This window comes from Castanea sativa, chromosome 6, assembly GCF_040712315.1.
Source record: "Castanea sativa cultivar Marrone di Chiusa Pesio chromosome 6, ASM4071231v1".
Classification (NCBI taxonomy): Eukaryota; Viridiplantae; Streptophyta; class Magnoliopsida; order Fagales; family Fagaceae; genus Castanea; species Castanea sativa.
The window spans coordinates 47,011,172-47,126,196 of record NC_134018.1 but is presented as its reverse complement, the minus strand read 5'-3'; the positions used below and the strand labels follow the sequence as shown (position 1 = coordinate 47,126,196).

Sequence of the window (115,025 nt, the reverse complement as noted above, 5' to 3'; positions counted from 1 at the left end):
ATGAGTTGACACGACACGAATCTGACACGCGAACACGAATTGCCACCCCTACATATATGTTTTGTAAGATATGGTGTTTGTAGGATATATTAGAAATATATGTGATAAGTATGTATGTTTAGTTTGTGAGAAAAATGTTTGTAAAATATATAGAATTATGAGATAGATAATGTGAAGATTAAATATAGTAAATATATGAGCTTATAGTTGCAGCTGGAGTGGCTTCTTGTGTTATGCCATGGGTTATGTTACTTTCTAAGAAGAGAGGTATTGTATGAGAAATAGAGAAATACATGGAGATGTGTTTATGAGCAGTAAAATGATGATATTTTAGAATAATAGAGTGTGGAAGAGATAGGTAGTAGTGTTGTAATATGTGTGTTGTGTTGTTATTTAAGAAGAGAGGTTTTGTAAGAGAGATAAAGAAAGATATGGAGATGTTTAGAGATGTGACAGCAAAATGAATGAAGTTTCAAAATATTGAGGATGAGAGAGGGATGGATGGTGTGTGTGTTTGTGTGTGGCTTAGTCCTCTTTACATAGAGCAAAGTATGTAACTAGATTAGAATTAGTTGAAGAAGAATTTAGCAAATAGGAAAAATTCTTTGACAAAGTAAGTGGTCTCATTAGTAGGTTTTTGGTTTTTAGCCAAAAGAAGAAAATTTGAGACTTTAAGGCTAATGTTGTAGCAGTACAGCAGTAGCTGCTACAACTGTTAGGTCTAAAACAGTTGCTGTTCTAACACAGCTGGAGGATGTCAGCTGTGCGAGGTTTTTTGCTGGATAAAATATTTTGCATTAAATTCATGGGTTTGGCTAAAAATGGTAAGATAACTTTTATGAGATCTTTCTATTTCTGGTATTGCAGCTAAAGGCTAAGGATTTTAGCTTAAAATGATATAATTTCTTTTATAAGACCCTTACTTCTTTGGGTATGGCAACAAGTTGCTGGGATTGGGCATTAATGGGTTGATGATGTTACTTTTGGACATGTGTCAGCTGCCTAAGCTGCTGTTGGAACTACTGCAGTTGCTACTAGAGCTACTGCAGCTTTTGCTGGAGCCATTGTTGCTTCTGCTGGAGCTGTTGCAGCTTCTGCTGGAACTATTGTTGGTATTTTTGACTAAGTTTCATTTTTTGAAAAATTATATATTTAGTCCATATATAATTTTGATAAGTAATAGACTAGTTGGTTGATATTTGATGAAGTTTTAGAGGTGTAATTATGGTCTTTTTGTGTTTTGACCAAATCTTGGAGAGCAAGGAGAGCATTTAATGCTAGATATGAGATATTAATATAGATTTAGTCATGTACTTGGGATTGATTTAAATGAAAATAATAATATAATTTATATGATATAATATGATTGCATTTTTAAATTTATATTATATGATGAACATTAATTTTTTATGTAAATAGTATGAAGAGTTTTATCATTTTAAGGGTTATGTGATATGAGAGACTTACCAGATACTACCTATTGCACATTGACTCGTCAGAGTTCAGGGAATTGGAGAAGACATGCCAAGTAACATGTTTTTCTTTATCAACTTTGAACCCCTGGAGCTTAACTAAACATACTTCTTGACCCTTCAAACCACGGCTCCTAAAATTCCTCCGATGAGACTCATGAGCTTGGATCATAAGCCAAAAATGAGATGTTGTGCCATGAGTTTGAACTATGGCATTTGATGAGATAATATCACCATGGGTTTTAGACCATGGACTTCGATGTAATGTTGTTAATATGTCTCTTTTGGGCTTTAAAAAAGGTTTTTCCAAAATCCATAATTTGTTGATATGGTGTGAGTTGCCTTGTGAAAAATTTGTCCTCAACAAATTGTATTTTATTTATTTATTTATAGAAATAACAAATTGTATGTTAAATATACATAATTGTGTACATGATTTGAAAATTATGTTCATTTTTTTTTATAAAAAAATTGAACATAATTTTCAAGATAATGTTCATATTTTTTATACAAGGTAGAATTTCTACTCTAACCTAATCTAAGTGTATATGTGTGTGAAGCTCCCTCTTGAAGACTTGAACCCCGGCCCTTACCCCTCACACTCCACAAACACTTCTACTTGTGGAGTGACCACCGTGCCAAGGGTGTATGATGGTCATTGAATATATAAATTGAGTACAATTTTCTTTAAAAATGCGACATTTAATGTACGCAATTATGTACATTGTTTAGATAATGTGTACATTGAATGTACATAATTTTTAACATAGTGTTTGACATAATTAAATATGAACAAAGTGTTGAGGTCTAAAAAAAAAAAACCATGACACAAGGCCCAAAAAATAGCACATTGAGGCAACCTATGGAAAGTAAAATTGACAAAAAAGGGGTTGGGCTCACGAAAAAGATAAGGATGGTAGGCCCAATAGATTTGAGGCCCAAGATCCATGAAGGGGTAGGTCTTAGAATCCATGGAATAATGGGAAGAAAGAAGAGGGCTCAGCCTGCCAAGATTAGAGGACCAAGGAGAGTCTAGTAGAAAGAGTTGAGCTGGGATCTCGAAGACTACCAGGGGCCTGGGATCCCTAGGGCGTGCAACACATCCAAAAAAGGATTAAGACAGCTCAAAATGGGAACCAAAAGGCACAAAGAATGAAGGGCAGATATGTCATTCTCAAGCACTTAGTGATGCAGCATAGAACCAGAGGGATTAGAGAGCAACAACTCATGAGCAAAGGGGTCGGTACCTCGGGGAACCCAGAAAGAAGAACCATAAAGGGAAGTAGTTGAAAAAATCTTCGACTTGGCATAGAAGAACTTGTCTCTTTGGGAAAAAAATGACAAAAAATGAGGGGCGGCCAAAATGCTAAGTCTGGAAAAAGGAAGATAGAGAAAACTTGGAGGAAGCTAAGTTGCAGGTTAGCTCCTTGAAGACACCTTAGAATGGAAGGTCAGCAAGGGGCTTTTGGAGAAAAAGCACCAAAAGAAGAAACTATGAGAAATAAGGAATGAGTCAGCCACCAAAGCTGCTGGCATGCTACAGACCTTGTTATCAAAGCAAAGAGAGGGAACCAGTGGTACCCTGGAGCCCTGAGGTGACGCTATAAAAGGAGGAAGCAGCAACAGTGAAGGGCATGATTTGGCAATAGTAAAATCAGAATAGAATCATAAAATTCTGTCAAAACTCTAAGAAAATAAGAATATATCTCTCGGTATCCCAAAAACAGCCACTATAGTACAATACTTGGATTCAAATGGATTCAAATTTTGCAAGTCTTAGAAGTTTTAGACAGCTATCTAAGTCTGTAATTTTTGAGTTTGTTTGGATCTTGTAACACAATTTAGTGAGCACATTGTAATCCATAATTAAGGAAATTAATGGAGTATTTCTTATTGATGTGAGGATCCCAAACAATTATTTTTGTGTTTCTTTGTTACATTTTGTCTTCCTTTGTTGTTTTCTTATTGTTCAATACATACATTCTCGCTTGCTAGTGTATGCGTATTGCAGGAGTCTTGCCCTGTGCAACACTTGGTTTGTAAACAACCCATTTAGCTGTGGTGACCAAGCCTAATCCCTTCAAACTACAACAAGAGGGCTTAGGGGTCCTTGCTTAAGCTTGGGCCTGGACATTGTCCAAAAAGTGACCCTCACACAAAATTTAGTTACAAAATTAGTTGTAATTTAAGATTATAATTTTACTCAATATCTTTTCATTGGAGGTGAATTTTGACAAATCCACTATTGGATTACATCTTTTTCTTATATCCTCCATTCTTGTGAAATTTATAGAAAATTAAAGATTAATAACTATGTCATTAATAAATTGTTTAAATTGCAAGTTTTAGTAGTTTAAAATTATATAAAATATAAGCTCATATATCATATAGTAAATAATATCTTATTGACATAAAGTTTACCATATATATTAAAAGCATAAAAAACATTTAATTTAATGATTAGATTTTTAAAATATATAATGATGTTTATTTTATTGAATAATGTTATAGCTTTTAAACTTTGTACATTAAATATTTGTTATATATTAATTTGTGTATTTTTTTTTCCATAGAAAATTTGTGTAGTTATACTTCATACTCGTTGACAACATCCATAAAATAAATTAAAGAAAAATAAAATAAAAAGTTCAAGTGTGCAACCCTAGGCATGAGTGGCCCCACACAGGAGGGCATGATGAGGAGGCACGGTTCAGGCCGGGCCTTTCACCTAATCCGATAATCACCACTCACCACCCACTTGTTCTGTGACGCTAAAACCCGTGGGCCATAACCACTCCGTGAGCTCTAACACTCAAAAGCAGTCACAGAATTCAAAGACCAATAAAACTGAAAAAGGAAAAAAAAAACCTTTATTTTATTCACATTGACCAAACTACCCACCTGTCTGATCTCAAATAGCCAATAGAGGCCTGATGCTTGGAGCATATTCCAAGACTTGAGGGCTTATCGGTAATTTCACTCCTTCACAGAGATCCACAAATATTCTTGTTCCCAGTAATAACCATAGAAAAACCACATAAATATCTCAAAACCTCACCAAAACCAGAAGTCCAAAACTCCAAAACCCACTCTCTCTGCGACTTTTGTGAAATTTTCTATTAACGCGAGAAAAAATGGCCAGGAAGTTCTTCGTCGGTGGAAACTGGAAATGCGTGAGTCTCCGATCCAAAATCTTTTGTTTTCATGTTTTTATTTAGTCGCTTACTATTCGATTCTTGCTCTGTTTGGTTGCCGAGAAAATTTAAGACAGTAAGGGAAGTTAAAAGTTTGTTTTTATCTTTAGTTAATTAGAGAAAAAAAATTGCGATTGTCTTGTCTCAGAAACTAAATGAATATTTTGGATCTGTTATTCATGGTCGATCGTTTTTCTTATTCGCCATTAGCGAATCAGTTTTTATTTTATTTTAAGTAAAACATTTAAATTGGACGGAGAGAGTGTTATTTTGTTTATTAATCTTTGATTCTTTGTAATAAATTCATACACATAGAGTTTTGGATTGTATGAATGAATAGATTGATTTGTATAAATTGAATGTGATTATGTGAATGTGAATGCAGAATGGAACCACTGAAGAGGTGAAGAAGATAGTGTCTACACTTAATGAAGGCCAAGTGCCTCCCCCAGATGTTGTGGGTAAGTGAATTGCTTGGTAACTGTTATGTTGTATTGCCGTTAAGTGCTTATATTCCTGATATTACTGTGCGTCTTTTCATGCAGTTTTAATTTTAGGAAGAGCCAAACTTACATTTGTAAAAGTAATAAAAAAAAAAGAGTAATAGAGAATATGACTTTAGATAGAATAAAATGAAGGAAAAGAATACATGCGTCCGACCTGAACTAAATTAATGGTCCGTTTGGATTGAGGGGAGGGAGGAGGGGAGGGAGGGAGACTAGAGTAGATTTAACACAAAATTAGTTTATTTTTAGCTAACTCTACTCTACTCCCCTCCTTTCCCCCTCCATCCAAATAGGCCATAAGGCTTGTTGTTATTGTTTTAGAGTTTGTCGGATGCTTGAGAACATTAGGTGAAATGAAATTTGGAAATGAGTAATGCTATGGATACTAAAAATGTTAGTATATAAGCCTTACAATTTGATGCGTCATTAATCACAAAAAAAGTTTTTTGGACATTTATACATTATGTTGTTGAAGCGGCACCAATCATGTTCAATTTGTAAGCCTTTTGTAGTAATATTGGTTTTAGTTTTAGCATTTTCCTTTGAGTATTGTTAGGCCCCTCAACCCCACTTGGTATTTAATAGAGAAACAGGTTGTAATACAAGTTTCCGTTTCCCCATAATTGTTTTTGGTAATATGTGACCATTTCTCAAGGTTTTATAGGCTATATGCAGGATTTAAAATAATTTTTGCACACTTTGGCTTAGTATTATCATGGGTTATTTGCACTTTCTCCCTAACTATGGTGCAATTGCAGTGTCCCCCTAAAGTTCAAAACTGAGCAATGTCCCCCCCCCCCCCCCCCCCAAAAAAAAAACTATGGTTAAATCCCATAGCGTGCATGAGTCACTTTACCATCCAAAAATAAAGAAAGAAAAAGAAACAGCTAATGGGGTGAGATTTCAAAATTATGTTAGTTTAAAACAAACAGCCACCTTTTGATTTTAGAAATCAATCCAGTTATTGTGCTTCAGATTTTCAAATAATATTAATATTTTGATGGGAGAAATAATTTCTACATTCTTACTTTATTATGGAAAGTAACTACATTTGGTCCATTGATTTGTTAATGCATTGAAAACCTGATCTTGCAGAGGTTGTGGTAAGCCCTCCATTCGTGTTTCTTCCGTTGGTAAAAAATTTGTTGAGGCCTGATTTCCATGTTGCGGCACAAAATTGTTGGGTCAAGAAAGGAGGTGCTTTTACAGGGGAGGTTAGGTATGTTGTGATCTAGTCCCATCTCATTGCAGTCCTTGAATTGTATTTTGAAATGTTTCAACCTTGTTATGCAATTTGTGGTGTTGCATTCTTTAATTTAATATATTTCTCTTCTATTTTGATAAGCATTCAATAATTATGTAACTACTTAGGGGAAGAATTCCTATGTAAATTAATATAAGTAATTTACGTTTTGTGTAATTTATTTAATGGTATTGAGTATTTCATTGTTGGTAAATATGTAAAGATTTATTATCTCAATGCAGTGCAGAGATGCTTGTCAATTTGGACATTCCTTGGGTTATTCTTGGTCATTCTGAGAGGAGACTAATCTTAAACGAGACTAATGAGGTAAGCTGTTTTTTAATGACCCATAACTTCTTAAGTTCTAGTCATTGCATTTGATTTATCATTGACTATTGCTTCATGAGTGCTTTGTTTTCTTTTTATTTATTAAGGTTCCTATTAAGTTATAATTCCCGTTCTCCATGCTTTCTATTTCAGTTTGTTGGAGAGAAGGTTGCATATGCTCTTTCAAAAGGTTTGAAGGTGATAGCTTGTGTTGGAGAGACTCTTGAGCAGCGAGAATCTGGAACTACTGTGGAAGTTGTTGCTGCACAAACCAAAGCAATTGCAGGCACATAGTTCACTATTCCCTATGTTTTTCTATTTATGACATTTTGTTGGGTTCAAAGTTTTCTTTATTACTCTATGAGTCAGGAATTTATTTATTTACTCTGAGTCGGGAATTTATTTATTTTATTGGGTTCAAAGTTTTCTTGATTAATGCCGACTTATTTTCATTTTTAAACATCGGGCTGCAGAAGTGATAAATACAATAATTGAAAAACGGTATTTTCTTTTGGCAACTATAAGGGAATCTGCTTTTTCATGGGAGATTATAAGAGAAGGAAAAAAACGTTTTTCACAACGATAACCAATGTTTTTTTCTCCCTTATCCTGGTTCCATGTTTTCCTTGCATGGGCTTTTTTGTTAAATGCTTGTGATGAATAATGTGCAAAGTGTTAACCATATTTAGTATGCTTAGATATTCACATTGATTTTTATTTTTAAATGATGGTCTCTGGTGTGATTTCTCTTGCAGAACGAGTTTCAAATTGGGCTGATGTTGTTCTGGCCTATGAGCCTGTGTGGGCTATTGGTACTGGAAAGGTGGCAAGTCCAGCCCAGGCTCAGGAAGTAAGGCTTCATCTCTTGTTTTAAGGCATTCATCTCTTGTTTTCATTAAATTAAATCTTTTGTCACTTATCTTCACATTTAGCTTTGAGGTGTTCCTTTGGTATTGTAATAGTGAAGTTGGCGTTTTTTGCTAGAAGAATGTTTAGGTGCCTGATCTACATTTGAAAAAAATACAATTTTTTTTTCTTAAGTGAAATATCCAGCTATATCCCGTTTTTTCAACTCTTCCTTTCAAGCCTTGTAGGCAGAGTTGTTTATATATCCTGGAGAAGTTTTTGCACATGCATAGGAAGCAATAGGATTGAACCTTGAAGATACCAATGTCAATGGATATTCTTTGGTTTGGGTTAGAATTAATTGGATTTATGAGAGAGGGGGGCCAATGAGCTCTAGCTCTAATGGTACCTCCTCCCTCAAAACACTGCTGGGTGTGTGTGTACACTTACCAATCAAAGAAAGAGATTTATGTTTGTTTGTGTGTTATGTGTGCGTGAGAGAGAGAGATTGCATCTGAAACATGCATGTGTGGAGGTCGCATTCATAAACTTTGACAATCCAATGAAATGTTGATCCAGAATACTGTAATTATTAGCCAGTTGCATGGTTATATAATGCCCCCAGATGCTTAATGATTAATCCTTTATAACTGTCAAATGTAAACAACTCCTATGGTGTCTCCCATGTATATATTACACTTTTTTGTCATATGACAATTTTATTCTTTAGTAGTACTGTAGGACAGATCTTGTTGCATTAAGTTGCCTTGATTTCTTAACATTTAGTTTTCTGACACAAGGATTCTGAATATGTGCAGGTACATTTTGAATTAAGGAAATGGTTTCATGCGAACATCAGTCCTGAAGTTGCTGCTACAATCCGAATTATCTATGGAGGTCTCTTCATTTGTTCTGTCCCTCATCCTACTGTTGTCTTTGTCCTTATATCATTCAGTTCTTATATCAATTTTGAAGATAAGTCAATCGTATTGGCTTATGAATTGTGTGACTAGTCAATAAGCTCTAACTCGACTGGTACCTCCTCTCCTTATAAGTTCTAGGGGGAGGATGAGGTTGTGGGTTCAAGACCCATTGTGTGCATGTCTAACCACCAATAAAAAAAAAAGAGAAAAAAAAAGGGCTTGAGTTTAGCTTTTACCAAGACAGGCTCATCTTGCTCAAATTTTGAGCCTTGGTAGGACTGGTTTTTGCTGCATTTTCCAATCTATCAACTTTGATCAACACCTGAAGGAGCACCCTCCACTTCCTTTTTCTTTTTGGTTTCCCATTGATAAAGGGAAAAAGATTTATTTTCTGTTGACACTTTGGCTTTGTTAAAATTCTGATCTGTGTGTTGTATTGAAGTATCAATCTTTATTGTTTTCCTCTTGACCATATAAAACAGATGAGAATTCTATATTCCATTGATATGATATATTAGAAACCATAGATGCCTTTAATCCTTTGGTATCTTCATAGACCAATTGCCACCAATTTAGTCTGACAATATTGTTAAGGAGAGGTCTTATCATTTTTTAATAATGGGGTGGCAATGAGTAGTGGATTACATGGTTGTGTTAACAAGTCATTCTTGATTCTCGTGGCAATAATTTTAGTTGTGACTGAGGCCAAGATTGAAATGGCTCATGAATCTGCACCTTTACCAACACTGCTATAGAGTTCAGATTTTATTATTATTTTTTTATTATTATTTTTATTTTTTTATAGTTTCTGGTTTTGTCAATGTTCTTGTTGGCTTGAACATGGGAGTTTTTACTTAGTTGGATTCCTGTTTTGTTGAAGGATTAGTGATTGCAAGTATAAATGGAATAGTATATTTAAAGGTGTTTTAACATATATTCTTTCCAGTTTTTGCTTTGTTGTTTCATTACCTTAATTGCATATACCTGTTTCAGGTTCTGTGAATGGTGCAAACTCCAAGGAATTGGCAGCTCAGCCTGATGTTGATGGCTTTTTGGTTGGGGGAGCTTCTTTAAAGGTAATGACTTTGTTGCTTGCTTGATATATATAATCTTTCAAAAGTCTCTTCTTTCTCATGCCCTAATTTTTTATTTCCCACTGTGCCATCTTCAGCCGGAGTTCATTGACATTATCAAGTCCGCTGAGGTTAAGAAAAGTGCCTAAGCTATTTACCGGGTGTGAGTAGGTGTGACCTTCCAGCTTTCATATGGGGATCTATAGAATACATGGGATACAATTTTACTTCTTGAGATAATAAGTTTCGTTTTGCTTTCAGATCAGCATCCCGGACTGGAACTGGGTTTTATGTATTAATAAGTACTACTGAGTATTACCTCTTTTTGCCTTTAAAATCCTGTTTATTATATTTAGTAGCTTCATTCCCAACATGCATTTGTGTTTTAATTGCATGCTTCTATTTGAATCTTTGCGGAAGGTCAAGAATTAAAATGTTATAAAGTTTTCACTTTGGGTGGGCTAGCTCTTTCAACTTTTTACTGGGCTCAAATGTTGCGCTTAAAGAGTATACTCTGCATTTTATATTCCAATAAAAATAGTGATTCAAAAATTTCTATAAATTTTTTAAAAACTTCTATTAAGGTGGTTATGACTTATGATTAGTGTACCATAAAAGTTGTCTCACCTTGGGAAAAAAATAAATAATAAAAAATATTCAATAAGAAGTTGTGAAAAAATGTTTTATAGGTAACATTGTTTTTATATTCTCCCTCCTTTAACTAAGCGGGTGCACAAGAATGACTTTCTTTGGAAATATCGTATGCGTTTTTAAGTATATTAAGATGAAGGGTGTGTTTGGCATTGGTTTAAAAAACTAACTTTTTATACTGTTTAGTTTATTTTTGTTACTATTCATGAGTTGCACTTTTTGTACTAACGGTATTATTTCAGCTATTTTTTAGCTTTACCTACAATATTTTTAATAAAAAAAATCAGTTTCAGCTGAATCAAACTAAATCTTCTAAATAGACACGAAGAGGTAAGAAAGGCCCTCAACAATGTTTCTGACCCAATAAATTTCACAATTCACTATTTGTTAAGGTGGATTGTGAATCTGTGATTTGTGAAATGGCTTAGTAAGTTAGCATATTATATGACCTTTACCAAAAAGAGAAGGGGTAGTTACGTATAGCGATTTCCTTTATAGCTATAGGTTTTGTAAAGTCGTTTTCAGCTGTTTATACTTTTAAAAGAGTTGTCCAATTCTGTAAAATCTGGTCGTTAATTGCGACGCCACCTATACGGACTTTGAGAGCTAACTACTACATGTGCGATGTGCCTGTCGACTTCAGCGTGGCCTTAAGGCCCTTAACTATAAAACCAGGTTCCTGGTCGTTGCTAACAGTGTACGGTTGGTAACATTGCATGAATGGAACTTCTGTGAATTATTCTAGTTGTCCCCTACCAAACTGAAAATTAGTCCTTGACTTGGCTTTTCTCGTGTTGGACTTGTCGCGGTAACATTCTCTACAAGTTTTACACGTTACTGTGCAGCCTGTTGGTTGGAGACTTGGGATGAACTCTAGACATAGACATCCTTGATTCAATCTCTACTAATTCTCTTGGATTACCTAATACACAATTTTGAAAGAACATACCTGCTGAAGTTTCGCGTCATAAATAAAAAATAAAAACATGATATGCGAGTTATAGTTTGCGAAATAAAACCTATTTTTGTCTAGGGTTACAAAACAGGCTGAGATGAGCTGAGTATTAAAAATACAAGTTTGTTCATTTAAATTTTTTTTTTTAAAATACAAGCCAAGCCGAGCTCGAGCTCATTACCAAATAATATTTTATTTTCAAGTTTGACTCATTTTCTTATCACTTCGAGCTTGTTCACAAACTAATTGATTAACTTATTATTTTATTATATATTTTGAATTAAACCATTACTAAAATGTTTTACCTTTGTACAATTTTATTACAAATAAATTGGTTATATTACCAATAAGTTACAAAATAATAAATTAATATCATATGAATTTATTGACAAACTTATACCATTCAGTTTCAAGTTTAAATAAATATATTTTTAGACAAATGTAGATATGAAAATATAAATATAAATCTATACCATTCGGTCTCAAGTCTAAATAAATATGAATCTATTGACTTGTTTTTTAAACAAATGAGTATAAATAAATTTTGTCTAAAGTTGAACTCAACCCGTTCATAATAAGCTTGGTACATTTATAGTTCTATTTTTGCCTATGCAAGGAAAGATTGTGACTTGTTACAGTCGGGTCATGATTGGATTTCAGGGTTAGAAAAATTGTGAATTTGACGTAAATGATTATTTTACCTTAAAGTTGTTCAACAAATTAAAATAATTTGGAATTGCTTTCGTCATGCCTGGCGCAATTGTTAACCTTTGAAGCTTATATAGGACAGCTTGCAGCACATGCTAGTCGAGTAGTTGTCAATGTTGGTAAAATAGGTTGTGTAATGAAAATTACAATTATCTAAAATATTTGGGAGTGAGATGGGACTATGTTGCGGGCTTACCTGATTGACAGTCTCCGTTGGTAGAGTTACGTGTCTGTGATTCAATGTGTGGAGATAAGAAGATTCAATGTGTGAAGGTAAGAAGGGGGACCAATATTATAATTATAGGGGTCTTGGGATATAGTGAATGTGAGATAGACCTCATTGGATACCAAACCGGCAGGCTTGCATGTATTCTATAGTCACAGTTAAAGACTATTTTCTTTGACTTGTTAAAGAGGTTTCGAGAGAGAATATATTTGTGGAAAATCAAAATATTGTTTGTTCTTGTTTTTGTTTGTTAGGTTTCCAATTAACTCAAGTTAGTCGATTGATAAATTTCCTTATTATCAAATATAAGATCTACTTTTGAAGTTGGAATCTCATTTATGTTAAAAAGTAACTATTATTTTGAAATGAGCAATGTAAGAACCACAAATAATTATATAATTTTTGTCACAACTTTGTTATGTGGTGAGTTGAAATGAGCAATGCAAAGACCACAAACAATCATACAACTTTTACCACAACTTGTTTTGTGGTAAGTTGTGAATGGTGAAAAAAAAATTGTAAATTCATATGGGTTCTCATACTTCTACCACTCACCACAACACAACTTACCACATGACAAATTATGACAAAAGTTGTGTAGTTGTTTATGGTCCTAAACATTTTCTTATTGAAAGTTGTGTGTTTGTTTCTCAAAAAAAGAATGGGAAATTATCTCACATTACTTAAGAGAGTGTGTTGTGTGTAATATAACTTATCTTACTCTCCTTTAAAAGTTACCATGTCTTTGGAGTGGAGTTGTGATATACCTTTGTATTAAAACCCCTTTCCTTCTCCCTTGTATGCATGTTTGTTTCTTAAAAAAATTTGCTACTTGTTTTTTTTTTAGAAAATAATTCTAGTACCATATAGAAAGTAATAATTTTTGCTATAAGTATCATATTTAGCATGTTTTAACTCATTATTTGTCATTATAGACTCACAAATTTTTTTTCCACCACCCACAATTTGCTACATTAACATAAAAAGTAGTGATTTTTTAAATTTTTTTTTTTTTTATGGCCGTCCTATAATTTTTGCCAAGATAAATTATTGATTGACATGTGGGGGTTATTTATAATGAATTAATTATAGGCTGATTTGTTCTAGATCATCAGAATAGTTGTAAGACACGGATGCCATTGATGCAAAAGAGTCAAGAGAGTACCGAACAAAATGATGATGGTACGCGTGAATGAATCTTATAATCACAAGTATAGGAAAACATACTTCAGTGCTCCTTAAAAGTCCACCGTCTGGATAAATTAGGTGGCACTGTGCGACGATGATTTCCCTTTATGATTTCGACACATAATTCGATCCTTCCCACCTATAAACTACAATCATAAATTTATACTTGAATGCATAATAAAAAATAAAAAAAATTCATTGATTTGACTGAATCCAATAGGGTCCGATTTGATGACATTTACCGATATATTATTTTGTTCTTCAAAAATTTCTTGTTAATTATGCTCTTTTCCCGCCGGTTATTCTACATTTTTTTAAAGGAAAAATGACTAGCGGAAATTCTGAAGAGTTGTTTTTGTTTTTTTAGTTTTTAAGCTAAATGGAAATTCTGAAGATGATAGACTGCAATTTGGATGGCATGATTTATTTATTTATTTATTTTTTTTTTTTAATATGCAAGCCTTTTACACCTTTATTAGAGAGACATCTAAATAAAGCCATTTTGACTAAAATAAAATCATCGCCCATCTAAGCCAGTGTGCGTTTGTAGTAGTGTTTTTGTTTTCTTTTTCTTGATTCAAGCTTATTTGCTGAATGTTGACTATAGCACAATTGTACTTATATAAACGTGGCTTTACATGGACAAATAAGTTGTTTGAGTTAAATATATTACACGTAAACTATTTTATGCTGTTTTACACTTTAAAATGTAATTTATATGATAATTTGTGTTTAGGGTTAGTTTGTTTTGCGTGTCTCACGTCCGCATTTTGCGTTTCAGTTTTTTTTTTTCCTTGGCTCAACGCCTCTTGCACTATTGATAAGACATGAACACAATTAAGTATATGAACAGTAATTTTAAAAGTGAACAGTAATTAAAAAATAATTTTTTATTATTTTTAATTTTCAGTAAAATAAACGATATTCAAAGGCACATTTAATAAACATTATTTTATCAAAAAAAAAAAAAAAAAAGTTAACCTTAAGCCTAATCTTATTTATATATATGATCAAAATGGGCTTTGACTGGTAATCAAACAGCCGAAGACCAACAAGGGTCATGAATTATAGTTGCCATTTGCATGGAAGATCATATCAAAGCCAACAAGAAAATGGATAAAGCTGCGATCATCATTACTATTTTCCCAACCTCTTCCTTCCCCCCTGGCCTTCTCTCTCTCTCTCTCTCTTCTCACTTGCATGTTAAAGTCACCTAACAGCTGATAAGTCAGACTCTTCACGTTAGTCCATCTCGATGTTCTAAAAATAAGAACTTTCCAAGAAAACACACACAAAGATAAGTCCAAGGTTTTCACTGCTTTTCCAATACGCTGCTCTGCAATATATCTCTAGAATCTTGGGCTTTTTCTTTTCTTTTCAATTTTCTATACAACTTGGCGGTCATGCATGTAAGTGACAGCTACACCTCACGCAAAAAAATAGAAAAAGAAAAAAAAGAAGCCTTTGCTTTCACACTTGGGAGTACCTGTTTTTTTTTTTTGGTTTTTTGTTTAACTCTCACGGGGCTTGGTTAGTTTGACTTTTATAGCAGTTGCATGCATGTTGTTCACATTTATTTTTCTATTAACATTTCAATTCTGAAGCAGGTGGTGATGTGTCTAATGGAGACGGCAGAGAAGCTTTCAATTTCTTGGCTCGTGCTATATAAATCCTTTTCAACTTTTACCTTTCACCCTTTTCACCTTTTCAATTATAAAAAACTAAAATAAGGGATTATAGCACGTTTCAATAGCCACCACCCATATGGGATTCAAATCCTTTACTTGAAAGGGCCGTTTAGTTTAATTTAATGTAAACTCTTTGGCTATACATTAATTATCAGTTTTAGAAAAAAAAAATGTAAAAATTTGAAAATATTGTCAAATAGTTTTCTCAAAATAGTTTATTATTATATATCTTAAAAGTATAAGTTAGTAAAACCTTACTAAAAATACTTGTCTTGAAATAAGGGAACAATCATTTTTATAATATTTTTTCTCAGTTATATTTTGAGTAATTTTACAATGAATTTTATTAATGCATGCTCTCAAGCATTCTTCAATAAACCATTTTAGAAAATTTTTTAATTAAAAAATGAAAAAGTGACTGAACTTTATGATAGTTTTTAAATTTTTTATAAAAAAGTTTCTTAAAATAAAAAGTTAATAGATGTCTTAAAAGAATACATTACCTGAGCTTTTTTAAGATTGATTTTAGTATGTAATAAAAATAAACTTGAGTAATGAATTTATAAGAACACAATATTATTTTAGTAGTTATGAAAAAGATTTTGAAAATAATTATGTCTCAAGTACTTTATATTTTGGAAAAGGACAAAGGATTATAAAGTGAAATGACAATAAAAATGATTAGTGTAACTTTTAATTTACCATGCTTTATAAAGCAAATTTTGTTGTATAATTCTTCTCTGCCCATTTTATTTGTTTTGAGTTTGAAAGGCTTATCAGTTGGTTTGACTTTTCCTGCTGCAAGTTGTTCACACTTCACACTCATATTTTTCTATTTCCCACCACCAAAGCTGTTGCTATGTCTGTGTAAACTACTCAAAACAAAGCTGCACTGTGTCCTTTGGAGAGGATATACCGATTCTGAGAGACAGTGAAGCTTTTTTCAAATTTTAATTCATGGGTTCGTGCTTTAGTGTTAAAATCAAAGCTGAAAGTCCTCTTCACAATGGTATGCTGGCTTGCTGCTTCAGTACGTACCTCACTCATCTAATTCTTTCACCTGTTCTCTGCTAAGAAGTTGCGGCTTTTGATTGTTGAAACATGCAATACAGCATCTCTACCCTGCTTTCTTTTTTGAATAGTTTCTGATAAGTTTCATTGGGATGGATCTTTGTTTTGTTTTCTCTGTGGCTGAACATTGATGCTTTGTTGGGTTCTCCATCTGGGTCTATATGAAAATTTTTGTTCTTTTTGACTGGTTTATGAATCTAAATCTAAATCTTTATGTGATTGTTGATTGAAAAAAAAAAAGAACTTATGAAATCGTTTGCTGTCCAAGCTACACATAGTTGGCTTGATTCAGGTGAGGCTGCAATTGTTTTGTCCATATTGATGACAACAAAAACCTTAAATTCAAAAGCTGGATTTCATTTCTGGGTATATACTTTCTTGGAAAACCAAATAAATGGTTAGAAGGTGTTTGCTTGAGAGTTTTCTCTGTCTCTCTCTCACACACACGAACACCCCACACTTGTTTTGCAGTTTGTTCCTTTGGGTTGGTAAAGTTGTTTAGGATAACAAAAGTTTTTATTTATTTATCATTATTATTATTATTATTATTATTTTGAATCAATAGATTTTGGCTGCATTGGAGCTTGAGAAAACTAAATCAGCTAAAGTTTCTACCTTATAACATTGTCAGTTTGTCATATAGATTTATTGATATGGGCTTTATTTGCTCTTTTCTGTGGTTATATTTGGCAACCAATAGAAGCTTACTGTTTCTGTACTGAATGAATTTGAAGAGAAAAAATGGGGTTTTCCCCTACTTCTTTTAGTTTTACCATGTACAAATTGATGATAAGTTTGCAAGAAGATCTCTCAATTCTATGCCGGAATTCTAGATTAATTTACTTGTCACATGATATTGATGTTTGCAGGGGTGAGTTCAACATGTGGTCAAAAAATTGGGAATGATTTGAGCTGTTCAAACAGCAAAATCTCATCTGTTTCAGTGCCTTCAACTCCTCGGACAGAGGGCGAGATCTTGCAGTCCTCCAATTTGAAAAGTTTCACCTTTAACAATCTCAAAACAGCCACCAGGAATTTCCGTCCTGACAGTGTATTAGGTGAAGGTGGTTTTGGTTGTGTCTTCAAGGGATGGATTGATGAGCATTCATTTACAGCTGCCAAGCCTGGGACTGGCATAGTTATTGCCGCGAAGAGGCTTAACCAAGAAGGTCTCCAGGGTCACAAGGAATGGTTGGTGAGTGTTACTTCTACTTTTCTTTGGCTTGTTTGCATTTTCTTGATACCTATCTAAGCCTTTTTTTTTTTTTTTTTTTGAGAATCATCTAAACCTTTTTGTGTTGAATCTTAGCTGTATTTCATATGAGTCGGGTAGTAGGGTAGAGACAAGTGTTTTAGAAATTTATTAGTATTGGAATGTTATGGTTTAAAAATTTGTAAGGGATTCGATGAGCTTCTTTTCAACAATGCAATAAATTCATAGGAAGTCTTCAACCATTCTTGCTTTAGGTAGGTTTTTTTATTTATTTAAATTTTATATAGATGGTGTTGCACATTATATCTTCAGGAGTTACAATTGATTAATTTTGTGGATCCTCTTCAACTGTAGGCAGAAATCAACTACCTGGGGCAGCTTTATCATCCTAATCTGGTGAAATTGATCGGTTACTGCTTAGAGGATGACCAACGGCTTTTGGTGTATGAATTCATGCCTCGGGGCAGCTTGGAGAATCATCTGTTTAGGAGTGAGTTATTAATATCCTTCTCCTTTATTTACTTTCACTATTTTAATGTACTCATTGTTTATCTATTGTTAAGACCTTGAACTTTTCTGTTAAAATCATAATCTAGAATTTTAAAGATCTTGGAACAGGGGCTTCTTACATTCAACCACTTTCTTGGAACTACCGTATGAAGATTGCACTTGGTGCTGCAAAGGGTCTAGCATTCCTTCACAGTGATGAAGCAAAAGTCATTTATCGTGACTTCAAAACTTCTAATATCCTGTTGGATTCCGTATGTTAAAAAATTTTCAATTCTTCTAATTTTAAGGCATCTAGAGAATTCAGTTGGACATGCTCTAACCCACTTTTCATTGTAAATGGCAGAAATTTAATGCAAAACTCTCAGACTTTGGGTTGGCCAAGGATGGTCCAACAGGTGAAAAAAGCCATGTCTCTACAAGAGTCATGGGAACCTATGGGTATGCAGCTCCCGAGTATATGGCCACAGGTACCTTAAACTTTACAGATTTTTGTTCATGTTCACATATTGTTTAACTTTATAAGCTTGAAGTATTGCCATAAGGTTTATCTATTGTCCTCACATAGCTGTGCCAGACACTAATTACTTCATCACTTATTTCTTGTTTTATTCACTGATCCAGGTCTCTTTTTTACAAATAGGATTGCTAATGGCATATTAATTAACAGTGACATATTTTTAAATTATAAAGCACCAATAGGTGTTTACCTCTCACTTCTTTTCACACTTAACAAAGACTCTTAGTTTGGATTTTCTGTTTATTGTGCTGGGTAATTTTCTACCTGTAGTCCTTAAATTAGACAGACCACCTTTCAACATAATTTTGAGATTCATTCCCTCTCCTTCCATATATTTTCAAGAGATGGTACCTTCGAATTTTTGGGAAAATAAAAACATTATATCCACAACCTGTCTGCATTAAGCACACCCTTTCTCGAGCTTTCTGCAATCAATTTTAAGTCCCAACTCCAACTATCTGCAAAATTTTCTAAATTGTTATTTGACCTGTAATTGTATTTGTGATTTTTTATACATGCTTGATGCTTCTAATGAAAATACATGAAACATGGGAAGTTAATATTATTTTCCATCAAACTTCTGGCTTCCCAAAAAACTTGACCAGACTTGGTTAATATACCTGTGGCTTTTGAGGAAGTTGTAGTGAAACTAGTCTTCTCATGTTATTCTGTTTGTGACTTCAAGTCCAATTTGGGTACTATAAAGTCCCAAGTTACTCACTCTTTAACTCTATTTGAAGCTTTGTAACTCAATTTCTCCATTCCAACTTCACAGATCTCTATTTTTCACTTTCATGCACATGTTTGTAATGCTTCAAACTTAGCCTTGTTTCTTGTACCCACTGTATGGACTATAGAGCTCTTGGTGAATGCTTCAGTTTACTCTGTAACCTTCTATATTGGGTTTTGACACACAGTTCATTCTATTCTCATGAAGGTCATTTAACTACCAAAAGTGACGTTTACAGTTTTGGGGTTGTGCTCCTAGAAATGATATCTGGTAAACGAGTAATGGACAACAACAGGCCACCTGGGGAACAAAATTTAGTTGAGTGGGCCAAGCGTTACCTTACCAGCAAACGAAAAGTTCTCCATGTTTTTGATGCTCGTATTGAAGGCCAGTATTCATTTGGTATAGCACTGAAAGTAGCGAACCTGGCAATTCAATGTTTATCAGTAGAACCCAGGTTCAGGCCAAACATGGATAAGGTTGTAAGAATATTGGAGCAACTTCAGGACTCCAATGACATTGGTGGCTCTCAAAATGAAATTAGCCCCAGTTCTACTAGCAATTCAAGCAATCGTCCGAAGCATCACAGCCAACCTTGCAATTCAAGTGTAAATGAAGCTTCCAATGAGAAAGCTGCTTCTTCTCCTGGGCCATCTGCTCCTCACCTTCAAACATAAAAGAAGAAAAAACATTCCACACATATACATAATGATATAGCCTTAGCCTATACTACATTTATTCATTCAAAGGAAAGAAAAGGAGGGGGAGGGGGGTGGTTATTTGGATGAATACCATATCTTGTGCGCAGAGTATGTATGCCACTGTTGATTATTGTACAGTTTTTGTTTAGTTAACGATATTAGAACAACATTTCTTTGACTCATTTTCTTGTTGTGCCTGAAACATGGTAAACATGAGGAAAGCCTTGGGGTCATTTACATGATTTTGCACCTTTTTTCTAACTGCATATGCAACATAGAAATTTGTAAGCAAGAAAATTGCTGGATTGCATAATTGATAGTACCTTTTGGGTATGGTGTTATGCAGTAACATGTCCTAAAGTTATATAGGAGTATTAATTATGATGTGGCATTTATTTAATAAGTCATATAATTATAGCAACTAGCCAGAAAGGATGGATGGAAATATCATTCCATATGAGGAAACTTAAGATTAAGCTTTTCATAAACAATCAAAACTTAGATTAAGCTTTTACACACACACACACACACAAATAATTAAATTTAATAAATAAATTTAAATTATATAATTATAATATTGTTTTATATAAATGGAAAGGTGTTATTCAAAAGACTTAAATATATATATATATATATATATATATATACACACACACACACAGTAATCAATTGACTAATTTGAACATATCCAATAATATTAATAAAAAAATTCGCACCCGTAATCCATAGAACACTTTTAACATGTGTTAAAAAAAAAAGAGTTTAAATTATTATCTAAGATTATAATTGTAACACTGTTTTTTCTTTCCAAATATAAGTATAATGCCTATATTATTGAAACTCGAATTTTAAGGTATTATTGTGAATATTTATCAATTTTATTACTTTTTAAGGTCCAATTAGTCTGAAATTGACCAAAGTGGACCAAATGAAATGAAATGGACTGAGTTTAAAAAAAGTGTACTGAAATGGACCGAATTAGACTTAAGTAGACTGCAATGGACCGAATAGACTGAAGTTGATGGAAGTGGACTAAAATAGACCAAAGTGGACTGAACTGGACCGAAGTTGACCAAAATGGACCAAATTAAACCGAAGTAAACCTAACGCACTGAAGTTGACGGAAGTGGACTGAAATGGACCGAAGTGAACTAAATTGGACTGAAATTGACCAAAGTAGACTGAAATTGACCAAAATACAACGTTGATATGAGGAGCTTAGCAACAATAAATTTTACGTTTTAAGTTTTATATATTATACACAATATAGTTGAGATGAGTGAATGGTGAATTAACATAGTTGAGTTCAAACTAATAGACAAACTTTTGGGTTAAATAGTGTTTGTATGTGTTATATCATATAGATTATAAAAAAAAAAAGAAGTTATATCACATATGCATCCAAGTTTAGGTATTTTGTTTATCTATAATAATATTTAAGGAGTTTTTCCTGTTTGGATTGAACATTTTTTTTGGTTCCAAAATATCTCTACAGCCTAATTTTAAGTAGAGATAAAGCTTGACGATAATATATTAAAAATACATTTTTAACTCTCACGTGTAACCTTGCTTACAAAATAGGCAATGTTTAACTCCCATATTTAACTCCAATTGATTTTCAAACTAAGCATTACTCCATGTTTTCACTTTTTTTTTTTTTTTTTTCCCTTTAAAATACCGGTTTCCCTTGCTCCTTAAACTTATCTCATGTTTGGGTTTTTTTTTTTTATATAAAAAAAAATACTAAAAAGCAAAGATAAAACTTAAGGATAACATGCTAAAAATAATCTTTAACTCCTATGTAAAACATTGCTTACAAAACAGGACAACTGTCACATTAGTTTTTATTATTATTTTTTGTTTATATATAGAAACAACTATCACGTTAGTTACTCAACTTATTCAATATATTTCTGCCTCAATTCCTCTCAGTTCCATGTTCTTTTTCTCTACACTATTATCACCATCTTTTCTAAATTAAAAATCCAAAAAAGATAAAATTTTACTTATAAAAGTGCAGTTCAAATTGTTTCAGTTCAATAAGTATGTCAATATACATTACTCTTTTCTACTTTGTTTTTATAAAGAAATCAACAACCTTCTATCTATTTGGACTTTGGGTCTTCTTCATTTCTTTATTTTCTGATGATTATCCATTTTTTTTAATATACGTTTGTGGGTTAAACCTTACTCATTGCATTTCTTTGATTACAATTGCACAGTGCTTATCTTTGATTACTATTACAGTAGAACACAGATTGAATTTAGAACATAAACTGTGCAGTTTGGATAAATATCAAATATTGTTAAAGAAACACAAAAAAAAAAAAAAAACCTTTGACAAAAATGTAGTAATTACAAATTATAATTGTTGAAAATTATTAAACCTTTTTTGCTATGATGATCATCATCCAAGTACTTGATAATGGGCCGGAAATTTTTCGAACTTAAAAAATCTCAATATCGAGGCCCGGTCCAAATATAATAAAAGGTACTCAAGCCCAATACCTATGAAATTCTAAATATTATATATATACAGCTGGAAAGGCGGTTTCAACTCTCAAGTTCCAACTCCAACCTCCAAGGCGCTTCACAATTTCACATCACAATTCCATCATTCAAAGAAATCGCTCTCTATAACCCTAGGTATCAACATCTCTTTTTTCTTCATTTCTAATGGGTTTGAATTTGATTTGCAAACACCATACCGTTATACACGTTACGTGTTTGATAAAATGCCGTATATAATTTGTGCCTATTAAGCTTATACATTCTCAAATGGACTAGAGCTTTAATAATACAGCCTCAATTTGCTGGGTTCAGTACATGAATTTTATCATAGAATGAAGCCTTTAAATACTAACAAATTCCAAATCCAAAACCCAACTCAATGCTGCCAAAATGTAACTCTGTTGGGAAAATGTATGTTGGGTTGGTTATAGTTTGTGTTTTGCATGTTTGTTATAGCAATATAGCCTTTAATACAATCATTTTGGTTCAATTATATATGCATAGAGTTGGATTCTAATTAATTGGCTGTTGAATGTATAGACAATTGGGGTTTGCTAGATTTTGTATTTTATATGTTTGTTGAAATTCTTGAATGAGATTAGGGAAGAGGGTATTCTTGTTAATTGTTTGCATTGTTATTAGGCTATTTAGTTTGTAATGTTCGTGTTTTGGAATGTAGATCTTGTTATGATCATTGACTGATGAGGTTATTATAGTTGGAAAAGGAGACAATGGAACCAAGGCAATCTGTGGACCCGTTTGAGGTGGCATTTAAGGATGTAGAAGAATTGCCACCTGATTCCCCTACTGCTGATTCTATGGACATTGAAGGTCAAATCCAGACTCCCGCTAATGTGTTAACATCGCCGGTCGTGATAGCGCCCGCTGGGACTAATGCATCCACTGGCAACAATGAAGATGAGGATGAGGATGAAGAGGATGATAATGTGGACATCAACATCAGAAATATTTCATATAAGAGAGACCCTGACAAAGCCGCCAGGACACAGTATGTAGAAGATTATTTGAGTTCTTTCTGCTATGTCTTGCGGACATATATGGGAATGTTATCTTTTACTATGGTAAAAGAAACCAAATAAGCTTGTCCTAATTGCAAGTTATATAATTTTAAGAAATGGGATGTACTGGATGGAGGATCACCCTCCTGGCCTTTCTGATATACTTGCATCTGATGTCCTAACTGCATAGTTACTCATTATCTAATAAAATTTACACTATCATTTTCTTTTAAGAAAGAAGGGATTTTTTGCCTTTCAATTTTCAGAAGTTATAGTTGATGTAAAACCAATTTAATCCAAATAAAAATGTAATAGGTGGTTTAACTTTACGGAGAACTGATAGACATCTTGCTTTTTTGTGCTTATTATGGAGAACTACTACTACATCTTGCTCTATACTTTTCAGGGCTATCCTCTCACGATTCACAGAGGAACAGATGGAGAGGTATGAGTTCTTTCGGAGATCTCGATTTAAAAAATCCGACATGAGAAAGGTATGCTTGTTGCCTTGTTCTATATATTTGCTGTGAATTTTCCTTCTCTTTTCCCTTGATTTCTGTCCCTTGTAGTTGGGTCTTTGTAAGGCTTTGTCAAGTTGAGTTATTGACCACCCAAAATACCTTTTTACTTTTGCCTAAAAATTTATTGGTTCCTCCACTTATGTGATCTGAGTTTTGGTATGTTGAGAAGCCAGCCACCTATAATGAAACACTTTTATTGGACTGAGTGTTGCCAATGAACATGTACCATGAATGTGTGAGGGAAAAAAGAAAATGTAGGACAACATAGTCTGGAGAGAATAATTTGGTGAAAGACCATTTAGGCTTGTTGACCTCTTACTAGGCATTTTTATGCATCTTTCTTGAAGTGCAGCAATAGAACTGGTAGGTGATTAATTAGTGCAATTAAAGTTTTCCCTAATTTTTTGTTTGCTTCTCTCATATGGTGAAAGTGTAGTTGTTACTGAGCATCACTGGAATGCGGGCAGTTTCCGAGCCAATGATAGTTGCAGTGTCAGCGACAGCAAAAATGTTTGTTGGTGATATTGTTGAGACTGGTATGCATATATTATTCAAATTTCAAAACTTAAGTTGACATGTATTTTCCAAAATACAAGTGATCCCCTTTGGCAGTGGTGGACCTAGCAACAGCCTTTGGGGGCTATTGATGCTTTCTCTATCACATTCCCCCAGACTCACATTTAAATCTAGTGCACATCTTAGTCTTATATAACCATATTTTCAGATATTAAAATTCGTTCAGTCTTCAATGTATTCTCTGTTGATGCATTTCTGTTTACAGCTAGAGTGGTTATGACTGACTGGAAGGATTCTGGGCCTATTCGGCCTTGTCACATTAGAGAAGCATATAGAAGACTAAAGCTTGAAGGCAAAGTACCAAGGAGATCAGTGCCAAGGCTCTTCTAGTGAATGGGGTGAGATACACAGCTTTTGCGCCTGATTGCTCAGTTTTTTAAATTAAGGATAATTATCTTTCATTTTCTAGTATAATTCTCCCTCATCCTCTGTATGTTAGGTAGTAATTTTTTCTTTTTAGAACCCTAGCCAATAGAGTGGTCTTTTACCTTGCTTTTAAATATTTGTAAAGGGGGACTTGAGGGCTCAATCTCTTAATTTTTCCCAATTGAGGGGCAGCTGAATATTTCTAAGCCACGTTGCTAGTTTTAGTTGGATTGCTAGGCCAAATGGCCACTGGTGGATGGATAGATTTTTGTGAAGGCATATTAGCTTGAAGTTTTGGTAAAATTCATTTATTTTTTCATATCAAGACGTAGATGACAGCTGAGGTTGGACTGTGATGGATATTGGAGGTGGAAATTGCAGTTTAGGTTTTGACATTGTGCTGGTTATGACAAAAGACAGAAAGCAAATGCATAACTGTTCAATGAGAAAAGCAAAACTACAACTGATGCTAGTATATGAATAAAGGTGGTAAAGAATGAACAAATGCACTGAGAACTGCTAAAGTTTCTATTCCTGATAAAAATTATAGATTAATCCACCTAAAAAGAAACCTTATATAAGCATATTTTGGGTGATTTTGAGTCTGTCATCCTCATCTGCGTACTTGTTGATTCATTTCACTGTTTTCAATTACACCATGTGTATTAATTCATGTACTTGTTGGTAAAAAGCTTCTTTTTTTGTTGTTGATAATTTGATATTTTAATCCTCTATTCTTTTCTCTATTCATTTTCCCCTTTATTTGGGTCTTTTTCAAAATTTTCTTATTTATGCTTTCTTTTGCCTTATTTTCAGATCAGCTGCGGTCTCTTGGTTGGATACACATCAATATATAAAGCAAAGGCCAGGATTTTTTGTTTTTGTTTTTTGATAAGTACAAAGGCCAGGATTTTTAGCCTTTGTTCTTGGGAACACCTCCTTTTCCAGTACATACTACATACCAGTGTAGAAAGTTGAAAATACAGCTGAAGTCTAATATAGTGTGATGAGCAGTGACTGACAATAAAGATTACTGTCACTAGACTCACTACTCACTATTAAACAAAAAATTGCAAGTCTCAGACTCTCTCAAATGTTGCCCTTTTATTGTCAGTTTGTCACAAATATATCCAGGCTCATCTTGAACAGTTTTGTACACTTCACTTTCATACATTGAAAGCAGTTGGTGTGATTATGTCATACAAGCTGGACTCCATGATGCATTCCTCTATTGGCCTTGGGTTTACAAGAATTGATTTATGTTACTATTATTATTAATGCTGATTAAGGAGGAGATCATAAAGTTTGCAAATGTAATCCCAAGCCATCCTTAAAAATGATCTGATTGACGAATGCTTAGGTTGCTTGTCTATGAATCCGGACCAGAAACTGCAATTGGCTCATGTGTAATGCTTTTCAATAGGCAAGAATGTTAACTTTAACTTATTTTAAGAACTATTTTCACAATTTTGCCACAACTTATTCACATGGCAACTTGTAAGTAGTGGAATTGTGAACTCATATGAATTAACAATTTTTTTCCATCACTCACAACTCGCAATGAAAGCGAGTTGTGACCAAAGTTGTGAAAATTGTTGTGGTAGTAGACTTATTCTTAAGAACCACTTGGCTACTCATCCAAAAAAAAAGAAAAAAGAGGTGTCTTTTTCATTGAAATGTTTTAATAAAATAATTTCAGTATGTCATACATCGAATATATGTGTGAGATCCATACTTTTCTCCACTCCAAAGTGATGACGGGCACCCCTAACCCGATTTTCAACCCCGTTCCGTTGCTATCCCTCCGTAAGATTATTATTTTTTCACAAGAAGAGGATAGTTTTCCCATTTTCTACCCACGGTCGTTTACTACATTACATACCAGTAGTGAAAGTCGTTTACTTGCCATCTTAGATAAAAAACGCAAGTCGTCCAAAACAGATAGAGGGTTATTATCGTATTTTGCAACCGAAGGCTGAGGTTTAAGCGATTGCCTTTGCTTGCTTGCTTGCCTGGGGCTCTGCTCTGCTCTGCTTCACACTTCAGCGTTTGCCCAAACGGAGCACTGAGCAGAGAGAGAGAGAGAGAGAGAGAGAGAGAGAGAGAGTGATGATTGCCACTTCAATGGCGCTAATTCAGCACGTGTGCTCCGCCCCTCTCGCACGTGCGGCTCGACCTCGCTTCCTTGCTGCTGTTATATCCTCCCGCAACCTCTCTATAACTATAAGGTCGTCGTCTTCTTCTTCTTCTTCTTCTTCTTCTTCCTCCGCACGTGCCTCCCAAGCGGACTCGCACGTGCTCCTCGGCATGTCCGAGCAGGAGCTCCAACAGGTCGCCCTCGACTTCGGTCAGGTAATCAATAAAAAGCAAAACACTTATCCTCTCCTACGTTTGGTTCTCGAGAAAATTAAAATCAAAACTGAATAACATTTTGAATAGCTGGGCATTAATAGTTGAGGAATCAGGCTTATTATTTCTTAGTTCTTTTGTGATTATTATGATTGTTATTTTTAAAATATTTTTGGAATTATGTTTTAGCAAAGCTTTAGAGGGAAGCAACTCCATCATCTAATTTACAAGAGAAAGGTCAAAGAAATTCAAGATTTCAGTCAATGTGAGAAAAAATTCTCTATTTCCTTTTCATGTAATCTAGCCTCTTTGTTAATTGTGTGACTTGTACTGTACTGGACTTTTTTTTTTTTTTTTGGTGCGGTTTATAGTGCCTCAAGCATTCAGGAATGATCTTGAAGAAGCTGGATGGAAAGTCGGGCGGTCGCCCATTCATAATACTGTAACTGCAGTTGATGGCACTATTAAGGTAAGAAGAATATGATTTGATTATTTTACTAATTGTAATTTGTCAAACGGCACTTTCAGATTTTCCAAGCAGTTCATAAGACAATGCAAATGCACGTGTACTTTTAGTCACATTATCTATTTAATTGTAATGTGACTTGTTTAAATTTAAATAACTCATGTGATTTAAGACACGTAGATGGTGTTATGAACCGCCGTGTAATCAGTTGGAGGAGATTCCTCCAGCTTGGTTTGGTGGAAAACTTTTTTCCTTTGGATATTATCATAAACTTTTGGTGGTCTAGTGAATATATGGTTGCTAATGTCTTTGCCTCACACATTTTGATTTGGAAGTTACCTCTGTTCTCTTATTTAATTCTACTTGCCACTGATCATGCAGTTATTGATTAAGTTGGAGGACAACAGGTTGATTGAAACTGTGGGCATACCAGTTGAAGATGCCAAAGGTTCAGTGAGACTTACTGCGTGCGTATCATCGCAGGTGATTTTCTGACCTGTGAATCAACCAGTGCCAACTTTTTTTTTTACCCTTTCATAGGGGTATTCTTTTTGTTGATTCAAGGAACTGTTTTCATGCTTCAGTAATGAAAATATATATTGCAGTGTACTTCGTTTATTGACTTGTTTTTTTATGTGCCTTTATTTTGGATATTCAGGTTGGCTGCCCACTGCGTTGCTCATTTTGTGCCACTGGAAAAGGTGGATTTTCAAGGAACCTTAAGAAGCATGAAATCGTTGAGCAGGTAACTCTAATGTCTTTTCCATTGAAGTCCACTGTGTGGTGGGGTGGTGGGGTCTTTGAATGTTTTATTGTTTACGCAATTCTGAAAAATGAAGTGGCCAACGTAGAATAGAGGCATTTCATTCCGAAGAATGAAAAAAAAAAAGGGAAATTAAAAGCCTAAAATTTTCATAATATGCTGAAAAAATTAATTTACTCAAAGCAAGCTTGGCTTTGTATACAATGAACAAGTAAATACATTTGTGTACACAGGTTTTAGCTATTGAGGAGCTCTTCAAGCACAGGGTGACAAATGTGGTGTTCATGGGAATGGGTGAGCCAATGTTGAACCTGAAGTCGGTACTTGAAGCACACCAGTGCTTGAATAAGGTGAATTTACAACTGTTTCATGCATATTATCCAATTGCTTCATTACCAATGTTTGTTTTGTGTGATAGCCTTTAATAACTTGTTTATTTTAGTTTTTTACTTACATAATTGCAAGGGGTTTTTCCACTAACATATTATTCATTCTTTGTGATTTACTCACTCCGTCCTTTATTGTTGGTTTTTTTGGGATTATTGCAAAATATGGTCCTTCTTGAAAAGTCAATAAACACAATATTAATAACTATCCTAATTTACTCTTTAATTTATTGAAAAGTCAATACCCCTTTTTTCACTATTTTTATACTTCACTGAGTTTAAATTATGAAGGGCAATTTGAAAAATTCTACCTGTTCTTAGAAAGATGATGTTCCTTAGAAAATTGAATTTTCTAAATGGGACTAGCAATATGGGACAAAGAGAGTATTAGAATTCCATTTTCCTGTAAGTTTTGAGTATCATATCAATTTTGGTGGGTCTTTCTTGTTTGTAAGGATGTGCAAATTGGGCAAAGAATGATCACAATATCCACTGTGGGGGTTCCAAACACAATAAGAAAGCTGGCTTCTCACAAACTTCAGTCAACATTGGCCGTCAGGTATGTCATCTATAGTAGGAAGTCAAGAATTTTTGTGTCTTAATACTATGTACCATTTACTGATGTTGTTTGTTTGTGAGTAATTGGCCATTTTTGTTGAAGTGCATATGTTTAATTGATAGAATTGGCTTGATATTCAGAATCTTGTTGCTGCAATTTGCTGTTTCTGGCCCAAATGTACAGTTTGAGAGGGTATCTGTTCCATGCTGCAATTCACATATTTTGTTCAAGGGGTTTCAGATCATTGGTTAGGCTAATGTAGAGTGGGAGAAACATGGCGGACTGCCTTTTGTTCCATAACAGAAAATATTTGACCCTTAATCTTTTGTAGTAGGCTAATAGCAAATCTACCTGCAAAGTTTACTAAAATCCAGAATTTGAGCAGCACATATCATTCAAAATTTCATAAACACATTATCAAAATTGTGACTTACTACATTTTAAGCCTTTTGTCCTTCAACCAGAAATATCCACCCTTGAAATTTTGACTGTAGAATAAATTGACCCCTGTAAAAGCTGATGGGAGGTGATGAATTCTGCCTGCCATTAAGCCTTATGATTTAATGTCCATAATCCAAACTTCTGAATTAGCTCATATCTTTTCTTTTCTTCTTGTTCTTCTTCCTTTTTAACCCCAATAAAATAATGTCTTTTGAGTATTGATTGTAAATCAAATGTTGCACGATTGTAAATCAAACGTTGCACTGCTTCCCCAATTTCTGCAATCTCTAGGGTCTATCTTTGGTCTATCCTACAATTAATTGGAAAAGTGCGTGGAGGTCAAAAGTCCCAACTAAGGTTGCTTTTTTCGTTTGGACAGCAGCTATGGGGAAAATTCTGACCATTGATAATTTACAGAAACGGAGGATCCTAATTATTGATAGGTGTTGCATGTGCAAATCAGTGGGAGAAACTGTAAATCATTTGCTTCTTCACTGCCGTACTGCTTATGAGTTATGGATCATGATTTTCTCATTATTTTGGGTCAAGTGGGTTGTGCCTGAGGGTGTTGAAGATCACCTCTGTGGGAGGGGGGGATTCAAACAAAAAATAAAGCCCATAGGTCCAGTCCGAGGAAAGGCAAAAGCCCATTCAAGCGCCAATCAAAGCCTGACATGTAGACGGAGTCCGAGGAAGTCAAAACATGAAGACGACGCTAGTTCAGGCTAAATATGTGAGCAAAGGTCCGAGGATGGGATACGGGCGGACCCATTGTTCGAGGAGCCTAAGGAACGGTAGCACCTCGGGATGCCCCAGCTATCCACCTGCACCCAAAAGAAGGACACCATGAAAGACATCAGAGACGCGCAAATAGAGAAAATAGAAAATATCTGTAGAAGGTAACCATCACCTCCACATTCAATGCTCTGCACCAACTGAGCTGACCGCATTTATGAGGAAAAGACACCTAAATAGTGATTTCACAGCTCACAACACTCTCTACCACCTCCAAGAGGGTCTTGATGGGACAAGCATCCAAGTTATTCCCCTGAGACGTATAGGTGGAGGGTTGAGATGCAATAGAAAAGACTATATAAGGAAAGGAACCCCTCTAGAAAATGGGATTGGCAAGGAGAAACTTGAGAAGTGAGAATTAAGTATCAAATTGTAGAGAGATTGGCATTGACTTTTTATGAACAATCTATCCTCGGACGAGCCCGAGGAAGTGTTTGTACTGAATTTGTGCTTCATCTATTCATATTAAAAGCCTTATACTTTTAATTTCAAGCTTGGATCTTACTTAGCATTGCAATTGACTCAGAAAGCCCACTCTCTTACAAATTAATTGTGTTGGGCTTAAAATATTGGGTACCACTATTCTAGGTGGGCTTGGGCCATCTTTTGAGTCCCTACAACCTCAATAGCTGGAACCGAAGGTTGGGTGGACACAAAAGTCACATGATTGGGAGTGTGATCCCATTTACTGATAATGTTTTATTACTTATCAAATTTATTTATTTATTATTATTATTTTTTAAAAAACTTATGAAGAAGACCTTTATATCTAACACGTCTGATGCCAATATGTTATTTTCATTATTTTATGCAAATTCAACTTTATTTTCTTGTTAATTTTCTTGTCTTCTTTTGCATCAGCCTACATGCTCCTAACCAAAAACTTAGGGAAGCAATTGTGCCAAGTGCTAAATCCTACCCTCTGGATGCTATCATGAAAGATTGCAAGGACTACTTCCTTGAGACCAGTCGACGGGTTTCCTTTGAGTATGCACTGTTAGGTACCAATGTTTCACTTAAGAACTACTAATTTTGCTCTTTTTATTTTATAAGTACCATTCACTTTAGAACTTTTGTATCCTCGTCCCTCCACCTTCACCCATGCTTGAATAACATGAATATTGATGTAAATGACATTTTTCTCAGTATTAGTGTTACTTTTGGCCAGCTGGAGTCAATGACAAAACAGAGCATGCAGTAGAACTTGCAGAGCTTCTCCACCAGTGGGGGCGTAGTTATCATGTGAACTTGATACCTTTCAATCCAATAGAAGGCTCTGATTATCAGCGGCCACACAAGAAAGCTGTAATGTTGACCCTATGTTATTATGCCCTCATTTTCAACAAGAATATGCCTCATCACTTGATTTTATTTGTTCTTTAGTAATAGATGTATGGATTTTATTTCATTTGGCAGGTGATGGCATTTGCAGCTGCTTTAGAATCACGTAAAATAACTGTTAGCACACGGCAAACAAGGGGCCTGGATGCTAGTGCTGCTTGTGGTCAGCTCAGAAACAAATTCCAAAAGAGTCCTTTGCTCTTGGACTCCGAAGACCTGCAATCTCAACCAGATATTGCAGTTGCATGTTGATCCCACATTGTTTCTTTGCTGTTTGTTCCTCCCCTTATTTTGCTGTATACTGTACACTTTCATGTTCTCTTCCTTCAATCCATATGAAGCTTGATAAAAGTGGTGCTTCATGTGGCGAGAAGGCTAGTTGGGATCTTTCCCTCTCCTATTTGCGGGAAAAATGTATGATGTTTCGCACAACGATGAGTCAGCTGCAGAATTCAAAATCTTCCATACGTAACAATGAGATGTTGGGGGAGAACTGTATGTGGATGGCTGCAAAGTCACAAGGAGACTAATGGCCCCTCTTCTCATAGAATCACTGTCATGTGTTGCCTGTTAGGCTAGTTTCTTTCCTATGTAACTTGCATTTATAGTTTTGAGTGATGCTCCACTTTATTCCGCACTGGAGGCAGGGCCATAGAATTCAAAAATTACTTTAAATGGGCATAGTGAGATAGGCATTTTACCTTGTAGATGTAAATTTTATTGATGTGGCAACTAGCAAATTTTCTATCATACTTTACTCTCTTGGTTCAAAGTACTTCCTTACTAAGTAATGTGAAAATTTTGTTTTGATCCACAACTGTAGTGTAAATTATGTTTTTATATAAATTTAACGATACAAAATAAATTGAGTTTTGAGGATTTTGTTCTACCATAAGCACTAGTGTGATGTTGCGAATTTGAATAATATTTTACATCTAATTAATTTAAACCCATATATTTAGAACCCCCTCGAATGAGTAAAATTATTCAGAAATTTAATCAATGAAAAAAGAAAGAAAGATTTTCTCATAGTTTAATTAAGTCATTTAAACTAAAAACTAAAATCTAAACTCTCATTTTAAATACTTCTACCCAAAATGAATCATGGGAAAGATTCTTCTCATCTAGTGTGTTTGGGCAATAGATAGGGGTGTGCAAAATATCCGCTTAACCTGCCAACCCGCCCAACCCGCACCCGACCCACCTGACCCATGCATGTTATTAAGTTAGGTGGTTTGGGTTGGGCGGGTTAGACCTCCAAAATTGCGGATTGAATTGGGTTATGGATTGAAAAATTGCCAACCCGCTACAACCTGACCCACCTGTTTAATTATACATACATAAAAAAAAATATTAGTTCAAATTGTTAAGTATTTAAAGTTAATTAATTCACCTAATAAATTTTTACAGCTAATCAATAATCAATTCCCTAAACAGAACTAGCCTTAAAAAAAATCATTAAATAAAGTCTAAAAAGTCAACATTGAAACCCTAAATACCCTTACCTACCACCCATCCCATTTACTTCAGCCGTATATACAGTATACACTTTGTGGCTTTAGGTCTCACTTTTTTTTCTCACCTTTCACTTTTGGCTTTCACTTTCTTTCCCTTCCTCTTTCTTCTTCAACCTTTTTGTAACCTATTTCTTATCATTTCAATTCTTCACGGACAATCACAAAGGTATGTAATTGCGTTATTGTCTTCTATTATTTAAATATTTTTTGTCTTTTTATTTTAGTTTATGTCATTTGATCTGTTTATATATTATAAAATGTGTTATAATATTACAAGTAAAGCCATTTTGGCAAACAAGTTCATTGTATATTCAAGTAGTTTGTTGTATATCCAAGTTAAATATGTTATATATATTACATAAGAATACAGTTCATTTAATTCTTTGTCTTTGTCTAATTTTTTTTAATCCTTGATGTGACTGTGGAAATGTTAAAACTTTGAGTTTGTTGATTTAATTTTCCTAAGTTGTAAGGCAGAGCCTACTTTTGCTAAAGATGATATATCTATTTTTCATTGACACTGTGTTTATGTTAGAATTGAGATTATTCAATGAAATCTACATTTAGTTCTTTTTGTGCATTAGTTATGTTTTGAGATTATTCAATAAAAAATTGTAGTTTGTGATAATTTTTTTTTTTTTTAAATTGTTAATGCCAACCCGCCGAGTTAAAACCACCAAAATTTGTAACCAATCTGCCGGATTTAAACTTTGGTGGGTTAGTAGTGGATTGGAATTTTCCCAACCCACTAGTGGTGGATTGGATAGAAATATTGGTGTTTACCCGCCCAATCCGACCCCGGACACCCCTAGCAATAGATATTGCATGAAATTAGGCCAAAATGGCACAATAACATTGTTTATCGAAATGTATATCAATTTACAACTGTTTTGGAAATATGAATGGATCTATCACTTTTAAGTACTTGAGTTCCAAAAAAAATTTCCGGCAAATTTGAAGGCTATTTTTTGAAAGAACTCGAGTACCTAAAAAGTGGTAAATTCTTACTTATTTTCAAAATAATAGTAGATTGATATATGTTTAAGTAAACAGTGATATCTAGCTATTTTGGCCCATGAAATTAATCTCTAAACCTTATTGTTATTGTTTAGGAGGTGTAATAAAAATAAAAATAAAATTCTATGTTATATAAGAAGGAAGGGGAGTAAAAAAGAAAGAAAGGGAACTTAAGGCCAGCCCACTACGCTTGTCACCCAAAATAGGGCCTCACTTTTGTACTAATAAAAAGCGGGGCAACCCGGCCCACGAATCATTCTCACTCCTAGTGCTAGGGCTTAAAATCTAAACACACGGTTTCGTGGAAAATTCGGAAACCTGGCTCTACAAAAGTAATAGAATAGAATCTTGACGAGACTAGCTGCGACACGGTTTCACTTTCATTCTTCAGATTTGATTTCAGAACCTGAGATCTCACTTCAAGCTCAGCTTCTCTTTCTTCTTCAAAGCTCTTCTTTAACAGGTAATTAATCAATCTATCTACTTTTTCCCTTTTGATTTTATCAATAAGCCCTCCGTTTGGTTGCCGAGAAAATCATAAAAAAAAAGGAAAAAAAACTAGGGATTTTAATCGACAAGGAGTTTTCTTTCGGCCCAGAAATTTTAGGGAAAGAAAACTAAAGTTTCGATCTTTGGTTCTGTTTTTTAGGTTTTGATTTTCAAAGTATGATTGCCAATTTTGTAAATTAGGCTCTTGGTTGATTAAAGGTTTTATTTTTCTTAGCAACCAAGCAAGGAATCTAGTTTTCTTTCTTGGGTAAAAGCACGTGACTTGAAATTTACGTTCTAGGGTTTGAAGAATTCTGATTGACCGTATGTACATTATAGCTTAAATGTCATCATGTTAATTGGTTAATGTTATTTTTATTATCTTACATGTAATGGGTTTAGGAAATAGTACACTTTTTTTGTTTTTGTTTAGTAGGTTCACATAGATTATGATTGTGTGTTGTTAGGAAGCATAATGAGGAGGTACAGTCCATCATACTATAGTCCTCCAAGGAGAGCATATGGCGGTCGAGGGAGAAGCCCTCCTAGAAGGGGATACGGTGGTGGTGGTGGTGGTGGTGGTGGTGGCGGCGGCGGTGGCGGTGGCGGTGGCGGTTATGGTAGACGCAAGGAACAGAATGGAAGCCTCTTGGTCCGCAATATTCCACTGGATTGCCGGTAATTTTTTGTGGGTAGTTGTTTATTGTTGTTTTGGAGGTGAAAGATCCCTCCCTTGGTGTGTCAAAACAAGTTAGTTATTTTATTGTTTGCTTCTTTTTGCAGGCCAGAAGAACTTCGAGTTCCATTTGAGAGATTTGGAGCTGTCAGGGACGTGTATATTCCCAAGGACTATTACACAGGGTGAGTTTTTTACCAGTAGATTATATTCCCTTTTTTTTTTTGGTTCAATACGACAGTGGTGTGTGACGATGGAAATAAGTTGAGCAAGTTTTGGGAATTGAGCTCTGAACGCTTGCACTTGAATCAAGGTTGAGCTTCAGTAGAGCTGAATTTGTGATTTCCAAGCATAGTTCACCTGTATTCAGTCATGTTTGCTACCTTGGTTGAGCTTGTTGGTTTTAAACTAGTATAATGTTAGATTTTGCATGACAATCTAACATCCCTAACTTTACAATGCAAGTAAGTAATGATCATAACATACTTCTGAAGCTCTTCTTTCCTTCTTTGTCCGCCCCTAGCTTCATATTACTGATCAACTTAGTATATGAATTTTTAAATGCTTAAGAGGTTATTAAACTGCTGAGGTTTATTTGCCTAATTGAGCCAAGCCAAAGCATGTGCCTTAAGGTTGGCAAGCTGAATAGTCTGCTTGAATAGAAGCATGAATTTGGTGAACGAGTTCTTGTGATGTTGATGGAAATTAGGTGTCTTTGCAAGCAAACTTATTAGGATTGATAAATATAGATATAAATTGCTAATATTTGAGACTCCATTTCATTATTATCTTTTTGGCACCTTTGGTCAAAGTATACAAGTAGGGGGTGCAAAAGCTGTCTATTGAGTTACATTCTACACTATTTATGAAAATTTCTATTTTTCCTTTTCATAGTGAATTAAAAATTTGAACTGGCTTGTCAGGGGGTATGTTGGTTTGAACTTTGAAGTTAAAACAAAGCCCAAGCCCCACTTTTGATGAAGACCTGTTTATCATTGCCTAACTTGTTGGTCCCCCAAGAGTTTTAAGAGTAATCTTCAATTGAAGAATGTTGCTTTATGAAGAGAAATTATTTAATTACACAATCAATAGTGGTTTGATGAGGAAGAAGATTGATTCTTGACCAATTGAAGACAACATGAGATGATTTTTAAGTTTGTGGGAACGTTGATTTCAAGTGCATCCTATAATTACAAGAATGTGAAGAATTTTCAAGTCACATGCCTCTTTTGAAGTTGGCTTTCATACTTGACTGTAAAGAAAAGTGCAGCCATTAAGCTTGGATTTAGCTGCTTTAAGTAAATTCAGCATGCACTTATCTGGAAGTGCTTGGAGCTGATAATTTAGATGTGTAAAGAAGGTATACTAAATAGACATTGTCGTGCTACTTACTATACTAAGTGTCAGGTCTGTGACCTCGTACAATCAGTGCTTTTGGTGAAATTTAATTGTTCATCAACTGAAGCTTTGCTGTGACTTCTTTCTAGGGAACCTCGAGGATTTGCATTTGTGCAGTTTATGGATGCATATGAGGCCTCAGAGGCTCAATATCATATGAATGGAAAAATTTTTGCTGGGAGAGAGATATCTGTGGTTGTTGCTGCAGAGACAAGGAAAAGGCCAGAAGAGATGCGTCAAAGGACTAGAGTGAGGTAGTTTCTCTCTCTCTCTCTCTCTCTCTCTCTCTCTCTCTCTACCCCCTTGCCTCTTGGAGTTATATTTCACATTTTATATATTTTGAGATTCCTATGGTTTGTTGTACTTTATACAGAGGACCTTCGGGCTATGGGGGACAACGGTCATCTTATTATGGTATGTAGTTTTTGACAATTTAAATATTTATTTTTTAGTAATCCTGTAACCTGTATAATTCCTATTGCTATATTAGTGTTGTTAAAGCAACACTTAGGTATGCTTAAAGCTCAAACCTCGAAGACCTAAGGTCTAAGTGCTCTTAAATGTTGTATCATACAAACACTATTCCGAAGGCGTTATATTACACAAACAAGGTTTTTTTATTTACATGTCAAAAGATGAATAAGGTTAATTATCTATTCTTGTTTATTATTGTCTTTGCCTTTTAGATATATGTTGATTGAACTATATACTTCGTTTGATCAAATTATCATAGGGCTGTTGACAGCTAAATGAATTGTTTGGTGAAATTTAATTGAGATTAGATTGAAGTTAGGAAGCTGGAAGTTATATAATTTATTTGATTTGGAGTCATTTTTTGGTTTCTATTAATTAGCATGGCTTTGCATTTTTTGTTTTCATGTCCGTTATTTTAACTACTCCTGTTTAAAGTAATCAGTACTCTCCTTTTGACTCTGACATCCTTAGGACGTTCTCGGTCTCGTTCATTATCCCGTTCACGCTCTCCCCCCCGCTATCCTTCTGGTTCTAGAGGCCGATACCGCTCTAGGTAAACTTGCAAGTTTACAAATGCCATATTTATTTATTTTTGAATGTCCACTTGATTGGTTAACACGTTTGCAAACTAAAATTATAATTGTCAGGTCCTACTCTCCTGCTCCTAGACGGAGGGGTGACTACTCAGTTTCCCCAAGTAGAAGGCATGCAGACCATCCACGGTCACCAAGAGGTCCTCCAAGAGAGCGAGATGCCGATCATCGCAGGTCTTATTCTCCAGGGTATGCCAATGCTGCTGATCAAAATGAAAATGGATATCGCGAGTAAGTTTTAGTGTCTTCAAGTGTTTCATCTTTTTAGCTATGCCATGTTGGTCTAATACAGGAGTTTTGATTTGTTTATTTTTTTCATTTTTGTTTATTATATTGCTTTGTAATGATGAAGTATCACCAGTAACTTTTGGAGTCTTGTACCAAAGACTTTTTTTTGTCTTTGCTACTTGCATGGTGCTTATATCAAATATTTCTTTTTAGGAAACCAACCTATGATGCTGAGGAACCAAGAGGTCATTGGAGGTCATCGCCTGTTAGAGCTTCAAGATCACCCTCTGGTTCTAGGTCTAGGTCTGCCGATGCATCACCCAGGCGCAGCAGCAGATAATGGAAAGGCAGTATGCATATTGCAAATGGTTGATGCTACATTTGGTGGCTTGTGTACTACAATAGGAAATAAGCTCTAGAATGTGTTACATGCCTTAGGAACCATAAAACTTGTGTGTTTGATGTACTCTGTATGATGATTCAACTTTGATAATTCTGTGGTTTAGAGATTTTGTTTTTGTTTTTGTTTTTTTAATTTCAACGTTACTGTTATGAGGTGAGTTATTATGACGTGTTATTCGCTGGGTCAAGACCTTATATAAGTTAAACTGATATTTTTGGCTCGAGGCCTGCCAAACAATCACTGTTTTGTCATTTGTGGCTTCACCTCCAAAGCTAGTACTAGTGGTGGTGTAAATCGAAATAAATTGACATTGGAATTACAAAATGCTATCTTATTAGAGCTAAGTTGATTTTCAGGGATGCTGGTATATAATGCAATTGCCGTGACATGTACTCTCCGGTTCATCCGGATATGTAACTGAAAAAACAATTTCAAATGAAACCATTATGGTGTGAAGCGGATTAATTGGGTTAGTGTCAACATTCGGTCACATCTAACAAATGATTTACACTACCAAATGTTAGTCGTGTATGGATGTGAAGAAAATGTTGGTAATAGATTAGTCTACGTCATAAAATTCAAAGTCGATCAAAGTTTCAAACTCAAATGATTTACGCTACCGAATGTTAGTCGTGTATGGATGTGGAGAAAATGTTTGCAACTGATTAGTCTACGTCATAATTCAATTAGGGTCATGAACAAATTCAAAGTCGATCAAAGTATCAAACACGAGGAATTCAACGAAGTTGAGGTCATGACGACTCAAATTTTCATGTTGGTCCAGCTAACAAAATTATTTCGAGCTACTTATCAATATTATCTCTTCTCAACTGATATTGGTTGGAAGTTTTTGGTGTCCATTTTATGGTTTTGAGAATTGGAATGATAGTCACTAACTTACTTGGCATCAAGGATATAGAAGTTTGTTTTGGATAAATTAAACATGAGCTCTGATGACTCTCCACCAGCTTCCTCACCAACTCACTCGGCGGAGGAAGCTGACCATCTCGTTCGAAGCACCAAGAAACATAAATCTTCCGATACCAACTTCTGCCCCCACTGCCCAATCAAGTCCTATAGAGACTCTCTCACTCACCTCTCCCTAGACTGGGAGAACCACCTGCTTCAAAACCTGCATCTGCAAGACAACTACGCGGGCTCCGACATTGATGAAGATCCCGACAACACTTTTCCAGTCATTCTTCTTTCTAGTGAAGAGAAACAAAGAACTTGTGCCCCCTGGAGATCAGCCTTAATTATTAAACTATTTGGTCGATCCCTCGGTTTCAAATACCTTGACCTCAAGATTAGAGCTATATGGAAACCGTAAGGAGACATACAGTGTATTGATCTTGGTCTGGATTATTTCCTCATCAAATTCAAACTCCAAGAGGACTACTAGAAAGTCTTTAACGAGGGCCCTTGGTTCACTGGACAGCAATTTTTCCTCTCCGTTCGACAATGGACCCTGGGCTTTCGACCTTCAGAAGCTCGACTCACCAACACTGTGGTATGGGCCAGACTTCCTGAACTACCCATCGAGCTCTACGACACTGCCATCCTCCACAGGATAGGAAATCAACTCGACACTCTTTTGAAAATAGATACACGCACCATAGATAACGTCCGAGGACATTACGCCCGTTTTTGTATCCAGATTAACTTGGACTCCCCGCACATTTCCAAGATTCGTATCGGATCCTTGCTCCAACCCGTCCAATATGAGGGTGTCTCGGCCATCTGTTTCGAATGCGGCTGAGTGGGTCATAAAAACTCCAGCTGCCCTTCGGTCATACGCCTCCCTCCACCTCCTAATCCTCAACCTTCCCTTTCTCATCCCTATCCTAACCCTGACCCCACCCATGTTCAATCTGACAAAACCAACCCTTTCAGAGATTGGATGATTGTCAACAGCCGCAAGCCTCGCAAGCCCAGGCCACCCCCCGCTCCGATCATCAACCCTTCTAACCTCATCGAGCCTAAACGTCCTCTCATGCCCCACGCACCCCCCCCCCCCCCGAGTCAACATGCCTACATGTGAACAGGATCCGAGTTTTCATGCAACCACGTCCCCCACTCTTGACTTTCATGTCCACGCTGATAACAACCCATCTGGGCCCTCTCACCAAACGTCCCAATCCGTTCCCACTGCAGCCCATCCTGTCGTTGTTGATAAGACAACACGCCCTTTGTCTACCACCCCTACCAGTTCAAATTTTGAAATAACTTCCCTTAAACACCTCCAACCTCACCCCGACCTTGCCCGCCCTTTCTCCAAGGAACCCACTCCTTTCCCTCATCTCGTTCCTCGCTCTGCGCTCTTAAGCGCCAACGACTCCACGAATACCTTTGTCAGTTCATCAGACTACCCTGAGCCCCACTCCTTCACCAAAATGGAAAGATCTCCTCCCTTGGAAGAAAGTATGCCAACCTCATACCACTTTCTCCATGATAACCCCTCCCAACACCACTCCCCTCCCATTTCTACCCCTGTCCCTCTTGCTTATACTGCCTTCCCTAATGGATCCATTTCCCAATTCTTTGAACCTCTTCAACACAAGCACCCAAAACTACTGGGCTCTGCTTTCCCATGGTCGTTTGAGGCCGATAGGGAACCATCTTCTAAGATGGATCCAAAACTGTCCAAATCAGTTCTAGACCCACATCGAAGAGGAACTAGAATGAACCTTGAGAACTCAGATAGCAACCTTACCTCCGAAGACCTCGGTTGGAAGGGTGACAATTCCACTCTCCCAGGACCTTGCCCTTGTCTCTCCAATAATCTCTTTTCTCCACCAAACCCCGACCCATGAGCCCTCTCCTCATCTCCCTCCCTTCACTCCTCCGACTCACCTGAACCAACCTTCCGCAAGGAATGATGCCGGAGTTCGCGATCCTTTGACCGCCACTCTTTCCTTAGAGAGCGCGCCCATTCTCCTCCCCTTCATGGAGAATCAAGAGACAGCTGCGGTGATTACCGTTAGCCACCAAGTCTTGTGCTTCAAACTTTCAATCAACACACACATGACATTCCTTGTCGCGACTTGATTCATTGCTCGCTTCTCAACCTGCAGCTTCAGAGCTTTCTGATGCCAGCGTCGCTGGAATTGAGATCCGGTCATGACCACATGACCAACCACTTTAACAACCCTCCAATGAAGATATTTTTCTGGAACTGCAGAGGAGTGAAGAGCCAAAAATTTCAAACGAACTTCACTGACTTCTGTTGTACTCACAGACCAGACATGACAATGGTTATGGAGACTCGTATTTCTGGCCACCGTGCTGAGGAGGTTAGCTCCTCTTTAGTCTTTGACAATGTGTGCGGCTCAGACGCCTCCGGCTTCCGAGGTGGCATCTGAATACTCTGGAACGAGGACAATGTCACGCTTGATATCCTTTCGGTGACTGAGCAGTCCATTAACGTATTCGTCCAGGTTTGTCCTGCTAATCCTTTATCTTCTTGGATCTTTTCTACCATTTACGCAAACCCAGATTTAGATAAACGTCTTATTCTTTGGAATGAACTCTCTTCCATCACCCCCAACCCCCCATCACCGTGGCTTCTCGCCGGTGATTTTAACGGGATTCTTGCTCAATATGAAAGCCTTAGCTACTCCCCTCCCAATCGCAGATGAATATCCATTTTTAATGATTTCGTCAATTCTTGCAACCTTCTCGACCTCGGATACAATAGTCTTCGCTTTACCTGGACTAATAAAAGAAATTCTGGTCTGGTCATGAAACGCCTTGACTGTGTGCTATCCAATCCCCAATGGAAACTTCTCTATGATGAAACCACCATCCTCTACCTCCCCCGAACATCCTCTGACCATCACCTTATTCTCATTGACACTCACCCTACTGCCTTCAACTTTGGCCCTTGCCAATTTTGGCTGGAAACAATGTGGTTTAATGACCCTTCTTTCCCTAACCTCATCGGAGAATCTTGGAATGCTCACCTGAATGATATTGCTCTTGCCCTCACGGGCTTCACTCTACGGGACAAGTCTTGGAACCAAAATGTGTTTGGCAACATTTTTCACAAGAAGAAAAGGCTTCTTGCCTGGCTAGGTGGAATCCGAAAAGCTCTTTGCTTCAACCATAATGACTCCCTACTTCATCTTGAACGTAAACTTTCAAGTGACTACCAACAAGTCCTCTGCCTTGAAGAGGAATTTTGGGCAGTTAAGTCTAGAACTGATTGGACGTTACAGGGTGACCAAAACATGACCTTCTTCCACCTGTCCACTATTTGCCGCAGGCACCGTAACAAAATTTGGTGTTTAAAAGATTCTGTGGGCAACTGGTCATATGATTCAGCAGAGATTAAATCTTCCATTCTTACCCAATTCTCTAAGCTTTACTCCTCCGAAGCCATTTTGGTTCCATTCTCTGTCACCCCCCCTCCTAACTTCCAACCCATTTCGCTGCATGTCCTCCAAGCAATCTCGAGAGAGGTCAAAGATTGTGAAATCAAGCGAGCTGTCTTTGCATAAAGCCCTCGGCCCGGACGACTGCCACCCCATCTTCTTCCAAAGGTTCTGGAACATTGTTGGTTATTCTATCAGTTTGTGCATTAAGGATATTTTCTTGGCTAAGAAAATCCCTCCGGACTTGAACACCACCCTCATCTGCTCATTCTGAAAGTTGGTAAACCTAAAACCATCCATCAATATCGCCCCATCGGCCTTTGCAATACTATCTACAAGACGATCACAAAGATCCTAGTTCAGAGACTTAAACCGTTCCTAGATGACCTTATTCACCCCTTGCAAGCTAGCTTCATCCCTGATCGTAAGGCAAGTGACAACGTCATCATCGCCTAGGAGCTTATCCACATTATGTCCATCTCGAAGAGTAAACAGGGCCTCATGGCGCTGAAAATCGACCTTGAAAAAACCTTCGACAAACTCGAATAGGGTTTCATCAAACATACCCTAAGCTTCTTCAATTTCCCTATGGACTGGATTGAACTTATTATGTCTTGCATTTCCACATCTAGTCTTTCGGTTCTAGTTAACGGAGAGCGCCTGAACTACTTCCTCCCTTCTAAAGGCATTAGACAAGGTGATCCTCTCTCTCCATACATCTTCATTCTTTGCATGGAATACCTTGCCCGGCTTATCCTTTGTGAGGTCGATGTGCACTCTTGGTCAGGGATTAGAACTTCGAGAGACGGCCTAGTCTTCTCTCATCTCTTCTTCGTGGACGATCTTATTCTTTTTACCAAGGCCACCAAACGAAACTGCCTGACCATAAAAAACACTCTCAATAAATTCTGCTCCCTTTCCGGACAGAAGATTAATTTCTCAAAATTCAGGATTTACTTTTCTCCCCATACCTCCACGGATAATATCATTGCTGCCAAAAGTGAGCTCGGTATGAGAGCTTGTAGTGACTTCGGAAAATACCTCGGAGTCCCCATCCTCACCAGCAAGCAAAATACAAGAGCTTTCAACTTCCTCATCAACAAACTCTGCTCCAGACTAGCAAACTAGAAGGCGTCGACCCTCTCCCTTACTAGTCGCCTCACCCTTATCACAACAGTCACCACTACCATTCCCATGCACATTATGCAGAACACCATGCTCCCCCCCAGGATTTGCAAAGAGATTGACAAAATCAACAGGAACTTTCTGTGGGGTGACTCTACAACCAAGCGTAGGATCCACCTTATGAGTTGGAGCTCTGTCACCCTCCCCAAATCCGTAGGGGGCCTTGGCATCAAAACAAACACTCACAGAAACAAAGCCCTTCTTACCAAATGCCTTTGGGATATTCAGACCCATCAGGACAGTTTGTATGCCTTAATGTTCAAGAGAAAATATCCTCATCCAACTCCCTCTAAACGTACTTCTCCTGTGTGGGCTAGCCTCGGTCAAGCCAAGAACATTTATGATAGGGGTTCAAGGTGGTTATTACGTAATGGGAGATGCACTCGATTTTGGCATGACAACTGGACGGGCTATGGACCTTTGCAAAATCTTATCCATAGCCCCCTTAACCGGGGCGGTGACGACTTAAGGGTGAGCGATGTATGGGATCACCAGGGGCAATGGTCCTTTCACAATCTCCCTTTCGTCTTCCCCTTCCACATCGCAGACACTATCTATGTCACCCCCAAACCTCACTCATCAAATCAAGATGATCTCCTTTCTTGGAACTAGCTAATGACACTTTCAACACAAACTCAGCTTACGCCATTTCCTTTAGCCCCACTACCAGCCATGCAACTCGCTAGTAAAAATGGCTTTGGAAGACTCCCACGTTACCCAGGATCATTACATTTCTTTGGCTGGCCTGCCTCGACAAAGTCTCTACCAAGAGCAACCTCCACACCAGACACATGACAACTTATGCCCACTCTGCCTTTCGAGTAGGCAAATTGCTCTCCATATTCTTAGAGATTGTCCTCGCGTCGCCCCAATATGGTCTTCTCTCCTCAGTAACTCTCCCATACATGCGTGCTTTCAATCCAGCACAGCCTTTGACTGGATTCGTAGCATGACAATGACCTTCCAACATATTCCAACCTCAGGCATCATTCCTTGGCCGGTCCTTTTCCTGGTTGTGGCCTGGTCTATTTGGTCCACAATAAACAAGACGGTCATGGAGGCTTCCCAGTTCGACAGTCACACCATCCTCAAAAAAAAATCAACGCCATCTCCACCGACTTCCTCTTCGTCCTCCCTATTAAACACAACACCATCACTAAGACCACCATGCATATCGGCTGGACCCCTCCTCCCCATGGCTTCTTTAAGCTTAATACTGATGGCTCGGTCCAAGACAACCCAGGAGATGCTTGCGCTGGTGGAATCATTTGGGACTCTCACGGCAGATGGATTGGTAGTTGCACTAGGAAGATTGGCCACACCCACTCCATGGCGGCATAACTATGGGGCCTACGTGATAGGCTCCCTTGCAAAAAATCTCAACATTCATAAACTTTTAGTGGAAGTTGATGCTAGCGTTGTGGCAATTTTTTTATTTATTTTATTTTTTTTGCGGATTATCCTATGCATGACACCACTCACCCCTTTAGTGCCATTTTAATTGATTGCAGGTCCCTCCTCCTTCTTTTTGAGGAAGTTCATATTTCGCACATTCTCCGTGAAGGCAACCATTGCCCGGACCTTTTGGCAAAAGAACATCAATCCCATTTTGATTTTGTTATTCATCCCCACCCCCTTAGATTGTATTAAGTTCCAACTTATGGCAGGCTCTTGGGGTATTGTTTACCCCCATCTTCGTAACCCTTGTTAGTTTTAATGAAATTCTCTTTTTATTAAAAAAAAATGGAATAATAGTATCATTCTTCTTGGTTTTATAGGTTTTTATCAGAAGGGTCTGGTTAATTACTTTTTGTTTTTTCATAAAAAATTTCTTAAAATAATTTATTAATATATATGCTCTAAGGACACACGATAGTAAATTTCTTAACATAATAGTTTAGGGTGCATTTCCCAGATGAACCGGTCATTGTAGTCGATTTTAAAAACAGTTAAAACACCCTGTTTTCACTTTTCAGAGCCTGACTTTTAACATATTTCAAAACTGAGCAAAAGATTTGGCATAAGGTAAAATCTGCTGAAGTGGATGTTGTCAGCCAAAAAAAGGGTATTCTACAGTGTAAAGTGTAATAGACTTGGCTAGTTGGCTATATATTACAGGGGTTCATGTTGTATTATTTTGTATATGGGTAAGTACTATTGGAGAGTCGTCACATGTCAAGATTAAAGTGTACAGTACTACAATCAACTTTTTTTTTTGTAGATAAAGTAGCTGTAAGAATACAGGGAGGGTACTCTTCTGTCTGTTGCTTGTTGGGTAAGGTCAAATTGGCCTTCCGCATAACCATTGTGGTGTGTAGGTGGCTAGATGTTTTAATACAAATTATTTCTTATTTATCCAAGAAAAAGAGAGAGAAAAAGATTACCCATATATTTGTATTTTCTTCAAAATAATCACAATTTCTCAATGATAAACTCCTTCCGAAATACTTGCAATTTTTTCAATATTTGGAACGGTCGCAACTTAAAAAGAAAGAAAAGCAAAAGAAAAAACCTCTAATCACACAGCATGTGAATGAAAGACCTGCGTGAACTCAGTCATTTGGTGTGGAAAACACTAACATGTACTCAGTGACATACAAATTTAAGGATCAAGATAAGGTGTAAATGTGTAATAGTTATTGTACATTTGCACCATACAATACTTTTTGAATGGTTGTGATCAAAAGTTAAGGAGATTACTTTTAATATCAGTCATTGGTTTACTAAAGAGGTTGAAAAAATAAAAAAAATTTAAAAGTTCAAAAGAAATAAAAAGACAAAAAAATTTGAAACTTTTTGCGAGTGAGTTAGGGGTATTGCACGGTGCAATAGCTACCAACATTATCTCAAATTTAATACTCTTTCCGTCTCAAATATTAATCTTCTATTTCATTCTCGAATGTCTCAAAATGTATCGAAAACTTACAAATTTTTATGTAAAAGATAATATATTATATTAAATTAGGTTGAGGTTCTTCAAATATATGTTTTTATTTTCATTAACTTATTGGACTTATGAATAAATTGAAATTCAAGTCTTCAATGGGGAATTTCAAATATATATATATATATATATATATATATATATATATATATATATATATATATATATATATATGGTTGGCTTAAAGTTACACCTGGTGTAACTTTAAGCAATGTTACACTACTCAATAACTTGTTATCAAATTCATATTTTGAAAATCTCACCATTGAATTACATGTTTTATATGTTTTTAACATTCTTGCCAATTTTCATGTTAATTAGATGTTATTTACTATTCGATCAATAAACTCATCTTTTATGCATTATTTTAAATTACAAAAATTTGAATTTAAATAATTGATTGATGACATGACTATTAATCTTTGATCACCATGATAATTTGCAAGCATGAAAAATATACAAAGATAATGTAATCTAACAATGGATTTATCAAAATTCGCATCCAATTAAAAAATATTGAGTGATGTAATATTGCTTAAAGTTACACCAATGTGTAACTTGAACCCAAACCATATATATATACACACATATACACACACTTACATTATGCTAGAATTTCTATTTTAAAAAAAAAAAAAGTAAACTTTTCATTCTTGTTGACTTGAATTTCTATCTCAAACTTTTCATTCTTGTTGGCTTGAATTTCTATCTCAACAAAAAAAAAAAAAAAAGTAAACTTTTCATTCTTGTTGACTTGCCCCTATATTTTTTTAATTTGGGTAAATTACACTAAACTATCCTAAGGTTTGAAGAAATACCAAGGACATCCACAACTTATTAAAAATGGCTAATTTAATCCTTCAACAGAAACGGTTTTCATCTGCCGTTAATAACAAAGTTATCTCTCTCCCTCTCTCTCTTCTTTTCTTTTTCCAAATTGTCTCACCGTACTCTCTCTCTCTCTCAATATTTGTTTTCTACTTTTCTCCAAGTCTGATATCTTTCTCCTCTCTCTCTCTTTCTTTCTCTTTTCTTTTTTCCCAATCTCATCAGACACTCTCTTTCTCTCTCAATTTTCTTTGCCTTTGGTGTTCTAAATCTTACGGATGAAGGATGATGGATCTGCTTTCTCTCTCATCTCTCTATTTCGGTGTGGAGATCTTGCGTTGATGGACTGGATTTGGGTTTGGCTGACATGGGTATTAGGAGTTTGATGTTTGCTTGGTGGTTGATGGAAATTTTGTGGTGGAGTTCGGACTTTGGATGGTGTGATTGGGTTTTCTGGGTGTCTTTGAGGAGGAGAAAAGGGATTGTTTTTAGGGAGTTTTTTTTTTCTCAGCTGCGAAACACTACATGGGGGAGATGAGACTTTTTCTATGGCTTTTCCTTTTGATTTTCTCAGCTACCAAACACAAAGCAGAAAGGAATTAGCTTTTTTGTTAAATTTTATTTTAAGAAAAAAGAACCAAAGAAAACCACTGCTATGTTGTTGATTTTAAGAAGAAAAGGGGAGGAAATTTCAGAGAATAAATCTTTTAGTCCATAAACGGACTATTCAAAATGTCAGATTTGGATAAGCAATGAAAAAGAAGACGGTGAGATTATGAAAAAGAAAGAGAGTAAAATCTGAGTTTCATATTTTTTTTTTAAGGAAAACTTTGTTATTAACGGCAAATATTAACACCGTTTGTGTTAAGGATTAAATTGGCTATTTTTAACAAGTTGTGGATTTGTCTGATATTTCCTTAAACCTCAGGTAGTTTAGTGTAATTTACCCTTTTAATTAAAATCCAAACGTGCGGCCAGTTGATATTTCGTATTAGTCAATTGGAGGGAAACCCATGAGTTGGCCAACTACTAGTCGTTGGTCATTCTAGAATGTTGACCGCCCGTCACTTAAGCAGCCATTATGATATCTATGATAATTCCTCGATATAAACCATGCTATAAAGACCAGTCCTGAAGACAACTCTCATAGAGAATCTCATTGAAACTGAAAATTCGCAAACAGATACAGAGACACAGAGAGATAAAGATGGCTATTGGGCTAATGGAGGTGCTGCTTGTGAATGCAAAAGGCCTTGGAGACACTGATTTCGTTGGTATTATTTACGTGAATTTCTCTCTTACACTTCTCCTATATATATATTTATGTTGTTCCAAACTTCCAAGCTTTATATATATATTTAGCATCGAAGCATCCATGAAGAAATTCGGGTTTTCCTTCTAATTGATCTCTTTATTTTCTTTCTCACTATATATGACCATGTCCTTTCTTTTTGTGTGTGAATTTTCTCTATTTTTATTCTTCTTGCTGTTCAAACCGAGAAGATTTATTCATTTAATAAAAATTAAAAAAAAAAAATTAAGATGGTTTTTATCATATGGTCTGTGTTGGCTGGCTGCATGACCATGATATAAGTCATCATTTTATTTTAAGCATCGTCCTGAACATCCACAGATTTATTAAGTAGCTAGAACTTTTTTAGCTCAAATAGTTTTAATTAATCTTTTTTTAGAGGGAGTTTTAACTTATGATGTTTTACAAGAACTTTTTTATTTTGTAGGCGGTTAAGTTGTAATTAACCTTGTTATCATATTTTGTATAATGTGTGTGGTAGGTGGAATGGATCCGTATGTTTTGATACAATACAAAAGTCAAGAGCGTAAGAGCAGCGTGGCCCAAGGTAATTAGTTCTTCCTTGCTTTCCATTCTCACTTATTATAAAATATATTATGCCTCAATAATTCAATATTGTAGATAATATCTGATGTTGATGCCTCCAAGTTATCTTTGGTGATCATTGAGAGCTTTCCTTACAAAAAAATCCAGTTTTTTTAAACCGAATAATGCGAGAGCTCCATTGTCGCTTCATACATAATGTTTTTGTGCGTTTAACATACAATATACTACATTGTATTTTATGAATTTTCTGCTGCAGTTCCTTAGTTATACATGCTATTGCTATAGCATAGTGTTGCCCTTATAAAATAGAAAAGAAGAATTCTAGGACCTCAACCTATATATCTCACACTCATTCACAATTATCCAATAATGCTGACTTTGAGTGGTGGAGAAAAAATAATAGATCCATGTGAAAATGAGTATGGGATATATTGTGGTCCTAAAATAACTCAAAGGGATTTTGTTAACCCGAAAGAAAGCCATGAGCTAGGTCAGCATTTATCTAAATTGAAGAGTGGTGACATTAAGGTCTCTTCTAAAACTGAAGTGTTCCTCAAATTGCTTTTGAGCCACTCTTATGTAAAATAACTTCAATACCTATAGGTTTTAGCTAACTCAATTGGAACAATAGACTTGGCTTATATCCTGCCTAGACTAGAGATGTCCCATAACTCCCATCAGCTCAATAAGCCTCCAGTGGACCAAAAGCTAAAGAAAATTACTTCATCGCCCATGGTGAGAGAGAGAGAGAGAGAGAGAGGGATTGGCTTGCTGTCAATTCTAAATCTTGCATTTGTTCCTTATGATTTTGCCTCAATTCTAAGTTCAAATTTTAAATTGTTTGATCACTGCACCAAACCAAATAAATGTATGGTATGCTGCTTTTCTAGTTGCAGCCTCTTCTATAGAAATAATGAGACATGCCAATATTGGTGTAGGTCAAGGTGGATCTCCAGTTTGGAATGAGAAAATTACATTCAGGGTAGAGTATCCAGGACAAGGAGACCAATACAAACTTATTCTAAACATCATGGATAAGGACACATTCTCTGCTGATGACTTCATTGGGCAAGCCACGTAAGACATCATAACAACATGTTTCTTAGTTACATTTTATGTTCTTAAAGAGTTAAGACTTTCATAAACAAATCTCCTCCAAATTCCAAAATATATAATTTGTTATGTGGTTTGAAGCTAATTAGAATAGACATTGAGACCTAAACAATGAGGGTGAATGATAGGATAATGTCAAGGTTAGTATCTTTAAGAAAATGTGACTGGAGAGATAGTGTAGAGTATGAAAAGCAATATTTGATGTGCATTATATATCTTTGTTTTTTGATTGTTCTTCATCATGCTAGACAAATTTTCCCTATGCAGCATCTATGTGGAGGATTTAATGGCAGTAGGAGTGGAGAATGGAACTGCAGAGTTACACCCTCGCAAATATAGTGTGGTTCGCAAAGACCAAAGTTATTGCGGAGAGATTGAAGTTGGTGTCACTTTCACCCGAAAGGTATTTCTGAATCTTATATATGAGCTATGAGCTGGTTGCTTTGTTTGTTACAATGATAAGTAAACAACATAGTGCTGTATATATGTACCTTCTCCTCTCGAAAGAATAGAGTAAAGGATGAGGTTGTCATTTCAAGACCTATTGAATGTGTGTGTTTTAACTCAGAGAACTGTGTTTAGGGTTAATTAATTTATCCTAACAACATACTTAGGTCTAGTTCCTTAGCTACAATCCAATTGGGAAACCTAAGGTATACCCGTTGAGGAACTATATCTAAGTTTTGCTGATTTATAATGTAGCTCTAACACAAAATTACATATTTGCCTCTAAGATGTATATTACTAATATACTTAGAATAGATAAAAATAGTGCCGTCATTTCTTTCCTTTTTTGTGATGGAAAGTGCTGGTATGTTTTGCTTGTGATTGAAATGGTTGGTACATGGAGTGATAAATGATGCATTGATTTCCATTAGCCAAAAGAGTATATGACATCTTAATTACAATTTCTTGTTTGATTAATGTGGTTTTCATTTTTTAAATATTGTAGGTAGAAGAGCAATATCATGGAGAAGAGTTGGGAGGGTGGAAGCAAAGTGACGACTACTAGTTCCTCTACCAGTTTGGTACACATGGAATTTGTGTGCAGTTGGTGGATTTTGGACAATTGAAGCCGCAATGAAACTTTTTTCTGCTAATATGTAATATTAATTTTATGCTTCATTTGATCCGTGGGATGGGAACAGATCAATATTAAGGTTGAGGGGGGAAAGGTATCTGTCCAAATCAACTGGAGCCTTTAGACTGGAGTGGTAAAGGAATCATGTCCGAATGTGGTTGGTCTTAATTCCAATGGTAGTAGAGAGAACATTTCAAGAATTAGATGGATTATCCATAGTATGTGTAGGTTACTAATCTTCTTTTGGAAACTAGAATATGTTAAAAGATTGTTATTATCAAAGTTTTTGTCTTGCTCCTTCGAAGTCCAAACCATTAGTAAAATCAACAACTATGGCAATAAGATTGATCCTGTTCAATTTTTTTATAAATAAAATAAAAGCAGCAACGTTATAAAGTCTTGAACTCTAACCCCCAACTTGGAAAATTACCGTTCTTTATTAAATATGACAGTATTTTTACAGTAAGAAAACCACCTAGAATATGTGATGTGTATTTTTACAGTAAGCAAAGGTGACAGACCTAGAATATGACAAAAGAATAAAATGAGAGAGAGAGAGAGAGAATTCTCCATGTGTAATTAAGGACTTAAGAAACTTATTTTGGCCTCTAGTATATTTAGCATGAAAATAGCATCATGTAGGATGGTAGTAAATGAAGTGGTTTAAGGTTAATGAAACTTGCATTGATGTCTTTATTCACTTAGCTTTTATAGAGGTATTAAAGGTTGTTTAAAAAAAAAAAAAAAGGCCCTCTATTGGGCCCTCTGAATCACACTTCTAAAAGTTTCATTAAAAGAGATCCCTTGAAGTGAACTCGGTCACACAAGGTGAGAAAGAGAAGAAGAAAAAAAAAACCCTTCGCAAAAAATTGGCCCTCAATAAGAGTGAATTTAACATAAGATATAACAAAGACCGAAATGAGAGTGGTTTATCTCATTAATTTCAGACCATCAATTCCTTCAACTCTAGGCTAAGATCCTTTTAGCCCTACAATGTCTATTTGTATTTGTGCCTGGTGCTTACAACCTTATGTAACATGGCTTTGCAGCTTATATTTGTAATGGTGTATTCTTTTATCCCTAATTTCACTCCTAAAAATAAAAACAATGATCTTAAATTATTGTATCTAGTTGTGCCCCTTAAACAATGTCATATAGTACCATTGATACTTGAGCCAAATTCCTATCTTACCAAAACTGCTACAAAATTGCATCCTTCACATACGAAAAAAAAAAAAAGCTAAACCTTCTTAATTTTTGGGTTTCTTAATTCTAAGACAAAGCTATTGTCAAAGCCGTCTTAGCTCAGCCGGTAGAGCGCGTGGCTTTTAACCACGTGGTCGTGGGTTCGATTCCCACAGACGGCGTTTTACTTTGAGTTTGATTTTGTAATCTTCCTTCGGACATGTAATTAGTCAAATTTTAAAATATAGAACAAAGGGTATCCAAGCCGTCTTAGCTCAGCCGGTAGAGCGCGTGGCTTTTAACCACGTGGTCGTGGGTTCGATTCCCACAGACGGCGTGCTGCTCTATATTTTAAGGTTTTGATATTATAAAAAAAAAAAAAATTGTTTATGCCTTTATTTATTTATTTTTGATAAGTATTTATGCCTTTATTTATTATGTATGATCTTTTTGGGATGAATAACCTAACTTCCCCTTCATAGTTGCCAGTTGCCGCCCAAAAGTCCAAAGAAAAGTTCTCATAATCATGGGCTTCACGTCTCACACCTCACTGTTGAAAATGAAATAAATGCAAAAATGTACCATATGAGTTCATGGGATAGTCATGTACCTCACAAATGTTACCAAATACCAACCTCAAAAATCACAGATTTCACAGCTAATCGATTCTTCCACCCCACATTCTCATGCCTCTATTTTCCTCTTTGTCTCGGGCCCCCTCTTAAAAGCCCACAGCGGCCAAGTATTCAACCTGCCTATAATACTATAGTGGCACCCACGTCCTACACCTAATAGGCAAAAATATACTATGGTGGCAACCAATTTTGATTTTAATAACAGTCCATAGCCTGTAGGCTCTCTCCATCTATCATACACTACTTGGTCACAGATTTTTATGTTATAAGAGCTCCCTTCTCTTTGAGTGAAGCAATGAAATTTGAGGACTTACTAATGCAACGAAGTGATGAGAGGCAGAAAAGACTTGACCTCGAGGAAGAGGTAAGAGAGCTTATGCTCATTTACCTGTCTTTGGCATTTGAATTTGAACACTTTTCCAATGCAAAACTCACCGAAAAATGGTACTACAAGAAATGGCATGTAACTTTGTCACAGCATATACTGTAGGTCAAGAAACTGCAAGGAGTACTTGATGGGGAACAAGCACTCAACAGGGTTTTGCGCTTTGCACTTCAAGGGCCAGTTTCCTCCCATCCAAGTCTTTCCTCAATGGTCCCCCCTGAGGTAAGTGCGTTTGTTTCGGCGTAAATATATTCTGTCAAGGAAAATTATTTGTTTTATGGCGTTTAGTGGTGTTCTTGAAAATGCTCTGGAAAACATTTAAGCCTTGTGCTTAGAGGCGAACTTATATTGCAGGTTCGGCTGATTCTGGAAGAACTAGCAATAGTACAGGAAGAGATATTATGGCTGGAGAGAAAAGTTGAGGAACTAAAACTAATTTTGTACAAAGAGAGGGAACAGAACAAAGAAAGGGAAATGCTACATTTAACAAGGCTGCCAGAAGAAACTCAGCTGCTATTTGGACCAGAGAACCAGTCAGTGCTTAATGATCAGAGATCCAGATCACAAAATTATGATGAGTTTAGAAAAGAAAGGATGAGAAAGGAAAGAAGACCCTCATTGGGTTCTGTATCAGAAATCCTAAGCATGTCTTCCACAAGATTCAATGGTAAACCAAAGACTCTGCCCAAGAAGAATGTTCAAAAACCACCTGCTTACGTTAGGGATAAAGAATCTAAATAATGGAATTGTATTGGACCCCTAAATTGGATGGTCCTGTCACATGCCAACATGCTGAAACATGTTTATGTATTGCCTAACCCCCCCCCCCCCCCCTCCCCTAAAAAAAATCATGTGAAGTAACATGTTTAGTTATTTGCAAATACATAGATATTTCTTCCTCATTCTTTTCACTATTTGTTTTTCCTCAATTTGGTTTTGAATGTCATGACAGAAGAATATCAAATGTCTAGGAGACATACCAGGAGATTGATTCGAAACCAACACCATATTAATAAAGAATCTGTCATCGAGAAACCAAATGAACTCTCTGAGAAACTGATAAAGTGCCTAATCAGCATATTTTTCAAGCTCAACCAAGCATCTATGGAGAGAGAAGGATCAGCTGCAGTTCCTAAGCTTACTCTCCCTTGCATGAAATCTAAAGGGTTCATGGCAAAGACCACATTCAACTGTAAAACATCCACATTCCTATTCAATGACAATACTTCAAATCTCGATCCTTATGGCATATTACCAGACTTCGATGGATTAGTCAGGGATTTTGGACCATACGAGAACTTCATCCAAGTCACAAGAAGCTCGTTAGACATTGGCCGTATTTCAGAGCGCTTACCAGCAATGAGGAAACTGAGGTTGCTTCTTGGGTATTTTTACATTAAAACACAGTTATAATTACTCGCACACAATAGTCAGACCAAGTAATCTTATATGTTCTTTACCTTTTTGGCAGGTTTTTGATGCATAGGCTATGTAATGTTGACTTGACTTTCTTGACCTACAAACAGAAGTTGGCATTCTGGATCAACATCTACAATGCCTGCATAATGCATGTACCGTAAGACAATCTTAGCCGTGGGCTACATGCGTCTTGTTCCAGTGCAAGCAGGACATGAGCGGATCATGCCATGTCTAATGCATACTATTCTGACAATCATGGCATGATCTACTTGCTTTGCTTTGCACAGGAACAAGAAGCAAGCCAGTCCCTAAAGCCACAAGATAAAAGTAGATGAGTTATAAGTATGCAATATAAGTTCACTTTAATTTTATCAAATTTCAGGCATACCTAGAACATGGATTACCTTCAACTCAAGGGAAACTACTGGATATTATGAACAAGGTATGTTAATGTCTGGGAGAGACTATTATCCTAAAACTTTGGCTATCAAATCATCACTAACGTATTTTCAAGTCATTATGCTGATACAAGATGGCTCTATTTTGGCAAAGGCTGCAGTGAATGTGGGCGGTATAGTACTGAATGCTTTGGCTATCGAGCATTTTATTCTCCGACATCCATGGGAATCAAACCAAGTATGTGAAGTTAACAACTTAACATCTAGCTACTTGATCTAATCTATGCACCTAGGCTTATAAAACTCATATGTTTCCAATGCTTCAAGTCATCTCAATCAATATTTTTTACCACTATAATCTAATAACTAAAATTTTGTTGATCTCAACCAGTATTAAAGCTGACACCAAAACCAAATTTAACATGATGGTAGACACATTTATATTCCTACAGAACTCTTCTAGTCTTATCTTTACTATGATAATGAATGCATATATCTCAACCAGTATTAAAGCTGACACCAAAACCAAATTTAAGATGATGGTAGTCACATTTAGATGCCTAAAGAATTCTGCTAGTCTTATCTTTACTTAGCTAATGAATGCATGTACAATTGCAATTTGCTAGGGCCTTACGGATGAGAAGGAAATGCTGCTACGCCATGCCTATGGTCTGGGTTATCCAGAACCCAATGTTACATTTGCTCTTTGCCGAGGAAGTTGGTCCTCACCAGCTGTAAGTAAAACATTCTCCTAATTCATTTCACTAAAACAATTTACCTGTCTACTTCTAGTTACACACATGCATTAAATAAGGTTGATGAAAGAACGACCTACTTTGCAGTTAAGGGTCTACACACCAAATGAAGTAGTGAATGAACTGGGGAAGGCCAAAGTGGAATATTTGGAAGCTTCAGTGGGAGTTACAAGCAAGAGAAAGATCATAGTGCCCAAGCTCCTGCAATGGCACATGAGAGATTTCGCAGATGACATGGAATCACTACTAGAATGGATTTACAGCCAATTGCCACGTTCTGGGTCATTGAAAAGATTAATGATGGAGTGCTTAAACGGGGAAACAAGATCTCCTAGAACCAAAATGGTAGAAATCCAACCTTATGAATTTGAGTTTCGCTACCTTCTGGCTTTATGAGTGAGGAGGGAAAACAGTCATAGCTGTTTATATCCAACAAATGAGGAATAGAGGTCCAGATTAGCCACGTAGAAGAAGCAAAGCGATTTCCTATACAGCAGGCAATGCTAAAGTCCACCGAGATTTATAGTTTATAGGCCAAGCTCCACAAGCATCTACTACTGTTTCAACCGATACTTCATGTGTTTCCAATGGATATGTTTAGGGCTCAAATTTCCAATGGATATGTTTAGGGCTCAAATCCCTCCTCCTCCACTTAAAATGTATCAAATAAGCAATAGCATTTCCATTGATTTATACAAACGCTATTTTGTGCACTAATTAGAAGAAAAAAAGAAGAAGCTATTAGCTTTATAGCTTTGGCATCTTTTGGTTTTTTCAATAGAGACATACAAGGTTCAAATCCCCACCCCCAACTATTAATGTATCAAAAAAATCTAATTCGAAATAAAAGATAATTCATACAATAATTTCACTGATACATTATCCAATAAAAAATGTAAAAGAAATGAGAGAAACACACGATTCCTTCAGATAAAAATGGCAACGTACATATGTAAAATATAACCACTGTATTTTTTTGAGCAGTAGAAAGCTAAAAATATGATACATTCCTTACATATAGACACAAAAGTAAAGATAACAGAGACAAAATGGTCTAGTCCACATTGACAATGACCCATTTCCACAGGAAACAAAGGCAGTACATAATATCTGGATTAGTACAAACTAGAAGCATCAAATAAATAAATAAATAAAGTCTCCGAACAAGAACTTAGATGCATGAGGCAGTTTTAATTAATAAAAAAATACAAAGGTTTCCCATTGGCTATTCTTTACGGGGATAACGTGAAAAATACAAAGTTGCTTAAGCTTATACACAAACTTTTTTAAAAGCAAAAACAAAAGAAAAAGGCCAACAAGATTGTTTAAAAGAACTGCTTTGAAATAACAAATTCCACTACATTTTTAAGACAAGGAATCAATTTCTTCGAGTATTCACCTGTTTTCTTCCCCAACTTGATGATCAATAATCCCACATTCCAATGCAACCAATTACAAGGGGGAAAGAGAGGATTCAGCTAAGAAATTTACAACTCTGTTCAACAGATTTAAGCCGAATACAGTTTCCTCACAGTTGACTTTTACAGACACTTGCAATGGATCGTTGCATTTTCCTTCAACAGTGATGGTAATCAAGCAAGGAATTGAGTTGCTCAAGATCTCACTACTGAATCGTAAACGTAAACCAGATGCATCATCAAGGTTGGTAGAAACCGGCATATCCACTGATACAAGAAAAAGATTTGCATTGCCAAGCATCTTTAAGGCTAGGCACTGGCAGATTACTAGAAAGTTGTCTTTTACGACTAGGTTGTCGCCCTTATCCTTGTTTAGCTCCCCAATATGGTCAGTGAAAGTACAACTGTTGCATGTAATGCCAGAGAATCCAACTTAGAATACAAAAGAAGATTCATTTTCCAAAAGGAAGTTAAACCCAAAAAAATATCAAATACCATTATTATTCAAATAATAAAAATTGCCAAGAGAAAGAGAACTGTCTCCATAATTCAAATCCCAGTTATCTGTTAATATGTTGTGACAGTTGCAAATCATACATTGCAATTCCTTTTCTCTCTATTTTCCCCCCTTTAGGTATGGAGATAAAAATAATTGGGGAGTGGGGGGTTAGGAGGGGACGCTGGCACCTCGTAACTGCAGGCCTAGAAAGGCAACCCTAAGAAGGGTAAAATCCTGTGACCCAATAAAATTCGGTACCCACTACAACATGAGTGTATTAGATTCGAACCCAAGCATCAAGCAAGGAGAATGAACACATTTAACACTACCACCTGTTGAAAAGGTCCTATATAGCAATTTTTACATATAAATTTCCTTATTTAGGAATCCCATCACCCACCTCCAGGACAATACAAGGAAAGAAGGCAATACTGAAGAAGATGAAGGAAGGTAAGTATTATAGAATTCAACAAGTGACTGACCTCCTAACATATTCAAACATTCCTGGGAGACGAGATTCCTTATCAGTGAAGGCTTCAATATTCATTGGAAGTGGTTTTACAAAGTAACCAATGTCTGGCCGCAACTTTACAGGAAGATTATTGCCATTATAAGACAAGGCCAGCTTCAGAGGCAATAGATGATGATGGAAGCGAACCTGGATAATCCTCTTTGCTGTCTGACCAGGTTCCAGATAAGTGATCTCTTCCATAGGAACAAGAATTGGTACGTTATTATGGGATGTCAAGGAGCTGCAGCATCAAGATAAAAAGGTTCAACAAGATTTAGTGCTTTAAAGGTTGGCATGTAATAGACAAGGAGGGGTGGGAAGAGGGGAGCAACAACCTAAGTTCAGACAGATACTGCTGAGTCTATAGTTACTGATCACAAACAATTTGCATGAAAATTTAAACTAGTTAAGACTACAATTTAAAATATTTGAAAATTTAAACTCAAACTTTAACACAATATTGATAAAACTATACTCTTTGACTTTTAAAAATCATCAACTATTAATACAAATTACAAATTCTACTAAGGATGACCACGTGAGTCATGCATAACCAGCTTATAGAAAAATATGTTAAACCTTGTAAAAACCACATCTAACCTCAAGTTTAAACATCCCAATTATGAAGAATTTTTTTGACTAAAAAAAATAATAATTAAAACAACTAAATTTGTGTCAAACTGTAAGTTATGGAATAGTGGGAGTGGCACAAACTTTTCCAGTAAAAATCATCTAACCACATTTTTTTTAATTCAAGATCATAAACAGACCTTCATGAACACCAGTTCACCTAGACTTTAGGCATGGACCTTGCAGAGGTACAAACCCATGATATTAGCAACAATCTAGCTTACATCAAATATACACTCTTCCCTCAATTCTACATACATAGATGTTCAACCTAGAATGTAAATAAAAATAAATAAATAAAATGGCAATGTCATTGACAAGTATAATAACAATTACCTGTCAGTAGCAACCAATGTTTGATCGGCAGAATTGGAGTCTTTGTTTGATTCCTCATCTTCTAAAAGTATGTCTGACATGTTTTCTGATGAACAATTTTTGAAGAAAACTTCTACAGATACAAGATGTGGGGATATGGTTGAAACTTCAGATGAAAATGAATAAACCACCTTCAAACCGTTTCCATTTGCAGGATCTAAGAGTGTGTAGCTCTTAGATTTAACTTGGTGCCGAATATCCCCGATGGAGATTCTTGCTGTAGATATACGGACTTGACTTTGTTCTGATGTACTTGTATTAGATGAATTGGGTTGGTCATCCAACCAGGATTCAAGAGCCCTCTTCGATATCAATTCTCCCAAATCAGCAGAGCCAGAATGAGAAACTCCATGCTGATTTTCAAAAGCATTGCCAACATCTGAAATCTGAATCAGTGGATCAGTGTTGTCATCACCTTCACTTGCAGAACCAGTCTCATTACTGCCACCACTGACATTTGAGCCAGAAATAGAATGTTCAGAACCATAATCTGAAGCACCTTCCTCATCTAAAGACCCAGATAATGAGTCAGTTTCATCTGTGTCGAAGGAGTCACTATTTCTGGCTCTTTCCAGGCCATTTGTTCCTTGATCCAAATTGTCATCTCGTAGCAAACTACAAGGCTTTGGGAGGGGTTCATAGCCTGGGGCTGCATGGAGAACTATCTGTGAAAGAGAACCAGGAAGATAAAATCGGTAGTTTATGGGTTCAGGTGATGATGATTTTGTCTGTCCCCCAAATATGTGTCCTGAAAGTACATATGCCAGGTCCTTATTTGGGGATAGAATATTTGTTTCTTCCTCTAATCCTTGAGAGTCTAAATTGCTTGACAAAATTTTCCTAAGAAAACGTGCACGGTCACGAACATCATAGTTCAAGTCACACTCAGCCAGTTCAAGCACATAATTTAGAACTCTTTTGAAGCTCTGAATGTCTTGCCCTTCTGCACATAATAAGACCTGTACAAAAAGGCATTTGAAATATATAGCACAGTTTTTTTCGAACCTACTAAAATCAAACAATTCAAAATCAATATGATTTCAATACCTCAACAAAAAACACCAGGAACCATCATATATATATATATATATATATATAATCTTAATAGCATGACCAAATATACACTTAAGTACAATTGAGTATTGAGTGAATTGATTATAACGGACAAAAATAAAGGGACTCATGAATGGGCATGAGTTTGGAAGAGTACTGCAACCTAAACTTCTCACACCTTACAGATTTAAAGGAATGAATGTTCATAGCCTTAGTAGATTTTTTGATGGAGAAGAGGGACAATGCAGAACATAAAATCTTCTCTACTAAGATATAGAAATAATCGATGAGATTAAAGTAGAACTGTAGAAAAGTTCTCATACATACCTTCACAATGGAATTAAGTATCTGAAGCTTTGTTTCTAATGCTTCTGAGGTGAAGTGCCAAGCAAGATACTTCAGTACTGTGGATAATGTCCTCGGTATTGTCTCCCCCAAAGAGCTATACTCCCCTACCATCCAAATAATGATTGCACGGGCTGCAGGTACCTTGACTGAATCTAAACTACGAATCAGCTGAATTATAACCTGTAAAAGTTAAAAAGAGGTTACTTATAAATGCAAGAACAAATTATTAAGATCATGCATAAGATTCCATTGTAGAACACATGACTATAGCATATGTGCTGTAGTGAACAATCCAAACCAAAAAGAATCTTTTGAATTAGTTGTTACTGGATATAACTAAAGTGTTAAATAGGCCCAAATCCCAAAAGAAAGGAAATGTAAGGACTAGGCCTGCACTTCAACGTAAAAACTCAACCACAACATAAATAACAGAAAGTATTAACCAATAACATTCCTGGAAGATGCATAACTAATGCAATGACGTACGAAAGTTCTCCTTTGACATACAAACTTTTTGTTTCATCTAGCTGAACTTATAGTTCAATTAAAAAATGCATAACTAATGTTATAAATAGTTATTGAATTCTTATTAGATAAATTTGTAATATGCAACATGACAGGAAATTCAAAAAGCTGAGAAACCTAATAAAATAATGAAAAGAATAGCAAGGAACACCTCCAAGTAACATCACAAACAAAAAGAACAAAATAAAAAAAATTACATCCAATTTTCTTGAACCAACACACAAGATGCCAAAAATTATGTCCAAAATGAAATTAAATGTGTCATATTTGCCATCCATTCCTTTTTAATGTGTTCCTTGCCTTGCCTCTACATATCCTTCTAAAATGCCAGAAAATTCAGATAACATAAACAGAATATAGAAAGCTGAAACATGTGAGAGAGGATCTTGACAACAGAAGAATAAAGAATACCTTCTCATGACTGGGTGGATCTTGCTTTATGATTGATTGAATTGACATTATTGCTTGAATTAAAACACCCGCTTCTCCATCCACTGATCCAAAGTCACTAGACAAAAATTCTGCATTGTTGTGCGTTTCATTTAACAAAAAAGAAAAGAAAAAAACATTTTTCCAAAGCTCAGTATAAAACAAGTAGCAGGAAACAGACCCTGTCTAGTCAGGGCCAACAGCCCTTCCAAGCATGTTGTCGCCGTATCGGGAAGTCTTTGTGAACATAAACCAATAGCAGCAACAGTATCTGCAGCAAATCTCCTGTCTGGATCTCTAATGTAATCCTAGCAACACTAAAAGATAAGCATCAATTCACGCACTAAGATCCCAAGAACATGAAAGAAGAGATGCAATGGTTGTGATGTACAAAAACGCAAATTATAAAATAATTTTATAGCCAATCCAAACAACAGCAAAAAAATTGTGCGTAAATGTGTGCATGTGACTCATATGTCATACATGTGAGTTAATTTTAAGAGTTGGACAACAATTCAAGATTTTCATAGGATATGGTGGATTGGTGCGTTAGACATAGTCTTAGTGTCACAAACTTGAAAGTGACATATTACCATTAAAATAGATTCCTTCAATTGATGATCCCGCCTAATGATTTTTTCCTCAAATTGGCCAAAAATTTCTATTTGTTTCCTGTCCCCAAGAAGCAGGTCTGAAACTTCTTTTATTACACAGAGGGATGCGTTCCAATGTCTACCCAATCAATGTTACTGTGTTTTGGATAGGAGAGGATAAGATGTGCTGAAAACCGGATAAGAAAAAGGGCTTCAAGGTAGGTATTTATTACCGACTGATCATCTTTTCCCTTGGAAAATATTTTGACTATTGACAACTTAAGAAAGAGAGGTAAAGATCATAGATTGGTGTTATATGTGCAAATGTAATGGTGAATCTATTGACCACCTTTTGCTACATTGCCCCATCGTTTCAGATTTGTTGTCCATGATTTTTGGTTTGTTTGGAGTTCTCTGGGTGATGCCAAAATCTATAGTTGAGCTTCTAGCTTTCTAGCAAGGTCACTTTGGTAGTCATCGAAATGGTCACATTTGGATGATTATCCCACATTGTTTGATGTGCTGCATTTGGAGGGAAAGAATAGCAGAAGTTTTGAAGATACCAAGCATTCTGTGCTTGATCTCAAGTTATTCTTTTTCCAAACTTTATTGGACGGGGCTGACTGCCTCGAGAAATCTTTCTTTCTTTTCTATTGTTGATTTATTAGATTTATGAAATTTTTGTAACTGATTGTTTCACCCCAGTATATTTCCTGTATACTTGGGTGACTCCTTTTTTCTTTTATATATATATTACTTTATCAAAAAAAGAAATAAAAGCAAAGCGTTCAACAAAGTTCCAAGCAGATACACTGACAGCATCTAGGTCATGAAATAGTTAGTATCAAGATGTAGGGAAGCATGACCATTTTCAAATTTGGTCTAACGCATGAACCCTACACCTTTGATTGTGCATGACCGCATTGCCTTTTTAGAGCTGCACCTGTTAAACATTCCCATATATGCAAAAATAAACACATCAGTGTAACATGTCACTGACTACAGTTATTTATGGATTACACGGCATAAATTAAATTCCAACAAATGATGGTAGATTTCCGAAAAATAAGAACTGTAATGAAATTATTTAACACAACATTTTGATGTGGTAAGTAACTCAATTACAGTCCAGCCCACAGAAAGTTCCAAAATGATCATTACTTTATCTGATATATAGGGATCAAAAAAGCCCAACATTGACAGACATTCCTCCAAAAGGTAGCCACTTTTAATTAAAAGTTAGTGAAACGAGAAAAAATACAGGGGGAAATACCTGAAACTCTTTAAAAACAAATGAAATGGTTGATTCTGTAACAATGGATGAGAGTATCTCAAGCTTCAAAGTTTTTATTTGATATGAATCTGAAGAACATATGAAGAAGTCTTCAAAGTGTGGAGCAAAGAGAGAGGGCATTGCTTTGGCAAAGACTTGAATGTTGCATAGGACCTGCAAAAGTCAATTGATTTAACCATCCTTACCATCTTACAAACTAAACTGAAAATTAACAAAATATAAGCACAGTAAATGAAGTCCCAGATTTTACTTCGACAAAAGCGATATCTATTCTCATAATGCATGGTTCAATGTAAGCTACCTCTTTCGAATAAAATTATTTTCACTTATGAAAAATAATGCATAAAGATTGAAGAAAATCCAATATCATGGCTTATTAACTTCCAGAGAAACTTTGAATTTCATGCATGGGTATCACCCACATCAAAAGGTAGCAGGCTATTTAACCAACCAAAAGCTTTAAGATAGCGCTTCTCACCAAACAGGTCCCAGATAGGGCATAGGAGAATTAAGGATGGGGGTTACATAACAGATATAAGCAAACTCATCCTACTATAGAGGATCAGATCAGCAAGGCAGGAGATATTCTTAACCACATAAAGAAATAAGGTATCCCTTTTCTTTTAGATATGGTATGCATGCATGTCATATAAACATGTAATTCAACTAGAAGGAACATACAAAATATGCAGAAACCAAAAGATTCAAAGAGACGTTTTAAGTACCACATATTTTGAGGCATTGGATGATCTCAAAAGAAACAAAAGTGGTTTGACAATTTTCTTGACATTCTCCCTCAGTGCCATTATCCAGTGTACACCAGCAGCTGCAAGTACCACTGCACTATTATGACTCCACAACAATGGGGATGTACACTGCAGCAGGATCTTTACATCATCATTACTTTTTCCAGAAGTAAATTGTGCAACATTCAGTTCTGAAGGACCCGTGTTTGCGTAACTTAATCGTGATAAGTATTCATCTGGGCCTTCAATATAACACCTGGACACCATATTTGAAAACTCCAAGTCAATATTCCCACTCACGTCAGCACCTAATCCAAAATCATCATTCTTACTCCCATATCCAGTGTCTTCTTTATTTGAAATTTTGGAAGCTTCACCATCCTTTTCAGACTTGCCACTCTTTGTACTATGCAAAGAAAACATAATAGATTCTTCAACAAGCCCGTGCCTAGCTATTACAAAGCGCAAAAGGATCCCAATTAAGATTATTTGACCCCACTCTTCCACGTCAGGAAGAATCTCACATAACCTCCGATAATTCCTCTCAATAAGAGAAAAATTACTCGGACAAATAGAAGCAAATGCAGCAGCTGCAGCTCCAACCACTCCAGGTGATTGGTCATTTAACAATATTCCAACAATCTGCATAAGTCATAAAAAAAAGACAACAAAAACAAACCCTTTTCAATTCATGTTGTCCCCGTTAGAACTATGTGATTAAATGATTAAATTTACCAGTGCCCCTATCTCTTATAACAGTTATACTCAAGTAACCCCGTAACAACTCAATAACCGAAAACCATTGCCCCAACCAACTTCCCACATTGAATTCACTCATAACTTGGTACAACTGTTATAACAAACATATCATTCAATTTAAAAAACACAGGTTAAGTTACCAGACCTCTTCGATTGCAGAGGTATGTTCCTCTAAGCGCAGATCATAAAGCTTAGGAAGCGCATTGGCAGCGGATTTTCTAACATAAACAGAAGGATCTCTAGCACATTTTCCCACAGCTACAAGAACAAGAGATGAAATTACATGGAGACGAATTCCGGCCATGGCACGAAGCGCCCACGCCCTCACCAACGCGTTCGGATCCCCCAAATCCTTCTGGAAACAATTAATAGATAGCAACGCTTCATTCGGACGCCTAAATTTTTCATCAAATTGTATAATTACACACTAGCCAAACAGAGCATATATACATACATACATACATACATACATAAAATTCAAAATCCCTAGGTTACGTACTTTTCAGCGTAATGTAGTAGATACAAGTAAGCGAGCTTTTTCAGTTCCAGCGATTGAGTTGCCACGTTCTTAACGACCTGAAATTCGATTAATTAAGCAATGAATTAAGTGAGAATTAGGCAAAATTTTGGGCGGTGTGATTGTAGTTTTGAGAACCTGAGGGAAGAAATTGGAGACGTCGAAGCCTTGAGCAATGAGAGCGAGCAATCGCTTCAGAGCTTCGCATTTCTCGGAGTCGAACTTGCTGTCGAGGAGAGGAGCGATGTTGACATCTTCGGGATCGTCGTAGAGATGAGCGTCGGTGCCGATTCGGAACACCATAGACGACGCTTTGCTTAGAGTCTCCGCCGTGGCTCCGAACTGAGGGAACATTTTTTTTTTTTTTTTGGTTTCGGGTTTCGGAATCAGAATATTTGAGATCTTTCTCTCTGTTTCGGATAAATTGCAGCTGGTGAGAGAGTGTACTGTGTATGTTTGGATGTAGAAGATGCGTATTCTGAATGTCGATTAGGACTTGCACCTGTTTGGGTACCCCTAGAGTTTTTTTTTTTTTTTAAAAGAGTTTCAAACTATAAGATTCGCTCCAGACCAAGATACCAATCAGTTTTTGATATATTATAAGATTGAACCCCAAATCTCTTATACAACCATAAAATTTTTTACTAATACAACCATAAAATATTTTACTATTTAAGCTAATTAAAACCCACTTTTTCTTTTTCTTTTTCTTTTTTTTGGGTTAAAGATAAAGAAAGGAAATTTGATTTAGTTCCGTAGCAAGTGTCAATTTTCCAAATATTTTACAAAGCACTCTCTGAAGTGTGCCTTAAAAGATCCCATATGTAGGGATTAGATACAAACGGTGGACATTCTGCAAATTCTTCAAAATTGCTTCTTTTATGTACTCATCTTTTGGACATATCATCAGCTATACTATTAGTTTTAAGGAAAATGTGATGTGGAAGGACAATTCATGATCTACTCAGAAATATCCTAGAGTTATTACTGTTTATCCATAAAATATATGAGACCAATTTTTTTTATTAATATATTTTTTGGTAATTACAATGGTGCAGGGGATTTGATGCATATCTATTAGATACAAACATTGGATATTATCATTTTGATTCATATTTGGATCATTGATGATGTAATAAAATCCAAGCAACTTATTTAAGAATGGATAAATGTTAAAAACTTTATCTTGAAGTTATCCTAAAAACTCTTGAAATTCCTAATCGTTTTAATGCTAGTCTTAGATTAGTGAATAAACTAGTCAATTTTTTTTTCTTCTCTCTCTCTCTCTCTCATTGCTTGTGATAATATTGACTATTGAAACCTTTTTTTTTTTTTAAGAAACAATGATATTCATAACTCTTTAAGTACCTAACTATTTTTCTTGAGCATGTATAGTCATATCATCCCACACACATAAGGTTTCAAACCTAGATTTAAAAGAATAATAGTAAAGGCAAATAAATCATCAAGCATGCATACATAAAAAGAGCATAAGAATTTACATGGTTTGGCAAATAATCTATGGAGATGAATTTCTCTATAAAAAGGGTATCAAATTAACAATACTTAATAAGAATTATAATATTCAACCTCTCTTATATATTATAAGCTCTTGTTATGACTTATGAGTATCCTTTCAATCACAATTATCATTCCAATCCCAAAAGGATTATCAAATCACACTCCTTTTGAGAGTCTTTTCCTCCATCAAGACATATCAAAATTCTATCATTTTTTTCCCTCTGCTGGTACATATTCAAGGGTATTGGTTAGTGGTAACAAAATAGTAAAAAATTTGCACAGTGTTAAGCTATCTTTGTTGGTAACCAAGCAAACTGAGAGAAATTTCCAGCAACAATACCGGTCAATATTAAGCTATCTTTGTTGGTAACAACATACTAAAGAATTTCATCAAAATCGGAATTAAAGTGATCTCTTCTAATTTTGATTTGAAATGGGCTAATTATGCAGTTAATTCTTCTTCTTTTTTTAAAAAATAAATTAGTCATTTTTATTCCGAAGACAAAGATTGTGCAGTTTATACTTTATACAAGTATATAGCACATGTATAACAAAAAGGTTACAACGTAGGCAAAAAGCCAATTTTTATATAAAAGTGGCTAATTACGTAGAAAATTTCTACAAAAAGAAAAACAAGAAGTTACTTCTTTTAATACATACTAGCATTATACTCAATCAAAATTTATATGTAAATAATTTTTTACTAATTTACTTAAAATAAATGAATATTTTATTTTTAAGTTAGATAATGAATGCATGTTGCGTGAGACTAAGGTATCATAAAATGCATATATATATATATAATGATTTTTAATAATATATTGAACTTTAAGGCTCAATTAATCACATATATTTAAATAGAAAACCCTTAAATTTAATAGTTAAAAACTATCCAAAACAATAATTAAAATCATGTTTAAGTGAAATCTCAATTCAATAATTAAGAACAATCTAAACTATTAAACATTTAAAAATTTGAAGTAGAGAGAGACTCACATGAGAATTTAATTTTTGTCCTTAAAAGCATGGAAGAAAGCATTAAAACTTGAGTGAGTTTCATCCTTCCAAGTTTAAGTTAAGTGCGTTGCACGCTACATGTGTGTGTATATGTATGAAAACTAATCTAATTTTAACATTTATTATAGAAAAGAGGTGGTGTAATCTTCCCCCTATCTAGCTAATTCTTATTATAATCCCTTTGTGTAGCGTATGTATATACATGAAAAATTATCTGAATTTAACATTTATTGTAGAAAAGAGGTGGTATAGTCTTACCCTCTATTTAGCTAATTATTGTTATAATCCTTTTGTTTTGCGAGAAGAGAGGGAAACGCTTCTTTTGAAAAAAAAAAAAAAAGCCAACGTATAATATATAATAACTAAGATATTAATCTTTGGAAGTGGTATCTCATACAGATTAGTATTTCAATTGTGAGTTTTGGTAATTAGAAGTTAGCGCATAATAGTTAATAATTAAAAAATTACTTTGAAATTTTTTTAAACCAATCTCTTAAAAAAGTTTTAGTAGAGTTTAAATCACGTTAATAAATTATCTCTCTATTCAATTTTTTTTAATCATGTTAATAAAGATTTACTGTAAAACTATTATTAGTAAATATTTCTTAGACTTATCTATTTAGCTTTGTTGCCAAATTTATATAAACTCTTTTATTTTCTTTTTTTTTCCCGAAGAATATAACACAACCAAAATCCTATAAATAACAATGTACATTCAATATAAAGAACATAATAAAATTTATTCATAATTTAAAATTAAGAAAATAACACAAATTATAAATTAAGATATAAATTTGAAAAAAGAATAAAGAATAAATCTGTTTATTTTCTCTATTACTTTAAGAGATGAAAATGTGAGTATGTAACTGTGCGTACCCAAATTTTCCTAGTTGGGCTGGGCCTAGGATTGGGTTCACAACTTATTTGTATGGTGGGTTAAGAGTTTTCTACTATGGGTAATCCCTGGCCAAGCAACTCAATGACGTCCTCTCTCTCTCTCACAGATTCCCTTTCCTTTTCCTCTACATGTTGCTCTCCCTCCTAGTGGTGTTGGTGTTCTCACTCTCTTACTCTTTGTTTTCTCTCTCCAAATGCCAACCCCCACTTCTCATTCTATTCTCCTATTTATAGCTTAAGAAGAGTGGAGGTGTTATGATTATTTCCTGATCTCACTTGTGTGAAGGGGGTCCAATCTTATCATTTCTGGTAAGAATATGCTCTGTTGGGAATGATGATAATGGCATTGGAACTGGTACCTGCCTCCAAATGGATATTTGACAGTGATACTCCCCAAGGCAATACTGGGTTGCCGAGAACGTAGACCGTCCTGAGCAAACGCTGTCCCGATCAAGTTATAAATTGATTGGTATGTGCTTGCTTCTAATACGCTTAAGTCCAGATAGACCTATTATGGTATTTGGGCTAGGATTGGGCCTTAAAGCGTGTCCAAATCAAGGCCAAAGGTCCAATGGGCATGTGGTCATGCACCATACCATGAGGCCAAGGCCCAAGACCCACTAGGTTCAGGATTATTCCAAGTACAGTAACTAAAACCTGAATCAATTATTATATAAGAGAATAAATGAGTACAAAAGTTCAATATTATGAACTGGGTTAAAACGTATGTGAGAAGTTTTTATTAAATTTTTTGAAGTTAAAGAAAAATAGCTTAAACAAAATGAAAAAATAATAATGAAGAAAGAATGCATACCTGTCATGGGATTTAGACATTCACACACACACACACACACACACACACACACATATATATATATATATATATATTATTGGAGTAATATATAGGTAGAGTTTCATTTGATATAGAAGTTAAATCCTATTGGAATTAAGATTTCTAATCAAGTTGTTTGTTTCTATCTCATAAATCCTATAAAAAGTGGAATTCATATGAATAGAAAGAAAAGAAAAACTTTTTTTTTTTATGGAAAAAATGAAACTTTTTTTTATAACAAAAAAAAAAGTTTTTTAGAAGAATAAACGTTTATTATCTATAGATACTTTTTTTTTAAAGAAGAAAAAGAAGGTGTTTACTTTAAATTGAAATACTTATAACCTTATTTACATTTTTTTTTTAACTTTATCCAAAAACATTTTTTGGTAAATCGGTATGAACACTAATTGTCTAAAAAAAAAGTCACGTGTGAAGAGAAAGATTTTGTTGTTGAATGTGTAGTTTTTTTTTTTTAATGGTATTATGTTGTTGTTGTTTTTTTTTTTTTTTATAATTTTTACAGGAAGTAATATAATTTAAAATTAGAAAAAAAAGGAATAGATGAAGATTGTTACTGTTTTTTGTTTTTTACGTGTACTATGTTGTTGTTGTTGTTTTTTTTTTTTTTTTTTACACATAGTAATATAATTTTAATAAAAAAATGATTAGATGAAGAGTTTGAATTGTAATCAAATTAAAAAAATTTATCAACTTATAAATTTTAATAATAAAAAAATTAGATAAAGAGTTTGGATTGTAATCAAATTAAGATTTTTATCAATTTAGAAATTATAGGAGAAGAAGATAAGTATAAAAAAAATTATATTTATATTCTAAAATTCTAAAAAAAAAATTGCAATTTAGTGCAGTCACGTGTTGCAACTACTGCTTTTAAGCCCAACTTTTATTATATAGTTTATGATATTCTCTTTTCATATTACCAAAATTTAAACAAATATACAATATTAACTTTTAACTATATGTATCAAAAATAAAAAAATAAAATATCATCATTGTAATAAATATTTAAATTACTGATAATGTAATAAAATCCAATCTATTTATTTCAAATGGGATAGATAGGATGCTAAGATTAAATTATCCTGAGAACAATTCTTAATCCTAGTCTTGGATCAGTGAATAAACCGGTAGGTTTCCTTTAATTTCCTTTTTTGGCCAATAAATCTTTTTTGACAATATTGACTATTGAGAGGCTAGTTTGTTACAATTTACAAGACTGGATTTTCTTTAACAAAGATGATAAAGAACTGTCGTTCAATTTGGTGGAATTTTTCTTTCCACTTGGGGAATAAAACTCAAGAGTTTAAACTAATAATGAAATAACAATAAGAACAGACAATTAAACAAGTACACATATAAAGAATAGAAGAATTTGGGTGGTTTAACAAACAACCTACCTATATCAACTATAATCAATGAGGATAACAATGCTCAAACCCTCTTGCACAACTCTTATTTTAACCCCATAAGAACAATCAAATTACTCTTCTTATTAGAGTTTTCTCCTCTATCAAATGAAACTCTTTGTTGGGAAAATAGCCAATTAAGTAATACAACACACAACTGAATTATATCATTTTTCCCTCTTTGTGCAAATGCAATGGCGGGTGTTCCAAATAAACTAGCCAAACATAATTTTAATATAAACAAAAAATTCAGACAATCAAGATATTAAATTATCACATGGAAAATTCTCCAATGAAGAAGGAAAAAACCACTGTTCCTAGTTTATTAAAAACTTTCACTATAAAATAATGGGATCACAAGTAGAACAAATGCTAGAGGTTACAAAAGAAAAAGTGAATTTTAACTAAAAAACAAGATGTTGCCAAGTGAGTCTTGACATTCGAGCAAATGAAAAGCAGATTAAACCAACAACACCAGTCAACATGATGCTATCTTCGTCCTGCAGAACAACATATTGAAATTGAAACGATCTTATTTTAATTTTGAAGAAAATTTCTCCAAAAAGAAAACCAATTCTTCTTTGAAGAAAGCATGCTAGTTTCGTTGTATAGCATCTACAAGAGTAAGAATGATAGTGAATGCATCTCCGAAGATGGCAGAAATAATGACCTCAACAATCAATTTTATTATTCTTCCACCATACTTGCGGAAATTCTTCCCATTGAAGACACTTTGCTGCACTTGCAAATTCAAGGTACTTGTGTTGCTTCCTTCAGTTGGTGCAAGGACTTGAACATTGTGCAAATTGTTGAAAATCATGTCCTCCACACATGCCGCATGATATCGGTGTTTGCCACAATCGGAAACATAGGCCCAGCCCTTAATATTTTCTGAAAGTTTCCTCCTGTTGCATATCTGACACTTTGATCTCATGAGTGAGACCTGTTCACGAAGAGTTACACTCACCTCATGATCAGAAGTAGTCTTGCTATGTGGGAGCTTCAAACAGCGAGGGTGAAGTACGAGTGCTTCGTTGCTTGAACACTCGTACATGAACCCTCTGACTCTCTTCCCACATGCAACACAGTTTCTATTGTCAGCTAGATACTCACCATGAAATGTGAAGCTGCAATTGTTGAAGAATTGGTGAGTGATGGGACCAGAACCAGAAGCTAAGGCGCAATATTCATGAAGATGAAAGGTACAATTCCCTTCGTTACACTTGTAACATGACTCAAGCCCTCGCTCTTTACATCCATCACACTGGAAAGAAGTTTGGATACTTGTGAACAGTGTAAGCCGATGTCTGTGGCTGGGATGTTGTATCTCAGTAATTCTCGCCATATCTTCTCAGAAGATTGACTTCACAAGCAAGTCAATGGCTAGCCTGTTTCTTGTGGATCTCAAAATTCCTGGACAATTTAAGTGAAAATAAACATGAATTTGGAGTTTGATCAAATAAAAAAAATGGTTCATAATAATATTTTTAAAATATATTATGATTATATATGGAGAAAAGAGATTGCACAGAAGAAGAAAAAAAATGGTGGTGATGATACATGGTTTTCAATTCAACAAGTGGCACAAAAAGAGTTATTAACAAAATTTTGTATCCAAAGAAAAAAAAAATATAAATAAATATTTATGAAAAAAATACAAAGCATATATATTTACTCACCAGAATTATTAATTCCAAAGCTATGTAAGAAACTTTATTTTCTTCTCCTTAGCTTTTGTTGGTTGTAACTTGTAAGGAATGAAAAATAATTGCCCTTACAAGGCTTTATATAAGTCTCATTTCACAAACTGAAACAAAAAAGAATTTTTGAAATTAAAAAAATTATGGATGACTCTTTCTCAATTATTGATTTCTAGGAAGGCTCATAAATCGAGTTATTAATTTCGTTGTGATCTCTTTTGTCGTTGTCAGTTTTATTACCTCCACAATTAAGCAGAAGAAAAGTACTCGTACGATTTTGCTTGCTGAGAAAGGACATAAGTGATTATTAGTGGGAGTCTTGACCGCTACCAAAGTTCATAAATTCATAATATAGTCATGCTATGAATTTCGTACAGTTTTCTTTTTTACTTTTTTCGAATAAGATAGAGTTATGTTTACACTTTGGGTCCATTTAGATACAGTTAAAAATTAAAAATTAAAAACTGAAAACTGAAAATACTGTAGAAAAATAATTTTTAAATGTGTAAATAGTACCGTGAGACTCATTTTTAATTAAAAAATTGCTGAAAAGTACGTGAATAGTGCGCACACAGTACGTGAACAGTGCGCATACTGTGCACGCACAGTGACCTTTGTCTCCTAAAGAACCGATGCGGCAGTGAAAAAAAAAAAAAAAAAAATGCTGAACGCTGGACGTGTTCAGTGTTACCCAAACGGACTCTTTGTTTATTTTGATAGAAAACTTTATATAAAAATAGTTTTTTTTTTTTTATATTTTTCAATATTTACTAGCATAAAAAATAAATAAATCAACAGAATCAATTAAAAATATGACATTTTATAGAAGTGGTTCTTCACTAAAATTTTTCAAAAAACAACTCTATCTTATGCCACAGCTTTAAACGCTTTTAGTTTTTGTTCATTTTCATTCTGGGCTTTTTAAATAGCAATGTTATTATGAGTTTATGAAACATGGCTAGAACTTTCTCTCTCACTTAATTACTAAAGCTACTAAAATAATTATATTATATTTGATCGGTGTTTATTCTTCATTATTAATAAAACACCAAATGTATTGTGTGTTTTGTTTTGAAATATCTCAATATGAAGTGTGATCTTTTTTTTTTTTTTTAGAAACATATGAAGATATTAACAAATATTCAAGCCAGCAATTTATGTGAGATTTTGTAGTAACGAAAGAAAATTATTATGATTTAGCCTTGAAAAATGTAATTATGGTGTCTTTTCTTTTTTTCTTTTTTCTTTTTAACCATAACGTAATTATGTGTGTGAGAAATCAAAAAGCAAACCTAACAAAGCTTTAATCCCAATTAAATTTATACATAGTTTTTCAATTTATATTATTACATTAGTTGATTTATAGAATATAAAAAAAAAAATTATGACATGTTGGAGGTAATGACTTTTTTTTTTTTTCTTGAGAAAAAGGTAATGACTGAATTAAGGATGATAAATTGTTTTTCCTTTATTTATAAAAAGTCTTACATATATGCATTTGGACGTTCTTTTGACTTTTCTTGATAAAGAGAATGTTTGGCAGAAGTTGCTCAAATTCTTGATTTCTGAGAAAGCTTATAGTTCATATTACAAATTTCATCGTACTCTCTTTTGTACATTTTGGTCACCGAAAACCTTGGAAGACGTGTTGTCTTGTTCAATTTTCATCGCCAAGAAAGCTCATAAAGTAATACAAAGTCATATTATGAATTTCTTTGTGTTTCCCTTCGTCAATTTTTTTTTTCCTGGATAGAGTTATCAAAAAAGTTATAAAAGATCTTAATCCGAATAAATAAGTCTACTTTTTATTTGTGTTTTCTAAATCATCAATGAAAATATGTATAATTTATTTTCACTCGCCTTTATTACAATCCAAAACCAAAATCTTCATGTTGCAGTGAAACAATTAAGTAATTAATGATTGAATCGAGGTTAATCAATGTGCTGAGTCTGCTGACTACTTGGCAAAGAAGAGAGCTTCCTTACAGTAAGATTTTCTGATTTATGAATCTCCTCCCATGGAGATCAATTTGCTTTTTGTTTTTTTTTAATGATTATATTGGGTTGTTTTATGAGAGGTATTGTATTAACTCTTATTTTATTCCTTAGTCTTTTATTTATTTGTTTGTCATTTATAATTAGTTAACTAATTGAGTTTCAAGACCCTTAATGCTTATAACTAGTTTTCTAGCCCTAAATTTCATAAAATATTACAATTATAAATAATTAAAAAAAAAATTCAACCTCAAGAGAAGCTCCTCAAGAGCTAAATTGTTGTAGAGCCCAAATAAAATGTTGCCTAACTTATATTCAACAAAATCCAACTTGAAAAAAATCCATTTAAAAACGCCTGATACATGAGTGATGATGGTGAGTACTTTTTTGTGGTGGTGAGTGCAGTGGTGGTGGGTAGCAGTTCCGATTTGGGTTTTGTATTTTATTTTTTTTTTGTGGGTTTGTGGGTATGAAAGGGTTTGACACTTAGCTCAGGTATGGGACCTACAAAAATGTGGAAATATTTGAGTGATATGAAGTGAAAACAAAAACAAAACAGGTGGGTATTAGAAAATTGAAATGTTTTAAGTGATGAGTAAGGAGTGGTGAGTGATGAATGACGAAAATTGAGTAAGGAGTGATGAGTGATGAAAAAAAAATCCAAATAGGGCCTTGATTATCAAGATTAAGAAATTATAAATATTGGCCGGAAAGAGCTTTAATTGTTTTTTCTTTAATATTCAAGCATGATGTAACAATTTGATCAAATTAAAGCTTTATTTTCACCCATATAAGAAATTATAATCATTTGTAAAAATTCAAGCAATATAAGCTAAGCATCTTCCTCGGTTCGCCATATCAAATTAATAATATATATATATATATATATATATATATATATATATATATATATATATATATATATATATATATATATTATCATTTACCTCATGAAAAGTTTTATGTTCTCTTCACATATATGATCAAACGATATGGACCCTGAATTATTTATAGACGTTACTTGTTCAGAGGAACACTACTATACCTAGAAATTAAGCACATAGAATGCCACAAATTGTCCATTTATCCACATAAAATTCATAAATATATACATATACGGATCAGAATCATATATAACATAATTATATTTTTATGGGTAAAGATGGATGATCTAACGGACCTTGAAAAAAAAAGTTATTTACAAAGCTTAAATAAACTTTTGAATTATATCCTGAAATAATATATTAACATGAATCCCAAAAAATTATTTAAACTATTTTCTTTTCTTTTCTTAATAATTAAAAAAAATAAATAAATGTATCCTCAATAGGACATACAATACAATGCAGGACGGAAAAAAAAAATCAACCTAATTTTTTTTATTCCTCCATTTTTCATTAAAAAGAAAACGCATTCAATGCCTAAAGATTTCAAACTCAGAGGTCTTAGGCCACTATATATTGAGATTTATTATAGTACAAGTCTCGATTTTTTTTTTTTTTTTTACAAAAAAATAGATAAAGAGATTTGTCATCCAATCAATGTAGCGGAAGTTTTGTTACCACTTGTTGTGCAATAACACTCAAAGATTTAAACAAACAACAGTAATGGAAAATAAATCAACAAGAACTCACACACAGAGTGCAAGAATGATTATCAAATCCACTTTACTCAATAAGGATTGCAACGTTTAATCTCTCTTACGTAGCTCTTATCATGAATTTTCTTTCACTCCCAAAAGAATTATCAAATTAAACTTCTTCTGGGAATCTTCTCCCTTTATCAAGACGTAGTGGATTTCTATCATTTTCCCTCTTGGCTAAATTCAATGGGTATTGCAAATATAATAGCCAAACATATAATTAGTGTTTGTTTGGTAAGATTATTTTTGTCAACTTATTTTACTATTTAGCTTTTTTTTTTTTATTATTCATAGGTCCTACTGCACTTTTTGATACTATTCATGGATCTTATCGTATTATTTCAACTAACTTTTATCTTTATTTACAGTACTTTTAGCAAAAAGTTTTCAATTTCAATAAAATAAGCGGATCCCAAACAGACCCTTAATATAAACAAAACATTAAGCAACACCACACAATCAAGATTTTGAGAGTTTATACAAGTATATACCACATGTATAACAAGAAGATTATAACATAGGCAAAAGGTCAATTTTGATTTGAAGGTGGCTAATTATGTAGAAAATTTCTACAAAAAGAAAAGCAATTGCAGCCGCTACTTAACCGTGCATACACTTCTTCATCATCTTCTTTTGGGAGAAATCGGCCTCTCTCACATGAGAGATTTATTATTTACATAAGATACCACCTTCATGTAAGAAGGAACCGCCTAACACACTCTTCTTCTAAGAAAACATATATGCTAGCCTAAGCCTAAATAATCTGTAATATTAAGAACGATAGATGACACATTTCCGGAGATGGCAGAAATAATGACCTTAAGAATTAATGTCAAAATTGGAAAGCTAAACTCACGGACATTCGTTCCAGCTAAGCCACTTTGCTGCAATACTTGCAAAATCAGGTTACTGTTGTTGCTTTCTCCACCATCAGTTGGTTCAAGGACTTGAACAGTGTTCAAATTGTTGAAAATCAGCTTCTTCACGCATGCCACATGATAATGGTGTTTGCCACAGTTGGAAACATAGGCCCAGCCCTTAATCTCCTTTGAAATTTTCCTACTTTGGCATATTTGACACCTTGATGTCAGTGACAAATTTTTACGAAGATTTACATTCACCCCTTCATCATTAGTCTTATTATGTGGGAGCTTCAAACAACAAGTCTGAAGTACATGTGCTTTGTTACTTGAAGACTTGTACATGAAACCTTGAACATTCTTGCCACATGCAACACAAAGTAATATAGTGTCAGATTGAGGCTCATTATCATGAAATATGAAGTGGCTGTTCTTGAAGAATGGGTGAGTAATGGAGCCAGAAGCAGAAGCTAAAGCGCATTCCTCATGAAGATGCATACAAGAAGAAGAACACACTGGTGATTGCCATTGCTGCAATATGTAACAGCATGATTTTCAATTCATTAAGTGGCACAAAACGAGTTACTAATTAACAAAATTTATGTATCCGAAGAAAAAAAATGTAAATAAATATTAATTGTAAAAATACAAGCATATATATTTTCTCTCACGAGGATTATTTGAAAGCTATGTAAGAAACTCCATTTTCTTCTCTCTTTTGTTGGATGCAAAACTATTTACCTTACAAGACATGCAGACTTTATACAGGTCTCATTTCAGAAAATTTTTAAAAAAGAAAGTTATGGAAGACTTGCTATTTCTAGGAAGGTTATAAATCAATTTATGAATTTCATAGTGCTCGCCTCTGTCATTGTCAAATACTGTCACCCTTAGTAGAAGTAGAACTGTAGAAGGGTTCAATTAATCTTGATCGTTAAGAAAGCTCATAAATTCATAATTAATGGGAAGCGACTTGTTCAACTTTATTTATTTTTGGAAGTCAATGCGGCAGTAGTTGTAATTTTATTGATAATTCATATGTTGCATCATTGGTTACGGAGTGCCTTAGGTCAGGGCATTGGCTTTAAAAATAAAAATAAAATAAAAAACCACTCTTCTTTGGCTAGGGACCTAGGATGGAGGAGCTCTCCCTGGCCTCTCCCAAGTTCCGTATAGTTTACCACTTTCTTAAATTATATCTTTTTGTTGTTGAATATTAGCATTGATATACCCTGTTAAATATGCTATAATAGATGCCAAAATAAAAGCATAAAAGTGATTCACTATAACTATTTAGAGTCTATGGAGAAAACTCTTAAGGGTTACATCTTTTATATATAATAATAAAATACAAATCATGTATTACAATGAATCTTAATAAGGGTATTTGTAATAGACTAAACTCTAAACTAATATACTTTTAGTACAAATAGGAGACCTAAGATTGCAAACAAAATAAAATTAAATTTGAGCATATATTAATGGGTTAATATATATTTAACAGTTTTTTAATGGAAATATATGGTCATTCTTATGTTAAAAAATTAATTTGGCAAATTGCCAAATACAAAAGGTTGAGTGCACCCATATAAAAAAAATAAAATAAAATGGTTGTCCACAAACGTGGAATACTAGTCTTACAATTTACATCCAAGCACTGAAGCAAGGTAGTCAACCCACGTTTATAACATTTTTTGTCCTCTGTCTTCTTTCTTTATTTTCTTTCCAGTGCAAAAGTCAATTTAATATTGAACTTACACAAGGTTTCCCCCATGTAGCTTTCCCCAGTTTGAGTTACTTGCAGTTAGGATACATCATACGTACGTACATATGACTTGTGTGCACATAAAATATTGAATTGATAATATCCATAACATTTTCATAATAATTTCATAATAAATCATGGATGGTAAGTCGTTAGTAATAATTCAAACTTACCATTGAAATCTATACTTACCATTGAAATTAATTTTTTGTCTATCAATAATAGCTAATCTGCTATTTAAAATTTGTTATAAAGATATTATGAACATAATATTTCTTTAAATATTTTCTTAGATGTGATGATCTAGGTTTGGTTAAATGTACATAAGTTTTCCCCCCAGGTAGCTGTCCCAATTGATTGAGTTAAGGGTATATGACTTCTGCACAGTAAATATGGAATTGGTGAAACTTTCCTCACCAACCGGCCTAAGCTGAACTTTTCCTGCAAGGTATACGCATATATGTGCATCCGCGGGTTATCCAGCTCGTCAATAACATTAGTTAAAATAAAAATAAAAATAAAATAATTATGAATGAGTCTATGTCAAAGGAAAATATTGGCTGGAAGGACAGCCAATCACTGCTTTCTCTTTCTCAATAAAAATTCAAAACTACTTTCAATACAGAATTGATGTTAATTAATCATGCATGTTCCATTGTTTAGTTTGAACTTTGTTAGAATAAAACTATTTTTAGAGCTTTAAGGGCTAAAAATAAAAGGGAACCTAAAGCAAATTAACTATCTTAATTGCTATCGTTTAAATTAATATAATTAAATTTCTTAAAAATTAACGAGTTGTTGAAACCTAGATAATATCTTTTTATCAAAAACCAAATATAGTTTACAAAATAATTGAAAAAATAAAAATAAAACTCCTTTTAAATGTCTTGAAAATTTTTATCAGCTAGCACAATACTTCAAACTAATCAAATATGACACCAATTGAAACTTTTGCTTTACAATAAGTTTATTATCTATTTGTATCTACTTCACAGATGTTGTTGTATAAAATCTAATCAAGTACTTAATTGTATCAACTTTGAAATACTTAATTTTATATAATTTTTCCTTCTCATATAATGTTTCTAAAATGATCAACAAAAGCTTTTAAATACTTCAATGAATAAGATTATCTAAAATAAATTTATTATTAACAAACAATCTTTCTCGGCATCATTTGGTGAATATGGACCTTTTTGGACTTTAAAAGAGATTTTCACTAAATTTATGATAGTATTGAAGTAGTGCGAGTAGCACTTTATACAGAGAGGAAGATTGTTCATTAGCAAAACACTTTTTGAACTTTGGAGAGACTATTAAGAATTATGTTTTTAGATTTTACCCTCTAAAATAAAAAGGATTTTGATTTTAGTTCATCTGATTAAAGAGAGTGACCAATTTGCCTCATTTGAGTATACAACTGAACTTGGTTTTTAAAGCTCTAAAAATTCTCATTTTTGGTTCTACTTTGCTTAAGATCCATTTGATAAGAAATTTTTAATAATGTTACTTAAATTTTATAAAAATATATATATAAATAAAAAAGTGTGTAAGAATACGTATTATAATATTTAAACAACAATTTTCATTCTATAAATATCGTTTTCAAACTGGACCTATTATTTTGATTTAATCTCTGGAAATGCTCTTTTTTTCTTTTCTTTTATTTTCTTGAAAAAAAAAAAAAATTCATTCCCCAATGCAGTCAAAGAGTCAATTGCGATCACAGATTACCAGACTGACACACTTCCAGCCGCGACAAAGATAGCGCGTGGCTTTCTTTGTTTGGATGCCTGGAACGTTTGACATTACTCATCATCAGCTTTCTTTTTTTTTTGGTAAACATCATCAGCTTTCTTAAACATGGCATTTGAGTCGATTTTGATTGGAAGTTGATGATTTGTGACATGTGGCCGTCCATCCAAGTTCAAATTCCAATGAGATTCCTGTTTTATTCTCTTTATTATACGAGTATGTTTACTGTTTAGATAATATTAAAAAAGAGGTTTTACTAATGGCGTAAAAACATATAGTAGTACATTATTTTAGAAAGAGTCTGCTTTAAGAATTGAAAAAATAATCAATATTTTTTTAAAAATATTTTTAAAAATAATTAATTATTGTGTGCACTTAGAGTATATATTAGCAAAATTTTTTTTAAATTTTTTTTATAAAGAAATAAAAAGGTGATTAATTTTTTAATATAATTTTTTCAATTTTTCATAAAAATTGATCTTTTTTAGATATTGAGTAAACATTTTGAAATAAATAAAATATAGCTTAAATTATAAATTAGATCTGTAAATTTTTATTTGTCTAGGAAGCAAATTTTTTCTAGAATTTAACTCAATTTTGTAATTTTTGATTTATTCATTTTAGGCATATAACTTTTAATTTCATTCAATGTAATCCTTTCATCAAAATTTATAGGAGTTTTGATAATAGTATGAAATAGATATAGTGACAAATCAATAACAAACTATCACAATTTAACAATTTATATAATAAGAGAAAAATAGAAAGAGGGCAATCTTGGGGTGGTAGACAAGGTTTGATTTAGTGATACAATTGTTTATTTATTTTGTGTCTATTTCTAGTTGCATGATCGCATAAATAGAGATGAAAATATGAAATGCATATGTTTTTTAGGTTAAACAAGCTGAATAAAAAACACTAAATAGCAATCAGTCTATTACAAAAGAGCTCAGCTTTATTAAAAGCTAGCAAATTATTCACTACAGGCTGTGATTAAAATATGAAATATTTTCACATGTGAGCAACTCAAATATGCCTAAAAAAATCATATTGCCATAATTCAAAATTCAACGAGTTAGTGGTGCATGCAACCCGATGAGGTAGCTGAAGTTCTGGTTAGTTTCTACTTGGACATGTTCACTACTTTAAAGTTTAAATCCCTGCATAGTTGAGGAAGCTCTATGCCCTACCAAGAGAATTGTCAATAATGAGACGAATGCCTAGTTATCTAGAGAATTCATTGGGAGGTAAACATTGCAATTTGCACTAAAACAGAAACAGATGTGGCACTTTTGATAAGACTAGGATTTGATTGTATGCCTCATAATTTCTATCAAAATTATTGGCATATAGTTGGAAGTGGTGCTGCACAATGTGTTCTCTCTTACCTCAATTCGGGACAAAATTTGCTCTATAGCACAATTTTAGAAAAATAATTTGGTAAATAGTACTCAAACAAAATTATTTAGTTATGTAGCACATTTTTTAAACTCGAGTTCAGGTGTTATTCTCCTAAAATATTTCTAAAAATGTGTCATTTGGCAAATTTTCCCCTCAATTCAGCCACCCCTCGCCAACCTCTAATCCACACATATATGACTCTTATTTCCAAAGTGATTTAGCCTTGAATGGTTAAAATACAATTGATTTAAAAAAATTAAATTAAAAAAAACTAAACTAAACTAGAACTGTCTTCACATTCATGCATCATCTTGTCTACCTTAGGAGTGGGTAGTTCTTAAGGATTAGGAGTGGTATTGGTAGTCTGGTATCTCATATTTTGAAACCCCTGCCTCAATGAACCTCTAGTAGAGAAATAGATAAATAGACCAAAGAAGAAAAAGAAAAAGTAAAAAAAACTCAACCATGGATGACTCAACTCATAAAAAAGTTTCTTATTATTAAACAAGAGATCTGTGATTCAAAACTTGCCTATTTAAAAAATTAATTGGTACATTGGATCTAATAATAAAGAACACTCATCACGGATAATCAATTCTCCTAGTATTTCAAAAACTAAAAGTATTATTTTATAAATAGTTTATAATCAATTTATATGGTCATACTTAAAAAAATGATAATAATGATTTACTATAAAAACATTTTTTTATGGAAATTCTATGAGGTTCAGTGTGCACGATAACATTTCCCACCCACTTAACTAATCAAATTCTAACAAAAATAACAAATTGTTCATTATTCTTTAGGGATTAAATTTGCACATTAAAACAACCAAAAGTCAAGCTGATTTTGAGAAATTCTTGTTTTACGCTATTTTTTGTACACAATTCTCATACTTCTATATGTACACAAAGATAACTAATGACTCTATATGTACAATGCTCATACTTTCAAACCAATTGTTTATGTTTTTCATAGAGTGGAATATTCAGTTAAAGTTAAACACATAATTGCATTGAATTTAATTATTTCTAAAATTTATAACATTTTTTTTTTGTCAATGCAAAGAAGTATTAAAATTTAATTAGAAAATTTAATATCTTATTTAAAGTATTGCAGCTAAGCTTTGCCATTTTTTTTTTAAAAAAAGCTCCCATTTAATACTCAATCTAAATGTCTTTTATTTCCTATAAAAAAAAAAAAAACTCAAATCTCAAATATTTTTGGTGTGAGATAGAGAAAAAGCTTTGATACGAATGTGTTTGGCATCAGTTTATAAACTCAATTTTTAGGCTTTAGCTTTTATGTACAGCTTTTCAATTTTTTTCAAGGTATAAGTATACTTTAACATACTTTCAATAAAAAAATTTTAGTAAAAAGTTAGATAAACTATTCCCAAATAGACACGTGTCTATTTGATTTTATTTATTTATTGAACTTCTAGCTTTGAAGTACAATTTTTTTTAAGAATTTCATATTTCTTCCCTCACTTTTTAAATTAAAAATATATTTTAGTGCATTTTTTAGAAGCAAAAATAACAACAAAAACATTAATAAGTTGACTCTAAACACATGGTAACCAAAGTTTACACCTTCCTCAAAAATTAAAGTAGCCTAACAAAGTTTACACCTTCCGCAAAATAGCCGAAGGTCTTTTATATCGACTGATTGAGAATTTAGTCAAGTACTACTCTCCAAACTTTTCTGTGAAACAAAGATACGAAAATACTCTTCGAGATGATTTCTCGAAATAGCCGAAAATCTTCCTTCAAAAAAAAAAAAAAACCAAAAACCTTGTAATTCTTCTCATGGAGAATTTAGCTAACAATAATTTTACAACATTTTTAATTTTTTTATAACATTTTGATAGTAAGAGATTGCCGAAACAAAGTATTCCGCTTTTTTCACACCTTTTATGATGCATAGTGCTATCGAGAAGGGTGCGCTTCTTTCCAATATTAAACAAAACCTGCAATTCCCTTTTTACATGGGTACGAAGGGGTTCAAGTGATTAGTTATTATTGATTCAAATTTAAATATAATACTAAGATTACTTTTTTCCCTAATAATAACAATCAATAATAATCTGTCACCTAGAATTTGTTGTAAAATATTATGAAAATATTGTAGACACATCATTTTAAGCTAAAATAGCCAAAAGTTTAGGGCTCGTTTGGTATATATGTTTTTTTTTTTAGAGACAATTTGGTATATATGTTTAAACAATAGTTTTTAATTTTTTTAAAAATACATATAAATAAAAAAATGTATAAAATATATATAATATTATTTAAAAACTTAAAATATGTATTTAGAATGATAATAAATCGGTATAATTCAAACTTTTCTCAATCTTTTCGTGAAACAAAAAAACAAAAAAAATACTGTTCGAGATGCGCAGACAAGGGCTATTAAAGAATCTGCTACAGTCCAGAGCTTGGATTCCGTCACTTTATACGACCAGTCGCGCTCCAGTGGCGCGTGCAGATACTTCATCTCTCATTTCTCACAGTGTCCCACGCACTCACATTCACATTTCACGCGCACAGCCACAGCCACACAGCACCTAACCCTAGTCACTAACTACTCACTACCATCTCAAATTTTCCCCCAGTTCCCAATTTTGATCAAGATCCAGATTCCCAATTCTTCTAAAATAGAAACTCACAGTGTCAAAAAAAATTTCACTAATTGATTTTTATTGTGACCCCCAGGAGTTCCAAGTCAACTAATTTTCTCACTGGTAATCTTCTCTGCTTCAAATTTCTTTGCATGCATGCACTGTTTAAAATAATTTGTCTACACTCTCATCTTGTGGGGTTGATTTTTCTCTCTGTGTCTCAGTTTTGGAGTTTTTAAGGTTCTAGATTGCTCTGTAAAAGTTAGTTCCTTCTTGGTTCCTTTTCTCGGATCGGGCTTTATTTTATTTTTTAGTTAATTTTAATGATGGGTTTTAGGTAGATAAGATAATGTTGTTGGGTTAAGGTTTAGTTGGGCTGATTTGGGAATTTGGAGTTTAACAATAACTGTTCTGCTACTGTTTATCTGCTTTTTTTTTTTTTTTTTGGGGTTGCCAAATGCAAGATTGTATCTGGGTTTCTTCAAGTGTGGTTGATATGCTTACTAATTATATAGAAAATTTTTAGAATGTAGTTCTTGCTAGTTATTGGTATTTAGATACAATGTGCCTTTGGTCTGAAATTGTCTCATGGATTCTGCCAGAAAAGGGGAAAAAAAAAAATGAAATAAGAGAATAAGACAGTTGTGTAAATGCCACCCTGATGAAGCCCAAATGTCCAATTATGTTTCTGTTTGATCTGCTGGATTGTGTGATTTAAGGGTTTATACTCCATTTATCATCGATGGCTTACCAGAAAAGGGAGGAAATGCATTTTGGATTCAAAGAAGTAAGATTTTAGATGAATTGTAGTGGTTGTGTGTTAAACTGTCAATCATGTCTATCTTTTCTCGTTGAGCTCTGGTTACACTAGTTCACTTCCTGACGGTTGTATAATCATATATAAAATATTGACCAATAAATAATGGAAATTACCTGTGCAAGAAATATGTTAAGTTTGTATTTTTTTTTTTTTTTTTTGGTTCATTTTTCAAATTTCCAGGTACTATTTATCTTTAAGGGGAGTCGTGATGGATTTCAGCTCAGGAGAGGATTCAGATATTAGTGAATCTGAAATGGATGAGTATGAGGATAAAACTTATGAAAAATTGAAGAATGGGAATCACAATGTCAAAAACTCAAATGAGACATTTACTTGCCCCTACTGCCCGAAGAAGAAAAAACGAGATTATCTATATAAGGAACTTCTTCAGCATGCTTCTGGCGTGGGCAACAGTAGTTCAGATAAAAGAAGTGCAAAAGAGAAGGCTAATCACCTTGCTTTGGTGAAATATTTGGAAAAGGATTTAGCAAGTCCATCAAAACCTGTGAACAAGAATGATCCTCCTGTTGGCTGTGACCACGATGAGAAATTAGTGTGGCCTTGGACAGGAATTGTAGTTAACATTCCAACTAAACGAACAGAGGAAGGGAGATATGTAGGAGAAAGTGGATCCAAGCTGAGGGATGAATTGAAAAGTAGAGGGTTTAATCCCACAAGGGTCCACCCTCTATGGAATTTTCGGGGTCATTCAGGAAGCGCTGTTGTGGAATTCTGCAAAGATTGGCCGGGGTTACATAATGCTATGTCATTTGAGAGGGCTTATGAGGCAGATCATCATGGGAAAAAGGACTGGTTAGCTAATAATGACCAAAAATCTGGTCTTTATGCTTGGGTTGCCCGTGCAGATGACTATAATTCAACTGGAATTATTGGGGACCACCTACAAAAGATTGGAGATGTTAGGACAATTTCTGACATTATGGAGGAAGAAGCACGGAAGCAGGGTAAACTTGTGTCTAATCTGAAAAACCTCATTGAGGTCAAGAACAAGTGTTTGAAAGAAATGGAGGAAAGATGTACTCAAACTACAGTATCCCTTAGCAACATAATAGAAGAGAAAGATAAGCTGCTTCAAGCCTATAATGAAGGTTTGTTCTGTTATAGAGATCGAATGTTTACTTTTCTTTAGTAACCTAAAGTATAATATGTTTTCAGCTTTTTACAGCTGTGGAATTCATGCATAGTTGGTGAGTTGTAGTGTAGATTTCACCATATTGGATATTTTACTATCTAGTGTCAGGCTGTTGTAGTGACATTAATCTATCCCATGTTTTTTTGCTTGATAGAGATTAAAAAGATACAACTAAGTGCGAGGGATCACTTTCAGAGGATTTTTAAAGACCACGAAAAGCTCAAGTTGCTAGTGGAATCTCAGAAAACTGAGCTTGAGCAGCGTGGGGTAGAATTGGAAAAGCGTGAGGCACGGAACGAGAGCGAAAGCAAAAAGCTCGCTGAAGAGATTGAAAAGGTATTGTTACTTTGGGCTTCATTGCTGTCATAGTTTCTCTTAGATTCACAATTCACATGCTATAATTACTGAAGGAGGTGGTATCTCGTGTAACGATGGCATACAACACCCCTGGACATAAGGGTCAAGGGTGGTTCCCATGCTTGTGGGGTCCATGCTCATGCGAGAGGGGTATTGTATGCAACTGTTAAACAAGATAATAAATCTTATTGTAGAGGTAAATTGTCTTTGGTTAAAAAAACAATTGAATTTGAGAGAAATGATCAAGTTGCTCTAAAAGGGGAAGAACAGAGTGGTACTCAACAAATCTGATAACCCCCGGAATGATTGATTAGAAAACCATTAAACTTGAAATTGTCAAAGTAACTCCTATTATTTGCTTTAATTTATTCAACTAGTTGTTACTTATCCAAATAAAAAAATGAAAAAATTATTCAACTAGTTGCAGCATCAGTTGAAGTGTTCTTTTTATGATTACACTTTCATGTTTGCAAGACTGTTTGACAGAGCTGTTTTTGTTATTCTATCAGAATGCTATAAGAAATAGTTCTCTGCAATTGGCCTCATTGGAGCAAGAAAAGGCTGATGTGAATGTATTGAAACTGGCTGAAGATCAGAAGGTTTGTGAGTTGTTTCTAAGTGCTTAAAGGATAACCTAAACATTGCCTTGTCATTTTGGATAAAGATAGATTAGTTATACTTTACAATTGGTTTCATACACAGAGGCAAAAGGAGGAACTCCATAAGAGAATAATTCAATTAGAAAAGCAACTGGATGCAAAACAAGCACTGGAATTGGAAATTGAGAGATTGAGAGGGTCATTAAATGTCATGAAGCACATGGGAGACGATGGAGATGTGGAAATTCTGGAAAAAGTGGATACAATACTCAAACAGTTGCGAGAAAAAGAAGGAGAACTTGAAGATTTAGAAGCTTTGAACCAAACATTAATAGTGAAGGAGCGCAAGAGCAATGATGAGCTGCAAGAAGCTCGAAAAGAATTAGTTAATGTAAGTGTTTTCCCCCTTCAATGATGAGCAGCAAGAAGCTCAAAAATTGCATATGTTTTTATCATAAGTTAATACAAAGATGCTATAATCATATACATGACTTAAGTTTTGATTTATTATTTATTAAGACTAGGAACCCCTGGAGACTAATTCTAGTGTTAATGTGTCCAATTTTTCAACCCCAAACTTAATACATGTTCCCATAGCTTGTGCAAAAGTACTAATTTTCTTTCTTTGTAGGACCTGAAAGACTTAGCTAGCCGTGCTCATATTGGCGTTAAGAGAATGGGAGAACTTGACGGTAAACCATTCCATGAAGCAATGAAAAGAAAGTATAATGAGGAAGAAGCAGAAGACAGAGCTTCAGAGCTATGCTCATTGTGGGAGGAATATCTGAAGGACCCTGACTGGCATCCTTTGAAAGTTATTACGGTTGATGGGAACCATCAGGTGTTTTTCCTAGATTGCTAAAAATCTGGTTCAATTAGATTACTCTTAGTTCTAGTTTAAACCCGTTCCATAGCAAATAATGCTGTCAAATGCATGTTCTTTTTCATGATGTTGTAAACATTCCATGTCTTTATAATGCTAGTTTAACATAATCATTTGTACGGATGAAAAGAGGAATGTGATTGTAAGTGACATGCTGCCCCCTCCCCCTCTTTTTTTAATTGAGCAAATCAAGGAGAATAAAGGGCTCAAAAGAGTACAGAAACTTTAAAGCAGCCTTTAAAAAAAATTATAAAATAAGATAAAATTCTTCGAAATTTCACACTTTATTTTGAAATACTAAATGCTTTAAAACTGAAGCTACTAGACACTTCCACATTGTTGTGACTTGTGACACAAGTGTACTTGCTATTGTCATACGTAGATGGCCACATCAACATGTGTACTTTATTCTTTTAAAATGATGTCATTGTTCCTAAAGAGGAGCTAGTCTGTATCTTTACCTTTCCCTTTTATTTTACTCTTCCAAGCTAGCCGGGCTTAGGTTATTGTCAGTTATCAAAGTTTCCTGATCTAAATTAAAGGATTAGATTTCTAGTCTGGTTTAGTTTGGCTGTGCTTGTGTTGCTTATGTAATTAGATAGTCTGAATATGTGAATTATGATGGGAAAGTCCCTTGCCAGTGTGATGTTTGAACAAACGAATGGTTTGCATGTCTGTTTGTGGTTTTTATTGTCTTTTATGTAACTTGTCAGGAACATGCTTTCTGCTGTCTATCCATATGTATGCAGAGCATCTACATTTGCTTAATTTTTTTGTTCAACAGCTTAGATATGAATTTTTTTTTAAGTATTACGTCTATGTAATGTTCAAGGATTCTGTTGCCCCAAATTACTATTCAAATTTTAAATGAAGTAGTTAAGCTTGCAATGGTATTCAAATATTTCCATAGCCTGTATGCTTTTGGTTGTGAAGTCCTTATTCATCACTTCTTGTTACTTTGCTTGTTTTTTTAACATGATATGGTTTACTTAAGATGAATGTCACTGTTTCAGCAAGTTATAGATGAAGAAGATGAGAAATTGAATGATCTGAGGAAAGAATTGGGTGATGGAGTTTACAACGCTGTGACAGCAGCTTTAATGGAGATTAATGAATACAATCCTAGTGGGCGGTATATAATATCAGAATTGTGGAACTATCCAGAGGGAAGAAGAGCCACACTTGAAGAGGGGGTCATGTTTATATTGAAGCAATGGAAAGTAGCTAAACGCAAAAGGGGAATGAGTTGAAGGTTGGTATCAGTTTCATTTAGTTTATTATAAAAATTAAGTGAAACGAATGAACAGCTATGTGAGGCACTCATTAATAATATTAAATTTTGGCAGACTAGCATGTAATGAGTCTTGAATGTAGCCTTTGCCACCTTACTGAAAAAAAATCTGCTGCCTATGATAGGTACTGTTGCTTTGGCAGTAGACCAAGCTTTTACTACCTAGGATAGGTGGCATCTTTTCCTGGAAGACAATTGATAAATAGATATAAATTCAACAGTGAATGAAGCATGAGGATACACAGACCATGTTACTTCATTTTTTTAAAGCTGTGTTCTGCAAATATTGCATTTGTATTCAGCTCAGTTTGTTTTTACAAAAATAATCCAGCAGCTGTTATGTCATAGTCATACAACAACAACCAAGGCTTTCTCCCGAAATTTTGGGGTTGGCCATGGATCCTCAAAAGACTAGTTAGGGTTGGTCCATGTGATAGTCTTACCCATGATTATGTAGTCATAAATGACGTTAAATTCTTTAGTCGTTAGCCTTTGTTATAGTCATTCCCATGATTATGTTAGTAGAAATGAGTAAATGACATTAAATTCTTTATTCAGTAGCTTTAATGTACCCAAGATTTCAGTATCTTGTAAGGAAAGCCATATTCAGTATTTTTCTCACATGAAAACATTGTTGCTTTGTTTGCAGGAAATAATATATGAGAGTCCCCTAACGGAACAATGTAGTGGAATTTGGAAGACATGTCACTGAGAGATGGAATAAGCTGCCCACTTACGTGATGGTGGCGGGTGTTCAAGGCATGTGTTCTCTGTAATTTATTGTGTTTCATATCGGAGAGTCTGTCTTCTCTCCATTGAACAACTTGTGGAAAGCAACTGCATATTTAGCATTCTTCTTGTTCGATGGATGGGAAACTTGATGGAAAATCTATTTGAAAATGCAGTGTAGCCTTCAATCTAAAACTTGTGTTTTAAAATAAACTTCTTTCCTTCCCCTGTTCCTTGAGTATATGAGTTACCATTGTAGTCCCATATCTACCAAACATAACCATATGTGATCAGTGTTGGTAAAAGCGAGAGGCGCACTTAAGCGCGAAGGGCTCTTGGAGCCTAGGCGCAAAGGGCAAGCGCGCACCTGATTGAAGTGAAGTGCACATTTTTCAAAAATAATTTAAAATTATTATTAATGAGAAATGTAACAATCATATGATCAAATTATCACATAAATTGAAATAAAACATTTTATATAATTCATATAACATTTAGATATGTCCTACTTTTGCATTTTTAACACAAAAATTGCAAGTCAAGTCATTTTATATTTTTGGATAAGCTAGATATCAGTATTTCCATGTAATATCATTTCTTAAATCTTCTATATTTATAATGCCCTATGACTAATTAGTAATATTAGTTAATAATTTAATCACTTAATGACTATAACTTTGGAAGAATTAGGTTGCCATGTTCCAAATCAACCACCAAAGTAACTAAACAATTATCACATATATTATATCATACGGTTTTTTTTTTTTTTTTCATGAATGAGCTAAGAATATGAGGCCATTGCAACATGGTAATTGGTACCAAGGAGCTAGGTGGGTTACTGTTTCAAGGAAAAAAAATAAAAATAGAGAAGATTTGGGAGGTTGTGGTTGGGTTTTAGGACAAGTTATACTCAAAAAATATATATTTTTATAAGTAATTTACACTAAAAATATACAAAATCAATGGTTTATATCAATAATGTCAAGATCCTATAGCTTTAATTTAGTTTTGGTTTTGGTTTTTTTTTTTTTTGAAAAATATAAAAAAGCTTCAAAAAGCACGCTTAAGCTTTTTGATAAAGCGCAAAAAAGCGCGCTTCTTTGAATGAGCTTGACTGTTGAGGCAAAAAGCGTTGGAATCTTAGGGTTTCGAGCTTTGAGCTTAAGCGCACTTTTAACAACACTGTATGTGATTGAGATATAGGAACATCAAATACCATTGAGTCAGAACAAAGCTTCTATACATGTCTGATGGAAATATGATATAAATTAGAGGGACAACTTCTTCACAATTTTTGAGGTGGCGGGTTGTTAATGGTAAGCAATAAAGTAGCGTCAATGGTAGACATATATGAGAATAATAATAATTTTGTCAACTAAGGAGTTCTGGAAGCTATGGTGTCTATAGTGTTTTACTAGAAAATATTTAACTCCGAAGTCTAGTTTTGGAGTCGTAGTCATCTTGATGCATAATGAAATACCAAACTTGTGACTGCTACTATACACATTCCCTGGCTTGGATCTTACTTCATAAATAGTTAGCGGAACAAAAATGGAATAGGCTTATGTCACTTGCTTATAGTACTGCATGTGGGCATCTATTGACTTCAGCTGAACTGCGAGCCTTTTCTACTTTTTTCCACTTATATTTGAAATGAAAAAAATTTACAATTCTAAATTTATATAATAATTTAATAGTTAATGTATGTGTTCCATGGGATGTGATTGTACATTTTTGTTTAATATTCTTTAATATGTTCAAATTTGTTAATCAGTTATGATATATTTGAGGAAAAAAATCAATTTAATAACGATTTCTCCATTTATATAAAACAATATTATAGCTATGTAATTTAAATCTTTTTATTAAATTACGTTTATATCACTATGTATTGTTGTTGAATGCTGTGGGGTACAAGAATTCCGAGTCATAGCATGGCCGAGAAGGACAATTACTGTGTTGAAGAGGCCACACCCTCAGATTTTATGATCACATCATCAAAGAAGGCCTTACTGTATAGAAAGAGCTTTGGGAAGGGGGCTAGCACTGACGTGATTGAAAAGCTAGTGGCTGCCACCACATTTAATGCATCCTACCAAACTTCCTGGCCACATTTATGTGGAGAAAACTTTTGAACAGTGCTGTTTTGGTCATCGCATCTCACAGGGGTTCAGGGAAGGTGCCTAATGAGATTAGCACTTAAGTGGTGGCCTGTGTGATCAACAAATAGAAGGTCAAAATCATCTAAAAATGTCTATATAAGGTAGAAGGTCCCCCAGAGAGGGGAGATCGGAGAAATAGTAGAGAAAAACGTTGTAGCACAAAGAACTGAAACTTTAAACAAGTCTCATAGTAATATATTCAAGAACCAATCTCTTCGGACTTGGCTGAGGAGAAATTTCTTTTACAATATTGTGGTTACCTTCTGTTTTTCCTTGCTTCCTTGTTATTTTTGGCCCATAATGAACGTTATCTAACCTATAGAAGCCTAGTCTTGCTGCCTACTCTCTATAAATTCATTGTGTGGGGTTATTTGGGCCTAGGTCTTCCGGTCGTTTGGGCTCTGGAACCAAATCCAGTCCCTAAAAATGCAATATACATTATATGTTCAATTACATAAAACTTATAAAAATAAAAAATACTTATAAATAACACATGCACTATTTAATCTACAAATTTTACATTATATTCTTATAAAATGATTATATAACGTTTTCTCACACATTGCATGTGTTTGCGAGTAGTGAGATGTTAAAACTTCAAAATTTGCAAATTATCATGACAATAATAGATGTAATTGTTTTTACATCAATAACCCTAAAATTTTTAATTATTTTTTGTATTGTATTTAAAAGCGAACACATCAGTTTGCGATGCTTATGTAATAAAATTTATAATATCTGTAATATATTTATAATTAATTAAAATAAATTATTTAAAACCAATTTTATTTTTACTAAAATGTCCTAGAGTCTTATTATTACATTTATAAGAAGATACTTGCCCATTAACATACCCAAAAAAACGTTGCCCCGTTGAAAATGTCAAATTTTCTGTTGCAGAAGTCTTATATATTTTTTCTAAAAAAAAGAGTCTTATATATTCGGTAACAAATACGAGAGATTATTTTGAAATGAGTATAAATTAGCTGCCTTTAAATTTCTAAATTTAAAGACGCAACAATATGATCAATGAAATACATAGATATGGAGAGAGTTTATTTATTGGAATCAATGGTTAAACTTAAGGTGTGCCACCCCATTTAAAAATGGTACTTAATGATAATTGGAGATTTTTTTTAAAATTTTTTTAACATATATATATATAGTTATCTATGACGTCCAATTATGATGTTTGTGTTATTAATTATCAGACCAAAATACCAATCGATTTTTGATGTAAGAAGAGATTAAATTACAAATCTTTTATTCAACCATAATAATGAGAGAATTAATAGACTGGATCAAATGAAGAGAATTTTAATACGAATACAACCATATATTTGAAAAACTTAAATTTTGATGTAAGTAAATCAATACTATCTGTAGTGTTCCACATCTAACTAAAACATGGAAAGAATTAGACGATTTAAGGGGAGTGATCACTTATATTAAATCAGTACAATTTCGTCTTGTTTTGTTTTGTTTTATTTTTTTGCTAAACAAATCTCTATCGTTTTATTAGAACTTACAAATATAACTTATTTCTCAAATTGTTTTATGAAAAATAAAAAATAATAATAATACTATTTGTTGTTGAAGACGTCAAGCAGTGAACGGGTATAATCACTTTCACTAAAACTTACAAACAATACTACTTATTTTCTAAACTCTATCATTTTTCAGGAGGATAAATGACCATATTAAAGTTTTGTGGATAACCACTTTCACATCAACTTACAAATCATACTATTTTTCGAAACTGTAGACAGAATCGACCATGTCAGAGCAGTGGTCCCTGAATATCTATTTTCACAAAGCGCATTCCAACGGAAAGACCTTACATTTCTGATTCATTGCCACTTGGCATTTCGGTACCACCACCAATGCTATGTGCCCCTGCCACCCTTTCCCTACCCAGCTCTTCCTTGTACCTCAAGTCTTCACTGCAACTCTGATCCTAATAAATCTTTCACATCGCAACAGCTCCTCTCCATAATTGCCACTCAGATTTGGTATTTTTATTGTCTCTTTTCTTTCTTTTCCTTTTCTTGGGTGTGGTGTAATTGGCTTGTGTTATCTTAAAAATTGTGTTCTGAGATCTGGGTCCAATGGCACTACATGGTTTTTTTTTTTTTTTTTTATGTTTCCAATTATTGTTGTGATTTATGTACATTCTGATTCGTTTGTCTAGTTTTTTGTGGGTTTTCATGTTTATAATAACTTAAGCACAAGAATGTGTATGCATGGACCACCTACCCATAAAGAAAGAAAAAGTTTGTGTTTTGTTAAGCAAAAAATGTGTGATTTGTAAGTGTATAAATGTTTTACTGTGGGTTTTGTAAGTGGTTTCTTTTTTCTTGGGGATTTTGGAAGATTTGGGTGTTGGGAATCTTTGTTTTTACATTTTATTTGACTGGGTTAAAGTAGATGTGGTTTGATTCTGTTGTATATGATGATGATCATGATTTCAATGATTAAGATTTGGTAACAGTTTGGATGTATTTGTTTTGGTATGTCTTTATCAAAGCAATTTACGATTAGTTATTTAGCCAAATTGATTTGTCAATTTAGATTTCTTAATTCATGAACCTAAATCACCTTAGCTATGTCTCTTTTCAAGCTGAAATATTTGGACCCTCTCAGCTAAGTTGGACGTTCTCATTTATGAAATACACAAACAATTAAGATATACTGAATGACTGTTCCATAAGTTCCATCAATTTATTCCATAAAGGATGTTGGTTATGGTGTTAGGGAAATTAAAGCTTGTCAATGAGCTCTAGCTCAAATGGCAGGAAGCTTTGTTTCTCATAGAAATGGGCGGCGGGTGAGTTTCTGATTTCCACATGTATAAACTGGTTGTAAAAGCCATATAATTTTAGTTTTTGGTTGATATTATTTTTTAGGATACGTATACCCACAAATTGTATGACTTTAGATAGAATAGAACATACATGTGGCCAATCTTGACTACTTTGTTGAGTATCTATAGTTGAACCCAAACCTTTGGGATTAAGGCTTTGTCTTTGTTGTTGTTTATACCCAAAAATTGTTAATTTTCTGGATGGATAAAGTACTAAATCTGACACTTTTTGTTCACCTGATATTCTATTTGCTGAATCTTGTTTTTGACTGATGTTGCAGGCAACTTCAAAATTTATGTCCAAATGTCAGACAACAAGAACGAAGAGGAACTAAATCAAGTGCGCAGACTTGCTGTGAGTCTTTCAAATGAGATTGACTACAAGAACCAAAGGTTGTTGGAGATGGAGCATAAGTATAACGAGACAACGGCTACTGTCCGCCAACTTGTTGTGGGGCTTACAAAGGAGATTGATTCCAAACAGAAAAGTTTGCTGGAAAAGGAGCACAAGTACTCTGAGTCCTCTGCATATGTTAAACTGCTGGTGAATGAAATAGATAAGTTGCATGCAGGTATCTTATTTTTCTGAAACATGTCATTGGAGAAGCTTACTGCACTATTCCTTATTTATTGTTGTCATGTCATGTATATGTCAAAGTTCATGACATTGAATGTCTGTAATACAGGCCTTTCCAAGTTGGTAGGCATCTATAAGACAATGGTTCTGGGTTTTTCTTTGAACAATTTTCTTATGGCATGACAGTTTTTACATCATCTAGATTACTTTTGGTGTTTCAGTCATGGGTAGCAAGTTAAATATAGTTGACCTCTCAATTCTCATTGCTCATATGGCATAGAATTAAGTTAGGAAATGCACTAGCAAGATCTTCTATCAGTTTCTCAGGCAAGTTTTTCTCTTTTGCTTTCTAGTATGCAATCCAAGCTTTTCTATTTTAAATAAACAGCAAGAGATATAGGCAAACCTGTCTCTGTGGAAACCAAAGTGCTCCTATCCCAGCTTTAATAACTGTGCTTAGTCGATAAAGGCTCGCAAGGAGCATCTTTCCTAGAAGCAAGCTAATACAGGATGTTATTGTCAGTCTCTAAAATTTATTTATTGTAGTACATACTTTATGAAGTCTGAACATGTCTCTGAGAGTGTTGCTGTCCTCTTTTGATGTTAGTCGTACTTCCATTCATTCATCTATTCTGTTTAGTTTGTGCCTATCAATGTACTTATAGCTAGTATAGTCTTGCACAGCATCTAGACTTCTCTTGCATTTTTTGATAAAATTTTGTTTCCTTTTGTGATTATTTCATACTTCTTAATTTCCACAGAGAAGAAAAAGATGTATTCCATTAACAGGAAGCTGGAGGGTGCCATGGAATGTAAAAATAAAGAGCTCAAGCAGCAAGCTAAAGAATTGGAGGAGAGTAAGGCCCACAATGACCTGGAGCGTAGAAATTTAATGAATGTGATTGAAAAGGTTAGTATGGTAGTCACTGGACACCTGAGCATCTCTTCAAAATCTGGAAGTTTATAAAAATTGAAAAATTCCACATTGTTTTATAATATAAATTGTATTCAGTTGTTAGTAAGTAGCAGAAGGACTTAAAGGATGAAAAAGTGATACAGCATAAGTTTACGCCTTTGGCAACTTTCTGGTGTTCTGTTGACAGTTTCAATTTTCAATTTTGCATGCCAATGGGAGTGGTTATTATAACTAGCAGATAGCTTAACAATAATATTACACATTGGTTAGCATTTCTTTACTGTGAAGTGGAGTTAAACAGTATTTTAAGGTACAGCTTTATATAGGACCTCGGTTGATTCTCTTTAAGTTCTTGTCCTGAGCAAGACTCTAGCTGCAGCAATGCAACTTCACACCTCTGGCTGTTTGTTGTATTTACAGTCAATAGGAGCTACATTCTATATGGTATTACAGGGAAGCCAAAGAATGTACATGATCTTCTATAAAGATCAGCATTCGGCTAGAAGGGGCTAATGAGCCTTTTAGCAGTCTTAATAGATATCCAAATATTTGGTAAACATCCTCTCAGTTTCAATAACTTTACAAAAGTTACCGAGTAACCCTTTATACAAAAAGCAGTATTGTTGAAATTTGGGTCTATATACTTAGATTAGTCCGAGTGTCTACTCAGAAGCCACATTCTATATGGTAGTGCAGAAAAGTCAAAGAATGTGCATGAGCTGTTCCATAAAAGATCAGCCAATGAGCTCTAGTTCAAATGACACTTCCTTCTGCCGTAAAAATGGGTGGAGAGTGAGGTTGTGGGTTTGAGACTTGTTAAGTGCATGTATTACTTACCAATAAAAGGAAAAAAAGAAAAAAGATCACTATTCAGCTAGAATGGGCTAAAAGAATCTTTTGTCAGTCTTAATAGATATTATTATGTTGGCCAAAACATCCTCTGAGTTCCAATGACTTCACAGAAGTGTAGCCCTTTATGCAAAAAGCAGTGTGGTTGAAATTTAGGCCGAAATAGCCAGATTAGTCCCAGCATCTGCTTGGAACCTACATTCTAACAGAAAAGTCAAAGAATGTGCATGAACTGTGCTATAAAGATTAGCATTCCGCTAGAAGAAGCTAAAGCATTCTTTATTAATCTTGACAGATAGTTGTAACTGCTACACAATTCTACTCTGTATCTATAAACATTGGCTAACTAGAAGGAAACCTTTTAACATATTGATGTCTCAACCATACATTGTCTGTTGAAACGTGGGAAAAACTGTCTCTAAATATCAAATAGTTCCAAGTGTATGCTTCACAGAATCTTCCCTCTTCTTCAAGTTTCACTCTTCTTATTAATATTTTATTGTGTGAATTGGTTGGATGATGCACTCGATGATACATGGGATGTTGTTATCTACTTGAATCTGTAATGTCCTCTGCTTTACTCATGGTTGTCGATATCTTTGGGGTGCTGGATGCCTGTAATGGCATGTAAAATATATCTGCAGCCTTATATCCATGCTGATCTGGAAGAGTTGCATGTGTGCCAGTTCTTGTTTTTCACTTTCAACAGCCTTTCCATTAAGTTTATGCAATTTCATTTTGTGCAAATAACTAAATATTAATCATGGTATTTTCTTGAATTCCTTTTATAATTAACTTGATGATGATTTTTGGTAATCTAACATCAAAATTTGATTATAACTCATGCAGTTGGAAGGAAAATTGCAAGCTCAAAATACTGTAGAATGTGATAATAATTTACATGCTCAGATCAACACTTTGAGAAAGGAAATAGATGAAAAGACAGATGCAATGCAAGATTTAGAAAGCCTTAACTGTGTTCTGACAGTTAAAGAGCGTATGACTAACCAAGAGCTACAAGAGGCTCGCAAAGAAACAGTGGAGGTATGGCTCTATTTATTCATCTTTTGCACACAGTTGACGAAAAAATGCAACCAATTTGCCTTGGTTATTTTTGGCAATTACCTCTGACTTTTTGCTAGTTCCACCCTCAAAACATGATTAAAAAAAATACAGGTGCTTCATAGCTTGATCTCCTGTCTGTTCTACCATGCAGAGCTTGCAAGATATGTTGAATGGGAGATCAAATTTGGGAATTAAAAGAATGGGCGAGATTGACTGGAAACCTTTTCAACATATGTGCTCACAAAAATTCCCTGGTATGGACTGGAAGAAGATATCTGCTGAGTTATGTTCAAAATGGCAAGAAAGGTTAAGAAATCCACAATGGCAGCCCTTCAAGATTGTTATGCTAAATGGTGAACCACAAGTATGTTCATTCACCTTTTCATGCCGCTGTGACCTTTCAAATAGTTGTGGCTTGATAATATCAGAAAATAGGCAACTCTGGGAAAAAATCATATGCAAACTAATTAATGTTTCCGTTAAGTCATACTTACATATGGAAGTAAATGACTAAATCATTATTGCACTTAAATGTATGACTTTTTATTAGGGTTTAAAGAATGAGAGCACCTTCTGTATGTCCCATGGAAATTCAATGGTCCTTTCGTACCCCAAATTCAGGGGCGGCTGCACATACACTTCAGGGGGTTTAAATGAACCCCCTGACTTGAAAATAAAACATATATATATATATATATATATATATAATATTGCTTTACTAATTTAATTTATTCTTAAAAATAATATCAGCTTATCCCACAATCAAACAGCAACTTAGTGTATTTTTTAATGTATGGATGAGTGTGGTTATGTGGGTTAATAATTATACCGTGCAAGTGGGGTTGAGTTTTGTCATTTAGTTTAAATTTTTTTAATAAAAACAATGACAAATATATAACCAAAATTACATAAAAACAAAAATATTATACAAACTTAACAAAATAAAATGGTCATACTTATATTGACTATAAATAATGACAACTAATAATAAAATATCATGAGATAATTTTAAAATATGAAAACTCATAGAAGGAAATTGTAAAACTTCATATGTTTTTTTTTTTTCCAATAACTTAATATATTCAAGTTCTTTTTTTTTAATTAAATTTTGTTTAATTTAAGTTTTTTAATGACCCCTTAGAAAAAATTCCTAGAGCCTACTCAAATTGTAATAAAAGTAGGAATTCCACAATGGGTCAATGTGGAAATAAGTAGCCATCATGATGACCGGTCTCCACTGTTTAAATTTGTTATTATCAATTTCTGTTATGGAGCTGTCAATGTACAGAATAAGGACATGAACCAAATTAAGGAGCAATTTAATTTCCGAGACATCTAGACACCCTTAGGAATCATTCCTTTCAAATGCTTAGTATAAAAGTGAATTTTTTCTTTACATGGTATGTATTGATGCCTTCTTAATAATTCATGTATGTTATGTACAGAACTGTTGACACTAATTGTGAAGAAATGCAGGAACAAATAGATGAAGATGACGAAAACTTGCGAGAGTTGAGGAATGAATGGGGTGAGGATGTATACAAGGCTGTAACCAAAGCACTGCTGGAAATAAATGAAGTCAATGCCAGTGGAAGGTATGCAGTACCAGAAATTTGGAACTTAAAGGAGGAAAGGAGATCCACCATGAAAGAAATCATTCAATACTTAATCAAGCAATTGAAGACTCATAAGCGTAAAAGAAAACGTCGCTAATGTTGGTTCCAGGTTGTACACTGTAAGTTCCTTTCTGAGTTGACATTTACTTTTATTTTATTTGTAATAAGTAATCACACGCACACTTGCTGTGTCTTGAAGCCAGACCTCACCCTCCACCTAGTTCTTAAAAGAAAGCGTTTTAATCTTACATGATATCTTCACGCCCCTAGATATTAATGTATCTATCTCTCTCGCTGTGGTTAAACTCACTCTATTTGGGTGTGATGGTGAGGGACTGGTCTCTAAGTTGCTATTTCTTATGATCAGTTTCATGTATTATGATCTTTTTGCTTTAAGATGATTTCTTTATGGTCATCCATTCACTTCCACACATCTTGTTTTAATTTCATGACCTCCATTTTTTAAAGCTTTTATCTTGCTCATCTTCTTGTGCCCTCCTTTAAATGACTTTTATATTAAAATATTGTAAATTTTCTTATAAATGTTTGATTACCCTATAGGTACAAGTAGAGGTAGCAGAAGCGTCACTCGCTGGTTGACTATATGATAGAAGACAAATTGACCCCACAGTTAACAGAGCTGAAACAGACATTAATGCCTAAAAAGAGTAGAGACATTTAGCTTAGTGATAAATTTCCCAATACTTGACTGTATTTAACTTTACATTGCTTTAAAAGCTGTTAATTTGGTGTTGCACAGAGAAAATGTAATGGGATTGTACTTTGGTTGGCACAGTTTGCCTTAGGTTTATCCTGGCTTTAGTTTTTTTTTTTTAATATATATGTGAGAAATTGCAAACAATTCTATTAATTTGTGCCAACAATAATATTATGGAGAAGAGCTTGTTCAAGAAAACAAGGAATCTCTTCTATCCAAACCGAGAAAGCAACAATGCGAAGGGCGTGTTTTGCTAAAATGTGAGCGGGCCTATTGCCCTGACTTCCTACATGCGAAAAGGCTACCCTACGGAACTTATGTGAAGCAGCCAGAGAGCAGTACACCAGTGCAGCAACAGCAGAAGCGGAAGGCGAAATTACCTTAAGTGCATTAACCAAAGTTGGGGAATCTGATTCAATCACAAATTGGATGGTGGATACTCGTCCAAGCATTGAGCAAATTGTAGCAAATGATGATTCGATAAAATTATCTGCCGTATTAGCTTCAAAAAAAAAGTGTAAATGATATGTTATCTTAACTATACAAAGGATAACATGATTAAAGCCTACACTTGGTGGTAGCTGGACACGTCTTTCCCAGTAGCTAATTTCCCACGCTGCTGTCTTCAGTTCAGATTTTTGAAAATTTTTACAAATTAGGACTCGAAGATATAGCCTATAAGACTGAATGTTGTTTTAAGTAACACTTGCGTAAAGCCTTGGAGGATGACTGTAATGGAGTTTACTCCAAGTCTCCAACAGACTTTGTTCTGATTTTGTTGTTTAGTTTTTAATGTTATCTGCTGTTTAACCATTAAAAAAAAAAAAAAAAAATACATATCTATATAATATATTTATTGTTTTCATATTCATATTGAGCTATATCAATATAGTAGTTTGGTCCATTTGGTCCAGTTCGGTGCACTTTAGTCCATTCAATCCAGTTCGGTCTATTACATTCTAGTTGGGTCCATTTGGTCCACTCAGTCTATTTCAATCTTCCGTCCACTAGGTCCATTTTGGTCCCCTTTGGTCCATTCCATCCACTCATTCCATTTCAATTCACTTTGGTCCATTTCGTTCTATTCCATCCAATTCAGTCCACTTTGTCCATTCCATCCATTTCATTCCATTTCGGCTAGTTTGATCCATTTTATTTCACTTTGATATTGATTTGGGTGGAGAGGTTTGTGTAAAAAGAAGAGGTACCTCATTCAGTTTATTGATAATTATTTCAAATTCTTAGCCTAATATTGGTAGGTTCTTGATATATTTACTTTTTTACGCTATTAAAGTCTTGTATTTTTCATAATTTAAATGATGGATTTACTTATATATGCTTTCTCTTTAGGTAATTCAATTAAGGATGGCAATAGGGTGGGATGGGTTTCTAAGGATAGGGTCTGTGCCCTCACCTTGCATAATAGGAAAAAATTTCTTACCTCATCCCTGCCACTAGTGGCCCCATGAAGTCTTGCCCCACCCTGTAAAATTTTATTTTTTGTTAATTTGCCCACAACTATTGCCATTGCTTTTAATAAAACATGTTTTGTGAATAAAATATACTTGAAATTAAAAATAAATTTATCACATCAAATCAAACTAATTTTTAGCAAAAATTTAATTATATTATTAAAGTATTTAACAAGATAATATCACAACAAAAACAAAAATCTCATAATACAAAACCAATTATTCAATAGTATGTAAATTTTTTTATAATAAAGAGAAAAGAAAATATTAAAATTGGTACCTTATTTCCAATCTTGTGAAAAAAAAAAATAGAAGCAAAAATCCTTGTTGGATAGAATAAAATAAGCTGATAATATTTTTGTTTAAATAATAGGGTTTTAGGATATGCAAAATTTAAAATCAATACAAGGCGGGGCATGACAGGTTGGATCTAAAAAGTCTAAACTCATTCCTGTCTCACGCTTGACCCACCACCGTTGTGGTGCAAGGAAAATCCGCATGAAGCGAGTCAAGCGGGGCGTAGCAAAATTGCTATCCCTAAATTTAATGCGTATAGAGTAAAATGCTTTGTGTTTTCCTTAAAATAAAAAAATAAAAAAAAAACTAAATTTAAAACATTTTTTAATAAAAAATTCAAAACACTCTCAAATAATAAATATAGATAGCTTAATTCTAAAATATAATATATTGTATCAACCATTGTTTTAAAAACCGGACTTGACTAACCGATTCAATTGGGAATCAGATATTAGTTCAGTCCGATCATTCACAAAAATCGAAAATTAGCAAACAAGTAAGAAAACCCGTTAACCGCTGGTTCAATTGTGAAGCCCGGTATCCGGTCCTCTTCATACCCAAATTGGGCTGGACTTGAAATTTAGACTGATTTTTGTGAGAGGGTGATTGCATGCCATTGGTCTATAAATTATGAGATAATTGATATCCTCTCAAACCCAATGGGCCCTCATGCCCAGATTGAGCTGGGCTTAAAACTCGACCTGACCAGGACTGGCCTTTTAAGCCCCCCCGCAGGTTTTCGAGTTTGGTAACCTCGTAAAACCCTAGAAAACGATCCTATAAATACCAACTTAACTTACGTTGGCTTTCCTCTCATTCCCAATCTCAATCTCACTCTCATCAGCCTTCTCTTTTCTCTGTGGCCAGACAAAAACCTCATACAAGGTTTTAATAATCCATATATCCCTAAACACAGTCACTTTTTTTTCATGGGTTTAGGGCTATGATTACAAAGAGAGAGGGCTCGAGTGGGATTCTATTTTCCACCAAACAAGGAAAAAACGAAAAACCCAATTCGATTTGGAGGAGAAAAGATTGAAAAGAGCCAAAGGTGCCGCCTAATAATAGGCTTTGGCATCTGAAACTTTTGAGTCTCTACTCTCTCTTTTCTTTTTCTCGGTTTGGGTTTTTTTTTTGTTCCCACAATGACAGATCCAATTCTTTTACACTTGATATGAGCCCCTAAACCCCCTTAGATTTTTTTTTTTTTTTTTAACATTTTGTTTGTGCATTTGTTGTGTTTGATATGAGAAAACACTTTGTTATTGTGTTCTCATTGAAGCAACAGTGCGTACATTGAAAGCCTGATTACTATACTTGTTTTTTCGGGAACAGGTTTTGTAACAAAAATCTGTTCTTTGGAAAAATATAGTTCGTGTGATTAGGCAGCGGCCAGACAACCGTAGAGATGATTCCACAGATGACGGGCCGTACTATCCCGTTTTTGTCTACTAAAAACATCTCACATTTTTATAACATTTGTCACTGTTCAATTTTTAATCTTTGATTAAATATTGAGTTTAAATTGTTGTTTATGTTTTATTAAGTTTTGAACGATAATTATTTATTATTGGAGCATGACATTAATAAGTTGCGGTGGGATCGAACTTCAGATTCTTATCAGTGTCTAACTAAATGGAACTCACTTGTTGTGAATGACATTTCGTATAACAAATGATAAATATCGGTGAAAAGGAGTTGCCTCTATATGCTATAACTTTTGAGGACAAACTGGATTTTGGCACGGTTGCTGGACATATATTCGAAGCTTAAGAGTTAGGAGTCTTTTTTTTTTTTTTTAAGATTGATTTGTCACAAAAGACAATTTTAATGGGAACTTAGAGATTCGTTCAATGAGTTCGAGGCATTTACACCTGGCATTAATATTATGGGAATCTAATTATACCTACTGGCAAAGTATTAAGAAAAAGAGATTGTTATGCTTTGTGGTGAGTAAAATAGATATAAAGCTTAGTATCTATCACTCTGTGTTGCATAAAAAATTAAAAAAGAGAGCTATCACAGAGTCAATGTTTTAAGGCTATACTGTAAGAATAGCACTAATTTACCTTGTTCGAATTACTGTAAGAATAGCACTAATTCTTTGTGCTCTTAGAGATTGTGATTTTGCCAAATCAATGTGGGGTAAGTTTGGTTTAGTTTCAAACCTGCCAGATCTTTTTAGTCTTGATCTTGAAGAATGGTTGAAGAAAAACCTGAGGTTAAAAACTCGCACTACTGACCTGGTTCAGTGGAATGTTTTGTTCTCCTTTGTGGTGTGGAATTTATGGCTTCACAGGAACAAGCTAATCTTTAAGGGAGGAAGGCCGAATCATCTCTTAGGTTCTTTAACTATCCAGGCTACTTTGGAATATATGTATTGCGCTAGGAAACAAGGCAGGTCGGTAATTAAGGAAGTCAGGAAGGTGTGCTGGTCTAAACCAAGCTCGGGATAGGCTAAATTAAATACAGATGTCTCGTCTTTGGGCAACCCGGGCAAAGTTGGAGGTGGCGGGTTGATTAGGGATGTTCATGGAGGCTGGGTTAAGGGCTTTACCCATAATATTGGAGTGGCTACTAGCGTGGAGGCTGAGCTTTGGGCCCTTAGGGATGGTCTAGCTTTGTGCCTTTCTCTTAACACCCCTGCTGTGGAGATTGAAATTGATGCTAAGGTTGTGGTTGACTGGATTAATAATAGTAACTCTTCTAATCTTAACCTTTCCTCCCTTATTGCGGATTGTAAGACTCTCATTAACTGCATCCCTCATTACAAGCTGACTCACTGTTATCGCGAAGCCAATAAGTGCGTTGATTCACTAGCTAGGAAAGGGCCTATCAGCCAAGCTGTTTTTGTTATTTATGATAGTCCGCCTGTGGACATATCGATGTTGTTGTTTTATGATAGTGTTAGTATGTACTATGAGAGGCTCTGTCCTCGGGATTCTCTCCCTGGTTAGGGGCTATTAATATATTCCTTGTTTACAAAACAAAAAAAAAAAAAATTACAAAGCAACAAATGTTAGTTGTAAATTTATAATGGCCTCACACTCAAGTGGCATATTGCTCAGATAAAGCAACAGATGTAAATTCAAATGAGTGGGATCTTCACCTTGTCCTTGTGGTTGCTTAAATGATGAGGAGTTAATTGTTGGTGGTTTCACCTCAAAAAGAGTATTATTACATTTTAAACTCTATTGTTTAGAGGTGGTTTCAAATTAAACCTAATATTTTCAAAAGTTTCAAAGTAAATCTTAGATATTAAACATTTTTTTGGGAAGCCAAAATTAACTAAAAATGTGCTTAAACAAAATGAAGCAGTATGCACTAGCATGCATTATTGTTGTTGGAATGAGCTTCTAAAAGATCATGATTTGCTTTTGCATCTATTTCGATTATCGACAATATATAGAATATAACAGCAACATTCAGTCTCTCTCTGAATCCCCCCCATAACTTCACAATCATGATATTTCTAGGTTGACAACAGCTGCTTGTCTCGCGTTTCCCTGGACTGATTCTCCTGTAAACAAAAACAAATCAAATAAACCATACTAGCATCTATGGTTCATACTTGAGGACAGTTGAAGTTAATATAAATGACAGTGACTTGATACCTATATGATGCTTTGCTGAAAATACCTCAATTATGATCCTTTTAGGGTGTCCTATGGCCCAATATTCTTGTTATGGGTCTTATGACACTAACATTACAACAAAGCTTTTTCAAAGCTATGTAGACCTAGACCACACCAAACAATGACAAGTGAGCTAGGATCAAGCTTTTTCAAGCCCTCAACTAAACTATGATTACCTAAAGTAATGTAAATTTTCGACAACATTTCCCAAACACAGAATGTTAATTAGGATTACAAAAGGTAGTGTAAATTTCTTACATAATAGGATGCTTAATTAAGAAAACCTCTCTGTCTCTCTGTTGCACATTTCATTGCATTGTTACAATAAACAGAAGTCAATTTCAAGTTTTCTATTTCCTCACTGTCCCTAAGAAACAGTGGATGATTACCTGGATTGGCTGCCTAATCAAAATGGCACTTTGTCGATTTATTCAACTCTATGAAAGTAAAGAATTCTTCAAATACTCATGGCACATCCTTCCTGTCAAATCCATGGCACTCAAATCTAAAGCTGAGTTGGTCGTCACTGATCTGATCTCCTTTGTTCTCTTTATGGTAGTGTAAGACTGTGGGCGAGACTTTAGACCACCTCGTCCTTAAATGTCATCTCAGTCTACTTTGCTTTCACACCCCAATATAATTGACTGGATTAAAGTCATTCTCAATCCAATTCAGACCTTATAATAAGTCTAACACAGGTTCTTTCCTTCTTTCTTCGTAATATGCACGCACTTGGCGTGCAATTAGTGTAGCTCATTACAGACTAGCATCGACACTTTCTAATTGTCCAAGGAAGTCAATAGAGGCACACAATTTAGCTTAGGATGGTATTTCAGCTTCTGTGCAGTTCTTGCTGTGTTTTGTTGTGATGCTCTTTTTCTAATGCTTGGACTAAAACAAACTCGGTCTTTAGACCCTGCTATTTTGAAGCAAAAACTGCTCTCATGATGGTTTTAGAGGCAAAATGGCTTCAATTCGAGGAAGGCACCTATCAAAATACTATCTGATGTGCTACTCATCATCACAAGCTAGCATTGATTGTAACAGATGCATACAAGATCCCTCTTACATAGAAATGAGTTTTTAGCTTGTAGGATCCACGCCTATGTAAAAAAAAATGTTGTGCTTCTGTAGGTGCAAAATAAAAAGTGTTAGATTTTACACAATTTTGCTAAAAAATTATCCACATCAGTTTATTTATGCAAAATTGCAACAGTGCATATATTTATAGTCACTGTTTATGTGTAAATGTCTTTTAAATTTTTTTTTTCTCTCCATTTGTCTCACTCTCCCCCTTTGGCTTGTGTTAATGGTGGGTGGGGGCGTGCGGGTAGGTGTGATATAATAAAAAAATGTGCAAAAAATATTATTTAAATAATAGAGGGTATATAATAAAAGGGAAATGTTAACGAGCACTGGCGGTGCTTGTTAAGGTTTTCTTTTTTATGCTTCACTTAGAAAAAGAAAAAAAAAAGCTATAAAAAAAATGTCAAAAAAGATTAAAAAAATTGCCAAAAACTAAAAAATTGTTAAAATTAAAAAAATTACTCAAAAATTTACCAAAAGTATGTTGTTAACGAGCACCCCGTTAACACAACCCTATAATAAATACATTGATGGGAGTGTTTTACAACTCACAACCTTGTTAGTTGGGCTCTCTTTGTAAGACCCAGTTTCATCTCTATTCCCTTACTTCCTTTTCCTTTGTATTTATGCTCGGATAAAATACAAAAAAAAAAAAAAAAAAAAGCATTCATAAATTTAAAGATTTGGTTTTTTTTTTTGTTTTTTTTATTTTTAAACTAATAGAGATACTGTACTAATGGTACATACACCTTCAACTTCAAATTGGCCTTTTCTAATTATGTTGAACTTGAAACTCAACTACAAACTAGCCAAACTTGAAATTGTATTTATTCTCGGATAAAATACACACACACACACACAAAAAAAAAAAGCATTCATAAATTTAAAGATTTGGTTTTTTTTTTTTTTTTTTAACTAATAGAGATATTGTACTAATGGTACATACATCTTCGGCTTCAAATTGGCCTTTTCTAATTATGTTGAACTTGAAACTCAACTACAAACTAGCCGAACTTGAAATTATAAGTTCGTTACCAACCTCTTGAATTATATTGTTATAACATACATACATTAAATTAGAATGACATTTGTTAATCTTTGAAGTAACAAAGTAAATTAAAACACTTAAATCATTGTATATATATAATGTAAGAAAAGCTGCGGGCTTATACAAACTAGCAGCCACTTCAGCCCCTTACAATTTCACCTTTTGCTTTCTCCCCCCCTTTTTTTTTCCAATACAAACTGGTCATAAGCCATAACAACATGACCTCAAAGTCAAAAAGTTTCACCACCACCAACACACTTTTCCCGCATTTTCTTACTCTTTCCCACATATAAAACTTTCCCAGAAAATTTAAAAAAAATTATAAATTACAAATCAAAAGGAACAAAATGACATTTTTTGTGGGAAACTTTTGAGCTCACACCCTGAAATTCTTCCCAGTGAAAGTTTGGCCAAATTGCCAATTAGATGGCACAATGTTCCATGAAGTGGAAGTCCTACGGTCACTGGCTGTGACTCTGAAAGAGAGTGACTGACCAACCAGGACAGAGTTTGACTGCCAGTTCTGACCCCAGTTACGACTCATGGTCATCCAACCAGTCTTTGACCCTTTCAAGCTCACCTTCACGATATCCCCTGCACCCGCGACGTTGGTGACCAAAACCAAGTTGAAGTAACGGAAACCGTTGATTGTGAATCTGATTCCACCTTGCTTTCTACACGGCACACTGTACAAAACAAAAAAATTACACGAAGGGCGTTAATGTAATTTCACATAAAAGGACGTGATGTTAGCGTGTTACGCGGTTTTTTGTGGGTCCGGTCAAATCTAAACCCTGAACCATTTTCAGATTGATTGATGGACGAGATTATTTTTAATGGCAGAGATGCTAGAGGGGCCCACTTGATTTTGGGACCTTAGCTTTTGCTTTTCACGGTTTGATGGGGACGTTACAAGCATGTGGGACAAAATTGGAGATGATACTAAGATGTGAGCAGTGGATGGACGGTGTTGATTTTACGGAGTAAAAACAGTACAACTAAAATCACACAAGAAATCAATTTCGGAATCTTGCTGCAGTTCAGATCTTAGAGTCAGAAAGACTGTACTAGTTGTACACAGAAGAAAAATGTTTTACAAAAAGTGTACTTGATTGACTCACGGGGTATAAAACACTGAAAATAGGCAGAAAATCAGCTTTCTTTTCTCACGTTTACAGCAGAAAATACTGAAGTACTTAAAAATTACTAGTAGTAAAACACCGACCAAAACTTGGGAGTCAAATTAGGTTTGATATAAGATAAGACAAGGCAAATGATTAGCTTTTTTCTCTTTTTTTTCTTTTCAATTCACTTTTGCGCTCAATGGCAATCATATTAAGAAATAAATTTTTATTTGTCTGAAAATATAAAAGGTGATTGACAAGTTTAAATATATTTTTACATATTTTAAATAATATTACACATTTTTTTACATATTTTTACATATATATTAAAAACACCTAAACAACATCACTCAAACGTATAGTCATAATATATTTATATATTTACCATTTTGATATATATTTTTGGTCAAACCTATAAAAATTATCATGAATCTTAAAGTTATAAACCTATATTTAATATTAATCATTATTAGTATAATACCTAACAAGTTTTTTAAAATATAAGAACAATAATATTTACTAGACCAAAAAAAAATCACAGAGGATGAAAAAGACACAAAGCTTGCCACCTATTAACTCTCCTTTTGAATTGTATTATTATAATGCTAGTCATGCTAGTCACGTGGTGTGGCTCACAAAACTAAAAAATTTGGACAGAAATGTCAAAATACAAAGCTCAATGAAAAAATGGAGGGTAACTGAGAGGAGTAGAGGAAGAAGTGCAGAAGAAAAGAAGAAAACAGAGAGGACAAAGTGCAGAAGAAAAGAACTGAAGAAGGCCAAGTTGCTGAGGCTGCTGACGAAGTGAGATGAACTGTGATGGGTGGCTCTATTCAGGTAATAGCTATTAAAATTTGAAAAGGTAAAAATTTTCTGCATTTATCAGTAGATTCAGTACCGGTCGAAATTCGCCGAAACAGATTGAAATGGCCGGAACGAACCGAAATTTGGTCCGAGGTGGAACAAGAGGGTGATTGGTACCGGTTTAAGGACTGGTACGAAATTAACGGTATTAATAACAATGCCCTATAGAATTTTTACAATAAATATTAAATTGGCAAGTTCTTCCTCGTTCTTATTGTTGGGGGAAAAATTAATTTTTGTGTTAGGTTTGCACCTATAACGACTTAGTGTTAGGCAAAAAAAAAAAAATGATTTGTCATGAAAGTGTTAGGCAAAAAAAAAAAAAATTTGTCATGAAAATGTTGTAAAAATGTTTTTTTACTTCAAGGAAAAACAGAGTTCAGCTAAAAAACAGAGAGGCTCACCGGCGGTAAGAGACAGGAACAATGCCGGCACGGTACTCAGCGATCTTGAGGAACATAGGCATAGCAAGGTCAAAGTGAGCTCTAGGAGGGTTGCACCACCCGCCATTGTCACTTGGTTGCGCGTAATTAGGAGGGCAAAAGTTTGTGGCAGTGACCAAAATCGAAGGGCTACCAGAATGACACCACTGTGGGTCACTAGCGCACTTGATCTCAAAGCATGCACCGCAGCTAAGCCCGTTGTTGAACAATGCAGTGCTCAGTGCAGCGGTGTTTACTCCGTAGCCTTGGCTGTACAAGTTTCCGTACCCACAAGCTCCACCTGTGAAAGACAAAAAAAAAAATAGTACATGTGAGATAAAGTCATATTTTTTAAAAATGGGCTTTCCAAGGTTAGAGATTTAGCGCTTGAAATGAGGAAATTTTGTGAGAAAAGACCATGTCAAGTGGGTTTTTAGGTTTCAGTCATTTGAGTGGATAAAATCATAAAACCCAGTAAAGGAAAGGACTTTTTGTCTTGTAAAAACAGAGTGACTAAACAGAATTTTGGGTAAGTTTTAGAAACGGGGTTTTCAAGATTGGACATTTTCAGTGCTTGAAATGATTGAAATTTTGTGGGAAAATACTAAGAGCAAGTGGTTTTTTAGCTTTCAGTCATTTGAGGTGGATAGAGCAAATTCTTTTTCTCTTTTTCTGAAAAAAATAGAGTGACAAAAACAGAATTGGGGTTGGTTTACAATACCCATAGTTCCAGAGGCGTCACTGCCACCATAGAAGGTAGCGTGGGCGCTCTGCCATGCTCCGCCGGTGTAAACGCCTGGGATTCTAGCATCAACCTTTAGAGTCAAAAAAGCCAGCAGAGAAACAATGCAGGTTACAGTCAAAGTAGCCATAGCTTTCAACAACGCTGTTATAGAGGCGCAGAGAAAGAAGCTCTTAGCCGTCTAGGAAGTTTGAAGGTGTGAGCAGAAAGAAGAGGGCGGACTGCTATTTATTGAGGTAGAGCGTACAATTGTCAAAAAGGTGGAGTCCAAACGATCGCTATTAAGGCCTTAATTAATGGAGTCCAATCTTCAATCTCTCCCTTTTGTTTTTGTTTTTGTTTTGCTTCTTTTTTTAATTTTATTTTGAAAATTACCTAAATATCCAGGAGTGTTTAGTAGAGTAGTTTGAGATGAGAATTTTGTAATTTTTAAAAATATGTATGGATGAAAAAGTGTGTGAAAATTTGTATAATGTTGTTTAAAATGTAAAAATGTGAGTTTGAACTTAGAGACCAAATAGGCCCAAAGTTTATACCATGGATTAGGGTTGTCTAGACCAACATAGCACACAACAGAACTGATTGACTCGAGGCCCCCCGAATTGAAATCGATTCAATCTGAGTAACTAGCAATCAATGGCAGGTCTCCGACTTTAGAAACTAAGGAGTGCAGGTTGAGCGGTTGATATTTTGACAAAAACTGAACTGGCCGAATCCAAATTTGTCTGATCCGGCAATAGTCGCACCACTGTTGCTTCGTTTGTTTTGTTTGAAACAAACCATCATCCACTAGGGCTAAAACTGACTCGACTGATGACTAGTGTTGATCAACAACAAGTGTATTTTTGCTCTATTCGATCTGGTTGGGTGGTTGTGGGTTAAGCTCAAACTTGATCCGATTCGACCTGTTGACCTAATATGAAACAATGTATATATTCTATTTTTTTTTAATTAAAAAAAAAGTATAAATTCTATGTATTTTTATGTAATTTCTCCTTTTTTCTTTTTTTTTTACCTGCATTGTATTGATTTGGCTGTAAAATATCATTCAATCCCCTGTTAGGTCATTCAAAAAAAAAAAGCAGGGAGGGACACGAGTGGAATGATGAGTGTGGGACAAAAGAGGCCTGGTTCTCAAGGCTGATATGAAACCACTTTGCTTGATTTGCAAGTTGTGCCGTCAACTACGGCCCTATGAGGAAGATTTTCTTGATTTGTTTCTTTTTTTCTCTTTAAAATTTTGTTTCCTTCCTTTGAATTGAATTTATGGCTAGGTGACCCAAATTTCTTGCTTTTGTTTCCCTCAAGGATGTACTCAGTACTCATAGTACGGAAAAATGAAAATATACTTGCTTCCTATGTTGGACACCTCTCAATAAGTTGGTATTATTGTAATACACATTAAGTACTTAATAATATACATTGATTATAATTTATACTCTACTCCAACTAATTGGATTTTCTAAATTTATTCCTAACATTGGATACCTTAAAACTTCTTTTGTTTTTTCACATAAAAAAGTTATTATCAACTAACTCAGTGCTAACCTACAATTTTGCTTGCCCCCGACAAAATCCTGTTGAAACAAAAAAGCCATACACATATATTCGCATATATATATATATATATATATAAAAATTCTATAAATTGCCTTCCTATTCATTATCTTTAACAGACAACCCGTACCCAATTTTTCTAAACAAAAATCCTTTACGTAATTGCAAGCAAGAAAGCTCTTAGTCAGAATTCAAAATAAGTGACCCATGTTAGGCCGTTGGTGGTTGGTACGATGGTACTTACTTGTCTGTCGGAGACAGT

At 34.4% G+C, this 115,025-nt stretch overlaps 13 protein-coding genes and 3 non-coding genes across 22 annotated transcripts; 13 read left to right on the top strand and 3 right to left on the bottom strand.

The window, feature by feature from the left end:
* The first annotated feature begins 4,232 nt into the window (after window positions 1–4,232).
* Window positions 4,233–9,957, top strand: LOC142640629 (triosephosphate isomerase, cytosolic). The gene is made up of 9 exons (XM_075814809.1): window positions 4,233–4,645; window positions 5,052–5,127; window positions 6,268–6,391; window positions 6,658–6,742; window positions 6,896–7,028; window positions 7,498–7,592; window positions 8,407–8,485; window positions 9,505–9,587; window positions 9,683–9,957. Exons 1-9 carry the CDS (start codon window positions 4,607–4,609, stop codon window positions 9,731–9,733), a joined length of 765 nt encoding a protein of 254 aa, XP_075670924.1. The 5' UTR covers window positions 4,233–4,606; the 3' UTR covers window positions 9,734–9,957.
* Window positions 9,958–15,742: 5,785 nt separating this feature from the next.
* LOC142640628 (receptor-like cytoplasmic kinase 176) lies at window positions 15,743–19,924 on the top strand. 4 transcript variants are annotated; one of them, XM_075814808.1, is made up of 6 exons: window positions 15,743–16,009; window positions 16,941–17,266; window positions 17,639–17,774; window positions 17,903–18,045; window positions 18,138–18,261; window positions 19,249–19,924. In XM_075814808.1, exons 1-6 carry the CDS (start codon window positions 15,958–15,960, stop codon window positions 19,716–19,718), a joined length of 1,251 nt encoding a protein of 416 aa, XP_075670923.1. In that variant the 5' UTR covers window positions 15,743–15,957; the 3' UTR covers window positions 19,719–19,924. The 4 variants fall into 4 exon arrangements, with proteins under 4 accessions (XP_075670923.1, XP_075670921.1, XP_075670920.1 ...); XM_075814806.1 differs by having other exon boundaries at window positions 15,743–16,030; XM_075814805.1 differs by having other exon boundaries at window positions 15,743–16,030; window positions 17,891–18,045.
* A 2,365-nt stretch (window positions 19,925–22,289) lies between these two features.
* On the top strand, window positions 22,290–25,966 carry LOC142639013 (transcription initiation factor TFIID subunit 11-like). 2 transcript variants are annotated; one of them, XM_075813102.1, is made up of 6 exons: window positions 22,290–22,388; window positions 22,970–23,262; window positions 23,679–23,766; window positions 24,230–24,329; window positions 24,575–24,707; window positions 25,552–25,966. In XM_075813102.1, exons 2-5 carry the CDS (start codon window positions 22,985–22,987, stop codon window positions 24,697–24,699), a joined length of 591 nt encoding a protein of 196 aa, XP_075669217.1. In that variant the 5' UTR covers window positions 22,290–22,388; window positions 22,970–22,984; the 3' UTR covers window positions 24,700–24,707; window positions 25,552–25,966. The 2 variants fall into 2 exon arrangements, with proteins under 2 accessions (XP_075669217.1, XP_075669216.1); XM_075813101.1 differs by having other exon boundaries at window positions 22,301–22,388; window positions 22,933–23,262.
* Window positions 25,967–26,681: 715 nt separating this feature from the next.
* On the top strand, window positions 26,682–32,649 carry LOC142641525 (uncharacterized). The gene is made up of 10 exons (XM_075815958.1): window positions 26,682–27,087; window positions 27,274–27,349; window positions 27,456–27,553; window positions 27,932–28,033; window positions 28,209–28,295; window positions 28,547–28,663; window positions 29,155–29,258; window positions 31,356–31,495; window positions 31,663–31,799; window positions 31,911–32,649. Exons 1-10 carry the CDS (start codon window positions 26,845–26,847, stop codon window positions 32,085–32,087), a joined length of 1,281 nt encoding a protein of 426 aa, XP_075672073.1. The 5' UTR covers window positions 26,682–26,844; the 3' UTR covers window positions 32,088–32,649.
* A 2,028-nt stretch (window positions 32,650–34,677) lies between these two features.
* On the top strand, window positions 34,678–38,867 carry LOC142640791 (serine/arginine-rich SC35-like splicing factor SCL30). Its single transcript, XM_075815051.1, has 8 exons — window positions 34,678–34,832; window positions 35,326–35,536; window positions 35,642–35,719; window positions 37,022–37,186; window positions 37,306–37,346; window positions 37,878–37,959; window positions 38,054–38,230; window positions 38,441–38,867. Exons 2-8 carry the CDS (start codon window positions 35,334–35,336, stop codon window positions 38,565–38,567), a joined length of 873 nt encoding a protein of 290 aa, XP_075671166.1. The 5' UTR covers window positions 34,678–34,832; window positions 35,326–35,333; the 3' UTR covers window positions 38,568–38,867.
* Window positions 38,868–42,370: 3,503 nt separating this feature from the next.
* Window positions 42,371–43,129, top strand: LOC142640072 (uncharacterized). The gene has a single exon (XM_075814170.1). It carries the CDS (start codon window positions 42,371–42,373, stop codon window positions 43,127–43,129), a length of 759 nt encoding a protein of 252 aa, XP_075670285.1.
* Window positions 43,130–49,079: 5,950 nt separating this feature from the next.
* Window positions 49,080–52,307, top strand: LOC142638972 (16 kDa phloem protein 1). The gene is made up of 5 exons (XM_075813049.1): window positions 49,080–49,234; window positions 49,754–49,819; window positions 50,757–50,895; window positions 51,199–51,334; window positions 51,884–52,307. Exons 1-5 carry the CDS (start codon window positions 49,168–49,170, stop codon window positions 51,941–51,943), a joined length of 468 nt encoding a protein of 155 aa, XP_075669164.1. The 5' UTR covers window positions 49,080–49,167; the 3' UTR covers window positions 51,944–52,307.
* Window positions 52,308–53,306: 999 nt separating this feature from the next.
* On the top strand, window positions 53,307–53,379 carry TRNAK-UUU (transfer RNA lysine (anticodon UUU)). The gene has a single exon. It is a non-coding gene; the product is annotated as a tRNA-Lys (tRNA).
* Window positions 53,380–53,461: 82 nt separating this feature from the next.
* TRNAK-UUU (transfer RNA lysine (anticodon UUU)) lies at window positions 53,462–53,534 on the top strand. The gene has a single exon. It is a non-coding gene; the product is annotated as a tRNA-Lys (tRNA).
* A 376-nt stretch (window positions 53,535–53,910) lies between these two features.
* LOC142641304 (uncharacterized) lies at window positions 53,911–57,613 on the top strand. 2 transcript variants are annotated; one of them, XM_075815708.1, is made up of 9 exons: window positions 53,911–54,196; window positions 54,323–54,439; window positions 54,572–54,884; window positions 55,170–55,602; window positions 55,689–55,788; window positions 56,019–56,078; window positions 56,189–56,272; window positions 56,661–56,768; window positions 56,877–57,613. In XM_075815708.1, the coding sequence occupies exons 1-9, from the start codon at window positions 54,128–54,130 to the stop codon at window positions 57,183–57,185; spliced, it is 1,593 nt and encodes a 530-aa protein (XP_075671823.1). In that variant the 5' UTR covers window positions 53,911–54,127; the 3' UTR covers window positions 57,186–57,613. The 2 variants fall into 2 exon arrangements, with proteins under 2 accessions (XP_075671823.1, XP_075671824.1); XM_075815709.1 differs by having other exon boundaries at window positions 53,915–54,196; window positions 55,170–55,590.
* Window positions 57,614–57,960: 347 nt separating this feature from the next.
* On the bottom strand, window positions 57,961–66,886 carry LOC142640832 (AP3-complex subunit beta-A). 2 transcript variants are annotated; one of them, XM_075815119.1, is made up of 11 exons: window positions 66,625–66,886; window positions 66,469–66,545; window positions 66,115–66,364; window positions 65,190–65,852; window positions 64,444–64,617; window positions 62,759–62,885; window positions 62,560–62,669; window positions 61,603–61,803; window positions 60,184–61,181; window positions 59,189–59,458; window positions 57,961–58,611 (listed from the first exon to the last, which is right to left on the bottom strand). In XM_075815119.1, the coding sequence occupies exons 1-11, from the start codon at window positions 66,838–66,840 to the stop codon at window positions 58,242–58,244; spliced, it is 3,456 nt and encodes a 1,151-aa protein (XP_075671234.1). In that variant the 5' UTR covers window positions 66,841–66,886; the 3' UTR covers window positions 57,961–58,241. The 2 variants fall into 2 exon arrangements, with proteins under 2 accessions (XP_075671234.1, XP_075671235.1); XM_075815120.1 differs by lacking the exon at window positions 66,625–66,886 and having other exon boundaries at window positions 66,115–66,324.
* Window positions 66,887–78,044: 11,158 nt separating this feature from the next.
* On the bottom strand, window positions 78,045–79,164 carry LOC142638072 (uncharacterized). Its single transcript, XM_075812065.1, has 2 exons — window positions 79,119–79,164; window positions 78,045–78,908 (listed from the first exon to the last, which is right to left on the bottom strand). Exons 1-2 carry the CDS (start codon window positions 79,128–79,130, stop codon window positions 78,261–78,263), a joined length of 660 nt encoding a protein of 219 aa, XP_075668180.1. The 5' UTR covers window positions 79,131–79,164; the 3' UTR covers window positions 78,045–78,260.
* Window positions 79,165–85,781: 6,617 nt separating this feature from the next.
* Window positions 85,782–91,977, top strand: LOC142639253 (protein INVOLVED IN DE NOVO 2-like). Its single transcript, XM_075813408.1, has 8 exons — window positions 85,782–86,041; window positions 86,919–87,847; window positions 88,046–88,227; window positions 88,758–88,847; window positions 88,951–89,238; window positions 89,479–89,688; window positions 90,744–90,982; window positions 91,671–91,977. Exons 2-7 carry the CDS (start codon window positions 86,947–86,949, stop codon window positions 90,978–90,980), a joined length of 1,908 nt encoding a protein of 635 aa, XP_075669523.1. The 5' UTR covers window positions 85,782–86,041; window positions 86,919–86,946; the 3' UTR covers window positions 90,981–90,982; window positions 91,671–91,977.
* A 3,805-nt stretch (window positions 91,978–95,782) lies between these two features.
* Window positions 95,783–102,498, top strand: LOC142639254 (factor of DNA methylation 1-like). Its single transcript, XM_075813410.1, has 7 exons — window positions 95,783–95,924; window positions 97,057–97,347; window positions 98,114–98,262; window positions 99,967–100,161; window positions 100,334–100,546; window positions 101,659–101,917; window positions 102,360–102,498. The coding sequence occupies exons 2-6, from the start codon at window positions 97,080–97,082 to the stop codon at window positions 101,893–101,895; spliced, it is 1,062 nt and encodes a 353-aa protein (XP_075669525.1). The 5' UTR covers window positions 95,783–95,924; window positions 97,057–97,079; the 3' UTR covers window positions 101,896–101,917; window positions 102,360–102,498.
* Window positions 102,499–105,608: 3,110 nt separating this feature from the next.
* On the top strand, window positions 105,609–105,755 carry LOC142641833 (small nucleolar RNA snoR143). Its single transcript, XR_012845510.1, has one exon. It is a non-coding gene; the product is annotated as a small nucleolar RNA snoR143 (small nucleolar RNA).
* Window positions 105,756–110,118: 4,363 nt separating this feature from the next.
* On the bottom strand, window positions 110,119–113,516 carry LOC142640530 (expansin-A4). The gene is made up of 3 exons (XM_075814662.1): window positions 113,186–113,516; window positions 112,447–112,765; window positions 110,119–110,740 (listed from the first exon to the last, which is right to left on the bottom strand). The coding sequence occupies exons 1-3, from the start codon at window positions 113,334–113,336 to the stop codon at window positions 110,431–110,433; spliced, it is 780 nt and encodes a 259-aa protein (XP_075670777.1). The 5' UTR covers window positions 113,337–113,516; the 3' UTR covers window positions 110,119–110,430.
* Between the last annotated feature and the right edge of the window lie 1,509 nt (window positions 113,517–115,025).

Excerpts from the sequence above, each read along its gene's own strand:
- LOC142640629 (XM_075814809.1), top strand. The coding sequence starts at position 4,607 with ATGGCCAGGAAGTTCTTCGTCGGTGGAAACTGGAAATGC. Across the intron at positions 4,646-5,051 it reads TCGGTGGAAACTGGAAATGC|AATGGAACCACTGAAGAGGT; the intron begins GTGAGTCTCCGA and ends ATGTGAATGCAG. Across the intron at positions 6,392-6,657 it reads GCTTTTACAGGGGAGGTTAG|TGCAGAGATGCTTGTCAATT; the intron begins GTATGTTGTGAT and ends ATCTCAATGCAG.
- LOC142640628 (XM_075814805.1), top strand. The coding sequence starts at position 15,958 with ATGGGTTCGTGCTTTAGTGTTAAAATCAAAGCTGAAAGTCCTCTTCAC. Across the intron at positions 16,031-16,940 it reads TATGCTGGCTTGCTGCTTCA|GGGTGAGTTCAACATGTGGT; the intron begins GTACGTACCTCA and ends TGATGTTTGCAG. Across the intron at positions 18,262-19,248 it reads TCCCGAGTATATGGCCACAG|GTCATTTAACTACCAAAAGT; the intron begins GTACCTTAAACT and ends ATTCTCATGAAG.
- LOC142639013 (XM_075813102.1), top strand. The coding sequence starts at position 22,985 with ATGGAACCAAGGCAATCTGTGGACCCGTTTGAGGTGGCATTTAAGGAT. Across the intron at positions 23,263-23,678 it reads GACAAAGCCGCCAGGACACA|GGCTATCCTCTCACGATTCA; the intron begins GTATGTAGAAGA and ends TATACTTTTCAG. Across the intron at positions 23,767-24,229 it reads AAAAATCCGACATGAGAAAG|TTGTTACTGAGCATCACTGG; the intron begins GTATGCTTGTTG and ends GTGAAAGTGTAG.
- LOC142641525 (XM_075815958.1), top strand. The coding sequence starts at position 26,845 with ATGATTGCCACTTCAATGGCGCTAATTCAGCACGTGTGCTCCGCCCCT. Across the intron at positions 27,554-27,931 it reads CAGTTGATGGCACTATTAAG|TTATTGATTAAGTTGGAGGA; the intron begins GTAAGAAGAATA and ends CTGATCATGCAG. Across the intron at positions 28,664-29,154 it reads CACACCAGTGCTTGAATAAG|GATGTGCAAATTGGGCAAAG; the intron begins GTGAATTTACAA and ends CTTGTTTGTAAG.
- LOC142640791 (XM_075815051.1), top strand. The coding sequence starts at position 35,334 with ATGAGGAGGTACAGTCCATCATACTATAGTCCTCCAAGGAGAGCATAT. Across the intron at positions 35,720-37,021 it reads CCCAAGGACTATTACACAGG|GGAACCTCGAGGATTTGCAT; the intron begins GTGAGTTTTTTA and ends ACTTCTTTCTAG. Across the intron at positions 37,960-38,053 it reads AGAGGCCGATACCGCTCTAG|GTCCTACTCTCCTGCTCCTA; the intron begins GTAAACTTGCAA and ends TATAATTGTCAG.
- LOC142640072 (XM_075814170.1), top strand. The coding sequence starts at position 42,371 with ATGAAACGCCTTGACTGTGTGCTATCCAATCCCCAATGGAAACTTCTC.
- LOC142638972 (XM_075813049.1), top strand. The coding sequence starts at position 49,168 with ATGGCTATTGGGCTAATGGAGGTGCTGCTTGTGAATGCAAAAGGCCTT. Across the intron at positions 49,235-49,753 it reads TGGAGACACTGATTTCGTTG|GTGGAATGGATCCGTATGTT; the intron begins GTATTATTTACG and ends TGTGTGTGGTAG. Across the intron at positions 51,335-51,883 it reads GTGTCACTTTCACCCGAAAG|GTAGAAGAGCAATATCATGG; the intron begins GTATTTCTGAAT and ends TAAATATTGTAG.
- LOC142641304 (XM_075815708.1), top strand. The coding sequence starts at position 54,128 with ATGAAATTTGAGGACTTACTAATGCAACGAAGTGATGAGAGGCAGAAA. Across the intron at positions 55,789-56,018 it reads ACAATGCCTGCATAATGCAT|GCATACCTAGAACATGGATT; the intron begins GTACCGTAAGAC and ends ATCAAATTTCAG. Across the intron at positions 56,769-56,876 it reads GAAGTTGGTCCTCACCAGCT|TTAAGGGTCTACACACCAAA; the intron begins GTAAGTAAAACA and ends CCTACTTTGCAG.
- LOC142640832 (XM_075815119.1), bottom strand. The coding sequence starts at position 66,840 with ATGTTCCCTCAGTTCGGAGCCACGGCGGAGACTCTAAGCAAAGCGTCG. Across the intron at positions 61,182-61,602 it reads TACTTAATTCCATTGTGAAG|GTCTTATTATGTGCAGAAGG; the intron begins GTATGTATGAGA and ends CTTTTTGTACAG. Across the intron at positions 59,459-60,183 it reads ACATTGGTTGCTACTGACAG|CTCCTTGACATCCCATAATA; the intron begins GTAATTGTTATT and ends TTGATGCTGCAG.
- LOC142639253 (XM_075813408.1), top strand. The coding sequence starts at position 86,947 with ATGGATTTCAGCTCAGGAGAGGATTCAGATATTAGTGAATCTGAAATG. Across the intron at positions 88,228-88,757 it reads TCGCTGAAGAGATTGAAAAG|AATGCTATAAGAAATAGTTC; the intron begins GTATTGTTACTT and ends TTATTCTATCAG. Across the intron at positions 89,689-90,743 it reads CGGTTGATGGGAACCATCAG|CAAGTTATAGATGAAGAAGA; the intron begins GTGTTTTTCCTA and ends TCACTGTTTCAG.
- LOC142639254 (XM_075813410.1), top strand. The coding sequence starts at position 97,080 with ATGTCAGACAACAAGAACGAAGAGGAACTAAATCAAGTGCGCAGACTT. Across the intron at positions 97,348-98,113 it reads AATAGATAAGTTGCATGCAG|AGAAGAAAAAGATGTATTCC; the intron begins GTATCTTATTTT and ends TAATTTCCACAG. Across the intron at positions 100,162-100,333 it reads CTCGCAAAGAAACAGTGGAG|AGCTTGCAAGATATGTTGAA; the intron begins GTATGGCTCTAT and ends TCTACCATGCAG.
- LOC142640530 (XM_075814662.1), bottom strand. The coding sequence starts at position 113,336 with ATGGCTACTTTGACTGTAACCTGCATTGTTTCTCTGCTGGCTTTTTTG. Across the intron at positions 112,766-113,185 it reads TGACGCCTCTGGAACTATGG|GTGGAGCTTGTGGGTACGGA; the intron begins GTATTGTAAACC and ends TGTCTTTCACAG. Across the intron at positions 110,741-112,446 it reads GTTCCTGTCTCTTACCGCCG|TGTGCCGTGTAGAAAGCAAG; the intron begins GTGAGCCTCTCT and ends TGTTTTGTACAG.